Source organism: Spermophilus citellus, assembly GCF_964194105.1.
Source record: "Spermophilus citellus genome assembly, chromosome: 1".
Lineage (NCBI taxonomy): Eukaryota > Metazoa > Chordata > Mammalia > Rodentia > Sciuridae > Spermophilus > Spermophilus citellus.
Genome location: NC_138182.1, coordinates 903036 through 1039766, shown reverse-complemented (window position 1 = coordinate 1039766; position 136731 = coordinate 903036). Strand labels below are relative to the sequence as shown.

The following is a 136731-nucleotide window of genomic DNA, read 5'->3' as shown; positions in this document are numbered from 1 at the left end:
CTGCCGAGGCTCGGGCAGCCTGCGGGCCCTGGAAGGCCGTGCTGGCCTGGTGCTGTCCCGTCAGGCCCACGGTCTTCCTGTGCCGCGCCCTGCTCCGCCCGCAAGTGGCCTGGGAAGCTGTGGCCCTGCTGAAGCGGAGCTGGCCGCTCCCCACGCGCCACCCTGTGATTGTTTGGCCACGGGTGACGCCTGTTACCCGTCTGGGTCTCAGCTCACTGCTGCACACCGCCAGGGCATGGGACCAGTTCCACTGCTCGGCCCATCTGGGGAGGCCGTGACCTTGAGTGTGTTGGGACAGGCGCCAGGGCCACCTGGCCCTCAGTGTGTCCTCAGAGAGGAGGAGACTGCATCTACCCTTGTGTCCATTCCTCTCCCTCCAGTGGAAGCTGCCCTGCTGCCCGGCCTGTGTGATGACCTCTCGGCAGGTGTCCGGGGAAGTGCTGCAGAGGGTCCTGCCTGGGGGGAAGGTGGCTTCTTTCAGAGACACAGGGCTCCCTTCTCCTGTTTAGCATTGGCATGGTGGTGGAGGGGTGGCAGCCCTCTTGTGACCGTGAGGACTAGCATGACCTGCTGAGCAGGCTGGGTCAGGGGAGCCGGAGCAGCAGCCTGAGGCCAGAGCATGTCACGGGTGCATCCTGCCAGCTCTGGGGGACACCCACCCACATGAGCCCCCAGAGCCACAGAGGTACCTCCTTGCAGAGGAACATCTGCAGGCTGCACAGCAGCCAAGCACAGCCTCGTGACCGACAAGGAGCAACTTGCAGGAAGGTCCATCCCCATGGCCCTGGTCCCACTGGGGGTCTGCAAGGCCACCACAGGAGAAGGGCCTCTACACTGGGTCCCTCATATGCGCACAGAGCCTCATGGGTGATCTCAGGTATAGACAGATGTGCAAATGGACACAGGACCCAAGGAGTGTCACAGGTGGACACAGGTGTGGACATGGGTGGACAGAGGTGCAGATGGGCACAGGTGTGGACATGGGTCCTGAGGAGCATGACAGGTGTATGTAGGTGCTGATGGGTGCAGGTGTGGATGTAGGTGACTGGACGCACTAGCAGCCTTGATGTCATCATGAGGCTTTCTGAGGTGGTAGTAAGCTCTGGGCAAACCCTTGGAACCAAAGTGCACCTGGCCTTTACTTATTATTTTAAGAAAAACATAGTCTGTTTTTAAAGATTAGGCAAGAAATGCTGTTGGGATACATGAACTATTGGGTGGGTTGGTCTGGGCTCAGAGGTGACCAGGGTGTCCTGGGCTTCCTGTGGACTGAGCGCCAGCAGGGGGTGCTGGCGAGCAGGAGGGGGTTGGCGTGGGGGAGGACAGGTACCTGAGCAGGACATGGCACTTCCAGACGCAGATGGAAGGAACAGGGGGTGAGGTTTGAGCAGTGCTAAGAGGCCTGCAGGTCTCCAGCGAGGCCTGGTGAGTGAGGAGGTCAGGTCTGGGGAGAGCCAGCGCTGGGCACTGCAGGGCCTCTGGCCGTCTCAAGTGTGGGAGACCAACCTTGCATGTGACTGGATCACACTCCCCGGCTGGGTGCTGAGGCGCTCAGTCACAGAAATGTGGCAGAGCTCTCCCCACCCTTCTTGGGTGTCTCATGCAGGGGTGTGTCTTGCTACAGCCCCATGGGTCATGGGTGGAGCTACGCTCACCTGTTCCTTTGTAATCTAACCCCTTGCCCTGTTTAGGACAGGAGCTTCCATGGAAGTGCCTGGTGTGTGTCCCCTTCTCTTACTGTGCCCTGGGGTGTGGCCTACCCAGGTGTCAGTCAACCTGCTGACAGTGGACATCTTGAAGGTACTCAGCCCCTGAAACCTGACCCCTGGCCTCATTTGGGTAGCTTCTCCTCAACAAAAGGGGTCAGCGCGTGCTCTCGTTCTCTCTCTTCCTGCGGACCCTTAAGGTCAGAGGAGCCGTCACAGCGACCCCAAAGGAACAGGTGTTTGTGTCTCTTGTGGGGTTATTTTGTGCAGCCCAGTCAGCCCAGTTCAACTGGAGTGACCCTGAGCCTTTTAGTCACCAACAGAAACCCGGCACTCAGGCTGCAGGTTCCCCCCCTGGTTGGGGCGAGGCTCGGGCCGGGCTCTGTGGAGGGCCACCGCGAGGGGCAGGGTGCCTGCTCGGAACTCATTCCATCTTGAAAAGGGCTCTAGTCAGGTGCAGTCCACATACCAAAAGTCCCGCCTTTGATGTACAGGGTCAGGTGGTTCCAGTACCTTCCAGAGGAGGCCGCCCAGGGCCACTCCCACCCAGCTGCCCTGGGGGTGGGCCCTGTGTGATCCAGGGGTCTTGCAGCAGCCGCAGGCCCTTCCCTTAGCAGGCGGGTGCCCTTTCCTCTGCAGCTGAGCGGCAGTTTCCCTGTGGAGAGACCACACTTGGTTTCCCACCATGTGAGCCAGGGAGGCTCCGGCCCCTCACCCTGTGGCTTCTGTCCCTCCGGCCATCCTGGTGGTGCGAGTGGCATCTCCCTGTGGCACTTCTGATGGCCAGCCATGCTGGGCATTTCCTGGCTCACTGGCCACTCCACGTCTTTAGAGACACATCTTTTCACAGGTCATCTGCTGCTCACCGTTGAGTGGTGAGTGTCCCTTACGGGTTCTGGGTGCAGATCCCTCATCAGACACAGATCTGGGAGGCTTCCCTGCCCGTAGCCCCTGGCCACCAGGGTAGAGAGAGAGGGAGGTGGATGAGGCTCACTGAGGGCTCCGCCAGCCTCCTGCTGGACCGGCGGCTGGTCCTCTTGGTACTACGGCAGGTTCTCATGGGGCACCAGGTGGGTTGTGCAAGGCCTGGGAGCGATGGCGCAGTGCTGCCACCCCTGCACTCACTGCCTGGGCTTCGCCTTGCACAGGCCTCGGCTCCTGTGCCCCCCTGCCTGGGGCACGTGCTGTGGATGGTGGACTGTGGACCCTGGCCTGCGCAGCAGTCTCTGCCAGTCCCTCTCGGGGGTTTGCTGCCCACCTGGGCAGGGGATGAACTGACCTGACTGCGGTGTCACAGGACTCCCAGCACCCTCGGCACACACAGCAGCGTGGATGGGCTCCAGACCCTCAGGCCCCAGCTTGGCATCCCTCGGCCTCAGCAGGGTGGACGTTGGGCCTGTGCCCTGGGGTGGCCCCGAGCACTGCCCGTGTTGCGAGTGTCCTGACCTGATGGTGGAGCTGGCCTCCCCACATGGTGACAACCATCAGCGTCAGCAGGGGGCAGAGTCGCCCTGGCGAGCTCCTGGCCTCAGTGGCCAGCTCTGTGTCTTCCTGGGTCCCTCATGGACGCCAGTCTCTGAGGACACATTGGCATTCACACACCGTCATCAAACTCGGGGCTGCCGCAGACCAGGGTGGTGTGGAGAGAAGTAGACGGCGTGCCTTCCAGCCGCGGAGTCCCTGCAGGGCTGGTGGGTGTCTGCCAGCCATGCCCTGAACAGGGTCTCCCGAGGGTGCAGTTGGCCAGCAAAGCACCAGAAGGGAGGCACCGGGCCACGCCTAACTATCCGGGGTTCAGGGGCAGGAGGAAGGAAGTGGGCACAGGGAAACTCCTCACTAAGCCAGGGCGGGTGTCGGGGGCCTGCTGCGCTTCCAGATCCAGCCCAGGAAGAAGACATCACAGCCCCCGGAGCAGCACGGGCAGTGGCCTCCAGGTTGGGCAGAGCGCGCCCAGGGCACCTTCCAGAAGCTTCTGCAGACCCCCGATGGGAAGAGCGGGCCGAAAGCTTGTGGGAAGGGGCACTGTGGTGGGGTGAGGGATCCTGTCCTCCCATAGAGAGGCACCTGGAGGCCGGGTCACAGTGGGCCTCACAGGTCCATGTTCCATTGCTGAGCATGGACAGCAGGGCCCGGAGGAAGAGGGCAGGGGAGGGTTCTGCTGTGGAGAACCAGGACTTGGGGGGCTGGCAGCCCCTCACACGGGGTCTGAGCAATAGCCAAGGAGGCTGTTGGCAGCACAGGACCCTCCTGCCCACCCACGGCCAGTCCAGCACAGAGAACCCCACCTGCCCACGGACCCTCCTGCAGGGACCTCCCACCTGCCCACAGACCCTCCTGCAGGGACCTCCCACCCCCCGCCCCACAGACCCCCCTGCAGGGACCTCCCACCCGCCCACAGACCCCCCTGCAGGGACCTCCCACCCCCCGCCCCACAGACCCCCCTGCAGGGACCTCCCACCCGCCCCACAGACCCCCCTGCAGGGACCTCCCACCCCCCCCCACAGACCCCCCTGTAGGGACCTCCCACCCCCCCACAGACCCCCCTGCAGGGACCTCCCACCCCCCCCCACAGACCCCCCTGCAGGGACCTCCCACCTCCCCTCAGACCCTCCTGCAGGGATCTCCCACCCCCCGCCCCACAGACCCCCCTGCAGGGACCTCCCACCCGCCCCACAGACCCCCCTGCAGGGACCTCCCACCTCCCCTCAGACCCCCCTGCAGGGACCTCCCACCTCCCCACAGACCCCCCTGCAGGGACCTCCCACCCGCCCCACAGACCCCCCTGCAGGGACCTCCCACCTCCCCTCAGACCCCCCTGCAGGGACCTCCCACCCGCCCCACAGACCCCCCTGCAGGGACCTCCCACCCGCCCCACAGACCCCCCTGCAGGGACCTCCCACCTCCCCTCAGACCCCCCTGCAGGGACCTCCCACCTCCCCACAGACCCCCCTGCAGGGACCTCCCACCTCCCCACAGACCCCCCTGCAGGGACCTCCCACCCGCCCCACAGACCCCCCTGCAGGGACCTCCCACCCGCCCCTCAGACCCCCCTGCAGGGACCTCCCACCTCCCCACAGACCCCCCTGCAGGGACCTCCCACCTCCCCACAGACCCCCCTGCAGGGACCTCCCACCCGCCCCTCAGACCCCCCTGCAGGGACCTCCCACCCGCCCCTCAGACCCCCCTGCAGGGACCTCCCACCTCCCCTCAGACCCCCCTGCAGGGACCTCCCACCTCCCCACAGACCCCCCTGCAGGGACCTCCCACCTCCCCACAGACCCCCCTGCAGGGACCTCCCACCCCCCCACAGACCCCCCTGCAGGGACCTCCCACCCCCCCTCAGACCCCCCTGCAGGGACCTCCCACCCGCCCACAGACCCCCCTGCAGGGACCTCCCACCCGCCCACAGACCCCCCTGCAGGGACCTCCCACCTCCCCACAGACCCCCCTGCAGGGACCTCCCACCCGCCCACAGACCCCCCTGCAGGGACCTCCCACCTCCCCACAGACCCCCCTGCAGGGACCTCCCACCCGCCCACAGACCCCCCTGCAGGGACCTCCCACCCGCCCACAGACCCCCCTGCAGGGACCTCCCACCCGCCCACAGACCCCCCTGCAGGGACCTCCCACCTCCCCACAGACCCCCCTGCAGGGACCTCCCACCCGCCCACTGCCCCCCCTGCAGGGACCTCCCACCCGCCCACAGACCCTCCTGCAGAGGTGGGGTAGGGAGGAGACCACAAAGACCTACCAGGGTGCTACCAGGGAGCCCCAGGGAGGTGACTGGGTGGGCTGCAGCCCTGGTAGACTAGCTCTGTCCTGTCTCAGGCCAGCTGGGTGCTTGTAGGAGAAAGTCTCCCCTTCAAGGACCCACTTGCTGCTGGGCCAGGGCGGCCCAGGAATGGCTTTCAGCTGTGTTGTGTCGAGGAGCTGGTTTTCAGGGTGACAGTCACCAACTAGAGAGGAGAGTCTAAATTGGCCTCCGAGGCCAGCAGGGCCTGCTGGGGAAAGCCATGTAGTGTCACTGTGGGCAGCTGTCCACGCTGCCTCCTGCACACTCTGATCAGGCCCTGGCCCCACCCGGCTCTGTCTCTGGATGAGGGCCCTGACATTCAGCCTGGGCAGGCCTCCCAGTGGCCTCTGGGAGCTGCCACCCCAGGGCCTCCACGTACCCCCAGTCCAAAGCAAAGAGCCATCTGCTTCCGTCTGCTGCAGAGGACCTGAACGGCCTCCCTGCTGGCTGGGCATCAGCAGGACCTTGGTCACAGCTCAGCACCAAACCTGAAGGCCTGACAGCTGCGGGGTCCCTGCCAGAAAGCCTGCGCCCATCTGGGGTTGCTCTTCAGCTCCTGAGGGCAGCTCCTGGTGTTGTGCTGCTGGGGGCAGCCACTACCCCAACAAGCCCTTGTTGTTCACCAAGGCTCCATGGAGGACGGACGTGAGGTCCTGGGCAGCCTTTCCTCTGGACGGCGGGGCACCAGGACAAGGCTCCTGGGGAGATAGATGTGAGGCCTTGGGCAGCCTTTCCTCTGGACGGCTGGGCACCAGGACAGGGATCCATGGAGGACGTATGTGAGGCCTTGGGCAACCTTTCCTCTGGACGGCTGGGCACTGGGAAGCTGGTATGGGGCTTGCTGCTGGCAAGGTGGTGCCCTGAGGTGGGGGCTGACTTCGAGCTCCTGGCACCCACACTGCTGTGCCCGAGGGGTGTGCTGCGGGGCACGTCAGGATGTGGCTCTCCTGTGGAGCTGTGGAGGGTCCTCCACACGTCCAGACCAGCGGCACACGCCCCGGTGACTCGGCCACGGTGAGGTGGCCATGGCTGTGCCCCGTGTGCTTGTCCTCAAGGGTCTGTTTTCTGAGGTGGAGCCTCGGGCACAGGGCCCTGCATGGGTGTCGCTGGCCCCAGTGCTCCGAGAGGTGTGCGTGGGCCCTGGAGGCGGAGGCCCGAGCAGGAGAAGGACACTCGCCTTTGGAGAGGCCACAGCGCCTGTGTCCGAGCCTGGCCTGCACCTGCGAGCACCTAGGGCTCCAGGGAGCCAGTGAGCTCCCGTCCCGGGTGTGAGGCCAGCCGGGTGGCTGCTCTGAGGAGCCCCTGACCCACAGTGGTCCCTGCCTCTGCCCACCTGGTGCCGTTGCTCCCCCCACCGGCCACCTGCAGGCTTGAGGTCAATGCCAGGAAGATGCTGTTCCCTGGGCCTCTCATCCTGCGGCTCCTTACACAGGTGTGGCCGCCAAGGGCGCATTGCGGGGCGGGGGGGTGCACAGCGTGATGAGCTGTGCTCAGGGGCTGTTACGACTGGGGGCTGGCAGCTGGGCTCTCTCCACTGGTGAGCCGGCCACTGCCTAAGAAGAAAACAGGCCGCAGCCCCGCACCCTCCCAAGCAGATCCACTCAGTGTTGCCGTGCCCGAGCACCCTGCCTCCACCCGGGCCCTGACCTCGACTGGCCACGGCAGACACTGTTCCAGCCCCGCAGGCCAATCCAGAGGGTGGGGGCTCAACTACAGCAACTTTGTGCTGGGCCTTTCAGAACATCTCCCCTGAGTTCAGGCCGGGGTGCGCAGCATTTCCAGATCACACCAGGTGCTGACGTATTCAGAGCCAGCCGAGAGTGGCAGGCAGGAAACTGCTCGGGTGACTGCGGGGCCCTGGGCCCACCCGCACCCTCCTGCTCTGCCTCCCGCTCAGGGCAGGCTGACCTGGCCTGTGCCCCTGTGTCTGGAGCCCCCAGAGTGACCACGGGCTCACGGAACCACGTTTCCTGCTGGCCTCGTCCCACTCCTGGTGGACACGGCAGGCTCCCCGGTCCCTGTGGGTGCTGAGGTCTGGTCTCCTGCCCCCGGGTGCCAGGCCTGTTGCTCAGGGAGAGGCCGTGTTCAGGTCTATGTGACTCTGCCCTCCTGCTCGCGGCCTGTTCTCTCTTCATGGGTCGTGGGGCATCTGGTGAGGACAGGAGGAAACGAGTGATAAAGTCAGACGGCCCTGCCGTGCCGCCCGCGGAGGGTGTGCGAGCCCTCAGTGAGGACCAGGGCCACTGCCCCGAGCTGTGGGGTGCAGCCCCGTCTCCCAGGACTGTCTTGGCCCCTGTGAGTCCATGGGCTGGAGGGACCAGGGCATTGGGTATGACTGCTGAGGCTAAGACCCCTGTGGCTGTGTTTGGGGGGACTCTGCTTTTAGGAGGAGCCCTTCCGCCTTTTGGGACCCTGCAGCTTGGTGCCTGCACTGAACATGGTGGTGCCCCCAAGGCTGTGTGGTCTGAGGAGAGAAGTTGGTCCCATGGGGATGTGCTGCGAGCCCTGTGGAGCTGTGGCCCCCCTCCCAGCAGCTCTGGAGCAGCTGGCCCGGCCGGCTCAGGGCAAGCCGCCACGCTGCAGCGGGACCTCGGCCCCAGGCATGGCTTGCCAGGCGATGCGGCTGGACTGGTGGCCACTCAGCCCTCCTGGAATGGCCAGGGCCCCAGGAAAAGCAGGACAGGGGGACGGAAGGAGGGCGTCGCGGGGCAGCCTTCAGGGCCCTCAGGAGGCAGCTCCACCAGGCACCTTCAGGGCTCGCGCTGTGTCCCCGGCACAGGGCCGACATCGGGGCGCCTCTGGGTTGGAGAACTGAATCTGTGTCAGACCGACAGCCGGTCTCTAGCCGCGGCCCTGAGTCCTGCTGGCCAGGAGCTCAGGGTTCCACAGAGCCCACGGGAAGCCGCCAGGAAACTTGGAAGCAGGAAATGCGTCGACAGGTCTGGCTGGGCTTGGAGAACACTGCGGCTACTTTCCTGTCCCCCTCGGAGTCTCTGGAGACTATGACACTGACTCACATGACTGGATGCCCACTGCAAGCCCAGTGACGACGGCTCTAGTCACTTCTATTTAACCCTCAAAAGAGTTAGGTGGACTTTGTGATCCCCACCTACAGAGGGACAGCTGGGGCGGAAGGCGTGGCCAGGCCAGGATGTGAGCCTGGCGGTCCCTCTGGGCCCAAGCCCTAAGCCACTGCATCACAGGGAGGTGCTCCCGCCCCCAGGAGAGGAGTGCCAAGTGTCACAGTTCGCTGGAGCTTTGGTGTGTCCCTAAAGTCACCCTGAGAGCAGGGTCAGCGGCTCACCTGCCTGTGGGAGTGACCACCTTGGTGCACATCCTGCAGGTGTGGCCCTTAGGGAGACGTATCCAGGAACCCGCGGGCGACCCTGGAGAGCAGGGACCAGAAGTGGGTTTCAGTGGTGCCCTGGTCCAGCGGGGAGGCTGAGCCAGGCATGGCCAGCGGGGCTCTTCCACGGCCTTTCCATTTGCTTTCTCTCCAGGACTTGAAATGTCTCCAGGACTTGGATGTCACGGAGGACCGACTCAGCTGTCCTTTCTCCCAGGAGGCAGGAATGGAGGGAGCCCAGGTGGCCAGATACGGGGTGGGGCAGAGGAGGGAGGAGGGACAGGACAGAATGTGAGCGAGGGTTCCGGGTGCACTGCTGGAGCTGGGCTCCTGTGGCATCAAGCGTGGCTTTGCTGGCAGGAGGGGTGCGAGTCTACCTGAAAACCTGGGCATCAGCTGGGCGTCCGAGGGCATCGGGAGAATGCTAGAAGTCCGGTGCCCTTGGACACGGGACCTTGGAGAGGACGCTGCGTTCACCACCTGTGTGTGCCACACACTGGGCCCCGCCTTAGAGCCAGATGTCAGGATGAAGGCCTGGGAAGGCCCTGGAAGACATGTCCTGGGGACACGCCTCGGTGACTTCTCTGGAGAGCCACTTGCTGGCCCTTTGGAACACCTCCTGCCCCTGAAGCCTTGCCATCGACCTCCAGTGGCACGGTGCACACACCTGGCCCCAGTGACAAGGAGCCAGGTCTGGGTACTGTTTTCCCAAGGCCGGCCAGCCTGCTGGCGGGTTCCTGGATCTCGCGCTGCTCCTGGAAGCAGCCAGGGGAGACCTGCTTTTGCTTCTTGCAGCCACTTGCTTCTGCTGGACCACAGCTGTTGCTGGGATGACAGCTTCCGGCAGGCGAGGCCAGGCCTGAACCACATCCAGGGGCATCCAGGTCGGGCTCTGCCTGGTGGCCTTCATGTTAGGGCCGGGCGTCTAGGAGGCCGGCACGCTGGGCTTCAGTAACACTCCTTTCCTCCACCACAGGCAGATTTCTGTTAAACAGGTCTCTTCCGTGCTGTCTGGCTGCTCTGTTACGAATGTCACACACGCCTGTGTGACATCCCGGACTTTCCAACCCCCAGGCTGACCGGTCCCTCCCTCCTGAGAGCCAGCAAGGCTTTCACTGTGGGTCTGCTCATGGCCTGCCCTTGGGGGTCGGCTTGTTGGTCTGCAGCATGGGAGCCAGGGCCAGGCTGAGCCGCGGAGCTGGGCAGAAGCCTGGGCACTGGCCACATCTGCAGACCTTTCTGTCTGGATAGATGTGGCTGAGTCGTTCCAAGTCATTTACCCCATGAAGTAGAATATAGCTAATGTGCTGTGTCCATTTCTGTGTGTCCTGTTACAGTTCCCTTGTGAGGTGTGTGTGTGTGCGTGTGTGAGCGTGTGTGTGTGTTGGGGTGGAACCCAGGCCTCACATGCCAGGCAAGGGCTCCTCCCAGCCCATGTTGGTCTTACTTGGAGACAGGGTCTCCCTGAGTTTCTCAGGCTGGCTTGACTGGCCCCCCCACCTACCCCTGCCCAGTAACTGTGATTCAATGGTGCCACCTCAACCGGCCCCTTTTCCTGGGTTTTTACTGCCTGTTGCCCGACCTGTGCACCTGTGGTTCTCTTCCTGCCTTGTAGAAAGTGAGGGGTTTTTGTGACGTTAATTAGTGTAGTTTCATTTAGGATAATGCTTGGAGCAGCTCAAAGAAGGTGGAATTAGTTTTCTCCTGCAGATTAGGGTTCTGTCGTCTGCTCAGAGACCTCGTCTGACTGCTCTGGCAGAACTGTCGCTCATCCGTGTGTCCATGCAGGAGGACACAGCAGGACATGCCTGGCCTCCAGCTTCCCAGGCCCTTTCCTGGGCCCTCCTCTGGCCATCGCCTCCTCTGAGACCCTGTTCTGTTGGTGCTCCTCTCTCTGTTGCCCCATGTGCCAGTGAGTGGCAACTTGGCTCTTCTTGGGTCCTGCCAGGCCTGCTTCTGTCAGCGTCCTCCAAGCTGGCCCAGCAGGAGAGGTGTGGACGGGCTGGGGCTCATCTCCTGGAATCGGCTCCTGTGCTTTGGGGCCTGGCAGGAGTCAAGCCTCTCATGTGGGCAGGTGCCCTGCGTGCTGTGTGGTGCAGAATTCCTCCTCCTTAGCACTGTGGCCTCCCATGGTCCCTCTGTGGCCATCTGCTTTACTGGAGCCCACTGGTCGCAGGCATCACAGGACCACATGTGCTCAACACCTGCGCGGCACCCAGGCCAGTGCTGGAGAACGGTCCCAGAACCCTGCCCCCGGACTCTCACACTGACCGTGAGGCCCCGCCCTCCACCTCAGTTCCTCAAACCCTCGCTGTCTCCCACACACCCCACCTGACCTGCCCGGCCACCTGCTCTCCCAGGTCTCCTGGTCTTCCTGCCACCCTGGGCTGCTCCTCAGCACCACAGAACTTCCACCTACCAGTTAGGAACCCTCGGGCACCCCCAAGCTCTTATGAAATGCCGTCCATGCCAGAGCTACCCTGATGGCGTTCCTGGGTCTGCTGTCCTGGGACGGGCACCTGCGAGCCCAGGGAAACTTCTCTCAAGGCCAGGTCCTGCAGGGCCTTGGTGGACCACAAGGCTGCCCTGGAGCCCAGCCCTGGAGAGGAGCAGCCTGTGCCCTCCCCGGGGGTCTCTGCTGGTGTGGGCGGGGCCTCTACTGGTGTGGGAGGGGCCTCTGCTGGTGTGGGAGGGGCCTCTGCTGGTGTGGGCGGGGCCTCTACTGGTGTGGGAGGGGCCTCTGCTGGTGTGGGAGGGGCCTCTGCTGGTGTGGGAGGGGCCTCTGCTGGTGTGGGAGGGGCCTCTGCTGGTGTGGGCGGGGCCTCTACTGGTGTGGGAGGGGCCTCTGCTGGTGTGGGCGGGGCCTCTTCTGGTGTGGGCGGGGCCTCTGCTGGTGTGGGAGGGGCCTCTGCTGGTGTGGGAGGGGCCTCTGCTGGTGTGGGCGGGGCCTCTGCTGGTGTGGGCGGGGCTGCAGTGTTGTTCCTGGCTGGGGCAGATGGAGGTCGGCTCAGCCCTCCCAGGGGAGGCAGGTGTGGCAGAGCCTGGCTCTAGCTGTGCTGTGGCAGGACACCCGTGCTCTCTTCTCCAGGCCTACTGTCACTGCAGCGCCTGCCTGGGGAGAAGCAGCCCCCTGGCTCTCCCTGTGCGTGCCTCAAGCAGGCCGCCTTAGGAGCCTCCTGCGTGCCGCACAGCACTCTCCCTGCTCTCCGGGTACGGCCTCCTGTGTGGGGCCTTCCTGTCTCAAGGGCTGTCCCTCCTGGAGCACACAGTGTCCTTGTGCCTGCGGGAAGCGGCAGGCCGTCCCGGGGGGCCACTGTTTCCGAGGCAGCTTGCAGAGCAGCAAAATGTGAGGAAGGCCGTTGTGCTGCCCCAGCTGCCATGGTGGCTGGCCCCCCTCCTTGGTTCCCCACCGGGACAGCAGCCTGTGTCAGCCAGAGGACACCCAGCTCCAAAAGCCAGCCGTCCGTTACAGCCTGCAGCTGCATACACAAGCGGATGGCCCAAGACCTCACCGCCACCTGGGACACGGGTGTCATTTGTCAAAGAGTGCCACGTGGGAGTCCCAGCCCTCTAGTCCCTGCAAGGTGCTGGAAGACCAGGTGTAGAGCCTCAGGTGGACACAGGTGTGTGACCGCTTGGACACGTGCACTCTCAGAAGTCACTGGGAGCCCAGCAGGTCAGGTGTCCTAGCCTGCTGTGTGGTGTGAAGGAGGGTGGTCCCATACGCACCTTGGGGTTGGCACACGGCACCCAGTGGTCCTCTCTGGTACCCTTGAAACCCGCGAGAGCTCCTGGTGTGCCCCACCCCCGGGGCCTCTTGCAGCAGGTCGTTCTACTTGCTGCTCTGACCCTTGGCTGGGGGAGTTCTGGGGGGGCGGCAGGGCTCTGCAGAAGGCAATGTCAAGGTTGTTCTGTCAGCGGCTGTGCCAGCTCCGTGTTGCTGAAGAGACCAGCGCAAACTGGCCAGAGCAATCGGGATTTATCATCAGACCACGGGGGACCAGAAGCCCTGAGACCAGGCTGTCCATCTGGGGCTGCCCTTCCCGGCCTCCCCTCTAGCTCCAGGCTGCGTCTCCTCCTTGCCTCTGGCTCCTGCCCTCTCTTATGAGGATTCTGAGGGGACCTGGGTCCACCTGGACATCCTGGGCCACTCCCCCCTCAAGACCCTGTCATGGTCCCATCTGCAAAGTTCCTCTGTCACACAGGTGGCATTCACAGGCCCTAGGTGGACCTCTTCAGGGCTTATTCAGGGACCACAGTGGCCTCCTGGTGCACAGAGGTGAGTGGCCTGGTGCTGGGGGCCCGCGCTGACCGGCTCAGGACTCTTAGTCACAGGCCTGGGGCAGATGGAGGTCCTGGGAGTGCCTGAGCCCCAGCTGTCCCTGCTGTTGTGGTGCCCCTGTTCTCGGGTGGGCCCTGAGAGGAGCAGCAGGACTCCCAGGGCCTGCTGAAGGTGGACAGGTCATCAGATCTTACATAAAACTCAGCTTCAAATTCAAAATGCCAGAGCCACTCTGTTCCTATTTCATTGTCAGTGATACCAACTCCCCACGCTCTGGCCCCGGCCCCTGCAGCGGGTCCTGTGTTGCTTGCCACTCTGCTGGAAGGGCATTTGCTTCCCAGAGAAACCCTCTGGCCTGGGCCTGCTGGCCCTCCAGGAGACACAGGGACTAGTTACTAGTTACTTACGGCCTCGAACTTGTGATCCTCCTGCCTCAGCCTCCTGAGCTGAAGACTCAAAGCTGTCTCAAAATAAAATATAAAAAGGGTTCGATCCCAGTACAAAAAATAAAAGTCCACAGGCTCCTACAAGCCGGGCTGGGTGGGAGGGGATCAGGGCATTACCTTGTCCCTCCTGCAGCCACAGCCGGCTGGAGAGCCACCTTGCCCTGGGATGCTGGGGCACGGGGAACCCTGACTCCTCCTACGTTCCCCAGAGGGCATCGAGGAGAGTTTTACTCTGACACCACTGCCTGTCTGCCATGGGGACGTCACAAGGGCTTTGATTCAGTCCCCAAGGCTCAGCACTGCTACATTCTCCGTGTCCTCCCCCACCTCCTGAGTCCAGTGCAGGCTCGGGCTGGGATGGCCGGGTCAGATGTGGGGGTCTTCCCTGGACCAGCCTCCCCACACACACGTGCATGCACACACAAACAGGTACGCACACTTGTCCACACCCATGCACACACGTGGACTTGCCATGTGGACGAGGGGTGGTCTCTTAGAGGCCTGCTCATGGGGTCCATGGATGAGGGGGACCAGGTCACCCTGGGAGGGGCTTGGGTGTGCATCGCTGGGCCCGCCAGCCAGCCTGCGGGCACACCTTCTTCCCAGACCCCCACAGCACTGACCTGCCCGCCAGGCAGCCGCCTTGTCCTGCTGCCTCTCCACAGCTCAGGGGTGTGGGTGGAGCACCTGCATGCCCAGTCTCCCCGTGGACCCCGAGAGGGTGGAGGGAAGTCTTGTGCCCAGGCTCTGCCCCTCCTTGGGCACGGGGAGCCCCCAAGCATCCAGCTGCCCCAACACAGAACAGTTTCCCGAACTCAGAATTTGGACTCCGACCTCACCTTGGGTCTTGGCTAGAGTTCTGGGTGATGGGCAGCGGCCAGCAGGCCCCGCCCACTCACCAAGCACCTGTTCATTTGGGGCCAAGCTACCTCCCCTGTCACCTGCCTCTGGAGAAGCTGAAGCGCACCTCAGAGATGCCTGAGTGGCCTGGGATGACGTGTGTAGCATGTGGAGCTCAGCAGGTGGCTGCCTCTGGGGAGCCGTGTCGCTTCAGAAGCCCAGCACACCTGGACAGGCTGGACCCGACAGCCCGCAGCAGCCCTCCCACACAGCAGGAGTGAGTACGCTACCCCCAGGCAGCACACCAGGACCGCCCGTGGGGCAGGCAGAGAGTCGCCAGGACTGGGGAGAGGGCCCCCAGCCCCAGGCCCTGTCGAGAAAACCTCCCCAGCCCCCGTGATGGGACTTGCCCTGGAAACAGAAGGTGCCCGATGAGGTCACACAGAAGGAGGGGCTCACCCAATGGCCACTGCCCCACGGGAGGAGGGGAACAGGGAGAAGACCAGGTGACTGGGTCCAGGGGAGGCTGGAGAGCAGGAAGGACCCCTGTAGGCTCTAGGCAGCCCCCCACAGCCACACGTCCTTCTGTAGCCCCCAGCCTCCAGCCCTGTCCACCCCAGGATAGCATGGGGACGGGGCGTGGCCTGAAGCCAGGGCTGGAGCTTTGATGAACAGTGGCCTGAACTGTGCCCAGGGGGTCCTGCAAGGGGATGCCGCTCCCCCGCAGGTGCCTGCTCAGCAGGGCGGGTCCCAGCAGGCTGGGGACCTGGAGAACTGCCATCCCATCTGCCCACGGGCCACGCTGCCAAGACTGCTAAGTGGTCCACGGCCGAGGTGTTCCAGTGCCACGTGATGTGGTTCGAGATGCGGTTCCTGCCACCTGGCCGGCCTGAGCAGCTCCAGCCCTGACCCAGGCAGAGGGTCGTCCTCACTGCTCAGTCCTTCTTGGCCATGCCTGGTTGCCAGGGCTGGCCTGACCACCTTTCTGCTTGCTGCAGCAGCCCCAGGAGAGGTGGAGCCTGAGGTCCCCGTGTTTGCTGGTGCGGATACCTGGCGACGGTAACAGTACCTACGCTGCTACGTGCTGCTCCAGAAGAGCAAGATCAGCTGCACCTTTGGGTCTGAGACTCCCCTTCCAGGACTCTGAACCAGAGAAGCCATCAGTCATGAGCAAAGTGTGTCTCTGCCACATTGTGCACGACAGCCAACGGCTGCTAGGAAACCGACTGAAATTTTAGAGGACTTCCCGGGCCACATCCACCTGGCATTGAAAACCGTGCAGCGGCGATGGAGGCCGGGGGAGGGAGCTGCTTTTGCACATGGGTGCTGGGAATAAGGGTGTGGCCCGGGTGTGCACTGCACGGTTTGCTCCTGATTTGCTAAAGAGAACACAGATCCTGCGCACAGGCAAGGACACAGGGTCGCAGGGCTGCTGGTGCTGCCGTCTCCTGAGAACCCAGCATGCAGTGGATGTGCAGTCCACATCCTGACTCCAGATTCTGTTTAGTTCCTGTGACTGTGGATTCCAGCTCCACTGGTCAGGCCACCGAACAGCCCAAGTCCCAGGACTCCCCCTTCCTTCCTCCCGCACCCACTCAGAAGTGACATGTCACCGTCAGTGGCTGTGGACGAAGGTCTTGGACTTTGCTCCTTGCTCATCCCCATCTGCCTCACTGAGGCCGTCACAAACCTCAGGGGCAGTGGGCATTGCTGGCCTCGGGCTTCGCCAGCCAGCACCTCAAGCTCAGGAGGACCTGGGCTGCCAGCCTTGCCTGGCTGTGCAGGAAGCCCGGGTCATTCCCAGACTTCCCGGCAGGACTCACTATGTCCTTTGTCCTGCAGGACGGGGTACCTGCTGGACACGGCCAGCTCACCATGAGCACTCAGCTTCTTCAGAGCTGGGTCCTGAGCCACATGCGGCTGCCCTCTCAGCAGGCTATGTCCCCTTGGTCTGTCCCCTTTCAGGGTGGCTAGCTCTCCCAGGCCCCACCTGCCCTCCTGCCAGCTCCTGTCTCCAACCTCCCTTCCAGGATTGCTGCCCAGAGGACAGTCCAGCACTGGGTGTGACATTGCAGCACTCACCTCGCGGGGCTCAGGCCACAGGATGAGCCTCCCTGGAGAGGGCCAGCTGTGCTGGAAAGGAGCCTGTCCCTTGCTCCGGGCTAGGATTTTCATGGAGCACTGGGCCTCACCTAGGGCCCTGGGGCAGCTGCCAGGAACTTTGTGGATGATGTTCTGACCAAGGCTGACCCAGTCCCCTGAGGCAAACCCTTGGATTCCAGGTCTCTAGCACCTGAGTCTGTCTGCCCAGCTGCTTACCGCTATGTGGCCTTGGGCAAATTACTGTACCTCTCATTGCCTTATTCTGAAAAGCAGGGTAAAAGTGGTGCCTCTCCCGGGTTGCTGTGAGGGTGGACAGTTCACACTGTGTGGAGTGCTGAGCCAGTACCTGGAGGGGTGTGTCACCATCGGGAGCTGTTCCTCAGCAGACATTGGTCTTCACGGAAGGCACAACTGCGTGAGCCACATGGAGGATGCTGGCAGAGATGGACAGAGGCTCAGCCTTAGGAACTGCCTCTCAAGCTACGGAGGGGCAGGCCCACTCTGCTGGCCCTGCAGGCTGGGGCCAGGGAAGTGCCAACCAGCACTGGAATGGGGCACCTGTAGCGGGAGTCCCTTCTCCTCAGGGCCTCGGTGTGTTCCCAGGCCTGCGACTGATTGGTTGAGCCCACTGTGCTGGGGAGGGCAGCCTGCTCGCCACGTACCCCAAGTCTGGCCTAACTGTCAGGACTTCCAGGAGGATGTCCTGCACGGCAATGGCTAGACCAAGGCTTGGCCCAGCATCCTGCCAGGCCACAGAGGTGACACGACACTGACACTGGAAGCCCCTGGGCTGGGCCTGAAGCAGCCACTCAGTGGGGCCTACAGCCCCAGGGCCTGGCTCAGCTGGAGGGCCAGGGCAGACGTGGCGGCAGGTGGAGGGGAGGTTTGGGGGTTCTTGGAGTTGGTGGGACTCGCCTTCCCCTCTGGTTCTGCCTTAAAAGATGGCCTAGAGGCCAGCAGGGGTTCTCAGGGTGTGGACCCGCAGGAATCCTGTTAGAGAAGTCCATTCCCAGGGTCCAGACCTGTGGCCTCCGAAGCTCAGGGGCCCAGCCAGTGCAGCCAGTCCCCAGGGACCGCCCTACCTTGGGAGGGGGCCTGCCCTGCAGCTGCTCTGGGAAGGCAAGGTCTGCATCTTAGCGTATCTGCCTGGGAGCGGGCCTTCCCTGAAACTGGGGCAGAGAAGGTTCTGGAACTGCTGGGAGCAAGTTGGGTGGCCCCTCCAAGGGCTCTTTGCAGATAATTTCTCCATGGAGGTGGGTGGCACCTGGCTCCAAGAACTGTGGGCACAGCTGGGGCTGCCCCAGCACAGGAGCCCAGGGGGCCTGGGTCCACACATGCCAGGGCTTATGCCCCTTCCCAAGGTGACTCAGAGCCAGGAGAAACTGCCCGTGTTCCCCCGGCTTTTTATTTTTTAAAAAAGCAATTTCTTAATGATTTATCCAATACTTCTACGTGTGATGGTTGCACTTTCTAATTAATGCTGTGATTGTTTGCTAGATGCTTCTCACCTCCCAGCCCGTGGGCTCTGTGAGGCAAACCCTGGACCCGTTCACCCTCTATCTTGGGGTTAGCACTGTGCTGCAAGACCACCACGCAGGAAGCTGGGCACCCCCTGCTGCTGGACCAGGATGTCAGGGCACACGCGATGTTGAGAAACGTCACCTCTCCTGAAGTGCCCTTTGTCAAAGGATGCCAGCACTGCGTCAGGGGTGCGGTGAAGTGTGCATGCACCGGGCATCTGCAAGTGGGGATGGTGGTGGCCACAACATGCACACTTGAGCTCCAATCTGCAGGTGGCAGCCGGGTGCTGCCGGTGTCAAATGCACAGTGTGGCTCCCTGCCAACCATGGTGAGGTGGAGCGCGGCCTGCAGCCTTGCTTCCTCCCAGGTCTGCACCTTTGGGCAGACGACTCCCTGCCCCTGGGAACCCACCGACCCCCTCAGGGACCCAGCGGCCTACTTATCTGGTGCTACCTGGGAGGCATGCGGCCAGGCCAGGAGGGCGCCCTAGGCTGCTGCGGCCTCTGCACCTGCCCAGGGACAACAGGAGGTAAAGGGGGTGGAAGATGAGGCCCTGCCTGGAGGGCCGGCAAGGACACGGCTCCACTGGGGCGCTCCGGTGGAGCCAGGGGAGGGTTGGGGGCGGGGACCTGTGCCTCTGTGCAGCGGGATTTCCAGGTGACCTCCCAGTGTCGCCTGAGTCCCACCCAGGTGAGTGCGGCGGATGCATATGCGTGAGTCCCGGGTGACCTTGCGGTGTGAGCCCCAGGTGACCTGTGATGGTGCACACGCATGACCTCCTTGGCCACCGCGGTGGTGCACACGCGCGGACTCCAGGTGGCCGCGGTGGTGACTCGCGGGGCAGGCGCACGCCGCTTCCGCTTCCGCCGCCGCCCCCCGCCAGCGCAGGGCGCGCCCCGCTCCCGGTGGCGCGGGGACCAATCCCGGGCAGGGAGGCGAAGCGCCGAGCCCCCTCCCCGCAGCCGCCGCGCCCCCTCCCCACCGCTCTGCCCCGCCCGGAGAGCACCTCCCGGTGCAGCGCAGGCAGAGCTGAGCGGCGATCTGGAGCATCAGAGGATGAGGTTTTGGCTGAGAAATGAAGAGATGGCCCTAGAAGAAATGGTGCAGAGATTAAACGCGGTTTCCAGGCACACTGGTAGGCGGAGCTGCTGGCTGTGTGTTCGACATCATTTGTTCAAATGCAGGGAAATGCGTGCATGGCTGTATAGCCGCCTTCATTTTTCTTTTCTAGCTCTGATAACAGGAAAGAACAGATATGATGGGCAATCGCTGGTGGCTGTTTCCGTGGGCTGTCGGTGTGGCTTGCTCTGCCTGGCACAGTTAAAATAACTGCAAAGCAGCGGCACAGGCTTTGGACACCATCAGGGTGTGTGCAGAGCCACGGGGGCTATGCCAGCCTGCGTGCACCTCAGCTGCCTTTGCAGCAGTGACAGCAGCAATGGAGAGAGACAGGATTCGCGGGCCAGCATGATCTGGCCCAGGCCCTGCAGAGCCAGGTGGGGACGGGGCGCTGTCAGAAGGAAGCTCCTTTGAGGAGGAGAAACCTAGATTAGTCAGGTGGCTCTTTTTCTCCACCAAGTGTAAATTAAGCCTGAGACAAAGGTTTGGAAGTGGTTTGGGTGAGGAGTGGACGTTCATTTTTGGCGTTAATTGAAAGATGACTTAAAACTAGCTGTGAAGAGCAGCTCAGATGGACCCACCTGAGCTCACAGGGACTGACAGCTCCTGTCCGGTTGGCTTCAGTTAGTCACCTCTGGGTTTCATGCTGCATTGTGCACAAGGAAATGGGCAGCGGCAACTAGCTTTTCTGGAAGAGAAAATAAGGATGTACCAGTAACAGTGAGTTCTGACGTGTGCCTGATATTGTCATCTGATGTGCTGTGTGTGTCATTATCTAGTTTTCTGAACAATAGTATTCTGGGAGAACATGGACATGTTGTCGGCTTTGTGGCTTGGGTGTGGTGTTGAGAGCACCCCAGTGGTTTCGTCCGCGGGATCATTGTGTGGGGTGTTCTAACCAAGACTTTTGAAGACATTGGGTTGAGATGGTGATTTTGTGTTTATTGGATATGGACACCAAAAAACTAAAGCCATTTCACGCCATCTGTCCCCTTCTTCTGACAGAAGCAGCTCCATTTGTCTGGAATGTGGGCCACGCTTTGCTTGTTGCGGGCCTGGTGAGGGTGAAGGACACCGTGGGTGCCCTGTTCATGGGTGGCTGGGGCTTGTCCCCGGGAGGACCAGGACTGTGTTTCTCCTCTGCCTTGGTTGGCGTCAGGACCAGGAGTGGGCACAGCTCCAACTGTGATGTCACCCTGGGTTTTCAGGGCTGAGGTTTGTTCATGAGCTCAGAAGGACACATGTGCATGTAAGTCGCAAAAAGCTGTCTCGGGGGTGCACTGACCCCTCCGGGAGCAGGCTGGGCCGGCCCACTGCCGGGCCCTGGTGGTGACCATTGTCTGTCTGAAGCAGCAGCCCTCAGATGCCTGTCCTGGGGCAGTACTGCAGGACTGAGTGCCGCACACTTCCCGAGAGTCAGATGTAGGTGACGGGCCCAAGTGTGTGGCTCTCCCATTGTTTCATGGGGAGCCACCTGCACCCAGCCCTGCTCATCCCCAACATGGCCACCCCTCTTAGCTTAAGCCGGCCTTCCTCCTCCTGGGCAGGGGCATCCTGGCGCAGGCGGGTTGGGCTCAGAAGCTGTAAACCATCGCGTGAGGGTTGCATGTCACTCAGGACCGGCAGGAGCCTCTCAGAGCGCAGGGGCTTGCTGCACGCTGTGAGGTCAAGGGGAGAGGTCAGTGTGCCCCTAACCACCAGCCCAGGCTTAAGTGCCAGGCATTTCCTGAAGAACCCTGTCTGCCGCAGAATGGCTTTTAATCAAGGTCACAGATTTGTTCACGCCTCCTGTGTCACATCAGCAGCAGCAGCAGGTGCAGCCCGTGGGCCTGGGACCGTGATCCGGGTCTGCAGAGCTACTCGCAGCTGAGGGCTTGGGCCCTGTCCTCGGGCTGCATGTGGGCTGGCCCTCTGCGGCTTCACCTGAGCTCACGGGCATTCCATCCATCACCTCTGTTCCAACTTCAGGTTTGAGTGTCACTTCCTGTCGCACAGAACCTTGGTCACCTGGGCTGGTCTGCCCGCCAAAGAGGACAGTGTGTGCTGCCTGGTGGGCTGTGAATCTGCGTCCCCTGACCTTGAGCATTCAGAGGCCACTCGGGCTCCTGGACCTGACCTTCAGTACCAGGCCAGGAGCACTTTGCCACGCAGAGCCCTCTGTGGGGGACCCCATTCCCAGCACGTCCATCTGTCCTGGCTTTCTCAGCAGTAACTGGTGGAAAACGGGAAGCATCTGGGGGAGACATGCTCCCCAGCAGGTTGACTTAAGCACTTGGTGAATGCAGAGCGGTGGTGCTCGGGCTGGGGCTTGGCCTGCGTCGCCTGGAAGACTGGCGAAGAGGCAGCCCGTGGGCCAGCCCAGAGCCTCCAGCCCAGAAGTCTGGCCTGGGCAGAGGCTGGGACTCCCCCTTTAAGTTCCCGGGTGTCCAGGTTGTTCTAGTCCAGAATCCCAACTCGGAGAGCCGCTGTCGTCGAGGGCCTTAGATCTAGCCCCACTCTCTCCACTGATGGATCTGGAGGAAATCCTTGCTCTCTTCATGGATGAGTGGATGACTGAGTGGGTGGATGTGTGACTGGATGGTGGATGAATGATGGATAGAAGGAGGGCCGGAGGTGTAGATGAATGAGTGGGTGGATGGATATGTGGATGGATGGTTGAAGTGGGTATGGGTAGATGGATGGGCAGATGTGTAGATGAATGATTGGAGAGATGGATGGACAGGTGGGTAGGTGGACGGATGATGGATGGTGGGTGGGTAGATGTGTAGATGAATGGGTGGATGGATATGTGGATGGATGGTTGAAGTGGGTATGGGTAGATGGATGGGCAGATGTGTAGATGAATGATTGGAGAGATGGATGGACAGGTGGGTAGGTGGACGGATGATGGATGGTGGGTGGGTAGATGTGTAGATGAATGAGTGGGTGGATAGATAGATGGATGGATGGGTGGGGAGAGTATATGGATAGAAGGATGGGCAGATGTGTAGATGAATGAGCGGATGGATGGATGGATGGATGAATGGGCAGAAGTGTAGACAAGTGAGTAGGTGGATAGATGTATGTATGGATGGGTGGGAAGGTAGATGGATGATGGATAGAAGGATGGGCAGATGTGTAGATGAATGAGTGGGTGGATGGATGGGTGGGTGGATGGATGATGGATGTATGGGTGGGCAGAAGTGTAGACAAATGAGTGGGCTAGATGGGTAGACAGGTGGGTAGAAGAATGAGAGGATGGATGGACAGGTGGGTAGATGGATGGATGGGTGGGTAGAAGTGTATACGAGTGAGTAGGTGGATAGATGTATGTATGTATGGGTGGGTAGGTGGATGGATGATGGATGGACGGGTGGGCAGAAGTGTAGACGAGTGAGTAGGTGGATAGATGTATGTATGTATGTATGGGTGGGTAGATGGATGGATGATGGATGGACGTGTGGGTAGATGGATGGATGATGGATGGACGGGTGGATAGATGGATGGATGATGGATGGATGGGTGGGTAGGTAGATGAATGATGGATGGATGGGTGGGTAGGTAGATGGATGATGGATGGACGGGTGGGTAGATGGATGGATGATGGATGGACGGGTGGGTAGATGGATGGATGATGGATGGACGGGTGGGTAGGTAGATGGATGATGGATGGACGGGTGAAGTGGGTGTGGGTAGATGGATGGGCAGATCTATAGCTGAATGAATGGATTCATCTACACATCTACCCACCCACCATCCATCATTCGTCCACCTACCCACCTGTCCATCCATCTATCCAGTCATTCATCTTGGGTGAGTGGGTGAAAGAATGAGGGATGGATGGGTGGGTGGGTGGGTGGGCAGGTGGGTGTGTGTATGGATGCATGGCAGGTAAATGGGTGGTGGCATGAAGATAGATGTGAAAGTGCAAGCCGTATCACGCTGTGACGGGGTCCAGGTGGTGATGCCGAGGGCTGGCATTGTAGGGACAAACGCATCCCTGAGTTGCCTCAGAGCATGAGTGATGAGGGGTGTTGGTGAGCCCACTTGCTGCGGCCCCTGTTCTCTGAGGACCACATGTCCTCCCTGACTCTGTGCCCATCACCCATCCTCTACGCGGTCCACCATGTCCAGTAACCCAACTCCAGCTACCACCTCGAGGGGAGAATAGCCGTAGGTGAGCGTTGCTGTCCATCTGCTGGTCCAGCTCCCCCCGCCGGTGTCCTCTGTCCAACACCCCATTAAAGAGCAAGCGCACGAGACTCTGGCTCCTCTCTGGGGAGGGTGATGGGAAGACAGACCTCCCCGTGCCAGGCTGCATCTGTGCTGTGTCCTGGTAGCCGCAGCAGTTGCTGGGCAGTGGGAGGAAGCATGAGGGAGTCAGCCAGACGCTGCCAAGTCCAGGAGGGTCTCGTTTCGCGGAGCGTGGCCTGCGAGGCTTCTCTGCAGATGTTCACTTTCCGTGTTTCCTGGAGAACTTTCTCTTGTGAGGTCTTGGTGGAGCCCCTCGGCTGGCTCCCACGCTGTAACCTGGCTCCAGCGGTGGGTGTGTCTAGCTCCACGGTGCCGCCTCCAGTCTTGGTCTGTGGTGCTGCTTGCCCCACGTAACTGGTCCATGTCGGGTCTCATCCTCTTCTGTGCCGAGGGCTCCTCCTCTGGCACTCTCAGGGCTGGGGCTGCTCTCCTCCCTCCCATGATGGGGCTCCTGCCGTGGCTCTGCATCTGGGCCCTGTGGTGACACTCACTGCTCTCGGGTGTCCTGACCGATGCCCACGCTCTGCTGGTGGTGCCAACCTCTTCACTGGCTGGGCGCCTGAGTCCCACATGCTCTCAGGAGGCCCAGCCACCCTGGGAGAGGCCTGGCCCTCCACTGTTGACCACGATGCGACTCTGCTCTGTGTTCTGGGCCTGTGTGGGCCTGCGTCCACAGTGGCCTCCGCTCAGCCAGAGATGCCTGGAGGACCCCGCCCACACTACCTAAGTGTGCCTCCTCACTCCCGTCCCGTCCAGCCAGTGGATGCAGCTGCAGCACCCTGGGGGCAGCTCTGCAGAGGCGGACTCCTGCAGTGGCCGGTGAGGGCTGCACATGGGAGCATGTGCCGAGCTCCGGCTGTCTGCACCGAGGGCCAGGCTGGAGAGGGCCAGAGCCCCACAGCTGCTGGGGGTGTGTCATGCACTCACCCACCTTTCAGGGTGCCTGCCTCGGGCTCCCAGGCAGACCCGCCAGGGAAGCAGACATGCTCTGACTCCCCAGTTATCTTGGGGTCAGAGGTGGCATGTGAAGTCCAAGAGGGATGGCGGGGGCTCAGGGTTCCCAAGTCCATGAGTCCAGTCAGTGAGGAGGCTGAGACTGGCACTGGACCCTGGGCCTAACCCACAGAGGACTTGGGTGCCCTGCGGTGGAGCCTCAGAGCCGGGGTGCATCCTGCTCTGTGGAGACTGCCTTCCCCTGTGGAGTCCCCCACGTCAGCTGTCCAACAGAGCTGAGCCTGGGTGGCAGGCCTGGTCTGAGGTCACTCCTCCCGCCGGCCCTCACCGCGGGGTGGCAGGGGCCATGCTCCACCTGGAAGCAGCCCCCCACTGCTGCTGGGGTGTGCCCGGTGCCCAGGGCAGAGCTTCGGGAAGTGTAGGGTGTCGGCCTTCCTCCCTGCTCTCCAGCTGTCTGCCGTCGGGATGCTCAGTGTGAGTGGCCACTCCCCAGAGAGCAGGATCAGTCTTCCCAACCCTCCGTGCCTGCCCCGAGGGCCCAGAAGGGCCACCAGCGTGGTTTCTGGTGATTTAGTGACCCAGGACCAGGAACTGTGAAGGGCGATCTTGCTGCAGCCTGTGCTGTGGAACTCGCGACTTTCCCGGGTTGCTGCGGGGAGTAGATCCGCGCGTGGGGCGGGCGCTGGACGCAGGCCACCAGGGGCTGTTTCCTGAGGAGTCAGCAAGGTCTGTGAGCTCTGCCCTCCCTCCGTCATCCCTGTGAAGTGGCCATCTGCTCGTCGTGGTGTCTGCACGTGGGCCTGTGTCGGTGCCTGGCTGCCTGACCGCAGTTGGGCCAGCTTCCCGTCCTCCTCGCTGGAGGCAGATGAGCTTCTGTGGGAAACCCCCCGCTGCGTTTGAGGACCGAAGTCAAAGCTGAAAGTCTGCGCATTTCAGAGAAGGGAAAGAGGAAATCGCTATGAAAAGTAGACAAGACACAGTCACCGATGAAACGGACCCACGGCCCTGGCATGGAGCGGGGACGGGTACAGGACCGGGCGCCTGGACCACAGAGAGCACGGGTCCCCCTGGACTGTGGTCCCACGGGCCCTGGAGGCTGGGCGCCTGGCCACACGGAGCTGGGCGGAAGTGCCTGTGCCCTGTGTGTCGCTGGGTAGACGTCGGTCCTGCAGTGCTGTGGTGCAGTGCTGACTGGCCCACAGTGGGACTTAACTGGTGGGGACCACAGACGTCCAGCTGGGAGGAGAGAGGCCTCGGGCAGACAGCTTTCCTCTTGCTCTAAAGCAGTGGAGTCTATTCCCTCTGGCTTGGGTGGAAGACGAGAGGCTGCCATACCTGAGTATCCGAGCCCCGCAGGGGGTGCAGCGTCCTCTGGCCTCCAGGGTACTGAGCCAGGACATGGCCGTCAACAGCAGGGCTTGGACGCCTGTGTGGACTGAGGGGGGTGTCTTCCCAGGGGCATGGGTGGCGGGTGCTGGGGGTGTGCCGAGGCCTTCCTGCCTCAGAGGGCAGGAGGCGGGCACCAGCAGTGCCAGGCCTCTAGAGACCTCTCTGAATTTTCCGTGTGCAGTGGACCCAGCTCTAAAGCCCGAGGCTGGGCTTCTGGAGACGTGCCCTCTAGTGGGCGGGACTGCAAGGTGCCGGGGGCTGCTGCCCCTCCGTGGTCGGCTCCGCTTCACCTCAGAGGGTCCACCACAGACTAGTAAAGGTAAAGGAAGCAGGACTAGGGAGAGCTGCCTTACTCTGATGAATGGAGACAGACGTGGCTTGAGCTCCTCACAGTGGAGGTGCCGAACCCGACAAGGTTTCCATGGGCCAGGGTCCTGCAGAGGTTCCTGGTCCCCTGACTGATGACTGAGCCAGCAGCCTCTGCAGCTCAGTGACACAGTTAGGCTGCTGCTGCGCCTGCTCGTTCTCCTGCCTCCCCACACTTGGGTGCGTGTGTGGCCCGGGCTCCATGTCTGAGGCACTCTTGGCACCTGAGCAGCTCTGAGGAGGCAGAGGTTGGTGGCCTTGGAAGCTCGCAGACCCCAGGACTCTAGGCAGTATTCTCACACTTCTCTTCATTCAGAAGGCCTCTGGTCACATTCATCTTATAACTTGGGTGTGGAGAAAAAATGTCAGATCTTTCAAGCCGTTTCCGAGCTAGCTGCTGTCGTCTGGTATCCCCAGCTCGCAGCCCCGGTGGGTCCTGGTGGAGTCCCGTGGGCACTGTGAGGCACAGGCTTCCTGCCTCCTGGGGTCCTCGGAGCACATGGCAGAGTTGCTTTGACTGAAAGACTGGCCTCGCGGGCTCTGGGGCCGTGACCCAGGGTTCAGACCCAGTTCTGCCGTCCACTAGGAGGTCACCACACTGCAGAGTTGCCAGGCCACAGGGCCTTCTGTGCCTTCTCTCTCCCCAGAGAATCCTTTGTTCCCATGCAAATCCCCAAATCGCACAAAGCCAGGGGGATGGAACCCTGTGGAGATGCTCAAGGTCTGAAGGCGAGGACACAAAGGCGCTCACTGTCCTGAGGCTGACGGAGGTGGGAGATCGCTGGCCCCGGCTGTCGGACTTGGGCAGGGGCCCCTGGTTTTTGCCTGGGCCTTTATCAACTCTGCTGGGTCGCTGGGTCCAGTGCGAAGCCCAGCACAGCCTGGGCACTCCGGCAGGCCGCAAGGTCCTGCTTCCTGAGTCCCTGAGGGCAGAGCATGCTCTCATTCCGTGCTCTCATCACACTAGAGATGTGACCAGTGTCCAAGGGGGGCTTCATCTTGCAAGTCTGCTTCATCTTTGAAGATGGCTTGTCCTTCCTTTGGGTACCGGTGGAGCCCAGCACCCTGCTGCAGAGCCACATCTGGCCCTGTCTTCTGTACTTTCAAGGACTTCCAAGTTGGTGTGGTCAGGCTCGGCCACTGGAGGTCCGCAGGATTGACCAGCATGATGTGGCCATTATCTTAAAAAGGTAAGCAGATCAGTCCAAAGGCTCATTGAGAATAGCAAGTCCTCGGCTCTGTGAGGACTCTGTCCCTCGAGGGCCGGCCCCTGGTTCTTACTGGCTAATTCCGGGCCCTAACTCCCCACCTCTGTTTGAGGGACAAAGTCACCTTTGGAAATGACAGGAGCACAGGTGAGGAGTGGCCAGCACGTGGCTGTGTCCAGGGCACCCCCACTGGGGTCGCTTCCTCGTGGGGCAGGCCAGGGCCCTGGGCACCAGGGGCTGGGCTCAGGAGGACTAGCAGAGACGCCCATCCGAGCTGGGGACCCAGCTAAGCAGCAGCCTCCCTCCAGCTCCTCCCAGATGGTGCCTTGGCCAGAGCCTACCCCGACCCCTGCCTGTGGGCCCAGGGCTGCGACGAGCAGAGGGGTCTGCTAGGCATGTGGCTGCTCCGCGCTCTCCCCCTGGGGCGGGAAGTCCGCAGCAAGAACGATCTTCTCCTCACGCAGGTGGGGAGGCACGGCCCCGCGCAGAGAGGAAGAGCCCGACATATGGGCGGCAGGCCGGGCAGAGCAGCAGGCACCCTGGGTGGCAGCAGAGGAGCCATTGTCTGTGGGGGCCAGGCTGGTGGCAGGGCTGGGGGCCAGGGCTGCCTGCGCTGTGCTCTCTGTGTCCCTTTCTAGACAGTGTTTTGGGGTGCTGGGTCTGGTGCGTGCTACAGGGCTGTTCCCTGCCTGTCGTGGCCACCACCCCCTCCTCAGTCACTGGCATCAGGGTGGGTTCACGCTTTTACTGCCGGAGATGATGGGTGTGGATTTCCTAGCAGTAGCTTAAGGCCGCACCATAGATGGACGAGGGGTCCAGAGCAGCCTGCCCACTCCTTGTCCCCCAGACGCCAGCAGCAGGACGCTGGGCCACTGCCGTCAGGTGTGCCCTGTTGGGCAGTAGACGTGCTGCTGTGGCCACGAGGCTGGGAACAGCAAGGAGCGCCCCGGACAGAGCGCGGCCTTTTGGAGACTGCCCTGAGCACAGACCCTCTGTGGCCCAGAGCGTGTGATACTGAGCACACGTGAGCCCATGGGACTGTGGGTGGCCGGGGTGACACCGCTGAAGTGAACGGCATGCAGGTCTGAACCCCCATGCTTGCCCAGTACGCGCCGCAGCGGCCCCTGGAGTCAGAGGGCGGCATCCATGGCCAGGGGTGGAGGGTCAGAGCCGCTGGCTGGGGTCAGGCGCAGCCGCTGTCCATGCAGAGCGGTGCTTGCCAAGCAAACCCACCCCACCGTTTCCTCTCCCCGAGCTCGCGGCCAGCGGGAGAACAGACGGCGGAACTGCCTGGTTATTTCAAGAAGCCGGCAGCCCCCCTCCTGGGGCTTGTCGCTGTTGTTTGAACTTGAGACTTCCTGAGCCTGAAAGGTGTTTGTGGTTCCAGCAGCTCCTGGCTGTGGAGCCGTGTCCACTCGGCCTGTCTGAGGAAGGAAGCGTCCAACGCAAAGGCAGATGGGCGGGCACGGCCGTCCACTCTGCTCTCTCCCAGAGCCCCAGGCTTCCCTCTGCCCACTCTGCGAGGTGTGGGGCAGCCCAAGACCTCAGGACAGGCTGCAGGAGGACTGAAGGTGCCTGAGGATAGGAAGTCCAGAGCCCAGGAGGTGGCTTGGGACAGCCCGAGGCCTCCAGGAGCGTGACCACTCAGCACCAAGAGCCTCCTGCAGGCTGCTGGCACCTGCACGGCCTCCAGCTGTCCCTGTGGAGACCTGAAAGTGGTGGAGACTGCGAGGCGCACTTGGCTGTGGCCACCCTGACCCCAAGGTTGGACTGGCCTCTGTCTCTGAATCAGAGACCCTTGTGAGGGCAGCTCCATGGCTGAGAAGGGAGCTGAGAAGGGAGCCTCTCGGGGGCCCATGCGCCGCTTCTGGTCACTGCCCAGGAAGCGCCGGGGAGCCCCAGGGCGCCCAAAGCCAGGTGAGATGGGAGGGATGGCATGGGGACATGGGGACAGGACTGGTGTCCCCTGGGGTAGGTGCCGCCCTGTGGTATTTCTTTCACATTGGAAAACTCTGAGCTGCTGTGAGGACTCTTGTACGAACCGGGGGGTGACCTGTGGGTGTGGCTGAGAGCCGGCCTGGGGTCCAGTGGTGACCTGTGGGTGTGGCTGAGAGCCGGCCTGGGTCCAGGTTTGTTCGGCGCACCCTGGGTCTGCTTTGGTCCACCATCCTGAGGACCCGGCTCTCTTGCTGGCTGCTCCAGGAGAGGAGGCCATGTGGGGAACTGTGTGGGGGACGCTAGGCCAGAGGGGGAGTCGGGCAGGAGGGTGGGTGGAGCCTTGGGCAATGGGTCCTGGGTGCACCGTCTCCCCCACAGCTGCCCTCCTGCCCGCCGGCTCTCTTGGAGCAGAGCGTGGAAATTCCCCCAGCTCTCAGAATAATGTTTACAGATTGACTGCCCAGGGAGCAGGACACGGCAGTGGGGCTGGAGAGAGCTGCTGCCCTGGGTGTCTGCTGCTGCTGGTGGGCGCAGCGTCTCCCCAGGGACCTGGGAATGAAGGGCAGCTGCCAGGCCTTTGGATGCAGCTTCTGCTCTCGGCACACTCCGTCCTTAGATACCAGTGGAATCTGTCCCCTGCACACCTGCCCTTGACCCGTGGACTCAGGAAGAGAGGGCCAGGCAGCCTCTGGGCTCTGACTGCCATCTGAGGGTGGACGGGAGGCAGCCATGCTGGAGTGACAGAGCTGAGGGGTGGCCAGGGATGCCTGATGACCCTCCAGAGGGGCACAGTGGGGCAGACCTCGCCCCTGCCTCTCCCTTCCTCCTCCTCCCTGTGGGTGCAGATGGTATCTAGGCCACGGAGGACATTGCCTGCTGGTCAGGCTGAGCCTGAGCTCTGGGCCAAGATGCCAGGCCCCCACACCCCAGCACAGCTCCTGGGTACAGCGGGGGCCAGGCGAACCCAGCGCCTGCCGGCACAGCCCGGTGCCCAGCGGTGTCGCTCTCTCCTCTCCAGGCCGAACCCTAGGACCTCGACCACACCAGGGAGGGGCTCCAGGAGGAGGACCAGATGTGTCCCCATGAAAGGGTCCCCAGGACTCGCTGCTGTGCAGTGACCCCACTTGTCACAGAGGCTCAGCCTGCTCCATGGGAGGTTGAGGGGCAGATGACTCTTCCTCTGAGTTCTGCTGTTCCTGGTGACCCCAGAGTCTCGCTCCAGACACTAGCTCTGCACCCTGTCCTTGGCTGGTGTCCACATTGGCGAGGGTCTGTCCAGAGATCGCAGAGATGCGTAAAGAAGTGTGTCTTCCATCCCTGGTCCCAACCCCGGGAGTGGGTGCGGTCTCTGCTCACTGGCCCTGGGCAGGCTGGGGCTTGCATCTCCAGCAGGCCCTGGAGGGCCACCCCCAGGTGCCGGGTGGGGCTGCCTGTCTCCTGGTGGGGCCACACTGCAGGCTGCAGTTCAGGGCTGCCCGCCCAGCACTGACGTCCAAGAAATTGGAGCCCATCTGTGGGGCCCCTTGGTCCGTCCCCCACAGGGACTTGGTGGCCTGCGTGTGAGGCCCCTGTGCCTGTCCCCCCGTAGGGACTTGGTGGTCCATGTGTGGGCCCCTCGGCTTGTCCCCCCGTAGGGACTTGGTGGGCTGTCTGTGGGCCCCTCAGCCTGTCCCCTGCAGGGACCTGGTGGGCTGTCTGTGGGCCCCTCAGCCTGTCCCCTGCAGGGACCTGGTGGCCCGTGTGTGGGCCCCTCTGCCTGTCCCCTGCAGGGACCTGGTGGCCTGTGTGTGGGCTCCTCGGCCTGTCCCCTGCAGGGACTTGATACCTTCAGTTCTTGCCTTCTGTGTTGTCAGGCTCAGGCGGTCAGGAGGGAGCGGCTGCGGGTGGGCATCCTGCCCAGGTGCTGGCCTGGGCCAGGCACTGAGGAAGTTGTCCCTGGGAGGAGGTGAGCTCAGCTGGGTGGGGAACCTGGACCCCAGGAGGTCACAGATGCCACTTCTGAGGGCATGTGGTACCATCAGCTTCTAGGCCACAGAAGGGCCCACAGCTTCTGGCCCTGAGGGGCGGAGCTGAACAGAGCCACAAGGCCCTGTCTGTGAGGGGCCCCGGGGGCAGGCCTCTGGCGAGTCAGTGTGTCCTGGCAGGCTGAGCAGCACCCTTGGGCCCAGCAGGGGAGGTGTGGTCCCTCTGTGAGGAGCAGTCCCAAAGTCTTGTGGGGAAGCCTGGAGGGGAGGAGTGGTGATAGAGGGCACCCCTGACCTTCCCCAGCCGCTGGCCAGGAGGACTGTTTGGTGGCCAAGGGGTCAGAGACTGTTTTTTTTATGGGCCTCAACATGCAGCTATTGGAGGGAGTGTGGGGAGTCCTGTGGAAGTGGCCAGGGCAGCTGTGTCCACTAGGAATCGGGAGGGCACAGGAGCAGGGGCCCAGCTGGGGTGCAGCAGGGGCAGCTGGGAGGCGCTCCCAGGCTTGGCCTCCTCCTTCAGGGAGCGCCCCATGTCTGGAGAGAAGGGAGGGTCTGAGCAGCCTCAGAGCATGGGAGGACCCAGGCTTGAGGGCTGGCCAGGCTGCAGCTCACCTCTTGGGGCCCTGGAGACTCAGATGGCCAAAGATTTGCCTCTGCGACTCGGGGTAGGGGACAGCTCAGTGCAGGTGCAGGGCAGGTGGAGGGCAGTTCAGGTGGGCAGCAGCCTGGTGCAGGTGCAGGGCAGATGCAGGGCAGTTCAGGTGGGCAGCAGCCTGGTGTAGGTGCAGGGCAGGTGGAGGGCAGTTCAGGTGGACAGCAGCCTGGTGCAGGTGCAGGGCAAGTGGATGGTAGTTCAGGTGGGCAGCAGCCTGGTGCAGGTGCAGGGCAGGTGGAGGGCAGTTCAGGTGGGCAGCAGCCTGGTGCAGGTGCAGGGCAGGTGGAGGGCAGTTCAGGTGGGCAGCAGCCTGGTGCAGGTGCAGGGCAGGTGGAGGGCAGTTCAGGTGGGCAGCAGCCTGGTGCAGGTGCAGGGCAGTTCAGGTGGGCAGCAGCCTGGTGCAGGTGCAGGGCAGATGGAGGGTAGTTCAGGTGGGCAGCAGCCTGGTGCAGGTGCAGGGCAGATGGAGGGTAGTTCAGGTGGGCAGCAGCCTGGTGCAGGTACAGGGCAGGTGCAGGGCAGTTCAGGTGGGCAGCAGCCTGGTGCAGGTGCAGGGCAGGTGGAGGTACCTCGTGGCCCTGAGAGGACGTGCCTGCAGCCTGGGGTCGGGCCTGGCACTGCCCGGAGTCCACCTACTGTGTGGCTTCCACCTATTCCTGAGACACTGTTGGCCTGGCTCCTTCCTGCCTGACTCCTTCCTGCGCACCCCTGGGTGTCCTGCCCCAGCTGGCCTCTTTCTCCATTGACAGGCCTCTGCTGGTCAGCGAGGCCAGTGTCCTTGGTCGAGCATGGAAAACAGCACACTGGGATGGCAGCACTGTCGGCAGATGTGCCCGGGCGTGGTATGGCTGAAAGGCTGAACCTTCCTGGCCGCCGGAGTGGATCCTTGGTGCCTCCCGAGGCTGCCACTCTGTCAGCCTCCGCTCTGCACATGCACCTGGCCCGCTCAGAAACAGCCGAGCCTACGAGGGGCCCCGCTCCCACGGGGAAGGGCACCCCCTGTGCTCTGCTTGCTCTGCAGCATCGAGGCCAAAAAACGCTGATGTGTTTAGCGCTTAGAAATCCCCTTTCTAAGATCAACACACACCGTTTTAAACAGAGCCAGATTAATTAACCGAGTGAGCTCTGGTTTGGGTTCAGGGGTCCTCCCTGCCTCCACTGCTGGGCAGGGAGAAGGTCAGACTTCAACTGTCCTTCCATCCACTGACCCGATGCTGCCAACTGTGCCTGAGATTCAGACCAAGTGGGGGTGGATGAGCAGTGTGCCCTGGGCCTTGTGTCCACTCTGGGCAGTGCATTCCTTACGCCACGGATCTCTGTGGAAAAGCTGGAGAGGGTGGGGTCGGGTGTGGACCTCCCATCCCTGCCTCGCTGCCCTGTGGCACAAACATGGCTCCAACCCTGGGTGGTGCTTTACCAGCTGGAGGAAGCCCCGGCAAGCAACCTGCTCCTGACGTCCGACAGGTGAAGCTGCCCAGGGGCCCACCTGGTGGTGTAGGGCACCACGTCCATCTTCCTCCACCTGCCTCAAGGCTAAGGGAAGCGTCCCCAGCGGTGTCCTGTGCCTTGAGCCACGGAGAATGGCTCAATTGTCCCTTTTCCTGAAGTCACCCACAGGCACGTGTCCAGCCGGTGTCCATGGGTAAATACAGGTGGGGAGCGAGCCCGTTGGTCTTTGGAGAGCAATCACCTTCGAGTGCTCCATCCTGGTTGGGCTAAAGTGAAAGCAGAAACCCAGTTGCTTCCTCCTGAGGCTGCAGGGCATAGTCCAGATGGGGAGCTCCTGGCGCCCGGGGGAAGCGTGGGAGCAGGCCAGAGCGGCCATGGCAGGCAGACGGGTGGTGCACATCTCTGTGGCAGAAATGAAAAGCTACTACCTCTATTCCGAGTGGTGCTCCTGGCTGTGTTCTGTGGCTGAGGGTGAGTCCCGTGGTCACCTGGGGGCCACTCGTGGGTCACGTGTAGGGTGTGCTGCCTGGTGAGGTGGCAGCTGCTGGTGAGCATGCAGTTGCTCCGACTAGGTGAGATCCCATGCAGTCTTTCCCTCCAGAGCCGCCGTGGCTCAGGAACAGGGACTGGCAGTTAATGAACTTGTACCCACATTTGATTTAATTCATGTTATGGTTTATCAAAAGCAAATAGTGTCCCCTGCCTGGCCTGTGGGTGTCCCCGCATGTCAGATAAGGGCTTAGCAGTGCCTGGCCCTCAGAGCCTGAGGGTGCTGACATCACAAGGCCACCCTGAGACGGAGCAGAGCCACCAGCTGCATGGTATTAATTGTCCCCTTGACAAGGTGACTTGCTTGAAGCCCAGCTGCTGCCTGCATTTGGGTCAAGTGGCACAAAGCCGCTTTGGACTGGGCTCCCCGGGGAGCATTGATCCCCAGGAGCCACCTGCCACGGGCCCCTGAGTTCCCTGCAGGGCGCAGGCTGAGTCCCCTCAGTCTTGAACCCAGAATATCCAGTGTGGAGCAGGCGTCTCCCGCAGGGACGTGGCAGTTGGAGGTGGGGGTCTTGGGAGGGAGACGGGGGCTTGCATGGACGTCCTCCACTCTGCCTGGCTCAGCAGTTCTGATCCTTGTCCAGATTCGGAGCTTTGTGGTCTGCAGGAGAAGCTCGTGCAGCTGACCACACCTGGTCCTCCCAAGCATGGCACCTGTGCAGGGCCCACGCTCCGCTGCTTCCCCGGAAGGACAGTGGTGCTGTTTAAGACACAGCAGTGCCGTGGACGGTCATGGCAGGCCCCTAGGGCAGCAGCCTCTCAGCCAGAGAGCATGGCACAGGGCAGGCTCGGGCACGTGGACCCTGGGTGCCACCGGGGGAGGGAGAGCGTGGCCAGGACTGGTGACTTGACAGAGGGTGGGCAGGGTGGCAGTGCAGGTGGGCACTCACTGGTGCGATCCCCCGGCCAAGGGGACAGGCCTGGCCCACCCGTAGCTGTTGTGGAGCCTCATCTGTAAAACTGAAAACCCTGTCTCCCCATGAGGCTGAGGAGTGCGGCTCGGTGGGGTGGACACTGGGCAGACATGCCCAGCACTGAGGGCTCGGGTGCCTGTTGGAAACAGGCTGAGTTCTCCGGCTGTGGGCTGGGTCCATGCCCTGTGCTCTCTAACACAGCGTCCTGGGAGGGCCTCTGGACATGCCTGGGCTTCAGAGGCCCAGGGTGCCGGACACTGAGGGCCAGGTTCCCAGTCACTGAGCTGGCCTGGGCCACCAGTGTGACCTGTGCAGACTGCAGTAGGAACAGTACAGCCGGGGAGCTGCTCTTCCCGGGTGGCTGCTGTCGGGACAGGGACAGAGCATGTCTTTGGAGCAGGGGTGTGTGCCTGGGCCACCGGGTCTCTGTGCCACATCCTGGATCAGGTTAGACAGAGTCCTTCATCGTGTTCCCAAAATGCTGTCCTCTAAACTGAAAGGGCAGAGGGGGGTGAGGGCCAGGCCCACCGCGGGCAGTCCTGGTCGGGTCTGCCACGGAGCTGCCCCGAGAGGCCTCGGTTTCCACAGACTGCCAGCTCCATCCTGGCTCCCGGAACCCTCTGCTCACGTGACAGTGAGGAGACAGAATGCCACAAAGCAGGTGCCCTCCCCACTTGGTGGACACACTTGCTGGTGAGAAGACAAGTTGGTGGCCCAACAGGGGCTGAAGTCGCCCGTCCGCAGCCCGGCAGAGTCCACCCTGAATTCCAGAGGTAGCTCATCTGCGCACAGCGTGTGGAGGGCCGGGGAGGGGGCCCGCGGCAGGAGAGGCGTCTCGGCCCGTCCTGGGGCGAGGCTGCCACCCACCCACCCTGCCTGCTCCAGCGGGCATTCCTGCTGTGAAGGCGAGCCAGGAGAGGTAGCCTCTGAACTAACTGCCCCGTGCCAACCTCGCCCCCACCCAGGGCTGGACTGGGCCTGTGTGTGTGCAAGCCTGGCACCGACAGTGCTGCCCGTGGTGCCGTGGTCTCTGTGCCACCATCTGCCCTGAGAGGCGATAATGGGAACACCCAGCTGAGAGTTAGGGGTCGTGCAGGATGGGTCAGAGCCTGGCTGCAGGTCCCTGTTCTGCAGGGAGGAAGAGTGGGGCTGGGTGCCAGAGGTCCACTCTGAGCACAGGATCTGTGTCTAGAGAGGAGGGCGGGGCGCCTCCGTCCAGGATGTGGACGGGCTTCCGGCTCTGAGGAGTTCCCTTGACGCCTGCGGAGGGGACTCGGCAGCCCCGAGGGCACAGTCACTGTTTGCCCAGGGGACCTGGCTGCTTCTCCCCCCACCCGCAGGCTCTCGTCCTGCAATGTTTGCTCTGACGTCACGGTGACCAGAAGAGGCGGTGCCGGCCTCAGGTGCCATCCTGCTTCCTTCCCACTTGGACCCAGAGGTGCAGAGGAGGGCGACCGCGGGTGGGGGGGGGGGGGCCCACGCGGGTCCTGCATCCTGGGCAGGGGTGCCCCTTCCTCGGGCTCCCTGTGCATGGGGCAGTGGGTGTGGCCGCACTGTGTCCCCAGCTGGCCCTGGGCGGCCCGTAGGGACATGAGCTGAGGAGGAGGCCAGCTCCAGGTGCTTTCTCCTGGACACAGCGTGAGTCCAGTGACGTTCCTTTCCACTGTGTCCACCTGACACCGTTCCCAGTTGCAGGACCACGTCTGTCCTGGCCACAGCACAAGCCCGCAGACCTGGGGTCAGTGTTTAAGGCAGGACTTACGAGGTCTGGTTCACACTGGCTTAAACCCCGCATGGGACCTGTGCTCTGGCCTGCATCTTGGGTCGGCTTTGGGACAGGCTTCTGTGTCTCTAGCGAGATCTTTTTTCAAGGACAGAAAGTAAAGACTGGGCCGTCAACCCAGCACCAGGGCCCCTCCCGCGCCGGGTGCTACTGGCTGGCTCCTGCCTGTGACGTCCACAGGTGCCCCTGAGCAGCATCTGCTCCTGAGAACGCACCTTGCTGGCCACGGCTTGGGCACAGGCAGTCCTGTGAGCTCTGCACACGGATGGCAGCGTGTTGAGGAGCAGAGCTGTCTCCTGTGTCCACTAGGAGTGACCACGGGAACAAAGGATTTCCAGGCCTTGAGTGGCACCTTCCTTTGCTCGTTCATTCATTCCCTGGAGGGGCAGCACCAGTGTCCACTGTAGGCCAGGCCCCTGCTGGGTGCTCTCTAAGCAGCTGCCACTCGGAGCCATCCTGGGCAGGGTCAGGGAGCTGGCCACGAGAGCTGCTGAGCAGATCCTGAAGGCCTGTGTCCTGCCCCCTGGCTGCCCAGCAGCTGTCCGATGGTAAACGGGCCTGTTCCTGGGCATGGCTGCTGGCTCCTGCGGGCCCCTGGCCTGCAGGGCCTGAGTGGTCTGTTTCCTTCCAGGACACAGCGTGAGATTCGCTGCGAGCCCAGGAGAGCGGGTGTGTGCTCTGCGCTGCCCTTGGGCAGCCGCTCTCTGCCTCCGTGGTCTTACGCTTGGAACAGGGCCACGTTTGGGGTGTCTTCCTGAAGGCGCACGCCCTTCCCGACCACCCGGCCGAGTTCTTACTCTCGGCGAGGCCAGCGCAGATTGCTGTGAGCATGGTGGCATTACGTGTGGGAGGTCCCCTGGGAGGTCGCAGCCTACCCTGGACCCGTCAGGAGAGTGCAGCCGGACGGAGGAGCCCACCCAACTGTGGTGCACTTTACAGTCCCCCGCTCTTGCTGTTTGGGACCTGTTTTCGGGTGCTGGGGCAGGCTCTCCTTTGTGGCCCACTGTAGGAGCTGCCCCTGTCTAGGGCTTGGCACTCTGCTCTCACCCTCACGGCCAGCGTGATATGTCCAGGGAGCAGCTTCTGGTGGAAAGTCCTCTGTGGTCCTTGTGATCTCGAGGTATGTGAGGCCGAGCCAGGAGAGCGCTCCCTTTCCACGAGTACCCCATGCCTGTCCCCAGCAGGAGCAGCTGACCCTCGGAGAGTGTGCTGCCCCTGAGCTGTCCTCGCCGGACTCACCAGTGTGCTCAAGCCAGGGGTGGCCCTCAGGGGGCCGTGCCGCTGCCAGCGGGGTCACCCTCGGAGGCTGGCGCCCTCGGCTGCCTGTCCAGGGAGTCTGAGCACGCCCCCCCACGCAGCCAGGGCTAGAGCCCTTGCTCCCTGGGTGGATGTGGGAACTCAGTGGGGCTCTGGGGAGTGAGTGCTGGACTGTTCGCCAGGCCCACAAAAGAGGGACGTGGAGCGCAGTTTCTCAGCTGGATCTGGTTTTTATGAAACATTGACGATTCCAGGTGGGGGAGGAGGGGACTCGGAACTCAGCTTGCTCCCCTGAGCGTTCCACAGCCACAGCCCACGAGCTGGGTCCGCCGCGTCTGGCGTCTGTAGTCACTGAACGCCAGATGACCCCGAAACACGGCAAGGTCTTCTCAGCTCTGCTCGTAAAAGCACTGACTTTTCTGGCTGTGGTGGCCACACCTGCAATCCCAGCCACGCAGGAGGCCAAGGCAGGAGGGTCACAAATTGAGGCCAGCCTCGGCAACTTAGAAAGACTTGGTCTTGAAATAAAAATTAAAAAGGACTGGGGTGTAGCTCAGTGGCAGAGCACCCTGGGTTCAATCCCAAGTGCTGACCCTGGTTGGGCTGTGATTGCAGAAGAGAAAACATCCCCTCTGCAGACTGTGCCTTCCCTGGTGCCCACAGGGAGACGAGGCCTGAGCGCAGGCTCTAAGAGCCGCGATGGCTGGTTGGCTGTGTCTTCACCAGACCCGCACCCAGCGTCCAGGCAGTGGTGGGGGCTGTGGTGTCCCCTCAGTCCTCTCCCTTCCCCAGGACGAGGGGCAGGCAAGGTCCCAGCTCTGCACTGTCCTCACAGGGACTCGTGTTCCTCCCCTGGGTGGGGGGACTGTGGCTGTGGGTGCAGCAGGAAACCGAGCGGGAGGCCCTCAGGCCTGGGTGCCCGGAGCCTGGCCCCCCATGGTCAGCAGGAGGAGCCGGGCACGTGTCCACCCGGTGCCAGTTGGTCCTACCCTGATCTGCGCTCCCATCTTCCAAGCTGCTCTGTGTCCCTCCCGGGGGCCCAGACGGCAGGCCACACCACCCACCCAAGCCACCGGACTCTGGGTCCCAGGGCTGGCGGAGCCTGGTGCATCCCCTGACTCTGGGGCACAAAGGCGAGTGACGTTCACAAACAAGATGCACTGGCTCCGGGGAGTCTGAGAGTCACCGTGAAAAGCTTACGTGACGTGGCCCAGCCCCCGCGGTGATGCCCCTGTAGCAGAGCAGACCCCCGGGGAGCCGGCCGGACCCCCGCCCGGTTTCCTGTGTACCTGACCCCATGCTTTCCATGCCAGGGAACCTCGGCAGAGCAGCTCAGTGAGGGCAGGGGACCCCTCTGAGCTCCCTGGTCACCCTTGTCCACCCGGTTCTTCTCCCCTGGATGTGGGTCTCAGGGCCCGTGGCAGGACGCACCCGCCCACTTGGCCACAGACAGGGGCTGTGGTGTCTGTCTGCAGGGCCCGGCCACCTCTCCCGGAGTGCTGAGCTGCTTTCTGTCTTCTGCCACCCCCACGAAACCCCACCGCCGTCAGGCACACCCTGGGCCCTGCCGGGACTGGGAGAAGGCGTTCTCCACCCCACGTGTGACTGCCAGGGCCACTCCTGGCCAGTGGGTGTGCCGTGTCTGCCCCTCCCGAGCAGGCACAGCTGGGAGCCGGGCAGGGGCTTTGGAGCATCTTATCCTGCGCCTCGTAGCAGGGGGCGACCGGGGCCAGGGGCCTCCCCAGCTCCTCGTATCCCCCGGGACGCAGAATTGCCACAGGGAGCCTCAGAGGGGTCCCAGGGGCTCCTAACACCCCTGTGTCCAGGCAGTGGGCTCTGCCTCTGAGCTCTTGGGTCTGTGAGGAGGTGGGCAGGGAACCCAGTGCTGCCCCAGGACTCTCTGGACAGCCAGAGTGGGGGCACCACTGATCTTGTCCATCCTCACTGCCCACGTGGGCACTGAGGTGCTGGAAGCGGCCAGATGCGGCCACACCCGTGTGTCCCCTGCTGTGGCCTTTTATCTGCCTTGGTCCCACCTGTGTTTGCTCTCTGCGCTGCCCTCACCCAGCTGGGTGGATCGGGCTGTGAGTGATTGGCCACCGGCAGACACAGCTAGGCCCCTGTGGTTGGCACTGGCCCGTGACCTCCCTGTTGTCTGTCACATGTTTGCAGAACCACTAGGGCCTTTGCTTCTGCAACCGCTGGGGCAGGGAAGTGACCGACTGTCCAGGGCCTGCTGGACAATGGGCCTCTGCCCCTCCCCCACCCGGGCCGCCCCAGGGTGCCGGGGAAGGGGGCGCTCATGGTTCGGAGCGATCATGTCTGGGCTTGCGTGCCTGGTGTCAGGCAAGGAGGGTCTTCCTGTTTATCTTCTCAAGGCGGCGAGGCGCTGGCCTGCTGGCTCCGGTGGCCGGCATGCCTGCTGTGGCCTGTGGGAGCCGGCATCCTGGCCTTGTCGTGCTGCACCTCACGGAGGCCCAGGGCCTGCCGGTCAGCACAGTGCTGTGGCCGCTCTCCGCGCCTGTGGCCCTGTCACTGACACTGAGACACACAGGTACAGAGGAGGCTGAACCAAGCACCGAGCAGAGCAGCTCCTCCGCGGCTGCCCTCAGTCCCTCCAGTCCAAGGAGGCGAGACCCTAGTGCTGGGATCAGGAAGCAAAACCCAAGTGCATAAAACCCTGGAAAAGCGTCAAAGCTACAGTAAAACCTCGGCGTGTTCCCAGACGGGCTCAGAGCCAGGAGAGTGGGGGTGAGAGCAGGGCTGGAGGGCCGGGAGGGCTGGGCGGGCTGGGCAGGGGGAGCCTGACGGGGAGGTCGGCTTGAGCCTCCTTCCCAAGCTCGGGTCACTTGGCCTGAGTGAAGGGACACTTGGAGGTGGCTCCAGACACCTCGGGGCAGGGCCCTGGCAGCGTGTAGGCAGCGTGGGCCTCGCACCTGTGTGGGGAGTGGGCCACTGTTCCAGCTGGGTCAGGGCTGGCCCTCTAGGACCCCAGGTCCCACCAGAATGCGTGCAGCTTTTCCTTGTCCCTGTAGACAAGTGTGACGTCAGCTGTGACCCCACAGTAAGCCTGGAGGGCCTCGGGGCCTCACCTGGAGGTCAGGTGCAGCCATGCTGCAGCAAATCCACCACTGCATAGACACGCCCAGCCCTTCTGGGCTGGCCCACTCCCATCGCCTTTGGGATACCTCGGCCTTGGTGTTTGAATGCAGCACTGGACTCTGTTCCATGGGGTGCATCTGACCAGCACTGCTGCACCTCCTCAATGAGGTGGCCAGCCTGGGCGGGAGAGTCCTGGGGGAGCATGGGCAGAGCCGGACCTGCCTTCCGGGGGAGAACGTGCACTCCGCTCCAGGCCTTTAGCTGGCGGGGGGCCGTGTGGCAGGGGCTGTCCGCACTGCCCGGTCTGGCCTCTCCGTGGCCCTTCACGACTGGTCCCTTCCTTTCCACTGCACCAGGTGCTCTGTTTCGTAGTCCGAAGGGCTAGACGTGGGCACCCGCTCCACTTCCCACCTGGAGAGGGCCTCACACAGGTGGCTTTCTGGCTGGACCTGAGCGTGATTCAGGCTCAGCCGAGGGGTCCAGACCTGGGCTCCTGTCACGTGCCCCAGAGTGCATGTGCATCCTGTGGGAGGGGACCTGAGGTGACGTCTGGGGCGCTGCCCAGTCTTTGAGGAAAGTGGCTCTGACCTCTGCTGGTGGGCTGCAGCTGGGCGGGAGAGGACCTTGACCCAGGCCCTGTTGGCCCCGGCCAGCTATTCCCTAGGCTGTGCCCAGGGCAGGCCCCCCGTGCTCCACTGTCCCATGGGGTCAGGACTTGGTTGGGGACCGAGGGAGTGCCGTCCTGCCCCAGGGCTCTTCCTCCAGCACCGTGTGGACAGGAGCCCCTGAGCTGGTGCCTGGCCCAGCGGCCTTCCCAGGAGGCCCTGCCCTTTGCTCCACTCACCACACAGTGCTGAGTGAGGCTGTGGTGCCCCTTCCTAACTGCACGCGCTAGGGTCCAGGTCCCACCAGGCTGCGCGTCCATAGGGGCCAAGCCATGGCCTGCTGCAGTGAGGCCGGGGGAGCCCCTTCCCCAGGGTGTGGGAGGATGCGTCCTGGGCAGCCCTGGACAGGGGAGCGTCAGGACACATGGCTGCTGCCCAAGTGGTGCTGACTTGAGTGCAAGTCCTGTGTGGCCACGTGCCACCCAGACACTTCACCGAGGGTCGTCGGAGGGCCAAGGAGGAGTGCGGGGGCTCCACAGACTCGCCTGCTCTCCCAGCCACCTCCAGCGGAGGGCGCTCCCGCCCACCATCAACGCACCAGTCTGCTGCGGCGTCCCCAGTGGCTACGTCCCAGTGGCTAGTTGAAGGTCAATGCTTCGCCCAGTGGGGGCCCAGCAGGATCCAGGATCCGAGCAGTGGGAAGGGGCGGGTGGCCAGAGCACAGGTGGCCATGTCCCCCAGCCCCATGTAGCGAGCCCTGGCCACAGCCTGGCTGGAGTTCAGGGGCTGCTCTGAGGGGCAGGAGGCAGGAGCAGGGAGAGCCCCGAGCTTTCCTCAGCCAGGACCTGCCAGGGCTAGTTCACGGCTCCGCCCGCCTCAGCAGGTGGCAGTTTGGCGGCCAGAGGGGAGGCTCTGGGGGAGGGCGCCGTGGGCTGCATCCTGTGGGGAGCAGGCCGAGGCAGAGGCGGGCCTGAGGCCCAGGGGTCCGGCTCCACACTGCTGGGTGTGAAGTGGGGGCTTGAGACCAGGAGCAGGTGAGAGACCCAAGGTCTCCCTTCTGCACCTCTCAGTCCGCCTGCAGCCACCACCCAGGAGGGGCCTCAGTGGCCGTCCATGTAGGCAGGGGCCTGGGAAGCTGTGGGCCTTCCCCTGGCCTCACTGTCCACCGTCTCACACTGGAGGTGAGACAAGGCCGCAGCAGGCTGCAGGGGCTGGAGGCCCGGGAGCCTGATGAAGTTGTCACCTGCTGGGCTTACAGAGAGGACATGGGGTGGGGCCTGACCACACAGCCTGTGCGTGACCACTGGGTCCCCGGAGGGAGGCGTGGGGGAGGAACCCAAGCATACACAAGGTGGTGGGAGTTGGGGGACAGCAGACAGTCCCACAGAAACCCAGAGCCCTGTGCTGGGGGTCTGCTCGACCCCCACACTGGCCACGCCCTCTTCCAGGGCTCCAGCTCCCGGGCCTTGGCCCTGGGTTCCGCTGCCCTCTGGTCCTCAGGCCAGCAGCCCGAGTCCCCAGTGGTGCTGAGAACAAGGCCTGCCCTGGGAGGGCTCCCTGGTCCCCGAGGTGGCCGGGAGCCCTTCCTGGTCGAGGTCCCCGTCTCGTGGTCGCAGGCCCTTCTCCTGTGGTCTTCCCTCCTCGGGCGTCTGGCTGCCCGGAGCTGCGCCCCGGCTCTCACAGCTATTCCAGGATCTTCTGTGGACAGCTGGACAAGAGCAGAGCAGCTGCCCACGGGGCTCCCGCTGGCGGCCTCCTGTGGGCGTCACTGGGCAGAAGCCTAGCCCCCCTGTGGATCAGCGTCCCTCAGGTGTCCCCTCTGGACCTGGTGGAGGCGGGGCTCCTGCGGCTGGGGTCCCAGAACGTCTGGTGGAGGACCTGCCTGAGTGTGGGGCCCCTGCAGGGAGGGTCCAGACAGGCAACCAGGAGCTGAGCGGCTGCCAGCAGGGCTGGGGCTCCAGGGTTTCCAGGGTTAAGTCTGCACAGCAGGGTAAATGAGCCAGTGCTCCGGCTCCTCAGTCAGGGACATCGCATCTGAGGCCAGGAGGAGCAGCCTGTGGCCCACAGAGGCCAGCCCCGCGCAGCAGCCCAGGGAGGCGCACGTCCTCGCTCCACGGCCAAGATGGAGCCCCGCCGTTGTCCTCGGTGCGCCCCAGTCGGACATCCTGGGAAGCAGATCTCAGTCTCCTGACCTGCGTGGAGGTGACGGAATGACCTTAAGTCTGGTCTCCCTGCTGTCCCGGGATATCACGGCCCTGTGGCTCGTGCTGAAGACCAGCACAGGTGTGCCTGGCTCCGCGGTTTGTGGGTAGGGGCTGTGGTGGGTGTCGCGAGACGGTGTGCATGGGACGAGGCCAGGTGGTGACCTTCTGGTGCTGGGGCCCTGCTGACAGAGCCGCTCCCCCTGCCCCCATTCAACCGGAAGAGACAGGAGGGCGTGCCAGGCACTCCCACGCCAACATGGATCAGGAGCCTCAGGCCGGGCAGGAGATGCTGGCCGGGAGATGCTGGCCGGGCGGGAGGTGGAGGCGGCCTCTCCTTGGGTGAGGGGTCTGGGCGGCGCTGCGGGTCCCTCCCTGGCGTGCCCCTGGAATGGAGATGCCAGCACCTGCTGCCTCTCAGAGACTGGAAATAAACTCGCCTTGGGCTCCTTTGTCCCGGATCCTCGTAGTATAGATGGGCTGGGCTGGCACGTGACGGGCGGCCTCAGGGCCCGGGGCGAGGGCTGCCACTCCCCCCTCGCAGGGACACTGACGGCGCTGGCTGTCCCATGGCTGGCTCCTCGATGCTGGGGCAGTGGGACTCAGGATTAGGTGGCTAGAGCCACCGTGAGCTGACCGTGTCCTGGGGGTCTCTGTGATCTCGTGTCGGGGCTTGTTGGGCCAGGGGGCGGTGCTTGTGAGATGGACACTGGCCCATTGTGACGTGGGCTTTGCAGCTAAGAGAATGAGGGTCCAGGAGGCGTGAGCAGAGCTGCCCGGCTGGACAAGAGGGAGTGAGGGCATGCGGAGAGGAATGGCCTGTGGGTCACGCAGTCCGAGAAGGGAAGGACACTGGTTCTGAAGTAATCTGTGGCAATCACACTTTCCGATGGGCATGCTGTCCAGGGCCGATGCATCTTTCATAAAGTACTTCTTGAATTCTAATGGACCGGACCTCAGCTATTAGTGACAACCCACCAACATAAGTCTCAGATTTTAACACAAAGCCACTGCGTGGAAAGTGGCCGGTTACAGGGACGTCCCCACCAGGCGAGAGCAGAGCGTGGGTCTCTCAGCCCCTCGTGGTCCAACTCGGGGTGCAGCGCTCAGGTCTGAGGAGAAAGCCAGCTGGCCAAAGCGGGTCACAGGACCCCGAGGGAGGGCTTCCTCCCACCCTGCACAGTGCTCTCGGGCATAGGAACCCAGGCTGCCGCGGGGGGCAAGGCTGTTGGGCCGGAGGCGTCTCCAGCACAGGCGACCCACGCCTGGTGGCAGGGCAGTGGGTGGGACTCTGTGCGGCCAGGAGCGTCCCTGCCTGGTGTGAGTTTGGGTTCCTGGACGTTGCCTGGTGTATCGCGGCACCCTGGGTTCTGATGGCTCCCCTGCCCCCAGAGGTTCCTGCTGGACTCACGAGGACCAGCTGCTGGTGGTGTGCGCAGGAGGTGCCTCCCTGTGAGTGGGCACTTCCCCGGGAGTGCAGGGCCCCTGCCCTTGTCACTCACCCAGCCTGCTGGGCACACCGGGGGGCAAGGTGGGTGGCCAGGAAGGCTGGGAAAAGTCCTGAGGCTGGCCCGAAGCCGGAGCTGGCCTGGAGCACGTGCGCTGGACAAGAGCGTGTGTCGGGGACCCATGGGCCCCAGATCCACCGCCGTGCCCCCGGGCTGCTCAGGGTGGCAGGTTCCAGAATGGCACACACGTGTGGCGTGTGTGGTGTGTGGCCCGGGGTCACCTCCTCCTGTCGTGGGCCCCATTCGCCAGGTCCTGGGAGGGCCGACTGCCAGTCTTGCCCACCCCGCCCATCTCTGCCTCTCTGTCTGCATCTTTCTGTGTGTCTCTCTCTCCATGACTCTGCCCCCTTCTCAGTCCCTCCGTCTCTGTCTGCCTCCGTCTCTCCGTCCCTCTCTGGCCCCCGTCTTGCACACACACTGGTGGCTCTGGCTGGCTGGCCTGCTCTGCCCAGCTCACACTGTGAGCACCGTCCATGCCTGAGCCGTCCTGTGCCCTCGTCCCGCTGCCTCTGGAGCTCCTCCTGCTCCCCGCGCTGTGGGCTGTGGCTTGGTGTCTGGAGCTGACCCTGGTGAGGGCCTCCTGACGTGACCCACCGTCCTCAGGTATGTGCACGTCTTGTGTGTTCCCCTCCCAAGGCAGAGGGTCCAGGGCCCTCGGGCTCCTGCAAGGCGCCTGGACGGTGCAGGGAGCCCCCTCTGGCCTGGCCAGTCGAGCTTCTTCCAGGGCCCGGGCAGCTTGGCACACGTCTGCCGGCCACACTCTGCCTCTCGACAGGTGGACTTGGCCGCTGCTGGAGTTTCCCGTGGCACCTCCCCGGGCCCAGAGAGTTCTTTGGTTTTTATGTTCACACGTAAAATCCAGTTCAGGCTGGATTAGAGAAGCTAAAACCATCAAAATAGCTCCACTCCCCAACATTGAGAGCTCCTTCGGGGTGTGTGTGAGTAAACATGTGTGCACGTGTGTGACGTGTGCACGTGTGTGGCTGTGGTGTGTGGCATATAGCATGTGTCATGTGTTGTGTGTGCGTGTGGCTGTATGGTGCATGTGGCCTGTGTGGTGTGTTTGGCGTGTGTGGTGCATGTGGCATGTGTGGTGCGTGTGACATGTGTGATGCATGGTGTGTGTACATGTGGCATGTGCGTATGGTGTGTGGCATGTGTGCATGTGGCATCTGTGAGTGTGTGGTGTGTGAGTGTGTGTGTAGTGTGTGGTGTGTGGCATGTGTGCGTGTGGCGTGTGGCGTGTGTGAGTGTGTGGCTGTGGCATGTGGCATGTGTGCATGTGGCGTATGGCATGTGGCGTGTGGCATGTGGCGTGTGTGCGTGTGGCTGTATGGTGCGTGTGGCCTGTGTGGTGTGTTTGGCATGTGTGGTACATGTGGCATGCGTGGTGTGTGTGGCATGTGTGATGCATGGTGTGTGTACGTGTGGCATGTGCGTATGGTGTGTGGCATGTGTGCATGTGGCATCTGTGAGTGTGTGGTGTGTGAGTGTGTGTGTAGTGTGTGGTGTGTGGCATGTGTGCATGTGGCGTGTGGCGTGTGTGAGTGTGTGGCTGTGGCATGTGGCATGTGTGCATGTGGCGTGTGGCATGTGGCGTGTGTGCGTGTGGCTGTATGGTGCGTGTGGCCTGTGTGGTGTGTTTGGCGTGTGTGGTGCATGTGGCATGTGTGGTGCGTGTGACATGTGTGATGCATGGTGTGTGTACATGTGGCATGTGCGTATGGTGTGTGGCATGTGTGCATGTGGCATCTGTGAGTGTGTGGTGTGTGAGTGTGTGTGTAGTGTGTGGTGTGTGGCATGTGTGCGTGTGGCGTGTGGCGTGTGTGAGTGTGTGGCTGTGGCATGTGGCATGTGTGCATGTGGCGTGTGGCATGTGGCGTGTGTGCGTGTGGCTGTATGGTGCGTGTGGCCTGTGTGGTGTGTTTGGCGTGTGTGGTACATGTGGCATGCGTGGTGTGTGTGGCATGTGTGATGCATGGTGTGTGTACGTGTGGCATGTGCGTATGGTGTGTGGCGTGTGGCGTGTGTGAGTGTGTGGCGTGTGGTGTGTGCCATCCTGCCTGCTCCATGCATCCTTGGAACACAGCATGCAGAAGTCCGGGCAGACTTGGGGACTGCAGCAACAAGGCTGGGGCTGCTGGGAGCTGAGCTCCCTGGGCCTGGCCCGAGGCACCCCACAGGTGCGTCCCCATTTCTGACCACTCCTCATGGCACAGAAGACCCGCGGCCAGGCCCTCTGACCGGGGCTGATGTTGACTGTAAGGGTAGCCGCGTCCTCTGAGCTTCTGAAGGGGAGGGTCCTGTGTTCTGGGGATGGAGGTGGTGACAGGGCTCCTGCCACCTCCCGCCTCCCCTCTAGCCACCTGAGACCAGCCTCGGGCTCTGGAGGCATCAGGCTGGCCTGCTTCTGTGGCCCGTTTTCCCTCGGCCTGACCATTCAGCTCTCGTCCCCTGGGACAAGTCTGGCCAGGTGAGCACACAAGTTCTCAGGCGGCCTCGGTGCTGGCCCTACGCTCTCCACCTTGGGCAGGTGTCTCAGCGGGGAGAGGAGTGCCTGGCCCCTGCTTCTGCGTCCTGGCCAAGGAACCGCCCACCCACAGCAGGGCAGAGGCGAGGCCCGTGGGCAGGGTCCGGGCACCATGGGTGAAACACAAGCGAGCACACCCAGGTGGGGCTCTGCGCCGAGCTGCGCGGGGGAAGAGCCCAGTCCCCCTCCGCCCTCTGCCTGCGGAGGCTTGGGTTTCCGCGGAAGGAGGCTGCTCTTCTCCAGAGACCTGGGACCTCGGTGTTGCTAAGCAGCAGAGCTCACAGATTAGCCAGGTTCTGTGAGGCTCGAAGGCCTCAGCAGAAAGAATCACTGAGCAGGTGAGGACACTGGCTCGGCCGCCTGCGCACCTGTCTGCTGGTGGCCTCGCGGAACCTTGGCTGGGCTCGGCCTCGCTCTGGGGTCTTCCCGAGGAGGGAGGGTGCGCAGCGCTGGGTCTCGGCGGCAGCAGGGCCCGGTGACGTGCCCTCGGGTCTGCTCCCACGGCCACCTGAGTCCACTTCCTGGCAAGACCTGCTGGCCGGCAGCACCACCCCGGGCCCTCCTCAGTGAGGGCCACGGCGCAGCCTCCTGTTTTCACTGGGTCCTGGCCACCTGTGTGCCCTGGGGGTGTCCCGTGCCTGGCGGCCTCCCTCAGCCACCTGCTGTCCGGAGCACTAAGGCCTCGGCCTGCTCACAGAATGGCACCTTGTCCCACGAGGCGAGAGCTCTGGCCCACGGTGCAACTGAGGAGGCCCTGGAGAGGAACCAGGTGGTCCAGGTTCCCCTCGGAGGGTGTGGCAAGACCCTCCCTGCTTGCCTCCAGCTTCTGCGCCCTGAGACATCTGGGCGGTGACGCCCGCACGGAGCACAGCGCCATGGCCACAGGAATCCCTCGGGCTCAGGCTTGTGCCCGTTTCCTCTGGTCTCCATGAGATCGGTTTTGGGGGAGAAGGAACCCCTCACAAACGCTGGTGGGAATGTGAGCCAGCACAGCCATCCCGAAAACAGCGTGAGGCTCCTAAAAGAACCAAAAAGAAGCCGGCGTGAGAATCGGGCTCTACCCCAGAGGGACTGGAGCCAGCCTGCCGAGGGAGAGCAGGACGCTTGCATGGCCCAAAACGTGTCCATCAGCGGACAAGCAGGTCAAGATGACCTGTGCACAGATGTGGAGGAATAGTCTTCAGCCCTGAAAAGCAAGAGAGCCCATCGTTGCCAACAGCGTGGACAAAGCTGGGGGGTACCGTGGTACCTGAGATAAGCCAGGCACAGGGGAAGGCTGAGCTCTCGCCCACGTGGAACTGAGTGGGACTGGTGGGTTAGCATGTGGACTGCCAGTCCCTGGGGGCTGGACTCGGGCAGTGGGGGATTTAGGTCAAAGGACATGACATTTGGGCACTCGGGACAAGTAGATTCCCGATGTCCAGTGGGCAGCTGGGTGCCTGTGGTCAGCACTGGGTCACAGACCTAACTTGCTAAGACAGGAAGTCCTGTGTTTTAACTGCGCACAAAGCAGGGGACTCCGCAATGAGCTGCCGCGGCCATCAGTCAGCAAAGCTTCGAGCTGCGTACCTTAGATCCGTGTCTGTACGGTCAGTTGTGTTTGCAGTGCGGCTGGGAAAGCCTGGGCCTGTGAGCTCAGGAAGGCTGCCCCAGGACCTCTCAAGAGCCGTGGGCAGGAGGCTGCTGTATAAGTGACCAGCGCCAGCCCCTTGCTCCCCACGGCTCTCCTCCTGTTGGCTGAAGGGGCTCCTGTGCTCGCCCGTCCCCAGGCCTCCCTCCCAAGTCCGCCTCTGTCTGGGGGACCCTCGCCCATCAGCCGGAACAGGGAGCCACCGGGAACAGTGGTGGGACCACCGTCCTGTGCCTGAGCGGCCCACTGTGGGCTGCCGGCCGAGGCGCAGCTGCAGCCAGGAGCCGGTGGCCATGCTGGCGTCCTGGTGCTGGCCCTCTGCTGGCCGGGAGGGAGGAGGCTCGTGCTCCGTCCCACAGTGTGCCCCGAGGCACCGAGTGTCCATGACGTCGCACGGGAATCGTGGCCCGGGCAGGCCTGGCCATGTCCTCCAGGACCCTGGTCACACTGAGCATGGGGTGGGACGGCCTGCTGTCGTTTGGCCTTCCCTCCCTGCCCACCGAGCTTGGGGGGCTGTCCCTGAGGACCAATGGCTCTTCCCAGCTCACCCCTCCTGGCCTGCCAGCTGCTCAGGAAGGGGCAGCTGAGAGCAGGCTGTGCACTCCCAGCTGACCTCTGAGCAGGACAGCAGGAGGCCAGGTGCACCCAGGGGGCCATGGGGGAGAGACCCCTGCAGGGACAGGGGGGACTCAAGCATCCACAGGGTCAGCATGATGGCCTTTCCCCGCTGGAGCTCAGGTGACCCTTGGCTACTAAAGACCCTCAGGGTCTGTGCTGAGGGATACTCCGCACAGGGGCCAGCTGGCTCTCACCCACTTGTCTGCTCAGCTGCCCCTTGTGCAGTGAACGCCCTGAGCAGCTCTGCACAACACCCTCCCGGCACTGGGGCCCTGGAGCAGGCCAGATCCCTGCTGGGGCAGGGGAGGCAGCCACAGCCGGCTGTGACCAGCAGGAGCTCCAGGAGACTGGGGAGCTCAGCTGGGTGGGGCTCCCTGCCTCTGAGGGCACCCCGCCTCCTGGTCCGCAGCAGTCACCGGGCCTGCCGCGAGTCTCGCGTCTGTGAGGAGGTGGAGCTGCTCAGGTGAGAGCAGCAGTGCTGGGTGCTCCTGGGCAAGGTGGGGCGGCCCCGCGTGGGGAGTGCGGCATCCACAGCAGGGGCCCAGCGAGGGTGGCCAGCGCTGTGACTGGCACCCTGAGCCCCCCTGCGGGTGGCTGCGCCTGGAATCACCGACACCCTGCCCAGAAGCCCAGAACTCGGGGCAGCAGGGAGAGGGGTGTGTCGTCCCCCAGTGGATGGACTTCCGCAGCCCACAAGGGCCCTGGCTGAGGGCAGCAGATCACAGACCAGCTGGGCGGTGACAGGAATTCCTGCTGGGCCACCCCTCCCCAGGATGGAGCTTGGCTGCCTCTGTGCACTTGAGGAGCAGGCCTGGGCGCCAGGGCTGCCCCCCATGGTGTCCACGTGCCCACGACACTGCAGCTCCGAATGTGGACACAGGCGTGGACTGGCTCCTGCAATGGAAGCCTATCCCTGGGTCTCCTGAACCGTGAGGTGCAGCTGGAGGGCTAGTCAGCCCCACAGCGGCCTCCGTGGGCCCCTGGTGCCGTTCAGATGGGGAGTGCGTCTCGTCTGCCGGCTACATATTGGTCCAGCGCCTCCTGCAGGGGCAGCTGCAGGTGTCTGTAGCACCTTCCAGAGGGCGGGGGGCTTATGCAGAGCTGGCCCCAGGCCCCACAAATGGCTGCTGCACCCTGGCCACAGGTGCTGAGTAGCCACGCCCCAGGACCTGGGCAGGTGAAGGAGAGGCCCAGAGTCCCTTCCCTCGGCGGACGGGGAAGCACAACCCCTCCTCCCAGTGGCTGTGGAACATCCACGGTGCACCAGGCGCCAGCCTGCCACCTGGGAGGCAGAGACACCATTCCCCAAGACACAGGCCGCTCAGAGACGCGGGGAAGCTCGCCAGGGCCGCTGACCGCCTGACAACTGCAGGACTCACCCAGGCCCGTGGCCCCCACTGGCTACTGGGCCTGGCCTGCCCTGTAGGACGGCTTCCCAGGACCAGGGTCCAGGTCAAGGGAAGTTCATCCTTGTGAAAGTGACCCCTGGAGACCACCCGAGGGGGTGGCCACGGTGCTTCTTTGCCGCCCGGAGATGCCGTGGGGCCCACACTGCTGCAAGACACCTGCAGGGCTCGCTGGCGCGTCCTGTTGTCCTCAGCCTCCTCCTGGACGGAGCCTGGCTCGCCACAGCCCACACCCCCTCGGCTCCGAGAGGCTGCAGGGCCCAGGCCCTCGCTCTCCTTTCTGCCTGGGACAGAGAGCCAACTGGAGGCCCAGTCACAGGAACAGACACCTGTGCCACAAGACAAGGATCCCCAGAGCCAGCTGTCCCGGGAGGCCCTGGGCAGCCAGCCCGTGCTGTGGCCCATGCCGAGGAAACTGGGGGAGGCCCGGGTGCCCATTGTCCCTGCTCCTCAGTTGCTTTGAGCCTTATCCACGACTCTCCCCAAGCCAGGTCAGAAATGCCTCATTCCCCTCTCTACTTCGTAAGCCCATCGCCAGCAAGGCCACCTGGAGCCTCCAGGTGGGCCGTTCCTGTGCCCCTCCCTCCTTCCCTGACCCACAGAATCACCCTAGCCACTGCTGCGTGACAACCAGCAAGTCTGCCAACCTCTCTGTGCCTTGGTTTGCTCATCTGAGAAGTGGGATGCCATGTTCCCTCCTGGTGGCTGTGACAGTTAGACTCATTAACACGTGGAAAGTTCTTGGTGGTCGACCTGCTGTGGCTGCTGTTTCTACTGCAATCAAAGATCTCCTACGGGAGCCAATTAGAAAGTCGCTTTAGGCGACGAAGTCTGGGAATCCTGCACCTTCCGTGGCGCCAGCTGCTGTGGGGCGGGAGCAGGACGCTGGAGACTCGGCTAGTCGTCTGTGTTTTGGTTTTTCCCTGAACTGCTCCAGGCTGGTGTGTGCTCGCCAATGTCCTGTGAGACTGGTCTTCACGGTGGGGCACTGGCTGTGAGTCGGGGTTGCGGGCACTGGCTGTGAGTCGGGGTTGCAGGCCCTGGGTCCAAGGAAGCTTTCTCCCAGGAGGTGGGTCTGCGGTGCTCCTGAGCCGGCAGGCTCTGCCCACAGTCCAGGAGTGCAGTGTCCCCTCAGGGAGCCGCAGCAGGCCACAGCCCGGCGGGCATGGGCAGGCAGAGCTGCTCCCACCCTCTTCTGGGGGGAATGGACGAGGCCTGGCCGTGGCCAAGTCTGCAAGGTGGTCCAGCCCCAGACTTTGCTGGGAGGACAGAGCATCTGGACAGGTCCATCCTGTGGCACAAACTGAGGTATGACTGCAGCTGGTGTCTGCCACGTCTCTCCTGTGGCTGCCGAGCAGCAAGCACACAGTGGACGTCCTGGGCAGTAGGTTCCAGATGCTGTCCTTGAGGGGACAGCTTCTAGCTTGGAAACCAGCACCTGGTGTGGTGTGACCCCCAACCGTGGTGTGGTGTGTGTCCAGGGTCCTGTTTTGCCAGCTGTGCGGTGGGGGGGGGGGGGGGTTGGTGGCCACCAAGTCCTGCTGACCCTGTCTCAGGCCCTGCTGAGTCAGGTGTTGGTGCTGGGGCCATGCTTACCTCAGGAAGACCTGAGTTGATCGTGCCTTGGGCATTAGTGTCCCCGGGCTCACCTTGAGAGCACCTGCGTCAGGGTGGGTGGTGACCAGCAGGGTGTGGGCAGGTCAGAACATGCCCCAGGCATCCAGGCGAGGCTGGGGGTTTCTGCACTGATCCTGGGCCTGGGCTTCAGCTGTCTTCACGCTGCAGAACTGGGAGGCCCTGGTCTGTGCTGGGCGGCCTAGGAGTGAGGGTCTGGAGGCCGCCCGCGCTCCACTGTGTGGTGTTGACGACGCCCTCTGCAGGCAACCCTGGGCCAGCCCTCCCTGGTGGCTCTGGACCCGCGATTTCTGCCAAGCGTGCATCTGACGTGTCCGCTGTGGGTGGGCTGCTTCTCCCTCTGGGTCCTTTATTTGAAGTTTCGTAAGGGCTTGCTCCCAGATCAGGCAGAAAGTGTATTTGGAGAGAAGCGCATTGAGTTGCTGTGCACGTGACACGGCACACTGTCTCACCCAATCCCACGACTCGCCCCAAACGCCTGGGATAAATGTGAGAATTCTGCCAGCCAAGTCCTGTGGGCCTCAGGTGATCAAGTGGACGAGGCTGAGCCCTTCAGCATGTGGCCAGCGGGAGTATAGAGGTCCTCACAGCCCAGCAGGTGGCAGGAATGCTGGCTGCTCTGGGCATGCTGCCCTCCGCCCTGATCTGCATCCAGGAGGTGCGGCTCCTTTGAAGCCCCAGCCTCAGGCATCGCCTGGCCACATTTACACGGGAGCCCCCTTGCCGCCTCCCTTCCTCTTTGTGTCCCCTGCTGTGTGCACTCCACCCTTGGGGACCCTCACAGGGGGCCTGCTAGAGCAGGTCTGTTCCCAGGTGGCAGTGACCTCATCCATCTGACCTCAGCCTGGACTTGAAGAGATGTACCTGTTCCACTTGATTGACAGCAGGCAGAGGCCCTGGGACAGGCCTCTTGCCAGAGATACAGGAGAGGAGGCCATTATCAGATCCTGGATGTTCTGTGCGGCTGCGGCTCGCTCTCCTGCTGCCCCTGCAGGGAGCCTTTCTTTTGCTGCCCTCTGTCCATCCCCTGTGTCCCTCTGAGTGAGGCCAGGACTCCAGCCCTGGTCACCAGTACAGCAGGGCCCAGTTTCTCCACCCAGATCCAGGGCAGCTCCTCCACAGGATCTGCCCCCCAGACGGCCACCCGCCTGTGCCTGAGCGAGGCCCACCTGCCCTAAGGTGCCACCATCCCCTGTCACCTGCTTGTTCTCAGCCATTGGTGGCAAAGTGAAGGGTCAGAATGCCTCTGAGTGGACAGAGTGCTGGGGGAGCTGCCCAGAGAGGCTGCCGCCCCTGTGTCGAGGCCTGGTGTCGAGGTGAGGCCAGGGCCTGGGGACCTTAGAAGGAAGGACCTGCGCTCTAGCCACTGCGCCTCGGACAGCTGGACGGGAGACGATGCCCCTCCGTGGACTCTGAGGACCCCAGGGCGGATTTGGAGCAACTTCATTGTGTGGATCAAACTGGGCAGTGGGGTCCCTGCAGTCCTGTCTGGATTGAGCTGGTCCTGGACAGCTGAGGGCCCTGGGCCTAGAGAGGCCACAGGAGGGCAGCTTCCCAGGGGGCACCTGGAGAGCCTGGGAAGGGAGCGCTGTTAGGCCTGCTGCCCCTGGCTGGCCACCCTTGTTCCTGGCTGCTGGATGCACAGGTCACGGCCCGTGAGACAGGAGGAGGCCTGAGCTCAGCCTCCCCCCACCCTGGGCCACCCTTCTGACGGTGGCAGGGTCCTTTCTGCTGACGGTGTCTGCTGCCAGCTCACAAGAGCTCTGTGATCCAGGGGACAGCTGGGCGGCCCGCTGCCTGCCCCAGGCCGCATGATCGTGGGAGCTCGCGCCTGGTGTGTCCACGCCGTGGTTCCATGTGCTCCTGAGCCCCGACCCACACACTGAAGCCAGAGAAGGAGTCCACGTCCTCTCTTCACCAAATGCAGACTGCCTGTCATCTTGAGTGGGCACAGGCATCAGGAAGGTGAGAGGCCGTCAGTGAGCTGAAAGAAGTGCCCACCACCCTCCGTGCCCCAGAGCTTGAGAGCAAGGAAGACGAAGGCTCCTGGGTCACCCTCAGTGTCCTGATGATAGGCCAGTGATGGGGAACCTGTACGGGCCTTTGGGGATGGCAGAGCCCAGGCGGGTCCCTGTGAGTGGGTCAGGGCGTCTGAAGCCTGCTGGGTAGGAGGTGGAGAGAAGCTCGCGGAGGAGGCACCTTGCTGGACTGAGGTCATCAGGCCACCCAGGGCCAGGACTCCTCTCAGAGTGCAGCCACCCAAGGAACTTGGCCAGAACTCAGTGGGCAAGAAGCCCTGTGCCATCCCTCAATGGCACCAGAGACAGTCAGCCTGTCCCCAGTCCACAGGAAGACCCCTGCCAGGAGGCACTTGGGTCCTGGCACAGCGAGGCCCAGGATGTTCTCAGGAGAGCCTGCGCTTGCTTGTCTGGGCAGCTGCTGTCCAGTCCAGAGTGAGGCCTCAGGGTTGCTGCAGAAAGATTCACGGGGGCAGCTTCCCTCGGAGTCTCCTTCCTTGGGGCTGGACACACTCTAGAAGTTGGACCGTGGTGGGGTCTCTACTAGGGCTGTATGTTCCAGGACCTGGCCAGCCGGAGCCCCAGGACTCATCACACCTTGGCGTCCCTCTGCCTGGGCAGTCCTGGCTGTGGGAAACTTGCTTCCCGTCAATGCTCAGAGCTGCCCACAGCTGCAGGAAGACCTGGCCCCTGGGGCCTGCGTTTCTACATCTGGATCCTCCCTGGGCAGAACCAGGTCCAGGATCGCATGATTCCCACAGAGCATCTGCAGGCCCAGCCCCGGGCGGCCCTGCCAGTGGCCCCACACAGGCACCCCAAGGCGAGGCGTGTGCAGGCCACAGAGCACCTCTCCAGGATTCTTTTAGACCCCAGCCTCCGTGCAGTGACGGTTTCTAGCCTGTTTCCCCACAGAAGGAGCCACCCCCTGCCGCCCGCTGGGGGACAGGCTCTGCGCCCCGAGCCCTCCCTCAAGCCCAGCCGGTGGCTGTGGCTGCTTGTCTCCCGACTCCTCGGGTGCCGCCCTGTGCTCCCAAGGCCATGAGTCTGCGAGGCCTCCTCCCAACGCCAGGCCTCCTCCCAACGCCAGGCCAGCAGCTGGAGTTACGGAGGGACGCCATAGTCGGGGTGTGGACCTGCATATGACCTCAGTGGTTTGCAAGGCCAGGGGGCAGGACGGGACCAGTGCTGCCCAGGTGGCATCTGCCCCCCTCCCCCATTTCTGGCCTGGCCTCCAGGGGCAGAAGTGACGGCTTTGTGGTGCTGGTGGAGCCCAGGCCTTGTGCTAGGCCAGCGCTCTGCTCCTCACCCCAGCCCAGAAGTGCCCCCCGTGTGTCATCAGAGAAGCAGCATCAACGCCCCGTCTGGATGCTTCTGTGGAAAGGGGCACCCCAGTCCTGGCCCGGGAGGTCTGCAGTTGGCCTGCATGCAGATCCCCCAGGCACTGTCCAGCCAGGGCCCTCCCTGCTGCCTCAACAGGTCTCCCTTCCCCTGCACGTCTCCCTGGAACCTCTTGCTCTTGGTTGATGGGCTCTGGTGTGGCTGGACATGCTGCCCATCCATCCCCAGACCTGATCGCAGCAGACAGGCTAGCGCCCTGGGTCCTGCGTCCTTGCTGAGGGGGGCCAGCCTGTTGCTGCCGCCCTGCCCCCCAGGACCAGGCACACAGCAGGCTGCCAAGCAGGAAGGACCCAGAGCACCTGGGGTGGCAGGTGGTGGCTCGGCAGCCTGCTGTCGCACAGGCAACAGGAGGCCCCAGCTGCCTGGGCCCTGCCAGCACGCAGGTGGGCGGAGACCAGGGGATTTGTTTACCTGTGAGTCAGGCCCCGCCCTGCTGTCCTGGCCAACGCCCCTCGGCCTCCTCCCGGCCGGCCCTCCCTGCACCTCTCTGCCTCCGGTGCACCTTTGAAACAGAGGGCTGCTCGCCAGCCTTTCTCCTCCCCGGGGATATGCGGCAGGGGCTGGCCGGCAGGGCCCTGGGGCGCGGGCAGGGCTTCCTCCAGTGACCGTGTCTCTCTCCCTCAGATGAAATCATGCACCAGGACATCGTGCCGCTCTGCGCTGCGGACATCCAAGAGCAGCTCAAGAGGCGCTTCGCTTACCTGTCAGGTGAGTGCAGGAGCCAGGGCTGTGCCGCGGGCTTCTGGGCCCTGGCGCTGGCTCCGCGGGTTGGAACTGCCTGCCCCGGGTCCACTGTGAGGGGAGGTGGGCAGCTGTGTAGGGTCTGTTCTCTGTGGCCTGTAACACAACGCCTGAGGCGGGGCAGCCAGGAAGAGGCTCCTTTTGGCTCTGTGTTCTGGAGGTGCGAGGTCCGGTCACCACTGGTGATGGCCCTGCTGGCAGAGCCCCAGGCACCCCGGGGGTCACAGGGTGACCTGGAGCCTGTATCAGCCATCCGTGTCTGGGCTCTCCCTCTTCCTGACCACGGGCTCCACCCTGACCCTCCCAAAGGCCCAGCTTTCTCCTCTTCACACCTCACAGTGGGACTAAACCCCACCTCGAAGCCCCAGGGGACAATGAAACCAGATCCAAGCAGAGCCCTTGGTGCCTGGAAGTGCTCGGGACTCAGGCCTCCTGCCACCTGGGCCTTCCGGTGACGCAGCCCAGCAGGTGGACAGATGGTCGCTCTGCACGTGGGTGTGCTGTCCTCAGCCACCTGCTGCCCCTCAGCCTCCACGCTAGCCAGCAGTGACCTCTGCCCTGGCCAAGCAGCAGCCTAGGGGACATGGCCAGCACTCGCCCAGCCTCATGACGACGCTCCTGCAGCCAGGCTCCAGAGACCTGCAGGTGCAAGAGCACCCGCAGTGTGGACACTGCCCTTTGGCCTGGACAGTCCATCTGCCCAGACCAATTCAGAAAAATGGTGCCTGACATCAGCTCTCCTTGTGCCACCAGCTGGGGTCCTGCCTGAGAGTGAGGAGCTTCCAGGGCTTGTACCCCCACTCAGCCACAGGGGTCTTTGTGTACCCCAGGACCAGCCCCAGCCCCACTTCCTTGACTCACCTGCCCGTCCCTACGGCCAGGCTTGGCGTAGGGACCCAGGGAGTCTCGGGGACCCAGGGAGCCTGTGACGGCCAGCAGCATGGCGGAGGGAAGCACCGAGCCTCCAAGGAGATCAGTGGTGCACAAGGCTGGTCACTGCTCCCAGTGAGAAGTGGGGTCCTGTTGAAGGGTGGGGCCCCCACAGGACGGGCCCTGGTGCAGGGCCCAGCAGTAGAGGCTCATAAGTTGTGTGGCCCCCTTTTCTCCACCCAGTCAGGACCCAGGAAGGTCCCAGACAGATGTGGCCACCCCAGCCTGGACTGCTGGCTTGACTTTGAACATGAGCTTCGACGCCCCCATAGGGTGGTCTTGGTGCCTGGGGAGGCTGGGTCCTGGGAGGCCCCACTGCATGTCACACAGCTCCCCAGAGTTCAGCGCCAGCCAGGGCCCGAGGTGCCTAGGCAGATGAAATTAAGGTCCCCGTTCTTGGTGTGCCTGACCTGGTCAGCTGAGCTCTCAGGACCAGGCTTCTCCTGGAACAAGGGATTCCACCAGCAGGATTCACACAGGGGAGGTCCTCTGTCTGTCTGTGAAGGTCAAGGAGGCCACTTGGAGTAGACACATTGGTCCCTGGGAGCTGAGACAAGCCCCATGGCCACCAGCAAGAACAGGGACCCTTAGTCCCCCAGCCATAAGGACCTGAAGACTCCTGTCACCCGAGGGAGCCTGGAAGAGGCCCCAAACTTGGGTGAAATACAGCCTAGCTGACCTCTCAGTTTGGCCTTGAGACCCTGAAGAAGGCCCTGCCCAGGGAGCCCAGCAACTTCGAGCTGATGAGCTGTAGCATTTCAAATTGTGGGGTTTGTGGGAATTTGTTACAAAAGGAACCCATCTCTGCAGCAGCATGTTGGTTGTTGGTACTAGGGATGGAACCCAGGTCCCTCTGGTCCAAAAGGCTTTCTTCTTTGCTGTTCTGGGGGTTGAAGCCAGGCCCTCGTGCATGCTGGGCAAGCACTCCACCACCGAGCTGCACCCCCAGCCCGTAACGTCTCCCTGCGCTGCCAGGCCGGCCTGGAACTTGCAGCCTCCTGCCTCAGCCTCCTGAAATTAAGGTCCCCGCTCTTGGTGTGCCTGACCTGGTCAGCTGAGCCCTCAGGACCAGGCTTCTCCTGGAACAAGGGATTCCACAAGGCAGGATTCACACAGGGGAGGTCCTCTGAATCAGCAGTTAGGTGTCTAGTGCTGTCCCTGCCCCACCCCCACGTAGGCCACCTGGGTCTTCATCCCCTTAACCGTCACTATGGGCGTCCCCTCCTGTGGTTCCCACGCCCATTCATAGGAAATCAGGGCGTGTCGCCTGACGGTCACGGCTGAGCCACGTCTGTTCCTGGACCAGGCCCACCCATGGCAGGCCTTTCGCTTCTGCCCTTCCAGGGGTGTGGTCTGGCTGCCCACACTGGCTGCCCACACCGTACTGTCCAGTCATCTGGGGTTGGAAATATGGCAGAAATGAAACTAAATCACTATCTGCTAGACATCTAGAGCTCCCGGGGTAGGATCCTGTACTTTGTGTTTCTCCTCTGCTGTGGATAAGAAATTGGGTCTGAAATTCGCTCACAGTATCAGCCACACAAGTGGGTCTCCTTAAAAGCTGTCCCCTGCAGACCCTGCCCTTGAGCCGCAGGTCAGCACCTCCGACAGCTCAGCCGCCCTTGGAGGCCTTCTGTGGGAGGGGATCGCTCCACCCCCCACGCCCCAGGCTGGTGGGCCTCCTGCAGCACACCTGTCTCTGGGCTGGAGCACTGCCACTCCGCGAGGGGTCTTTGCTGGGAGCCGCGGTTCACGGCTCTTCCCCATGTTCACCAGCCCCTCTCCTGCTCCCTCTTTGCCTAGAGATTTAGGTTTTCCTGGAGCTGGCTGAGGGCTCCCGGGAGGCCCCGGTTCCACCCACCCTGCAGCAGACCCTCAAACCTTCAGGGGTTCACAGCAAGCACAGACCCCACTGCTGACCCCCGAGTCATCCAGGGGTGCATCCCTGCTCTTGGGGACCCAAGTCGACAGAGGCGACTCAGGTGGCTCGGGAGCCAGCTGCCTGCAGAGACTCAGATCAGTGCAAGTGGGCTGCTGCCTTGCTCTGGGCCGGCGTGGGGAAGAGCATCCTGGGGAAGGGGTGTGGGGCAGCAAAGCGGCGCACTGAGAGAGAAGAGAAACACCTTCCAGGAAACCTCCTGCACTGCCCACCTCCCACTACCCATGACCAACCACTGGTGGCGTCACAGCTGCAGGACCCACTACTCCCACATCCCCTGTGAACCTGCTGCACGGGACCAGGCCTTCACACTGGAGCCTGTAGGGGGCACTCCAGGTCAGCCCGAGCCCGGCCAGGGAGCCAGACTTCTTCCTTCTGCGTCAGACTCCCACCTCCAGCACTGAGAGAGACCAGCTGCAGGTGAAGGATGTCTGTTTCAGCAGCCCAAAGAGACTGAGTACAGAAGCCCTCCTCTGGGCGTGAGTCCCCCACGGGGAGTGTTCCTGAGCTTCGGGTGCCTCTGTGCCCGCCGTGTGCCCGCCGTGTGCCTGCCGAGTGCCCGCCGAGTGTCCTGAGACCAGGTCTCCTGTCTTGCTGGAGATCCTCCCAGCCATTGGCAACCCCGAGGCAGGTGTGAGGGGAATGGATCACGCTGATGTTCCTGAGCACCTGCTGGAGGTCATGGTAGATTTTCAGAAGTAAAGAGAACAGGCAGAACCACATTTGGGCCATTGCCCTGCGGAGGAGAGAGCCCTTTAATCAAGCTGTCTCTGAAGAATGAGGATCGCAGCACACACCCAGGTCTCTGCCGGGCTGCGTCCACAGTCGTCCAGGTTCCTGAGCGAGCCGACCGGCGCCTTGGAGCCTCTCACCACGGAGGGTATGAGTGCGCGAGGGCCTGTCCCGCCCTGCTGGATGCGCCTGCAGACCGGTGGCTGAACAACAGAAGCTTGCCCCTTGTGCTTCTGGAGACTGGAAGGGTGGGTCACGGCCCAGCACCGGGCAGCTCTGTTCTGCTGAGGGCCCATGTCCTAGCCTGCACCCTGCTCACTGTGTCCTTGTGGGATGGACAGTGAGCCAGAGCAGCCTATAGGGGGAGAGACCTGTGCAGCTCCCCTGCAGGGCCCGTCCTCGTCACCACAGCCTCCCAGAGGCCCACCTCGTATCACCGGCCTGGGGTCAGCCCGGAGAGCCTGGAGGGCACACACATCTCCCCCACATGGCCTGAGTACATGAACGACGGGTGTGCCCATGGACAGGGCCACCTGCCCAAGGCTCTGCTGCCGGTGGCCAGGCTTGTGCTGGACCCAGGCACCTAACACCAGCCTCCCTCCTGGTGCAGGGACGGGTGGGCGGCCCACCTGGGAGAACAGCTTTCCCTCCGGCAGGGCTGTCGCTGCGTCTGCACCTCTCACAGGTGGGCCCTTCCAGAGGCCAGAGCTATCCCAGCGGGAGAGGCCAGCCAGGAATGGAAACAGAAAGCACCCTAGAGTGGAACCGAGGACGTGCCTCTGCAGGGGAGCCCGTTCCCTGCTGTCAGGGGAGGTGGGTTTCAGCCACCTCTGCCACCAGAAAGTGGGTGTGGGCTCTGGGGACAGGGCACCAGGGTTGGTGTGTAGGTGTGCTGAGCCCCGTCTGGAGGGTGGCTGCAGACTGGGGCCCTGACACCGGTGGGCAGCTCTTGCTTCAGCCACACAGGAGGGACCCTGCCCAGGGTCCCAGCTCTCCTGTGGCCTGTGTCTCAGAACTGGTGGCTAGGCCCTGGCTCCCAGTGTCTACCTGCCACTCACCCTGGAGGTCCCCGAGCTCTGGGGCTGGCTTTCTGAATCACGTGGAAAGACCTAGAAGGACCCCAGCTTCCACTCTCCTCAGTAAGAGCAGGGGCTTCACTTCCCATCAAAGCGGAGACTGCTCCAAAGCTACGTCGCTTCCAGGAGACCCCGGCCCATCAAGATGGGGCTCGCTCTGTCGGGCAGCTGATCTGGCCTGCAACCCTGAGTGAGGAAACTAAGACAGCCAAGTGCGGTGCTTCACAGAGGGAGAGGAGGCCAGCCTGGGAAGTCCCCACCCGGCCTGCAGTTCCCAGTGGCCTGGAGGGCACAGCCCTGGAGGCTCCCAGCTGCTCCGTCACGAGGAGCCTCGGCCCAGCCAGTGGCATGGGGCCTTCGCCACTTCAGGTGGAGTGACGAGCAGGGCCCACCCTCACCTGCACCCAGGTGAAGGCCAGCACAGAAGACAGACAGAGGGACTTGAGATCCGTCACCACCCAGCACTCGGACACCAGCCCTGCAGGAGCTGCCCACCAGACAGAAAGTCTGCTCCTCAAAGATCGGCCAGGGCCCGGCCACCCCTGGTCCAGCTGTGCAGGGCGGCGCCTCAGTGCAGTGTGGGATTCCCAGCCGGTGGAGGCCAGAGTCCTCTCCCACAGACAGGGAGGCCTGCCCGCTCCTGCAGCTTCCCACCCAGTCCCACTTGTAGGACGGCAAAGGGCAGGTGTGGGCCAGACGCCCTGGGACCCGGGGCTCACCGTGGTCCAGAGCACTCCTTCCTCACGGGGAAGCCGCCGCCCCGCCTGAGGGTCGTGTGCTGTGTGGTCATCCTCCTCTGCAGGAGCTGGCCCTGAGGAGGTGGCGGTGCCTCCACCAGGGTCTCAGTGCTGCAGGCACTCACCCCACCGTGAGAGGGAGCGGGAACCTGAGAGGTGTCGGGAGAGGGCTGGGCCGCTGCGCCAGGCCGTGGGCGCCCTGAGCCTGGGGACAGGGCGGGAGCTGAGTGCCTTGGGTGTGCTGAGTGTCAGGGCAGCGGGGCTGGCGGCTCGGACCCTCCAGGTTCAAGCTGCAGGGCTGAGCTGGGGGGGGGTCTTGCTCCTCTTGGTGGGACGCTGGGCTCAGCCCTCTCAGCGGTGACAGGGCGGCACCCGGGCCCCATACCAGGGCGTTCAAGGTCAAGGCAGGAAGGCCTGGGCCAAAGTGGTAGAGGGACCATGTCCTGCTGAGGGGCAAGGCTGCTGTGCTGAGGACACTGCCGGGCACTGACACATGGCCGCAGAGACCTGTGGGGATGAGAGGCCCAGAGACCAGGAAAGGAGGCCTCCAGGCCCTGCACAGTGGCGTCCGTGAGGGTGTGGGGGCAGGGTTGGCAGGGATGAGGATGGTGATAGACACCACTGTCCATCTTTCCCTGCCGCACATGCCCTGGAGTGCCACGTGGACCGGTCACTGTGTCTCCAGGTGGGGACAGGGTGGTGGCGGCATGCCTGGTTCTTATGGGAGCAGCAGCTCTCCCAACCCAGCCTGAGCAGCCCCACGCCCACCTGCTTGTGGGTGACCCCTGTAACGTCCTTGGCCATCAGGATGGGCCGAGCTGTGCTGGCCAGGGCACTCACTGGGCTTCGCCCACTGCCCTGGCCTGGCTCACACACGGGCTCTTCCCTGTCCTTCCTCGCAGCCCTCCCTCCCGGGTGCCTCCTCACAGCATGTGGCCCAGGCTGCTGCCTGACTTCCTGGGGTCCTGAGAGAGAGGGTGGCGCTGCTTGGGGTCACACAGCATCACTTCTGCCTGTCCTGTGGGCCAAGCTCGACCCCCAGGGACGGTGGCCCCAGTAGTGGAACCCCGCCTCCATGGCAGCAGCCACAGGTGGACATGATGTTCACATGGGTAGAGCCTCCCACACTGAATTGCTGAAACTCTGAACAGGAGAGAAGCTACAGAGGCCACAGCCCAACAGTCAGAAAGTCCCTGGAACACACCTGGTGTGTGTCATGTGACTGCTGGGCCTGCAGAGCTGCGGGCTCTGCGTTTGGAAAAGCAGGTACAAACACGTCCATTCAAGTGAGACAACTGGCAGGACAGGCCAGAGGACGTGGCAGGGATGTTCCAGTGGTCACCCCAGCAGAAAATAGTGCTCATCTGCTTTAGTGCATCTGCTTTTCTGTGCCTTCTGCTTTTGGTCCCCTGGGTGATCTGCCTTTGGTCCCCTGTGCCATCTGCATGTCTGTGACACTGAGAAGAGCAGCCGGCCGTTCACCCAAGAGGGTACTTGAGACTGGGCACTCTGAAGGGACTGGGGGCTGGTGGGGAGGGCTGGGCAGCCCAGGCCCTGCTGAGTACCTGCCTTTGGTCTCTCCCCAGGTGGGCGGGGGCAGGACGGAAGCCCAGTCATCACCTTCCCCGACTACCCGGCCTTCAGCGAGATCCCGGACAAGGAGTTCCAGAGTGTCATGACCTACCTCACCAGCATCCCCAGGTGCATTCTCAAGGCAGGCCTGCTCTTGGTGAGGTCGGCCCTCTTGTTCCACCCCAGTAGGTGAGGGACGGGTCGGCGTTCCTGCCAGGATGACCCTGTTGTCGAGACCCCTGTCGACTGAGAGGGGAGAGAGCTTTGTCAGGGAAGGGGTCCGGGGGGTTTGGGGTCTCCACTGAGGCCTGGCAGGTCAGGGCAGTGGTCACTACCCCAGGGCCACTATCCTCTGCACAGGATCCCCTTGGAGGACAGTTGTCCAAAAGTCAAGGCAGGCACCAGACCCCGGCCAAGGGCAATGGGCATCTCCAGGGCCTCAGGCAGACTGTGGACATCGTCAGCTGTGGCCTGTCGGAACAGTGGACCCCGTGCTGGATGACCATAGGGGTCCCCTGGACAGGACGATGTGCTCCTCCCTTGTGAAGCAGATGCTGGGGGACGCTCAGCCCATGGGCAAGAGGGTACCCTTCGCTCTGCCGTCTCTGAAGTCAGTGGTCCCAGCCCAGGTGCCAGGCCAGGCTGGGGCAGGAGGAGCAAGGTCAAGGCCAGCCTCAGCAACTCAGTGAGACCCTGTCTCAAAATCAGAAATAAAAGGCTGAGGATGTGGCTCGGTGGTAATGCACCCTGGGTTCAGACCCCGGTACCAAAAAACAGTACCTGCCTTTGGTCCCGTGCTGGTCGCCGGGAGCTGGGGAATCAGCGGGATCCGTCCTCACCTGGGTACTGAAGGCCGCCGGGGGCAGCGAGCAATAGCTTCTCCCTGTGGCCAGTAGAGGGAGGGAGGAGCCCCTGGGGCAGGGAGCCAGGCTGCCCCGTCCCCTGGGTTTGACCTTGGCCCTTTCCATGCTGGACCAGGCTCCGTCTCAGTCGGCCGGGGGCCAAGCGTTCCCTCACAGATTTCTAATCCTGACAGTGACGCCCCCGTGCCCAGCCACCAGGCCCTCGGGTGACTGTGGCACCCAGGAATGGGGAGAGGCCGTGGTGCAGGAGGAGGGCAAGAGCACACACTCACACAGGCCCACTGAGGCCCGCACCAGCCCGAGTGCAGCTGCCCGGGCCGCTGCTCAGATGTCACCCGTCCCCAGAGCCTCGCTTCCCAGGCCACCCTGGGAGTCTTCCTGTCTTCCTCTCCTGCTGTGACACAGCGCTTGTCCTGAGATGCTCCAGGGTGGACCCTGACGCACTCAGAGCTGCCTCTAAGTGTGGGAGAGCTCAGTGCCCACGAGCCCGACCCTGCCTCTGTGTACGGGGTCCAGAGCCTGCCAGGTCCTGGCCACCCACCGCACCTCCATCAGGGGTCTCGGAGCCCCTGGATGGAGACACGCCTCGGCCTCTCTGCTGTGACATTCCTGCTCCTGCTGCCCGGCCCAGCTGGCAGCTCCTCAGGCCTGTGGCTGGCAAGGACTGGGCTGTGTCCAGCCAAGGCGGTCTGCTGTCCGCACTGCCCCAGTAACAGGTGGAGTGAGCACCTCCTGGCCTGCAGGGCGGGGGAGTAGGTGTAGGCCCTCAGCGGATGTTTGCAGGACACACACGACTTCAGACAGCATCGCATGCAGAGCCAGCCTCCAACAGGGCCTCCTGGCCTCACACCACAGGCCTGACCCAAGCCCTGTCTCCAAGTCTGCTCCTTCAGCCTCGGACAGCCCCCTCCCCAACTCTTTTCACACACCTGGTCTCCAGGGGAACAGGCCGGCAGCCAAGTGCTGAGCGCAGCTTCCAAGAAACTGGCCAGAGGAAAAATCCAGGGGACCCATAAGCAGGGCTCACTTCCTGAGGGTATGTGAGGTGCTTGTGTGGGTTTGTGTGTGGGATGTAGTGTGAATGTGTGGGTACAAATGTGTGTGTGTGACTGTGCGGTCCACAACGTGAGGAGCATTGAGTGCTGGATGGCATGTGTGAATTCGCGTGTGGGACTTTATGTGCATTCTTGTAGTTCCTACGTGAGGTGTGTTTATGCTGCATGGGGTGTAGAGTGTGTGGACCAGGGTCCCCGAGCCGCCGAAACTAGGTGAGGGGGCAGTTGAGGTGCTCTACACGTGGACCAGGTTCCCCGTGCCCCTGAGAGCTAGGTATGGGCAGGTGTGGTGCTCTACAGTGGACCAGGTTCCCCATGCCCCTAAGAGCTAGGTGTGGGGCAGGTGTGGTGCTCTACAGTGGACCAGGGTCCCCGTGCCCCTGAGAGCTAGGTGTGGGCAGGTGTGGTGCTCTACAGTGGACCAGGGTCCCCGTGCCCCTGAGAGCTAGGTGTGGGGCAGGTGTGGTGCTCTACAGTGGACCAGGATCCCCGTGCCCCTGAGAGCTAGGTGTGGGGCAGGTGTGGTGCTCTACAGTGGACCAGGGTCCCCGTGCCCCTGAGAGCTAGGTGTGGGGCAGGTGTGGTGCTCTACAGTGGACCAGGGTCCCCGTGCCCCTAAGAGTTAGGTGTGGGGCAGGTGTGGTGCTATATAGTGGACCAGTGTCCCCATGCCCCTAAGAGCTAGGTGTGGGCAGGTGTGGTGCTCTACAGTGGACCAGGGTCCCCGTGCCCCTGAGAGCTAGGTGTGGGCAGGTGTGGTGTTCTACAGTGGACCAGGGTCCCCGTGCCCCTGAGAGCTAGGTGTGGGCAGGTGTGGTGCTCTACAGGTGGAACAGGGTCCCCGTGCTCCTGAGAGCTAGGTGTGGGGCAGGTGTGGTGCTCTACAGTGGACCAGGGTCCCCGTGCCCCTGAGAGCTAGGTGTGGGCAGGTGTGGTGCTCTACAGTGGACCAGGGTCCCCGTGCCCCTGAGAGCTAGGTGTGGGCAGGTGTGGTGCTCTACAGTGGACCAGGGTCCCCATGCCCCTGAGAGCTAGGTGTGGGGCAGGTGTGGTGCTCTACAGTGGACCAGGGTCCCCGTGCCCCTGAGAGCTAGGTGTGGGGCAGGTGTGGTGCTCTACAGTGGACCAGGGTCCCTGTGCCCCTGAGAGCTAGGTGTGGGGCAGGTGTGGTGCTCTACAGTGGACCAGGGTCCCCATGCCCCTGAGAGCTAGGTGTGGGGCAGGTGTGGTGCTCTGTAGGTGGAGCAGGGTCCCTGTGCCCCTGAGAGCTAGGTGTGGGGCAGGTGTGGTGCTCTACAGTGGACCAGGATCCCCGTGCCCCTAAGAGTTAGGTGTGGGGCAGGTGTGGTGCGCTACAGTGGACCAGGATCCCCGTGCCCCTAAGAGCTAGGTGTGGGGCAGGTGTGGTGCTCTACAGTGTACCAGGGTCCCCGTGCCCCTGAGAGCTAGGTGTGGGGCAGATGTGGTGCTCTACAGTGGACCAGGGTCCCCGTGCCCCTGAGAGCTAGGTGTGGGCAGGTGTGGTGCTCTACAGTGGACCAGGGTCCCCGTGCCCCTGAGACCTAGGTGTGGGGCAGGTGTGGTGCTCTACAGTGGACCAGGGTCCCCATGCCCCTGAGAGCTAGGTGTGGGCAGGTGTGGTGCTCTACAGTGGACCAGTGTCCCCGTGCCCCTGAGAGCTAGGTGTGGGCAGGTGTGGTGCTCTACAGTGGACCAGGGTCCCCGTGCCCCTGAGAGCTAGGTGTGGGCAGGTGTGGTGCTCTACAGTGGACCAGGGTCCCCGTGCCCCTGAGAGCTAGGTGTGGGGCAGGTGTGGTGCTCTACAGTGGACCAGGATCCCCGTGCCCCTGAGAGCTAGGTGTGGGGCAGGTGTGGTGCTCTACAGTAGACCAGGGTCCCCGTGCTCCTGAGAGCTAGGTGTGGGGCAGGTGTGGTGCTCTATAATGGACCAGGGTCCCCGTGCTCCTGAGAGCTAGGTGTGGGCAGGTGTGGTGCTCTACAGTGGACCAGGGTCCCCGTGTCCCTGAGAGCTAGGTGTGGGGCAGGTGTGGTGCTCTATAATGGACCAGGGTCCCCGTGCCCCTGAGAGCTAGGTGTGGGTCAGGTGTGGTGCTCTACTGTGGACCAGGATTCCCATGCCCCAGAGAGCTAGGTGTGGGGCAGGTGTGGTGCTCTACAGTGGACCAGGGTCCCCGTGTCCCTGAGACCTAGGTGTGGGGCAGGTGTGGTGCTCTACAGTGGACCAGGGTCCCCGTGCCCCTGAGAGCTAGGTGTGGGGCAGGTGTGGTGCTCTACACGTGGACCAGGTTCCCCGTGCCCCTGAGAGCTAGGTATGGGCAGGTGTGGTGCTCTACAGTGGACCAGGTTCCCCATGCCCCTAAGAGCTAGGTGTGGGGCAGGTGTGGTGCTCTACAGTGGACCAGGGTCCCCGTGCCCCTGAGAGCTAGGTGTGGGCAGGTGTGGTGCTCTACAGTGGACCAGGGTCCCCGTGCCCCTGAGAGCTAGGTGTGGGGCAGGTGTGGTGCTCTACAGTGGACCAGGATCCCCGTGCCCCTGAGACCTAGGTGTGGGGCAGGTGTGGTGCTCTACAGTGGACCAGGGTCCCCGTGCCCCTGAGAGCTAGGTGTGGGGCAGGTGTGGTGCTCTACAGTGGACCAGGGTCCCCGTGCCCCTAAGAGTTAGGTGTGGGGCAGGTGTGGTGCTATATAGTGGACCAGTGTCCCCATGCCCCTAAGAGCTAGGTGTGGGCAGGTGTGGTGCTCTACAGTGGACCAGGGTCCCCGTGCCCCTGAGAGCTAGGTGTGGGCAGGTGTGGTGTTCTACAGTGGACCAGGGTCCCCGTGCCCCTAAGAGCTAGGTGTGGGCAGGTGTGGTGCTCTACAGGTGGAACAGGGTCCCCGTGCCCCTGAGAGCTAGGTGTGGGGCAGGTGTGGTGCTCTACAGTGGACCAGGGTCCCCGTGCCCCTGAGAGCTAGGTGTGGGCAGGTGTGGTGCTCTACAGTGGACCAGGGTCCCCGTGCCCCTGAGAGCTAGGTGTGGGCAGGTGTGGTGCTCTACAGTGGACCAGGGTCCCCATGCCCCTGAGAGCTAGGTGTGGGGCAGGTGTGGTGCTCTACAGTGGACCAGGGTCCCCGTGCCCCTGAGAGCTAGGTGTGGGGCAGGTGTGGTGCCCCTGAGAGCTAGGTGTGGGCAGGTGTGGTGCTCTACAGTGGACCAGGGTCCCCCATGCCCCTAAGAGCTAGGTGTGGGGCAGGTGTGGTGCTCTACAGTGGACCAGGGTCCCCGTGCCCCTAAGAGCTAGGTGTGGGGCAGGTGTGGTGCTCTACAGTGGACCAGGTTCCCCGTGCCCCTAAGAGCTAGGTGTGGGGCAGGTGTGGTGCTCTACAGTGGACCAGGATCCCCGTGCCCCTAAGAGCTAGGTGTGGGGCAGGTGTGGTGCTCTACAGTGGACCAGGGTCCCCGTGCCCCTGAGAGCTAGGTGTGGGGCAGGTGTGGTGCTCTACAGTGGACCAGGGTCCCTGTGCCCCTGAGAGCTAGGTGTGGGGCAGGTGTGGTGCTCTACAGTGGACCAGGGTCCCCATGCCCCTGAGAGCTAGGTGTGGGGCAGGTGTGGTGCTCTGTAGGTGGAGCAGGGTCCCTGTGCCCCTGAGAGCTAGGTGTGGGGCAGGTGTGGTGCTCTACAGTGGACCAGGATCCCCGTGCCCCTAAGAGCTAGGTGTGGGGCAGGTGTGGTACTCTACAGTGGACCAGGGTCCCCGTGCCCCTGAGAGCTAGGTGTGGGGCAGGTGTGGTGCTCTACAGTGGACCAGGGTCCCCGTGCCCCTGAGAGCTAGGTGTGGGTCAGGTGTGGTGCTCTACTGTGGACCAGGATCCCCGTGCCCCAGAGAGCTAGGTGTGGGGCAGGTGTGGTGCTCTACAGTGGACCAGGGTCCCCGTGCCCCTGAGAGCTAGGTGTGGGGCAGGTGTGGTGCTCTACAGTGGACCAGGGTCCCCGTGCCCCTGAGAGCTAGGTGTGGGTCAGGTGTGGTGCTCTACAGTGGACCAGGATCCCCGTGCCCCTGAGAGCTAGGTGTGGGTCAGGTGTGGTGCTCTACAGTGGACCAGGGTCCCCGTGTCCCTGAGAGCTAGGTGTGGGCAGGTGTGGTGCTCTACAGTGGACCAGGGTCCCCGTGTCCCTGAGAGCTAGGTGTGGTGCTCTACAGTGGACCAGGTTCCCCGTGCCCCTGAGAGCTAGGTGTGGGGCAGGTGTGGTGCTCTACAGTGGACCAGGGTCCCCATGCCCCTGAAAGCTAAGTATGGGTCAGGTGTGGTGCTCTACAGGTGGCCCACTGTCCTCATGCCCCTAAGAGCTAGGTGTGGGCAGGTGTGGTGCTCTACAGTGGACCAGGGTCCCCATGCCCCTAAGAGCTAGGTGTGGGGCAGGTGTGGTGCGCTACAGTGGACCAGGATCCCCGTGCCCCTAAGAGCTAGGTGTGGGGCAGGTGTGGTGCTCTACAGTGGACCAGGGTCCCCGTGCCCCTGAGAGCTAGGTGTGGGCAGGTGTGGTGCTCTACAGTGGACCAGGGTCCCCGTGCCCCTGAGACCTAGGTGTGGGGCAGGTGTGGTGCTCTACAGTGGACCAGGGTCCCCATGCCCCTGAGAGCTAGGTGTGGGCAGATGTGGTGCTCTACAGTGGACCAGTGTCCCCGTGCCCCTGAGAGCTAGGTGTGGGCAGGTGTGGTGCTCTACAGTGGACCAGGGTCCCCGTGCCCCTGAGAGCTAGGTGTGGGCAGGTGTGGTGCTCTACAGTGGACCAGGGTCCCCGTGTCCCTGAGAGGTAGGTGTGGGCAGGTGTGGTGCTCTACAGTGGACCAGGATCCCCGTGCCCCTGAGAGCTAGGTGTGGGGCAGGTGTGGTGCTCTACAGTAGACCAGGGTCCCCATGCTCCTGAGAGCTAGGTGTGGGGCAGGTGTGGTGCTCTATAATGGACCAGGGTCCCCGTGCTCCTGAGAGCTAGGTGTGGGCAGGTGTGGTGCTCTACAGTGGACCAGGGTCCCCGTGTCCCTGAGAGCTAGATGTGGGGCAGGTGTGGTGCTCTATAATGGACCAGGGTCCCCGTGCCCCTGAGAGCTAGGTGTGGGTCAGGTGTGGTGCTCTACTGTGGACCAGGATCCCCGTGCCCCAGAGAGCTAGGTGTGGGGCAGGTGTGGTGCTCTACAGTGGACCAGGGTCCCCGTGCCCCTGAGAGCTAGGTGTGGGCAGGTGTGGTGCTCTACAGTGGACCAGGGTCCCCGTGCCCCTGAGAGCTAGGTGTGGGGCAGGTGTGGTGCTCTACAGTGGACCAGGGTCCCCGTGTCCCTGAGAGCTAGGTGTGGGCAGGTGTGGTGCTCTACAGTGGACCAGGGTCCCCGTGTCCCTGAGAGCTAGGTATGGTGCTCTACAGTGGACCAGGTTCCCCGTGCCCCTGAGAGCTAGGTGTGGGGCAGGTGTGGTGCTCTACAGTGGACCAGGGTCCCCATGCCCCTGAAAGCTAAGTATGGGTCAGGTGTGGTGCTCTACAGGTGGCCCACTGTCCTCATGCCCCTAAGAGCTAGGTGTGGGCAGGTGTGGTGCTCTACAGTGGACCAGGGTCCCCATGCCCCTGAGAGCTAGGTGTGGGCAGGTGTGGTGCTCTACAGTGGACCAGGGTCCCCGTGCCCCTGAGAGCTAGGTGTGGGGCAGGTGTGGTGCTCTACAGTGGACCAGGGTCCCCGTGCCCCTGAGAGCTAGGTGTGGGGCAGGTGTGGTGCTCTACACGTGGACCAGGTTCCCCGTGCCCCTGAGAGCTAGGTATGGGCAGGTGTGGTGCTCTACAGTGGACCAGGTTCCCCATGCCCCTAAGAGCTAGGTGTGGGGCAGGTGTGGTGCTCTACAGTGGACCAGGGTCCCCGTGCCCCTGAGAGCTAGGTGTGGGGCAGGTGTGGTGCTCTACAGTGGACCAGGATCCCCGTGCCCCTGAGACCTAGGTGTGGGGCAGGTGTGGTGCTCTACAGTGGACCAGGGTCCCCGTGCCCCTGAGAGCTAGGTGTGGGGCAGGTGTGGTGCTCTACAGTGGACCAGGGTCCCCGTGCCCCTAAGAGTTAGGTGTGGGGCAGGTGTGGTGCTATATAGTGGACCAGTGTCCCCATGCCCCTAAGAGCTAGGTGTGGGCAGTTGTGGTGCTCTACAGTGGACCAGGGTCCCCGTGCCCCTGAGAGCTAGGTGTGGGCAGGTGTGGTGTTCTACAGTGGACCAGGGTCCCCGTGCCCCTAAGAGCTAGGTGTGGGCAGGTGTGGTGCTCTACAGGTGGAACAGGGTCCCCGTGCCCCTGAGAGCTAGGTGTGGGGCAGGTGTGGTGCTCTACAGTGGACCAGGGTCCCCGTGCCCCTGAGAGCTAGGTGTGGGCAGGTGTGGTGCTCTACAGTGGACCAGGGTCCCCGTGCCCCTGAGAGCTAGGTGTGGGCAGGTGTGGTGCTCTACAGTGGACCAGGGTCCCCATGCCCCTGAGAGCTAGGTGTGGGGCAGGTGTGGTGCTCTACAGTGGACCAGGGTCCCCGTGCCCCTGAGAGCTAGGTGTGGGGCAGGTGTGGTGCCCCTGAGAGCTAGGTGTGGGCAGGTGTGGTGCTCTACAGTGGACCAGGGTCCCCCATGCCCCTAAGAGCTAGGTGTGGGGCAGGTGTGGTGCTCTACAGTGGACCAGGGTCCCCGTGCCCCTAAGAGCTAGGTGTGGGGCAGGTGTGGTGCTCTACAGTGGACCAGGTTCCCCGTGCCCCTAAGAGCTAGGTGTGGGGCAGGTGTGGTGCTCTACAGTGGACCAGGATCCCCGTGCCCCTAAGAGCTAGGTGTGGGGCAGGTGTGGTGCTCTACAGTGGACCAGGGTCCCCGTGCCCCTGAGAGCTAGGTGTGGGGCAGGTGTGGTGCTCTACAGTGGACCAGGGTCCCTGTGCCCCTGAGAGCTAGGTGTGGGGCAGGTGTGGTGCTCTACAGTGGACCAGGGTCCCCATGCCCCTGAGAGCTAGGTGTGGGGCAGGTGTGGTGCTCTGTAGGTGGAGCAGGGTCCCTGTGCCCCTGAGAGCTAGGTGTGGGGCAGGTGTGGTGCTCTACAGTGGACCAGGATCCCCGTGCCCCTAAGAGCTAGGTGTGGGGCAGGTGTGGTACTCTACAGTGGACCAGGGTCCCCGTGCCCCTGAGAGCTAGGTGTGGGGCAGGTGTGGTGCTCTACAGTGGACCAGGGTCCCCGTGCCCCTGAGAGCTAGGTGTGGGTCAGGTGTGGTGCTCTACTGTGGACCAGGATCCCCGTGCCCCAGAGAGCTAGGTGTGGGGCAGGTGTGGTGCTCTACAGTGGACCAGGATCCCCGTGCCCCTGAGAGCTAGGTGTGGGGCAGGTGTGGTGCTCTACAGTGGACCAGGATCCCCGTGCCCCTGAGAGCTAGGTGTGGGGCAGGTGTGGTGCTCTACAGTGGACCAGGGTCCCCGTGCCCCTGAGAGCTAGGTGTGGGGAAGGTGTGGTGCTCTACAGTGGACCAGGGTCCCCGTGCCCCTGAGAGCTAGGTGTGGGTCAGTTGTGGTGCTCTACTGTGGACCAGGGTCCCCGTGCCCCGGAGAGCTAGGTGTGGGGCAGGTGTGGTGCTCTACAGTGGACCAGGATCCCCGTGTCCCTGAGAGCTAGGTGTGGGGCAGGTGTGGTGCTCTACAGTAGACCAGGGTCCCCGTGCCCCTGAGAGCTAGGTGTGGGCAGGTGTGGTGCTCTACAGTGGACCAGGGTCCCCGTGCCCCTGAGAGCTAGGTGTGGGCAGGTGTGGTGCTCTACAGTGGAGCAGGGTCCCCGTGCCCCAGAGAGCTAGGTGTGGGGCAGGTGTGGTGCTCTACAGTGGACCAGGTTCCCCATGCCCCTGAGAGCTAGGTGTGGGCAGGTGTGGTGCTCTACAGTGGACCAGTTTCCCCATGCCCCTGAGAGCTAGGTGTGGGGCAGGTGTGGTGCTCTACAGTGGAGCAGGGTCCCCGTGCCCCTGAGAGCTAGGTGTGGGTCAGGTGTGGTGCTCTACAGTGGACCAGGGTCCCCGTGCCCCTGAGAGCTAGGTGTGGGGCAGGTGTGGTGCTCTACAGGTGGACCAGGGTCCCCGTGCCCCTGAGAGCTAGGTGTGGGGCAGGTGTGGTGCTCTACAGTGGACCAGGGTCCCCGTGCCTCTGAGAGCTAGGTGTGGGTCAGGTGTGGTGCTCTACAGTGGACCAGGTTCCCCGTGTCCCTGAGAGCTAGGTGTGGGCAGGTGTGGTGCTCTACAGTGGACCAGGGTCCCCGTGCCTCTGAGAGCTAGGTGTGCGGCAGGTGTGGTGCTCTGTAGGTGGAGCAGGGTCCCTGTGTCCTGAGAGCTAGGTGTGGGGCAGGTGTGGTGCTCTACAGTGGACCAGGGTCCCCGTGCCCCTGAAAGCTAGGTGTGGGCAGGTGTGGTGCTCTACAGTGGACCAGGTTCCCCATGCCCCTGAGAGCTAGGTGTGGGGCAGGTGTGGTGCTCTACAGTGGACCAGGGTCCCCGTGCCCCTGAGAGCTAGGTGTGGGCAGGTGTGGTGCTCTACAGTGGACCAGGGTCCCCGTGCCTCTGAGAGCTAGGTGTGGGGCAGGTGTGGTGCTCTGTAGGTGGAGCAGGGTCCCTGTGTCCTGAGAGCTAGGTGTGGGGCAGGTGTGGTGCTCTACAGTGGACCAGGGTCCCCGTGCCCCTGAGAGCTAGGTGTGGGCAGGTGTGGTGCTCTACAGTGGACCAGGATCCCCGTGCCCCTAAGAGCTAGGTGTGGGGCAGGTGTGGTGCTCTACACTGGACCAGGGTCCCCGTGCCCCAGAGAGCTTGGTGTGGGGCAGGTGTGGTGCTCTACAGTGGACCAGGGTCCCCGTGCCCCTGAGAGCTAGGTGTGGGGCAGGTGTGGTGCTCTACAGTGGAGCAGGGTCCCGTGCCCCTGAGAGCTAGGTGTGGGGCAGGTGTGGTGCTCTACAGTGGACCAGGGTCCCCGTGCCCCTGAGAGCTAGGTGTGGGGCAGGTGTGGTGCTCTACAGGTGGACCAGGGTCCCCGTGCCCCTGATTGCTAGGTGTGGGGCAGGTGTGGTGCTCTACAGTGGACCAGGGTCCCCGTGCCCCTGAGAGCTAGGTGTGGGGCAGGTGTGGTGCTCTACAGTGGAGCAGGGTCCCCGTGCCCCTGAGAGCTAGGTGTGGGGCAGGTGTGGTGCTCTACAGTGGAGCAGGGTCCCCGTGCCCCTGAGAGCTAGGTGTGGGGCAGGTGTGGTGCTCTACAGTGGACCAGGGTCCCCGTGCCCCTGAGAGCTAGGTGTGGGGCAGGTGTGGTGCTCTACAGGTGGACCAGGGTCCCTGTGCCCCTGAGAGCTAGGTGTGGGGCAGGTGTGGTGCTCTACAGTGGACCAGGGTCCCCGTGCCCCTGAGAGCTAGGTGTGGGGCAGGTGTGGTGCTCTACAGGTTGAACAGGGTCCCTGTGCCCCTGAGAGCTAGGTGTGGGCAGGTGTGGTGCTCTACAGGTGGAACAGGGTCCCCGTGCCCCTGAGAGCTTTGTTCCCCACACTGTGGCCTGGATACATTGCCAAGCTGTGTATTAGTCTTTACTTCTCTAGTGTACTCACCTGAGACTTTGTCACACACCTCTGACACACTCACTCGTGCTTGCTTACACTCACAGGTACACACCCCACCTTTTGGGAGGTTAGTAACGGAATTCAGCCTGAGCTAGTCGCTTCAAGGACCTTCCAGGAGAACGGCCTTGGTCTGCAGCCCCTGGTGGTCAGATGACCTGACTTAGGGCACCACGATGTCAACCAGGCTCCGCCTGATCGTGATCCTTGGGGCAGAGGCCTCTGAGCACCCCGAGGCCTGGTCAGGGAAAGTCCCTGGAGTCTCCAGACCCTGTTCCCTCTGGTGGTGGCCTCCTCTTCCCCAGGAGGCCGTGCCGCCCTTCGCCATGAGGGCACAGCTAAGCATGGCGGTTGCCATACGTCCTGTGGGCACACTCCCTGGCAGTGTTGATTCAGAGCACTGCAGAGAGAGTCTGTTCAGAGACAGGCACAACAATGAATCACCTGAAGGCACATTCAGTGGGAGGCCCAGGAGGCAGATGGTGACATCAGGGGTCACCCCCCTCCACAGCTCCCCGAACCCCCATTCACAAAAGCAGATCCTCCACCTTCCAAGTGGCTCTGGGTGAGGTGCAGGCGTACACACACCATGAGTGCACAGAGGCACAAACACATGCCTGCTCAGGCAGGCACACACGCCCACATGTAGGTGCGTGCACACAGGCACACTGTGCGCACAGACGCAGTCATGCAGGTGCACACACCTGCCTACACACCTCATGCACAGCAGTGTGCTCCCTGTGGAAGAGACAGGTGGGATGTGGGTCAGACTCCAGGCTCCCCAACAGGATGTGGGTTGTGCTCCCCAAACCTTTCTGGGGTCATCCTGGCTCCCCCCTGTTCCACTGCCCTTTGGCCACCTGAAGTGTCCTGCCTCTAGCCTACCCACCAAGCTTCAGAATATCCAGAGTTTGGGCCCCAAGGTGCACCTGACTTCTTGCTGTGGACACACCTTCTGATTGAGTTTCCAACCAACTCCTGGCCGTGAGGGGTGAGAGCTGGTGTGGAGGTAAATCCCGCCTCACCTCCCGCATCCCCTGCAGCAACTACCACAGTTGCTGGTCAAGGTGAAGACCTCAGTCCACCCATGTGTGGTGCCTTATGTCACCTTCTGGAGATGTCCATCCTTCAGCCCTCCGTGGGCATCCCTCAGAGCCAGCATCTGCCCTAGTTCCTGCGGTAGCTGCAGGACATGCTACAAACAGGCCCAGTCCCCCTGGCCTGTGCCCTGTCCCCTGGGATCTCCTGGCCCACTCCTCACAGTCAGGAGTGCTGCTGTAAGGAAGGCCAGTCCCCCTGGCCTGTGCCCTGTCCCCTGGGATCTCCTGGCCCACTCCTCACAGTCAGGAGTACTGCTGTAAGGAAGGCCAGTCCCCCTGGCCTGTGCCCTGTCCCCTGGGATCTCCTGGCCCACTCCTCACAGTCAGGAGTGCTGCTGTAAGGAAGGCCAGTCCCCCTGGCCTGTGCCCTGTCCCCTGGGATCTCCTGGCCCACTCCTCACAGTCAGGAGTGCTGCTGTAAGGAAGGCCAGTCCCCCTGGCCTGTGCCCTGTCCCCTGGGATCTCCTGGCCCACTCCTCACAGTCAGGAGTGCTGCTGTAAGGAAGGCCAGTCCCCCTGGCCTGTGCCCTGTCCCCTGGGATCTCATGACCCACTCCTCACAGTCAGGAGTGCTGCTGTAAGGAAGGCCAGTCCCCCTGGCCTGTGCCCTGTCCCCTGGGATCTCATGACCCACTCCTCACAGTCAGGAGTGCTGCTGTAAGGAAGGCCAGTCCCCCTGGCCTGTGCCCTGTCCCCTGGGATCTCCTGGCCCACTCCTCACAGTCAGGAGTGCTGCTGTAAGGAAGGCCAGTCCCCCTGGCCTGTGCCCTGTCCCCTGGGATCTCCTGGCCCACTCCTCACAGTCAGGAGTGCTGCTGTAAGGAAGGCCAGTCCCCCTGGCCTGTGCCCTGTCCCCTGGGATCTCCTGGCCCACTCCTCACAGTCAGGAGTGCTGCTGTAAGGAAGGCCAGTCCCCCTGGCCTGTGCCCTGTCCCCTGGGATCTCCTGGCCCACTCCTCACAGTCAGGAGTGCTGCTGTAAGGAAGGCCAGTCCCCCTGGCCTGTGCCCTGTCCCCTGGGATCTCCTGGCCCACTCCTCACAGTCAGGAGTGCTGCTGTAAGGAAGGCCAGTCCCCCTGGCCTGTGCCCTGTCCCCTGGGATCTCATGACCCACTCCTCACAGTCAGGAGTGCTGCTGTAAGGAAGGCCAGTCCCCCTGGCCTGTGCCCTGTCCCCTGGGATCTCCTGGCCCACTCCTCACAGTCAGGAGTGCTGCTGTAAGGAAGGCCAGTCCCCCTGGCCTGTGCCCTGTCCCCTGGGATCTCCTGGCCCACTCCTCACAGTCAGGAGTGCTGCTGTAAGGAAGGCCAGTCCCCCTGGCCTGTGCCCTGTCCCCTGGGATCTCCTGGCCCACTCCTCACAGTCAGGAGTGCTGCTGTAAGGAAGGCCAGTCCCCCTGGCCTGTGCCCTGTCCCCTGGGATCTCCTGGCCCACTCCTCACAGTCAGGAGTGCTGCTGTAAGGAAGGCCAGTCCCCCTGGCCTGTGCCCTGTCCCCTGGGATCTCCTGGCCCACTCCTCACAGTCAGGAGTGCTGCTGTAAGGAAGGCCAGTCCCCCTGGCCTGTGCCCTGTCCCCTGGGATCTCCTGGCCCACTCCTCACAGTCAGGAGTGCTGCTGTAAGGAAGGCCAGTCCCCCTGGCCTGTGCCCTGTCCCCTGGGATCTCCTGGCCCACTCCTCACAGTCAGGAGTGCTGCTGTAAGGAAGGCCAGTCCCCCTGGCCTGTGCCCTGTCCCCTGGGATCTCCTGGCCCACTCCTCACAGTCAGGAGTGCTGCTGTAAGGAAGGCCAGTCCCCCTGGCCTGTGCCCTGTCCCCTGGGATCTCATGACCCACTCCTCACAGTCAGGAGTGCTGCTGTAAGGAAGGCCAGTCCCCCTGGCCTGTGCCCTGTCCCCTGGGATCTCCTGGCCCACTCCTCACAGTCAGGAGTGCTGCTGTAAGGAAGGCCAGTCCCCCTGGCCTGTGCCCTGTCCCCTGGGATCTCATGACCCACTCCTCACAGTCAGGAGTGCTGCTGTAAGGAAGGCCAGTCCCCCTGGCCTGTGCCCTGTCCCCTGGGATCTCCTGGCCCACTCCTCACAGTCAGGAGTGCTGCTGTAAGGAAGGCCAGTCCCCCTGGCCTGTGCCCTGTCCCCTGGGATCTCCTGGCCCACTCCTCACAGTCAGGAGTGCTGCTGTAAGGAAGGCCAGTCCCCCTGGCCTGTGCCCTGTCCCCTGGGATCTCCTGGCCCACTCCTCACAGTCAGGAGTGCTGCTGTAAGGAAGGCCAGTCCCCCTGGCCTGTGCCCTGTCCCCTGGGATCTCCTGGCCCACTCCTCACAGTCAGGAGTGCTGCTGTAAGGAAGGCCAGTCCCCCTGGCCTGTGCCCTGTCCCCTGGGATCTCCTGGCCCACTCCTCACAGTCAGGAGTGCTGCTGTAAGGAAGGCCAGTCCCCCTGGCCTGTGCCCTGTCCCCTGGGATCTCCTGGCCCACTCCTCACAGTCAGGAGTGCTGCTGTAAGGAAGGCCAGTCCCCCTGGCCTGTGCCCTGTCCCCTGGGATCTCATGACCCACTCCTCACAGTCAGGAGTGCTGCTGTAAGGAAGACCAGCTCCTGGATTCAGTGGGTTTCCTCCTCTGTAGTGGGACTGTGCCCCGTTGGTGACAGTTCCTGAATGTCTGGCCAGGCGGTCCTGCAGTCCACTCCACTGTGTGATCCAGTGTGTTGAGTACAACTGTGCTCACCTGGTGTCCCTGGGCCCTGGAGCTCCGTGGACAGCTCAGTCCCCCACGGCCTGCTTCCCACAGCACTGGGGACCTGCAGATGGGGGGCGCACCCCACGTGAGGACCCTTCCCCAGCTCACCTCTTGGGCAGCACTTTAGACCTCGGGTGGGGTCGCACCTTTGATGCGTCCTGGAGACCTTTCAGTCCCCATCCCACTGCCACAGTGACCACCCCCCGCAGGTCCCTCCCACAGGTCTGTGGCTCCATGGTCTTGTCCCTGGGCCCTGCCACAGCAGCCACCTCCTCTGGCCTCAGCTGCCTCCTCTCACCTCCTCGTTCCCCTTTGCAGTCGACCTAGTGACCACAAGCCAGCAGGACAGCCACTGACCACACATGGCCTTCTGCTCTAAAGTGAAATGTCATGCCCGTGCTCTGTGGGGCTCTGTTTCAGAGCACCTGTGGCCAGGGGCTCTGTGCTGAGTGGCCATGGTCTCTGGCATGGCCATCTCAACAGCCACCGCCGTCACCGTTGGAGGTGTTGCCAGAGCTTGTCCTCCTGGCCCTTCCCCCAGAGGAGAGCCACTGCCGTCACCTGCTGGAGACACTGGTGTCCTGCTGCAGAGGCGCGGTGGAGCTGTAGGCTGGCCTAGGCAGCCCTTCCCGCTGGCCCCTCCCCAGCCCAGGCTGCTCCGCCAGCCACTGTCCTGCTGGTGGCAGGTGGGAGCCTCCAGGGTGGAGAGGAGTCACGGCAGCCTAGGCCAGAGGCCGGAGCCGGCCAGCAGCCTCTGCAGGTGTGGCTCTTGGGGGGACATGGCCTTTCTCCTCAGTCTGTTTCTTCTTTGGGCTGGTGCACAGCTGGTCTGGGCGGCACGGGCAGAAGGGCAGGGTACAGGCCCTGGGAGCTGTGGACAGGTCTCAGGAGGCCTTCCCTGCGGTGATGGTGCGTCCGGGGGGCTGTGAACGAGTGGAGGGCAGACAGCCGGAGGGCTGGACGGCCCTTCAGGCTCTTGCACACAGTGAGGCCTCTGATTCTTTGGCCACTTCTAATCGGAAAGAAAGGTGGTATTCAGCCCATTCGCTGCCCAGGGACTGTGGGCTTTGTGCTCTCCTTCTCACGGAGTTCTCCTCTCCTGCCTTGTCAGCCAGAGAGTACAGCATCACCGCAGCGCATGGGGTGTCCGAGGCCCCTGGGCCCTCTCCCACACACAGCCTGCCAACTGGCACTCCCCCCGGTGCCTGGCCAGGCAGGGCCACAGAAGGGCCTCCAGGCTGGAGACCCTGCACAGCTCTGCATGAGTGACATGTGCCCTCCAGGTAGGGACCAGGGAGGGAACTTCTCTGTAGCCTTGTGGCTTCCAGGCCCTGTGTATGGGCCCCACCACATGGCCCGTGCCCTTCCTGGGCCAGCCCTCCCTGGCCTCCCCTCCGGCTCCTTTCTTCCAGGAGACGAAGCTCAGTGCCCTCCAGGGCACCGCCCCCTGTGCCCTGTGCTGGAATCCCTGGTCTCTGACCTCCCACTGTGGTGCCAGCACCCAGCAGGCCTGAGCCTGAGGACCTGGCCCCTGGGCTGTGGCTGCCAGGCCCCGGCTAGTTCCCCACTCTTGCTGCCTGGCTTTGGGGTGCAGGCTTCTCTGTGCCTCAGCATCTCCCCCGTCAATGGTGAAGACACCTGAGGGAGTCTGTGCAGGGCTGTCGGGGCCTCCCTCACCCTTGTCACCACGGGGCTTGGAGATGTTGACCTTGGCTGTGTCTCTCCCGCCACGAAGCCCCTGCCTAGCCCCCCTCTCTGGATGAAGTGGGTGCCCCTACTCCCCATGGGGTCCTGCAGCAAATGCAGCTGGGCAGGCCTTGGGAAATGTGAAGCCCCGATGTCCACCCCCAGTGTCTGGCTGCCCTGTGCCTGTGGCTCCTGCCCACCACCACCACACCAGACCTGAGGCCAGCAGAGCTGGAGCAGATGGGCCTTAGAGGCCAGAGCAGGGAGGGGGTCTGTCCTGACTTCACAGCTCCACGGACCCTCCTAGTGGCACCAGCCGGGCCCCAGGCTGTTGAGCCACCAGCAGCAGAGGAGCTATTCTGAGTAAAGCTCATGTTTATTCATGTGTCACTGAGCCAAACTGCCCTCCGCACGTGCAGCCCACACCACCAGCCTGGTGTGAGCAGTCAGCAGGGTGGACGGTGCTTCATGCCCCACAGTCAGGGTGTCATATCCGGGCATCAGAGGATCTTCACAGAGTGCCGCATGCAGAGCACCGCACGGCCTGCATGTTGGAGCGTCCTGTGGAGCTGTTTCCCCAACTCCCATCAGCGGCTGGCTTGGGCATGTTCAGAGACGTGGGAATTAGCAATTCGAGTCGGTGCCTTCTGCCGGCCTGACTTCTTCCTTCCTGCTGTGGATTGGCTGCGCCGGCAGCTGCTGGCACCACACAATTGGCTTGGTGAGAAGTCACAACGGAGGCAGAGCTCCCACACTGTGACTCAGGCTCCTGCCGGGCGGAGCAGAGGGCCGGGAGGCGCTGCACCAGGAACGCTGTCCTCTTCGCCACCGATGCTGCTGCAGAGGGCAGGTGCCCGCATCGCACTCCCGGCAGAGGCCCTCGAGCCTCCCGAAGCCTCGGGACTTTTCTCCCGAGGTCCCAGTGCTGCTGCTGGAAGTGACTGTTTAACGTGGACCGACACAGAGACCTCAGATGCTAGGACGCATGGGATGTACAGGTCCTAAAACTTGCTTTGAGGGTTTCGTCAGCTGGCCACCCAGGAAAAGACGATGACCAGCTCTTATGGGCCCTAAAGTGCCCAGCCCCAGGAAGAGGGCTGTGCGTGTGCTGGAGCTGACACGTCTGTGTCAGGCAGGAGGCGCCAACACCTGTCCTCTTCAGACAGGAGCGAGTGTGGGAGAGTGCAGACGGGCTGCACGGGCCCCTGGACCCCTGCGCCCTGCCGCCGGCCCCCTGGCATGCACTTGACCCTGCCCCGGCAGTGGCTCAGGATTCTAGGAGGGTCGCTCGCTGTGAGGCTGCCAGGAGGCTACGTGGGCAGCGAGGCTCCCGCCTGCTCTCGCTAACTGCAGCTGTCTCTCCTCTCAGCCTACAGGATGCAGGCATTGGATTCATCCTGGTGATAGACCGAAGGCAGGACAAATGGACCTCCGTGAAGGCGTCGGTCCTGCGGATAGCCGTAAGTGCTCTGCCTCAGTCGTGGCCAGGGGCCAGCACCCTGCCCTCTCCAGTCCATGCTCTGATGCTTGTGTGAAGTGGGAGGGCTCAGCAGTGGGTGGCTGGCTAGCAGGTCCAGCACAGAGTGGGCTGAGCCAGCACTGAGCCCACAAGGGCTCCAGAGATGCCGGGCGTGCGTGTGTGTGTGTGTGTGTGTGTGTGTGTGTGTATGTGTGTCTGCTTTCTCAAGGGCTGGCTCTTAGGGGCTTTTTTAGAATTGCACTAACTCGTAAGTGGAGCACAAAAGTCCTGCACAGGCAGATGGCTGGGTACCACAGCCTGCAGGACAGAAGTCGGAGAGTGTGCTGACCTCTTTCTAGGTGACTCCTTCCCACCGGGCTCTTGGTTCCTTCGCTCACACACCAAGAGGCCTTAGCTTTCCTCAGCAACCCACCCTGCACTTGGGGGACCACCTTCACTCAGGGCTCACAGGCAGGTTCTGAGCACTCCCTCCACAGCAGAGAAGCCTGTAGCAGGCTTTCTAGAGGCACAGATGGGGTCGGAGAAAGCCCTGGGTCGTGTTTCCCACCACGGCTTCCCGCCACCACCCACCAGCTCAGTTCAGGTACTTCTTCTGAGCTGAGTCCACCCACACTACTTTTCACAGCTGCAAGGGACCCAAAAAGTCTGGTTGTCTGCCAGCAGGGTGCCCAGAGCAGGCTCCCAGGCCTCTCCAGAGGCCTGCACTCCCTGGGTCCACCCTCCCGGCACCCGGCTCTGGGTTTCGCATCCACGACATCGTGGTGCTGGCCTCGTGGGCTGCGCGCTGGGTTCTGGTGCTTCAGAGGGACGAGCGTCTGCCCACAGGTGTCCTCAGGGTTCCACCTGTAAGGAGAAGGAGGGGCTGAGGCCTTTCTCTAATCACAGCCACTGGTCGGGGCCGGCCTGTGCTGCGCAGCCTCCTGCACTGCCCTTGCTCTGAGGAGGTCCCTGGAGGGCAAGCCCCCTCCCGACCCTGCCGGTTCTGCCCGTGCCGCCACTTGTCTACAGTGGGGTGTTACATAATCAGCCCCTCCCAGCTCCCACAGCCCAGAGGTCTGGACAAGGCTTCTGTGAGCACCAGTTCACAGCCCGCATCCATTTCACCATCTCAGACCTCAGGTGCGTCTGTGCACGCCACCGCAGCAGGCCATTCTGAACTCCTAGGCAGGCCTGGGGGTTGGCCAGTCCTGAGTCAAGCACCACGAGGTCCCCAGTTAGGGGTGCCGGTGTTCCCAGGGAGGTCCACACTGGCGAAGGAGTGGCATCCACCTGGTCAGCCCCGCTGGTGTAAATGACCATAAGACTTGTCCCAGCGTGATGTGGGCAGAGTCGGAGGTGGCTCTGACATCCCTGGGGCAGACGCCCAGTGGGTGCATTCCTGCTCATGCCCACATGGGTACCAGGCCTCCACCTGCTGATGTACAGGGTGTCCCCACACCCCTGCCCGCCTGGCTCCTCCTTACCCTTCCCCCAGCACCTCCCCAGGTGCCCCCAGCACCCCAGGGCCGGGCCCCACCTTCTGGAGACACCTGCACACCTGCCTGGGCCCTGTGGAGGCCTGACAGCAGCCATGTGTTGTCCTGGGTCGATGTTAGGAAGTCCCCAGTACGAGGTTGCTGTTCTAAACACAGGAATCTTTTAGAAACAGGCCTCCGGGTTCTGTGCAGCTGAGCGCCCTGGCTGGGTGCTGAGCTCTGGGCACAGGATGAGCTCAGCTGCTTCCCGCCTTGAGTGGACTCCGGAAGCAACCTGGCTCATCTTTGAAACTTTGTTTTGGAAAATCATAACTGAAAAGTTACTATTTGAGCTTTTTAAATTTGTTTTTGCACCATAAAAATACTGATTCTTCCCAGCATTCTCGGGCACTGTCTTGGGTAGTGCAGAAGTCAGCCTTTCCCCAGCAAGACCGTCCGGAGGGAAGTGCAGGGCTGTGCTGGTGTAAAAGGGAGAGACTGTGTTGGTGCAGGTGTCATGTACCAGAGCACATTCTGAGTCCCCACCACGCACCATGGAGATGCAGAGGGATGAGAAGTGCCCGCAGGCAAGGAGGGTGCACAGCATCAAGGCATCGATGAAGGGGCAGGCGGTAGGCAGGAGCTTGGCCAAGGCTTGGCCAGGGCAGGTCGGCATCTGTCCTGCGCCCACCTCCTAGAGGACGTCACTGGAAGGGCCGTCATGAACACTGTGCAGAAGGGGACGTGAGCAGCCAGCAGATGTGGCGGGGAGGAGCCTGAGCCAGGGACCCTCTGACGTCACTGGGAGAAACCAGGAAAAGCCCAAGGAGGCTGGGGCTGCAGAGTGAGGGGCCTGTTGGGGCCATGGCCATCCGTGCCAGGCCCTCTGTTGCTCTGAGTTGGGGGGACGGGGCAGAGGAATGTCCTGGCTCTGTCGACATGGTGTGCTGGAGTCTGGGGAGGCAGCCAGGGAGAGTAGCCTGCGATGATCCCTCCAGGGTCTTTATTTAATTTTGGCACCAAAGATAGAACCCAGGGGTGCTTAACCACTGAGTCATGTCCCCGGCCCTTTTTATTTTTTTATTTTGAGACAGGATCTTGATAAGTGGATTAGGACCTCGATAAGTTGTTGAGGCTGGCTTTGAACTTGTGGTCCTCCTGCCTCAGCCTCCCAAGCTGCTGGGATTAGAGGCAGGGGCCACTGCACCTGGCTCCTGGGTCTTGGTGCCATGTTTCAGGGACAGCTCTGTGGACTCTCGTGAAGGATGACAGCCCAGATGGGGACTCTGCCTTCATCAAAGTAGCTGGGAAGCCACCCCTTGGCACCGGCCGAGGCCAGCCCAGCCTGTGCTCCAGGGCAGGTTCCACCAGCGCCTGGCAGGGGGCCGTGGGATGCCCGAGGGCAAGCAGGTGAAGCAGCTTCTCCTGCCCGGGCGCTGGCCACCAGCGAGATCCGCACTTACATAAGGCTCTGCGACTGCGGGCTATTCTTAGCCATCCGGGCTGCCTCACAAGCCAAGCTTTCCCTAATCTGGAGTGTTCTCTTTTCTTTTTTGCATGCCTTGGAATAGAAATAGACGACTCTGGCAGAGCAAAATCCTGGTTCCTAAAATCAGACTCCCTGTGCTTCTGCCAGGAGCAGGGCATTGTCCATCTGACCACGTGTTGGAGACTGACTGGGTGCTGCCCATAACAGGGTCCTGCACGGGTTGCCTGTCACAGGAAGGGCAGGTGGAGAGACAAGACCCAGAGCAGAGGACCTGGGCCTCCCCTGTCCGTCAAGCCGTTGGTTGGAAGTTCAGACAGTCCCGGGATGAAGGTCTTTTACAAAGCCCCTATGTCTGCTCTTGCAGGATGCTACGTCAGAATCTGACTCTCTCCTGCTGTATGGTGGGGCCCTTCTGGATTCTGTGGTGGATGCACACATTAATACCTAGAGCCAGCCTGATTCAAACGGAACCTCTGCCCGAGGGGGTGCCAAGAAAATTGGGTTTAAGGAGGTTTGTTGTCTGCCTGAGCCAGAGCTGTCTTGCTGCAGTGCCCTCTGAGTGCGTCCAGGGTGCCAAGGAAGCCTCCAAGGGACCAGGACCTCTAGGTCATCTAGCAAGCAGCACACTGGGCGAGGTGCCAGGGTACCAACCGCCACGTTGACCCTGCGGGTGCCCGTCACCAGGCTCCAAGGAGAGTGGCAGCAGGGGTAGGAGCACCCTGGGGGAGGAGCCTGAGTGGGCAACATGAGGGCTTCTCAGCAGAGTGGACTGGCTGGGAGCCCAGCAGGAAGGCAGTGCTGTCCCACAGGAGGTGGGTCCCTCCAGGACACGAAGAGAGGCACAGGCAGCAAGGGTGGCCAGTCAGTGGCTCCAGGGGCACAGGCCACCTAGGAGGAGGCCTCCCTGAGGAGGGAAAGCCATGTCTGGAGGTCAGGGAGCTGAACCCACTCTGCAGGACTGGCGTCCATGTTGGGCAGCCAAGCTGAGGCAGGACCCAGTCATGACCAACAATGGCCAGGTGACTGCCACCTGGGCGTCATGGTGGGAGGGGACTGGCACTTTCTAGGCACACACTCTGCTGTGAGACGCTGCTGACTCACCACTTGGGCTTCAAGAGACCAAGGGACCTTCCATCAGGCTGGAGGGCTGTGACCTCCCCATCACCAGGCCCCAGCTCGTCCCCTGAAGTGGTGGCCCCAGCGGTGGTGCTGGTCCATGCAGAATATTCCGGAAGGCAAGATGGGCAGGAAGGTCTCTCTAGTGTGAAGGGGATTCTTCTTTGGAAGACTGTGCCCTTCCACTTAGTTTCTTCTTAATGACATTTGTCACTGCCTTAACAAGACGTAACAAGTGGGAGGTCTCAGGCACCCCCTTTCTACCCTCTTCCACTGGACTCTGGCACCTGAGGGTCTTAGCCACGGCTCCCGCCACCCTGCTCCACGGGACTCATGCCCTGTATATCCCAAAACTGCTGAAATAACAGTTTAAAATGTGTCTCCAACAAAAGAGAGGACTAGGGTGTTTAGGGTCTGCTCAACGCATGGCCGGGTCACCCCACGGTGGCGCCTGTTCTGCCTGCCACCTGGCCTGCTGGGGAGCTGCTCACCTGGGAGGCCCCACAGTGCTCCTTTTCCAGCCCCACACATGGACCTCAGTCATCTGCTTGGCTCGTTTTTGTGACATGGAGCTCATTATGCATGAGGGGAATACCTGGTGGCCCGAGTTGGTTACAGGTGGCTAGAGGTCTGGTGATATGGCCTCCAAGTACACGGGAGAAGACGAGCCCACTTAACTCAGCACCTTCTCCCTCAGCTTTCAATCCCAGGAGTTTACAGGTCACTTTGGGGGTGGCCCAGGAACTCCATGCATGCCCATCTTTGGGAGCCAACGTTAGAGCTTTGCCACAGAGACACCTGTGAGGCCACAGGGCTCACGGACACTGCACGGGGCCACGGTGCCCACCCACAGCTCACACTCCCCCCGGGCCGTCAGCGTCAGTTCCCCTGCACTCAGCTGTGTGTCCCCTCATGCCGATGTACGCTGTGTGGCCGGTGTAGCCACAGACACTCAGGAAATTCACATGGACCCTGGTGACAGTGGCATGGTCAGCAGGCACAGAAGGGCAGTGACCACAGTGCTGCTGTCAGTAGGCTCCCTTGCCTGCCCTCCTGGGGACTCAGGCCAAGGGGTCTCGTTGTGGCCCTGCTGATGCTGGCCTTGTGCGAGCATGTCCATGCAGACCTCCAGCACCAGGTGGGGCGCCCAGGAATGGACGGCGCTGCCCATTTCCACCCAGCAAGCTGCCCCGAGTCAGACCCACAGGTCTTTGTTAATGCTGAGGCACAGACTTTCAAAGGTGTGTTTTTAAACTCGTTATTTTTGGGTACAATCAGAAATGTAACTGGTTAGGTCTCAGGTGCCATATTTGAAATTATATAACATAAATGTGGTTTTGAGCCCTAAGAAAAGTAGAGTGCTGGTTTGTTTCTGTGTTCACAGGACTAAACGTGCTCTACCACTAAGTTACATCCCACCCTGTCATTTCTTATCTTGAGTCAGGGGCTCACAAGTGCCCAGGCTGCCCTGGAGCTTGGAACCCTCCTGCCTCAGCCTCCCGTGGTGCTGGGATCGTGGGTGTGCCCGCAGCGTCTGGCTTGGCCAGGACGTCTAAACAGTCTTCCCACAGCAGGGTCTCTGTTTCCAAGCCTAAGCCTTGAAGGCCTGGGGTGCTCTCGTTCCGTCAGTCTCTAGAACCCAGTCAGCACCTATTCTAGCTCCTCGTTAGCTCTTCCGGCCCTCACCTCCTGCACCTGTCCCAAGTCCATCAGGATCAGCCCCAGAGAATGGACACTGTTTTCATGTTGGGTGGAAACCCGTGTCCACTTTAAGATGACTCGATGGTCAAGTAACTTACTACACCATTGCCCGTGGCTTCGGCACCCAACAGTCCGCTCAGTTCTGTTTCTATGTCGTGATTCTCGGCCCCTTCTCCAGCTGTAATACAAATGGGGGTCCAAGTCACTGGTACATGCAGGTGCATCTGTGAGGTCCAATGGGGTCAGCTGCACAGTGACAGGCCTGGTTTTAGTGCCGAGTCACATGCCATGGGGAGAGCCCAGCCACTTGAGTAGCTCTGGCCAGGAGGCAGGACACCTGCAGTACAGCCTCTGGTCCTTGTGGCTTTGTGACCTCCTCGTCCAGGGTCTCAAAGGGCACTGCAAAAGCCTATGTCCTGAGAGAGGTGTCGTCAGTCAATCACTTCTGACCTCCTGCTAAACTCCGGCTCACAGGCCCAGAGCTCTGTCCCTCCAGCCAGTGTGGCCGGGCCACCAGCGTTGGCCCAAATGTCTAGTGTGGCACGGCCCAGGGTCAGCTTTAGTGGTGAGTTGGGTCCTCGCCCGTCTCAGTGTCCTCCAAGTTCAGGCCTCAGGGTTGTGCGCTCTTTCTGACCTCTTTGTTCTGCGAGTCTCTTGCCTGGTCATCCAGAGAGCAGACTCTGCCCTTCAGAGATTCCCTGTGGGCCTGGGTCTCCCTGGATCTCAGCACCTGGACCCTCCTGCCTCAGTGTGCATCCGGCATGGCTGTGCTGCTGTGCCTCACTCTGCCAGGCACCGGCCAGACTATGTGTCCCTCCCCAAGTGTGACACGGCAGACCTACTTAATCCTCATTTCCAGGTGGGGAAACTGAGGCACAGAAAGTAAAGTGATGTCCCCAAAGTGACACGCCTCGTGGTGACCAGTCACACTGTGACCACTCGGGGGTGTGCTCACTGGGGCGTAGACGTCTTATTTCTGTGTTAGGTGGTGAGTGTCTATTCTCTGTAGCTGTTTTTGACTCGTTTTCCCCCAGTTTCCTGGATTGTTGTAACAAAGTGCTACAGATTGATGGTCACTCAGAAGTCCACTCTCTGTCGTCTGGAGGCTGGGTGTGGGGTCCAGCGTCACAGAGCTGGTTCCAGGGAGCGTGTCCAGGCTCCCTCTATTGGCCACGGGGTGGCCGGCAGCCCTGAGGTTCCTCGCCCACAGGAGCGTCTCTACTCTCCGCCTCCATCTTCACAGGTTCTCCCTGTGAGTGTCCAGCTCCCTTCCTCTGCACACACTCACGCTTGTCGGACTCCCCAGTGACCGCGTGCCTCTGGGAAGACCCCACCTCTGCAGGGCTGGGCCTGGAGACCCCCCGTGACACCGTAGCCGCCCTGTATCTTCAGTCATGACCAGCACACGAGCCCCCCATGGTCAGCTGCCGTGTAGGTGGGACCCTGTGGCCCCAGCTATCCACCGAGATGGCCCAGGCCCTTCTCCTGTCCCACAGGCCTCTTTCCCAGCAAACCTGCAGCTGGTCCTTGTTCTCCGCCCAACGGGGTTTTTCCAGCGGACTCTCTCCGAAATCGCCTTCAAGTTCAACAGAGATGACTTTAAGATGAAGGTGCCGGTGAGTACCCAGGGACCCGTGCTGTCAGGAGCCCTGTGGCCTGGCTCCTCCTCCGCTGCTCCCACCCGGGCTGCAGGTCCCCCACCCACTCAGCCAGGACCCTGTGCTGTCAGGAGCCCTGTGGCCTGGCTCCTCCTCCCCTGCCCCCACCAGGGCTGCAGGTCCCACCACCCAGCCAGGACCCCGTGCTGTCAGGAGCCCTGTGGCCTGGCTCCTCCTCCCCTGCCCCCACCTGGGCTGCAGGTCCCACCACCCAGCCAGGACCCCGTGCTGTCAGGAGCCCTGTGGCCTGGCTCCTCCTCCCCTGCCCCCACCTGGGCTGCAGGTCCCACCACCCAGCCACCCAGGGCCCCGTGCTGTCAGGAGCCCTGTGGCCTGGCTCCTCCTCCCCTGCCCCCACCAGGGCTGCAGGTCCACCACCCACTCAGCCAGGACCCTGTGCTGTCAGGAGCCCTGTGGCCTGGCTCCTCCTCCCCTGCCCCCACCAGGGCTGCAGGTCCACCACCCACTCAGCCAGGACCCCGTGCTGTCAGGAGCCCTGTGGCCTGGCTCCTCCTCCCCTGCCCCCACCTGGGCTGCAGGTCCCACCACCCAGCCAGGACCCCGTGCTGTCAGGAGCCCTGTGGCCTGGCTCCTCCTCCCCTGCCCCCACCTGGGCTGCAGGTCCCACCACCCAGCCACCCAGGGCCCCGTGCTGTCAGGAGCCCTGTGGCCTGGCTCCTCCTCCCCTGCCCCCACCAGGGCTGCAGGTCCACCACCCACTCAGCCAGGACCCCGTGCTGTCAGGAGCCCTGTGGCCTGGCTCCTCCTCCCCTGCCCCCACCAGGGCTGCAGGTCCACCACCCACTCAGCCAGGACCCTGTGCTGTCAGGAGCCCTGTGGCCGGCTCCTCCTCCCCTGCCCCCACCCGGGCTGCAGGTCCACCACCCACTCAGCCAGGACCCTGTGCTGTCAGGAGCCCTGTGGCCGGCTCCTCCTCCCCTGCCCCCACCAGGCTGCAGGTCCACCACCCACTCAGCCAGGACCCTGTGCTGTCAGGAGCCCTGTGGCCTGGCTCCTCCTCCCCTGCCCCCACCAGGGCTGCAGGTCCCACCACCCAGCCAGGACCCCGTGCTGTCAGGAGCCCTGTGGCCTGGCTCCTCCTCCCCTGCCCCCACCTGGGCTGCAGGTCCCACCACCCAGCCACCCAGGGCCCCGTGCTGTCAGGAGCCCTGTGGCCTGGCTCCTCCTCCCCTGCCCCCACCAGGGCTGCAGGTCCACCACCCACTCAGCCAGGACCCCGTGCTGTCAGGAGCCCTGTGGCCTGGCTCCTCCTCCCCTGCCCCCACCTGGGCTGCAGGTCCCACCACCCAGCCAGGACCCCGTGCTGTCAGGAGCCCTGTGGCCTGGCTCCTCCTCCCCTGCCCCCACCTGGGCTGCAGGTCCCACCACCCAGCCACCCAGGGCCCCGTGCTGTCAGGAGCCCTGTGGCCTGGCTCCTCCTCCCCTGCCCCCACCAGGGCTGCAGGTCCACCACCCACTCAGCCAGGACCCCGTGCTGTCAGGAGCCCTGTGGCCTGGCTCCTCCTCCCCTGCCCCCACCAGGGCTGCAGGTCCACCACCCACTCAGCCAGGACCCTGTGCTGTCAGGAGCCCTGTGGCCGGCTCCTCCTCCCCTGCCCCCACCCGGGCTGCAGGTCCACCACCCACTCAGCCAGGACCCTGTGCTGTCAGGAGCCCTGTGGCCGGCTCCTCCTCCCCTGCCCCCACCAGGCTGCAGGTCCCCCACTCAGCCAGGGCCTTGGCTGGGCCACCTGGAGAGCTTCCCTGGAAAGCAGCTAGAAATAGGACGTCCTACTCCTAGCCCATGAGCTAGGGACACAGCCCAGGTTCTGCCAGTGCTGGGGAAGAGGGTTGGGGTAAAGGGTGAGAGTGTCCCTCAGGGAGCCCAGGCTCCCTGCACCTGCACCAGCCCAGCAGGCACCTCCCGCCCACAGAAGGAACGCTGAAGCACTGCTGCACCGCCCTCTAAACACAGGCTCTGGGGAGTCCTGGAGACCTGTGCGTCCTGGAGGCCTGGTGGTCAGCCACTCAGTGCACTCCCTGCGGGCAGCTGTCCAGGGCCGCTGGGCAGCAGCCCTATGAACGCACTTCTTTCACAAACAGAACAAGAGTCAGGGGCTAGGCCAGGCCCCGCTGAAGACCCCAGGAAAGCCACCCAGATGGCTTCAGGGAAGTGAGGGACCCAGGCAGTGGGGCACTGGAACAAGACCCCGCTGTTCCAGGGCCACGGGCAGAGATGCCACTCTGCCCCACCCCACTAGTCCCTGCTGCCCCTCACATGCTGCTCCCCAGCCGTCCTATGCTCTGGACAAGCAAGAGCCCTTCTCTAAGCAGAATGGGGAGTGTGGGGCCTGAACCCTCCTGTCCCCATCTGTGTGCCTGGCCGTACCCGCCTCCACAGTGGTCCTCCCTGAGGATCACCCATGCCCAGAGGCTGTCGTGGACCAGTGGAGGGACAGGCCGTCACTCTGCAAAGCCCGAGGCCCAGTGAGGCTGCATGGGTCTGGGTGGGCCAAGCCGTGGGGCCTGGAGCAGCAGGCTCCGTCTGAGGTGTTTGGGACCTGCTTCCTGAGCTGATGAAGGGCAGAACCGCAGGTGGTGCCTCTGGCCCAGTCGGGGCAGGCAAGCTGTCTGTGGCCTTGCGATGCACATCACCGAGGGCGGCAAGTGAACCCTGGTGACAGCAGACTGCGCCCTGGGATGTGTCACAGGAGCAAGACAGGAGGCCTGCTGTCCCTGTCGGACGGCTCTGCCGACTGGCACCTCCTGTGTGTTAGCAGGTGGTCAGGACCGGCCCATGGAAACCATCCCTGGCATCTGCAAACTCCCAGGCCCTATTTAGAGGGGTCTTTGGAATTGTAGCAAGGTCGTCTGAAGGACGCGGACCTGCGAATGCCGGGTCTGCTGCAGGACTGTGTATGGAGAGACTCGTAAGCCCAGCCGCGGGCTCCTCTCCCCTCGTGGTTGAAAACACACAATTCCTGGGCAGGTCGTGACTGAGAGGCACAAGTCATGGAGGAGGGGACCGTGTCCCCCAGCTGCCCGGTCTGTCTGGAAGGGGACCATGTCCCTGGGCTGCCCAGTCTGTCTGGCATGCCAGCCCTGAGCCAGGGTTATCTGGCAGCCAGTGAATAACTTCATTAGAAGAACAAAGAGAAAAGCATGAGCCCCACTGAGAACTGTCTCTAGGCGAAGCTGAGACTCGAGTGCATTTGCAGCAGCCACAGGTCCAGACAGGTTCCTCCACGTGGCACCCCCCCAGCCCGTCTCTGCAGTGCAGCTCTGCTGTGGCCACCCTGTGCCACCTGGGCCTCCGCAGCACCCCGCCCTCACCTGCCCAATGCCAGTGGCACTTCCCCTCTGTAGCAACCCTAAGTGTCTCCAGGCTCCTCAGATGTCCCTGGGAGTAAATGGACCCCAGACAAGAGCCCCCCTTCCAGCCAGTACAGTGGCTTAATAATACATGACGAGGTGTCCTCTGACATGTCAGTTGAGCCTCCGCAGGCCTGGCCTGTGGTGCCCATCTGCCAGCTTACGAGGCCCAGTTGACATTTCCATCTGAAACGCGTGGACCGGAGGACCTGAGAAAGGGAAGAGGCATAGAGGGACGTGAGACAAGCCGCACCGAGGAGTCCACTCGGCCATGGAGCCACAGGCTCCCACAGAAGGGGAGCTCGGGGGCTGTCAGACACTCTCCAGTGTGGTAGCCCGACTCTGGGGCTGCGTTGATCCCCGTCAGCTCCCATGAGGACCTCGTGGTGTGTCCAGTGAGAGGGACGAAGGGTTCCTTCTCTGCATGAGAGCGCCGTTGGCTGGCATGCCGAGTGTCCCTTGCAAGACACCCATCACATGTCATTGTCCCTGCCTGCCAGGCTCTCTGTTGAGCCTCTGCGTGTTCCTCAGCGGCACCTGGTCAGACCCATCACTGGGTACCCACTTTGCGGATGAGGAGGTGGAGACGGAGGGAGTAAGCGGCTCGCCGGGTCAGCCAGCTGCAGGGTGGAGCTGGGATCAGACCCCGGCTTCTCTCCTGCACGGCCGTTCGCCACCAGCCGCGCCGGGCCGCGGCCTCCAGGGCAAGTGGCCGCCGCCCCGGCATGCAGGGTGTTCTCCTCATGGGCCTCTGTGTCCTCCAGGTCATAATGCTGAGCTCAGTGCCAGAGCTGCACGGCTACATCGACAAGTCTCAGCTGACCGAGGACCTCGGAGGCACCCTGGACTACTGCCACTCCAGGTGGCTGTGCCACCGCACGGTGAGTAGGTCTGGGGGCTCTGGGGGCTGCGTCCTTGCTGACCCACAGCTAACCCAGCAGAGCTGCCTTTTCCAAAAACACATTCCCATTACCAAGTTTTCTTCCCTGAGAATGAGGAGATGGTCTCAGTGGACCTTACTCATCATGAAGAAACGGCATGAGTAATAAGTTTGGGAGTGGCTTTATCTGGGCTTGGAGACAGAAGAAGACAGAGAGCCCCAAACCGTGCATTGTGTATTGTGACTCTCACACTTCTCTCCACAAGGAGGGAGGGAGGCAGGGAGCCCTGCAGCCCGGGATGACTCTAGGGGGTGCCCGTGCTTGTAGGGCCTGCCCGGTACGTTTCTGAGGACTTGCAGGAGGGCGCTTGCTGACCCAGGTGCCTCTACAGGCTCTCCCCTCTGAGGGTGGTCAGGTGTCTGCTTTCAGAGCGTAGCGGAGGTCTCCCTGACCTCTTCTCCCTCCTCCCAGGCGATCGAGAGCTTCGCGCTCATGGTGAAGCAGACGGCTCAGATGCTGCAGTCCTTCGGGACTGAGCTGGCGGAAACAGAACTGCCCAATGACGTCCAGTCGACCAGCTCAGTGCTCAGCACCCACACCGAGAAGAAGGACAAGGCGAAGGTACTCTAGCACGGGGGCGGAGGTCAGAACACGCAGCCCTCCTCCCATGGACGCGGGGTGTGGGGCAGCTCAGGCAGACCAAGGCGCAAGGGCTCTGGGTCCTCCCGGCACCAGGGAGCGCCAGTCACACCCTCCCAAGCAGCCCCAGCACAGGCCACGCATGTGGTCACGGCGGGGGGCAGGGGGGGCTGTGCATCCGCTCCTGTCCAGCAGGGGCCATGAACCCCGAGTCCCAGCAAGGACAGGTTGGAGGCAGGCCGCTGGATCTCCAGTCCTCCACCGGAGGGTGCACCAGGCAGGATTCCTGCCCAGCTCCCTCACCAGCAGCCACTGGACGGTGGAGACAGAGGGAGTGAGCCACTCTCTAAAGTGCCCGGCTCTCGCGTGCCACTTGGCTCTCTGGGGTGAATACATCCTGCGTCACTTGCGCCCTGGGCAGTGTCACGTTGACAGCTTTGAAACAACCGTGCCGATGGCTGTGACCTGCTGTGTCCTCGGGCTGCACCCATCTGTGCCAGGTGGACCGTCATTCCGAGCCCGGCCTTGTGCCCCGCCTAGCAAGGCGGCAGTGGAGAGGGAGGGCAGGGGCCAGGTTTCAGTTACCTCCCCGTTCCCTGACGCCCAGGGGCTTGCAACCCTACCCGTGCCGGCAGGCGTGCCAGTCGGCCCTGCCTCCCTCCTGCCCGGGTGTGAGTGGGACTTGGGAGCAGCCACGGCAGAAGGGAGGGATTTGTCCGCCGTGCAGGACGCCCAGATCTGCTGGCTCCCGGCCTGCGCCGAGTGCCCCCTGCGGGCTGCAGTGTGAGGCTGCCTCCTCCACAGGAAGACCTGCAGCTGGCCCTGAAGGAGGGGCAGCGCATCCTCGAGAGCCTCAGAGAGCCCCTGGCCGAGAGCACCCCGCACAGCGTCAACCAGGATCAGCTGGACAGCCAGGCCACCGTGCAGAGGTGAGGCCCGGCACCCTCCCTTGCCCTGCCAGGCCCGGGCAGCAGAGCCCACACAGCCTCCGTGGACCTAAGAGCCCAGGGTGGACCCCATACCCTCCTGTGGCTGGGAGAGACACTGGAGGGGCCTGGGAACAGTGCCTGAGGCTTCTCCACCCCACAGCCCGGGCCTCGAGCTCAGCCTCTGGTGAAACGGGCATCTTTCACTGCAGAGGGTAGGACCTGTGTGTTTCCCTGGGTCTCAGCCTGGGGACAGGGCAGGGCAGTGCACCCCACAGTGGGTGTCGCGAGCCAGGGTGTCGCCCCCCGATGTGAGGAGGGGCCCGAGCACCTGTGTGGAGCCTCACCCAGCAGTGCCATGGCCGCGGCCCACCTGGCACGGAGGCGGATTCTCCTGGATTTGCTGCATGGCCTTCTCCCACCTGGCCCTGGTCACATGCAGAGTAGGCGTGCTGTGCTGGGGACATGGGAGGCTCGTGGAGGACGCCCACCTAGAGCTGGTGCAGGACCCACCGGAGGTCCAGCAGCTCTGTGGTGGACACCTCCTCAACTTCCCGGGGAATTAGTGTCCTCATTTGTCAAGGAGGCCATCCGAGAACACCAGCAGGTGGGCGTGGGGAGGGCCAGGTGACCAGGTCTAACCAGAGCTGTGCTGGGAGCCGGGGTCCCCAGGTCCCGAGGACAGCGGCGGCAGACTCTGGCTCCACCCTGCCCACCCCTGCCGGTCGCAGCCCACTCCTCTGCTCTGGTCGGGTGGAGGGCCCAGGCCAGGCCTTGGAGATGAGGCCGCCCCCCCGTCGCCCTGGAGCCTCTCAGCCACCCTCCTCTCCCCAGGCTTCTGGCCCAGCTGAATGAGACCGAAGCTGCCTTCCATGAGTTCTGGGCAAAGCATCAGCAGAAGCTGGAGCAGTGCCTGCAGCTCAGGCACTTTGAGCAGGGCTTCCGCGAGGTGAGTGTGAGCTGCGGCGGCTGCAGGCCGCGGGGCTGAGAGGCCAGGCTGCAGGCTGCGCCTGCACACAGCACACCTCCAAGAAGCCTGGGCGCTGCGTTCTGCAGGGACCCGAGGAAGGCTTCCAGAGCAGGAGGTGCCTCTGTCCCACTGTTTTCTTAGGGTAGGTACAGGTCTGCCTGCGGTTGTCAGGAGCAGCCCAGGTGACCCCTGGACCTTTGCCCAGCTCCCGTGGTGACCACCTGCAGCAGGGCAGGGCAGCCAGCACCCTGACAGCTGTGCTGTCAGGACACAGGATCCTGCCCCTGTAGTCACACTGCCTCATCCCTTTTCCCACCGCCGTGGCCTGAGTGCCCCTGGGGACTGGATTCTCTCAGGGTCGTCCTCTGGAGGGTCGCCCAGGTTGGGCGTGTACCCTTCCTGTTGATCCTGAGTGTCTGCCACGGTCATACGCACCCTCGCCATCCACCTGCTGGACTTGGAGTGCCCCTGGGGCTCTGCTGCTATGGACACCCACACCCTTGCGCTGGTAGGGACACAGTCTGTAGAGACTGCTCAGAGGGCCACATGTCCAGTGTGTCAGAAACCGCTGGTTTCCAGAGGCGCCACGACACTCGGGTTCCACGGTGGCCTGAGCCGTCCAGTCTGCGCACGTCCTCACCAGCCTTCCTCTTACGTGGGCAGTTCTGTGGGCGCTGGTGGCTCCGCGGAGTCGGCCTACTTGAGCATCTTCTGCTGGGCGCGCTTCCTCTGGCGCCCCCTGGTGGAGGGTCCCCGAGAGCCATGGCCATGCCCTGCCTGGATGGTTTGCTTGAGTTCCTCTTCTCCTGCTCAGGTTTGAGAGTTCTCTGCGCCCCGCAGATCCTAGCGCCCGGTCGGATCCTGGTTCGCACATGTTCCCCAGCCGGGACCTTGTTCTCTGTCTTCCTAATAGGACCTTTTATATTGTTTTAATTTGATGACATCCGACTTTCCTTTTATGGATCACACTTTTGGTTTTCAACTGCAAATGTGTCCCCCTAAGCTGTGTTTCCTGAATTCTGTGTTTCCCTGCTGAGGTCCTTGGTCTGTGTTTTGAGAACCAGAGCACGGCTCGTGTCCTCCCCTGGGTGTCCAGTTGCTCTGCGCTGCTTGCTGGACAGCCTAGCTCCCTTACCTTCCACTCGGGTTTTTAAACAGTCTTGTCTATTTCTACAAAAAGCTTTGCTGGGAATTGTGTTAGGCCTGCATTTGGGGGTGAGGCGACGTCTCCGAGCCTCCCAGGCCGCCCGCAGGTTGTCCTCACCACCGGCTGGATGGACGTCTGTCCTCAGTGCGTGCAGTCCTCAGCACCCTGGGTCAGGACGTCTCGAGTCCGAGTCGGTGTAAGTTCTGCATGCTCACACAGCCGGGTGGTGCGTTCCATTCCAGTGCGCGTGGTCACTGCTGGGTGTAGGGAGGCGGGTGCACTGCGACCCCACTGGACGCCTACTCCAGCATTCTCTGGGGAGCCCGGGAGTCTCGATCGTGTTTGTGCAAAGACGGACGCTTCGATTTCTTGCTCTTTGACTTTTACACTTTTTATTTCTCTTCCCCTGTGACGCTGACCAGAGCTTTCCTCCATTGGATGAGAGTGGTGGGAGACAGGAGTGGACGTCCTGGCCTGGCCTCCAGGCCCAGGGAAAGATCTGGTCTCCACTGTGGGTGCTCTCTGTCAGGTTGAGGAAGCGTCCCTCTAGTCCTCTTCTGTGAGGGATTTCAAAATCATAAAGGGATGCTTAGTTTTATCAAATGCTTTTTCCCCATTGATTGAGATGATAATGTGATTTTCATATTATAACCTGCTGATATGACTAATTGTATTGGTTGAGCTTCAAATTCTGGATCAGCCATGCATCTCTGAAACACAACTACTTGGTCATGGTGTGTAATCATCGTAGGTGTTGTTTAGTTACTGCTGGAGTGTATTTGAGAATATTTTGTTAAGAATTTCTGCGTCCATATTCATGAGGATGGAGTTGTTCTATGATTTTTTTTTCTTTCTTTTTCTCTTTTTTTTAGGTACTGTGGGTCGAACTCGGGGCCTTGCACATGCTAGGAATTGCTCTACACTGAGCTGCACGCAACCACTTTTTTTTTTTTTTTTTTTTTGAGATAGGGTCTCACTCAGTTGCTGAGGCTAACCTGGAACTTGCCATCCTCCTGCCTCAGCCTCCCAAACTGGGGCTCCAGGGGTTCACGGCCATGCCTGGAAGTCCACAGTTTTCTTTATTCTATTTCCCCCTTTCTTACAATTGTCTTTTTCTGGTTGTGCTGTCAGGGTAGTGTCGACTTCATAGGATGAACTGGGACGACCCTGGTCTTAGGTGCTCTAGAGGAGAGTCACAGATGGTTACCTTCACAGTCGGGGGCAGTGCTCCGGGACAGCCTCCCACAGCAGGAGACGCCTTCGGGAGCTGCTTGGCTGTCCTCACAGCCTGCCGTCTCCGCCCAGTTCACCCTGGACGGATGTGCAGCCTTCCTGGGACTGGTCCTCTCCGTCCCTCGTCTGAGGCTGCTCCTGGCCTTCCTTGGGCCCCTGCGCTCAGGCCTGCGGTGGCTGGTTTAGCCTCTGGTCTTGGTTGTCACATTCTCTCCCTCGGTGTTTCTGGGACCTATCGCATTCATCTTTCAAAGACCAGGTCTTTGCTTCACCGGTTTCTCGGTTGCTCCCTGTTTGGGGTTTAATCGATTTCCTGTCTTATCCTTATGAATCGTTTCTCCTGATGGCTTTGAGTTTAGTTTAGTTTTCTCTTTCTGGGTTCTTGAGGTGAGAGCTTACACTATCTATCTGAGAATATTCCTCTTTTCTGATGAGCACATTTAAATCTCCCCTGAACTTGCTCTCGGAGCCATGGGAGACTTGCTGGTATTGTGGGCTCCGTTCCCACAGGATCAGAGAGGTTCCTCTGAGGTCCAGCCTGGCTGCTGTGACCAGAGAGCAACACCAGTTCTTGGTGAGGTGTGTCCTGTGGCCCAGGACACAGACCCCCACGCAAGTCCCCGCGGGCACTTGGAGGGGGGTGTGTCCTGGCGTCGGGCGGAGCGTCCCTGCACATCTACAGGCTCCCACTGGCTGGTGGATGGGGTTCGGCCGCCCCGTCTGGTGGATGTGAGCCGTCCAGAGGTCCTTGCAGCCTGCAGCTCGCGGCCCCACAGCCTCTGCTCACACTGTGCAGCTCTGCCGTGCGGCGCACTTGGGCTTCCGTGTCACGGTCACAAGCTGCCCCGGCTCTGCCTCCCATGTCCCACACCTCCTGCCTCCCCTGGGGCCGGGTGGCATGTTCCCATCCTTCCACTTCTTCCTGCCCCTTCTGCTGTGGCTGAGGTGAGAGACTCATGCGTGGGCTCGAGTGGTTGTGTTTCCCAGCCCCTGCTGCCCGGCTGAGGGTGCTGGCCAGGTGTCCTGCGTCTGGCCTACGCCTGCGCTGTCCCCAGGCTTTGCTTTCACAGCAGCCTTGTGTAGAATCCGCTCAGCTGTCTGCAGGGGTTTCTCTCCACAGCTCTGTGGCCATTGTTCTGGGTGCTGACCGGAGGTCTCACTGCACACGTGCCATGTCGTCACTTGTGGCCCATCATGCACACACGGGTGGGCCGGCCGGGCCGCGTCCCCCACTCCCCGTCGCCCCTCGCTTGCCGCGCAGTGACCTTGAACCGCTGCTCTGAGTTGCTGGACCCTCATCAGCACAGGACGAGCTCGGGCACATACCCAGGGAGCCAGGAGGGAGGCCTGTGGCCCTCACACGTCTCCACGTGCTGGCCCCCCGGAGCCTCGGCTGAGAGGGGACCCTGTAGCTGCCAGGACTCCGACCACTTCCTGTGCTCCCGACGTGGCCTCGGTGTCTGCTTCTGGCTGGGCTCCCTGGGAAGGCTCACCTGCAAGCCTCGTGCCCGGGCATGCTCACAGCTCTCCCTCCCCTGCTGCCTGCGTGGCCTTCTCAGGAGCCCCGCCTGGGAGGCGCTGCTGGGGGATCGGTCAGCACCCTGCCCACCTGGTCTGTGGGTTGGCAGACTCAGGCCAGCAGGATCAGCACCATCCCACCAGCCCTTCCCCGGGGCCCACCATGAGCCAGGTCTGGTCAGGTCCAGGCAGGAGGATTCCCGTCGCCGCGGAGCTTCATTCCGGTGGAGCCCGGGGAGGAGCAGATCCCGTGAAGACATCAGACACCGGGCATTCGGGGCAGAGTGCCAGTGGAGGACAGGCAGAGCCATAGGGCAGAGCCGCTCAGGTTCCCGCGTGGCTCCCAGGAGCCAGGCACAGAGGCAGTGCTAAAGAACCAAGGGCCGCCGCCTCCCCAGCGCTGCGGTGTGTCGGGCCAGAGCCCTGCCCTCCGCCTTCAGCCCTGGCTGTCTGAACTGTCACCCCGCAGCCACAGGGGCCTGTGCACCCTGGGACTGTCTCGGGACCAGCTCCTGAGAGCTGGGTTTGAAGGGGGACGTTGGGGAGAAGCGGGCAGGCCTTCCACACATCAGGGTGCGCAGCCTGCCGTCTTCCTGCCAGCGCCAGGCGGGAAGGAAGTGAGCCACGGGCTCTCCTGCGCACCCCGAGACCTGTGGGGGCGAGGAGGACACCCATGGTGCCTGGCCCCGGGGCCCCACGTGCATCAGCTGAGGAGCCTGTGCCCCGCTGGCAGGGCCACGGGCAGGGCCACCCAGCAGGTCCCGCAGCCCCTGGCTGCAGACTGTTCTGAGCCTGGCGTGCCCAGATTGGGCTCCCCGCTCCTGGGCTCTCTGAGACAGCCCCTCCATTGCAGGTCAAAGCCACCTTGGACACGGTGTCCCAGAAGATAGCCACCTTCACTGACGTCGGCAACAGCCTGGCCCACGTGGAGCACCTGCTGAGGAGCCTGGCCAGCTTTGAAGAGAAGTCCAGCGTGAGAACCAGGCCTGGGCGTGGGGTGGGGGAGGTGCCCGAGCTGCAGGAGGTCAGGGCCTGGGCTGTGCTGCCATCCAGGGGGCACCACGGCAGGGGTACGGGGACCCCATGGTGCTCACCTGCGTGTCAGGTGCACGGCCTCCTCAGGGACCCTGACACACGTCCCTCTGAATCCATTCTCAGAACCCTGTGCCTCCTCTGGGCCAGGTCTCTGATGCCTGTCCCCCGGAGCCCAGCCTAGCTTTGGGCGTGAGGTGGCCTTCAGTCACCTGTAGATGCCCCTCCCACATGACATCCCTCCCACAGCCAGCACCAGCACTGAGGGTCAGGTGTTGACCTGGGTGGCTGTGTCCCGCAGGTGGCCGTGGAGCGGGCCCGAGCCCTGGCCCAGCAGGGCCAGCAGCTCATCGAGAACAAGCACTATGCCGTGGACTCCATCCACCCCAAGTGCGAGGAGCTGCAGCACCTGTGCCACCAGTTTGCCACGGAGATCGGCAGGAGACGGGGGCTTCTCAGCAAGTCCCAAGAGCTGCACCGCCTCCTGGAGACGGTAGGGGTCAAACACATGCCCCGGACCACTGAGCCCTGGGCTGGGCTGGTCAGGCACCGGCTGAAGAGTCCCCTTGCCCTTCCTCTCTGTGTTCCTCCTCCTTGTCCACCTAGAGGGTCAAGTCCACGCAGAGTTCTGTCCCCACAGTTCTCTTGCCACAACAATGATTTACTTAAAAGGACCAGAACCTTGGTAGCCTGGTCAGTTCCACCAGCCACCTTCCTCCTCTGAGGGAGTCCAGTCCTGGGAACCCATCGGGCTCTGCAGAACACACTACCCCTGCCCTTTGTACTTAGTGGTAGAAGAATCAGGGGTCCGTGCCTGGACCTTCCTGCAGGTGTATCGGTGGACAGAGGCGAGGGAGGAGGGGGCGGACGTGGTAGGTGGGAACGGTGCACCTCTGACCACAGTGCTCTGCTTGCAGTCCATGAAGTGGTGTGACGAGGGCATCTACCTGCTGGCCTCCCAGCCCGTGGACAAATGCCAGTCTCAGGACGGCGCCGAGGCTGCCCTTCAGGAGATTGAGAAGTTTTTGGAGACTGGCGTGGAAAATAAGATCCAGGAGCTCAGTAAAATTTACAAGGAATACGAGACCATCCTCAACCCAGACCTGCTGGTAAGGCAGCCTGCCCTGTCCTCGGCGCCCGGGGTGGGGAATCGTCTGCAGGATGTTTGAAAGAAACGTTCAGTTCACGACCAGCAGATAGGGCGAGGAGGGAAGTGCAGAGGCGGCGGTCACCCGGCTCTGCCTGGCCTTCAGAGCAGAAGTCACCCCCTGCCACCTGCACAGTGGTACCTGCGTCCCACCAGACGCCCCCTGTGCTGGGGGTGCTCTTTATGAAGTAGCTTCCTCTGGACCCCAACCTGCCCGAGGGCCTCCTGACACTGCACAAGCAGCCCTGTATCTCCCAAGCCCCACCCTCTGGGGCAACAGAGACATTGATTCCACCTCCCACAGCTGGCCCTGCCAGCTCTAGAGGAGGTCCCCAGTAGAGCTTCTGGTGCGCGTCCTCAGTGATCAGGACTCAGTGTGGTGTGGCCACGCTGTCTTACGCACAGATGGGTCTCTGCACGCTGAGGCGCGTTCCCATCGGACGGGGGTTCTTGGGGGCTGGTGCCGACACTGCAGACCCTTAGCAGCTCTGTCCTCCCAGGATCACGTGCAGAAAGTCTTCCAGAAGCAAGAGAGCATGCAGGAGATGTTCCACCGCAGGCAGGCGAGCCTGAAGAAGCTGGCGGCCAAGCAGACCCGGCCCGTGCAGCCCGTGGCCCCCCGGCCAGAGGCGCTCACCAAGTCGCCCTGCCCCTCCCCAGGTGCAGCCACCTGGTGGCTCCTCCCTCCCCACCGGCCTCCAGTCGGATCAGCAGTCTGGCTGGGCTCAGGTTTATGGGGACTCAGCCGCACTCTTCCTTTGCTCTGAGACCACACAGTGCAGAGTTCTAGGAGAACTAGAGGGTCTCTCCCCAACCTAGCCGTGTCCAGACTGTGCCAGCCGGAGGGCTCCATGGCCTGCCAACCGCTGCGTCCCAATCCCAAAAGAGCCCTTCTCCAGGCCAGGGCAGGCACCACGCCACTTCTCAGGGTCTTTCCCGCCTCTTCCCTGCATCAGAAGCACTTTCCCGGCCCCTCGATGGGTCTTCTCAGAGGATGCCAAGAGACGAGTGGTCCTGGGGACCTCTGTCCTGGCCTTGGGTGTCTGCACACACCAGTCAGGAGCCCTCCCAGGCCTCCAGCGCCAGGCCCACCTCCCTGGTGTGGGCAGAGGGGCTATTCCTGGCCTGTGGAGCCCTGCTGGGCTGGGGGCTCCAGGGGTCCGCACCCCGAGCTTCCTCTCTCTCACCCACCTGCTCCCCCTCAGCTACAAGCGCCGCTGTCCCAGGGGCTGTGGAGGCTGGTCAGTGGGGCTGTCCCTCCTTCCACCCCAGCCAGTTTATCACTGTGTCCACCCCCTCGTGGCTTCTGTCCTGTCCTTGGGCCTTTTCCTTGTGTGCCCCTCCCCAGGGAGAGCTGACGCCCCTTTCCCACCTCTTCCAAACCAGGCTCCTGGCGGGGATCTGAGAGCTCTGGCTCTGAAGGCAGCGCACTCCGGAGGGGGCCCTACAGGAGGGCCAAGGTGAGGCTGCCCGCACCATGACCTCAGCCCCATCTCAATGCCCAAGGCCATGGCTCCCAGGGAAGGGCCTCCGCTCCTCCTGTGCCCAGCCCCAGCCCTCCTGGCTGGGCCTCCAGCTCTACGGCCTGTGGGGCTCCTTCTCCTCCGACGCCCAGACGGGAGCCGGGCAGGGCCCTGGCTTTGGCCATGGGTCCTTGAGGTGCTCCTACTGATTCCCAACGCCGACTCGCTGTTCTTCTCTCCTCAGAGTGAAATGAGTGAGAACCGGCAGGGCCGGGACAGCTCCACGGGGGACGAGGAGGAGGGCCTGGCCATCCTGCGCAGGTGGGTGGCAGCCTCCGCCGGCACCCCAGGCCTGGGTGTGGTGAGTGCAGGACGGTGCCGAGCAGAGCGGGAAGGGAGCAGGAGCGTGCAGAGTGGGGCACACTGTGGCTGCGGCTGCACACACAGATCCCGCGTGGCCTTTGGACAGCTCCACTGGCTTCTCCTGACCGGGCCACCTGTCACTTCGGAGGATTTCACCCTCCACTGAGCTGGCCGCCCACCTGCCCCACAGAGGCTGCAGGCCCCTGGGCTTGTGCGTCACAGGCCAGACTCTGAGCTCAGACACACCCCACCAGGACCCACCGTCCCTCCACCTGCAGCGAGGCTCAGTGGCCAGGACTTCCTTCACCAGCACCCTTCCTGTTCCCACCAGGCTCAGTCCCCTGACCTGGCGTCCACCTGGCCTCTGAGGAGGTTGTGTGTGGCATGGGGGAGCCTGGGGCGAGCACTGCCCCAGAAGTGTCAGGGATCGGGAGCCACTGCCTTACACCCCTGGATGGCCAGTGTCGGCCAGGTGCTGCCTCCTGGGCCACCCTGCAGGGGCCACAGAAAGAAGGAAACCGCTGGGGCCCAGTTTTGAGGGAGAGGAGGAGTGGAGCCAGGGAGAGACTGTCCCCGGCCATCCATGACCACTCCACTTGCCACCAGCTAAGGGGGAGGCTCACCAGGGCACAAGGCCAGTATGTCCCTGCAGCAGCCATGGCCCCAAGGGCAGCGCAAGCAGGTAGGCGTAGCCAGCTAGGGTCCGTGGCTGAGGTCTTGTCATCAGTGACCACACACTGCCAGAGCATGGCGGAGGGCAGCACGGCCCTGGACATACCTCCTGGAGCCGTTTGTCCCCAGGGACCCAGGTCCCAGGTTCATGGACTGTGGTGCAGTCAAAAAGCACCTCCCTGTCTTGACCACTCAGCTTCAAGGGAGGACGGCTGGGGGGCCAAGCACTCCAGGTGGTGACCAGAGCCAGGCAGCGGAGCACAGGAGGTTGAGTGGAAGGAAGCCGTAACCCACAGTGCAGGACGGTCAGTCCAGACCTGGTGGGCACATCAGCAGTTAGAAGGAAGCCAACTGACGGTGTGCAGGACAGCCCGCTGACCAGTGCCCTGGACGTCTGCACTCTCCCTGTTTACCCTGAGCAGCCTGCCAGGGGACCTTGACCTGGCTCCTTTAGATCAGAGTCTCCTGGGGCCCCAGGGACAAGCAGAGGGCAGGGTGTCCCCAGCACCCACAGCAGAGCCCTCTGAAGGGGTGGAGGACAGAAACGTGGAAGCAGACTAAAGCGGCCCAGCGAGGGACAGACCTGCCGCTGCTGCCTCTGGCAGAGGCTAACGGGCAGAGGGGAGAAGGGGGCGTGGGAGAGGCTTCCAGACACAGAAGCACAGGCCGGACATCCAGGCTGTGGCTGTGGGGAGGCCCAAGTCCCTCCCTGCCGCCACGTTCACCTGCAGAGCGGGGGCCTTCAGTGCTGCTGGCTGCTCAGCATGGACCTCACCTAAGTGCAGTCCGGGGCCGTTGACCCTGGTTTCTGTGGACTACGTGGCGGGCTGGCCATTTGCCCTAACAGGAAGGCTGGGTCCTGAATGTCTTATTTGTAAGCCCATCCCCCTCGGGCTCCCCAGCTGAGGGCACAGAGTGAGTCCACAGGGCCACTGCATGCCGACCTGCAGGAGGGGAGCTGGCTGGGCAACAGAAGGGGTGGAGAGCCAGGCCCAGCCCTCGGGGGGCCCAGGAGGTGCCCACAGGGGGAGCCTGGAGGCCCTGCAGCCCTGGGGGCCCTGGGAGGTGGGGCTCCCTAGTGGGGGAGAGGGAGGGGTGTTGATGACAGTGTGCATGAGGACAGGGCTGGTTTTCTGCAGAGGGAACCCCCAGGCCAGGACGTGGGTCAGGGGATTGCTCTTGGAAGGCAGCACAAGAGGTGGCCAGCAAGGGGTGTGAGGCCAGGGCAGCGAGGGGAGCTCTGAGAAGTGTCCAGAGGGCTCAGCTCCCCTGCAGCCCCTCCGGCTGGGCCAGCCCTTTCGTTGGACTGGTAGCTTATCGACCTACCACCTGACTCGAGACCCAGGACGGCTGCTGCCCGGCCTCACGTGTGTGCTCTCCCCACGCCCCGGCCACAGGCACGTGATGAACGAGCTCCTGGACACCGAGCGGGCCTACGTGGAGGAGCTGCTCTCTGTCCTGGAGGTGAGGCCCCTGCTTCAGGGGGAGGGTCCACTCTCCGCCGGTGGCTTCGCTGGGAAACAATGCAAGTTTGTGTCCATGGAAAAGCACCTAAGATGCCCAAGGCCACGTGGCTCAGAGCAGCCCGACTGGACGCACTCCGTGTCCACAGAAGGGGAGGACAGAGCTGAGAGCGTAGATCGGCCCAGGACGGAGGCTTCAGCAGCCCAGAGCCATTAATACACCCGGCACACGTGACAGGCTAGTGACAGTGCAAGAGGTGGCCGAAGAGTGTGCAGCTCTGCTTATGGGAAGTTCTGGAACCAGGCAGTCTAGGGTGAGAGGTTGACTGGGGCACCTGGGACCCAGCACTCCAGGAGGTGACCGGGAGGTTCCTGGCAGCAGCCGCACGGTTAGTCTTGCAGGTGCAGAGAGGTCCCTGCCCTTTGTATGAATTTGAATAAAAAGGCTAAAGAGGAAGGAGGAGGCCCATATTGGGTGCTGCTGGTGACCCACTCTGTGCTGAGGGCCTTGTTCAGAGGCCCAGCTCAGAGACAGCCATGCGCCGCCACCAGCTCACCCGTCCACTCCTGCCTGACCTGCATCTCCGGGTCTGGTGCTCATGCTGAGCTTTGCCCTCTCCCGCAGGGCTACGCGGCTGAGATGGAGAATCCTTTGATGACGCACCTCATTTCGACTGGCCTGCACAACAAGAAGGACGTTCTGTTTGGAAATATGGAGGAAATCTATCACTTTCATAACAGGTGGGGCCCTTCCTCTGCCCCCACACACTCTGTGACCTCTCCCTTCCAGTGCAGCTGGGACCTGCTAGCCATTGGTCTCTGCTCGATAGGGACAGATCTCTCCAGGGCCTGAGGCACAGAGAGCGCAGAGGCACAGTGGCCGCTCAGGGCATCCTGAGAGCCCTCCTGGGCCTTCTCTGCTGACAAGTGCCCAGGGTGGCCCCGTGTGGCAAAGCCGTCCAAAGGACTGTGGTGCCGGGAGCCAGGAGTGGGCCGGACCCCTCTGTCCTCCTCCTGGTCCCCACCAAAAGGATGTGCATTTGCTGCTTTGGGGCCCTAAAGGTCACACCACGTAGCAAGATGCACTTTGTCCTTAAGCCCATTGTTGAAGAGTGGCGACCCAGATGTCCCCTCCGGGCTGTCCCCTCGAGAGCACAGGGTGCTGCTGTCCTCGGAGCACAGCTGCTTCTCGGTGGCTTGGGCAATGCACAGGAGGTACAGCTGGGCTGCTTGCTCGGCTCCTTTCACTATGAGTTTGGGGAGCTCATGAGAGAGAAGACGAACGAGCCAACTGTCATGCAGGGCACACAGAAGGCCCACAGGTGGATAGCACGTCCCTGGGTCCTGGAACCAGGCCCAGCCTGGGTGGACCTGGTCAGAGCAGTACCAAGATACTGTCCCTCCACTTGCTCCTTCCTCTGTCATCTGTGCCTCCCGCCCACCAGCCACCTGCCAGTGGCCGTGAGGCCCTCCGTAGCACCCTTGTCCCTAGGCACCAGTCAGAGCTCTAGTGCCGGCATCCAGGGTGGACCCCAGCAGCTCCCCCTCCCCCAGGGGCACATGCCAGCCAGAAATCTGGAGAGGAAAGCCCACCCTGGAGCCGAGGAGAGGGCCAAACCCACAGGTTCATGGCCAGGGGGCAGGGGCCTCCAGAGCCCCTAACTGCCCACCTGATTCTTCTAACTTCCTGCTACTTCCTGCTGATGGCAAAGCAGCTGTGACCTCTGCGTGTGCCGCCCCTGACCCAGAGGTGAACAGTCTGAGGCTGCGCACAGGAGGAGCCGGGGTCAGGCTGGGCTGCAGGGTCCCCAGGCCTGGTGGGCGTTGGCACCACACAGTCCTGGGCCATCCAGAGTACAGCTCGTGGTCTTCTGGAAACGGGGCTGCTGGGTGGGTGTGGCTGGGCCCTGGGTGTGGTGCGGAGACTCAGCAGGCCTCCCTGGGCCTCCCTGTCCAGGGTCTTCCTGCGGGAGCTGGAACGCTGCACAGACTGCCCGGAGCTGGTGGGAAGGTGCTTCCTCGAAAGGGTGCGTACCCACCGCGGCTCCCAGCTGCCGGACACTGAAGCCTCAGGTCCCACTGGGGTTCCCCCCCACACGCAGCCACAGAGCACAGGAGCTTCCAGGGTGCTGAGACGACGTGGACTCCCTGGAGGGGCAAAGGAATAGTTCAAAACAGAGAAAGCCGTCCAACATGACGTTGGGCACTGGAACTGCTCCAGTGCCCAGGTCCAGTGCACCTCATGGAGCTGAGCTTTCCTGCCACTGTGCTGGGGTGGTTCCTGCCCTGGTTGCGGGCCCCACTTGCTGGACAGCACTGGACAAGGCTCTGGAGTTCCCAGCTTTATTGTCCCCTCTTTAACATCGTTGGCGTCTGCCTCCTTCCCAGGGCTGTGGAGACAGCTCCAAGGGAGGCATTTGTGGGAAGCTTTGGGTCGGGATGGGCCAGGTGCCTCCCAACCCGAGGGTCCCCTCGTGTTGGGCACTGGGAGAGACAGCTTAGCCACCTGGACAGCAGCTCACGGACAGCAGAAAAACTCAACGGTTCAAAGAGCTGGAGGCTGAGGCTCTGTCCTAGGTTGGCACCCAGAGGTGGGCAGGAAGGAGGGAGGAGCCGTCTTATGGCCGCCCAGCCAGGCTATTGGCGTGTTCCTAGGTGCTGTCTAAGGAGGGGTGGGGAACCCTCCCATAGGCTGTGGTCCCAACTTGCAGCAGCATCTCCTGAGAGCTGATGAGAAGGGTGGGAGTAGAGCCTCTGGGGAGGGTCCTCCATGTTCCACTAAGCCCACCCAGGACATGGACACTCCTGAGGTTGGCCACTACTGTTAAGTCAAGCCCTGGAAGTACTTTCTGCGGAGAGAGTGTCTGTGTGCGTCTGTGTTCGTAGCCGTTATTCCCAAGGGAAAAGCCAGCTATACTGATCTAACTGAATAGTGAGACTGGAGCTCGGTGGGAGGCGTCACTGACCTGCCAACCAACGAGGGGCACAGCCACCGAGGGCCAGGGGGACCTGGGCTCAAAGATTGGGTGGGTACAGGCTGCCCTATGCCCCCAAGCTCTCAGTGCCCCACAATCCTGGGATCCCACGGTCTGCTGACCCTGGGCCAGGGTTCCCTCAGTGGGAGAGGTGCAGGGCAGCTGCCCACCTGAGGCTGCCCAGCCCAGCAGCCGGCCCAGCCCAGCAGTCTGCCTCCAAGCCCACAGTGGTCTTCCAGCTCGGCATCCATCAAGGGGCTTGCCCAGGGACAGATCTAGAAAGTCCAAGGCAGGCCAGGAAGGCTGAGTCAAGAGAGGTGGACGTGACTGTGGGGAGCCCAACCTGGCCTTCTCTCTAAAATGAGCCCTGTCAGAGGCAGCACGGCACTGCCCTGCCCACAGAGCCATCTGCACCCCAAGTCACGGTGCCCCAGACCATCCACACCCCAAGCCCCAGGTCCCCCGATGCTCAGAGACAGGCAGACACCTCCAGGTGACCATCTGACACGTGCGTCCCCTGGCTGCAGATGGAGGACTTCCAGATCTATGAGAAGTACTGTCAGAACAAGCCCCGCTCCGAGAGCCTGTGGAGACAGTGCTCCGCCTGTCCCTTCTTCCAGGTGCGTCTCAGGGCCCTTCCGAGGGCCCGTTCCTCTGCGGTTGGCCCCAGGGACCGTGGGCGTGGTCTGACCCCGGCCTCTGTGGTTCCAGGAGTGCCAGAAGAAGCTGGACCACAAGCTGAGCCTGGACTCCTACCTGCTGAAGCCCGTGCAGAGAATAACCAAGTACCAGCTGCTGCTCAAGGTGGGCCTCCCTGGCCGCCTCCCCCACCTGTGGCCAGGCCCAGGCCTGGGCCTCTTCCCCCGAAACCCTTCCTCTAAGCCAAGAGGTACCTTCTGAGTCACTTGGTTCCCCCTTGCTGTGGCCCACTGTGTGCTAGATGTTGTCAGGGCCGGGGACAGAGGTCAACAGCTGGACAGACCCCCCTCCCACGGGTTTCTGCTCATCAGCTGCAGGATGCTGTGCAGACAGGCCCCTGAGTCTCCTCAGGGCGGGGCCATGCTCTGCTGATCCTGCTGGCCCCCAGCCCATCCAGGAGTGGGGAGGGGGTGAGCTGAAGAGCCCTCCTGCGGGTCTGCCCAGCGTCCACTCTGTGTCTTCACTGGGGCCCCTGGCAGGAGAGAGCTCCTCGGGAGGGGTGCCGCGGGCAGGCCCCTGCCTGTGCTCCTGTCTGCCGTCGGCTGGCTGAGGGGGCCGGCAGCCACTGGCTGAAGAGTGTGCGAACATGGTGGCTGGTGGTGTCCCAGCCTGAAGTCACGCCAGGCTGGCTGGGGCCAGTTCAGGGGCTGCATTCTGGGGAGCCAGGTGTCCTGAGGAGCCAGGTGAGCAGGTCCTCTGTCCCCCGCCGGCCCTCAGGAAATGCTGAAGTACAGCAGGAACTGCGAGGGGGCCGAGGACCTGCAGGAGGCGCTGAGCTCCATCCTGGGCATCCTCAAGGCCGTGAACGACTCCATGCACCTCATCGCCATCACCGGCTACGACGTAAGGACCCAGGGCCGGGCGGGGCATCCACAGGGCTTCCTGCAAGGGTCCCAAGCTCCGAGCTCCCTCAGCTTGGAGGTGACAGGTGTGGCCCAGAACCTGGTGGCAGCCTGGGTCCTGGAGCAGGAGGCCACATGGGGCCTGTGGGGAGAGGCAGGAACGCTCCTCCCAAGGGCACGGCGTCTCCAGCAGGACAGGGTTCTCACCTCCTCCCTCCATTCTGCCCTGACAACAGCCATCCCTGATGAGCAGCTGTGACCACCTGTTTCCTGTGGTGTGGTTTGGGGCAGGCGACTGACGGCAAGTGGCCATCAGAGGCACACTGCTGTTTGCCCCTCCTAGGCCCGTCTCAGGCCGCTGAAGTCTTTGCCCCCTGTCCACTTGGCACTCAATCTCATTTTTTGTTAAGTTAATAGATGTGACTTGTTTACGCAGAGATGCCACACCTCCTCCTGTGACTGACGTCTTGCGTTAGTGGCACACCTGTTAGGACTGAAGCGTCACTGTCACCTGAGGCTCAGAGTGGAGGGTGTTCTCCCGGGGCTGAGCCTTCTGTAGTTGGGGATAATGCATAATGTTCTGTGTCCAGTGTTGCAGTGTCACAGTCTGACAGCCCGAGAACCCTCTGTCTGCCTCATGTCCCTCCTCCTCCCAGTCCCCGGCAGTCACCCATCTTTCATTGTCCCCATGGTTTTGGCTCCTGAGAGTGCCCTGGGCTGGGAACCCTCTAGCAAGTGGCCTCTGCAGGGGGCTGCGTGGCTCAGCGGCGTGTGCGGAAGCTGCCCAGCCTCCACCTCAGCCCCTGACGCCTGGACTCTGTCCTGTGGCAGGGGAACCTCAGTGACCTGGGGAAGCTGCTGATGCAGGGCTCCTTCAGTGTGTGGACAGACCACAAGAAGGGTCACACCAAGGTGAAGGAGCTGGCCAGGTTCAAGCCCATGCAGCGGCACCTGTTCCTGCACGAGAAGGCCGTGCTCTTCTGCAAGAAGCGGGAGGAGAATGGGGAGGGCTATGAGAAGGCCCCCTCCTACAGCTACAAGCAGTCCTTGAATGTGAGTGAGACTGCGGTGCAGACCTGCAGTCCCAGGGAGGGACGCCCGTGGCCGGGTTGGTGTTTAACAAAGCCTGGGTTTGACCCGGAGGGCACTGGTGCCCAGCACCAGGTGAGGACCCGAGGACCCAGGGGCGTTGTCTTTAGGTTGAGAGTTGGGGTTCCCGCCACCTTGCCCCCCGTGTCTTCAAGCCAGTGGACATTGACACCGGTCTCTGATTCTGCACTCACCAGATGACTGCCGTTGGCATCACAGAGAATGTGAAGGGTGACGCCAAGAAGTTTGAGATCTGGTATAACGCGAGAGAGGAGGTCTACATCGTCCAGGTAGGGCACTCACCTGTTCCACAGGCCAGGTGCAGGGGAGCCCTCCTCCTAAGGACGGCCGGTGAAAGCCCTCTCAATAGGCCTTGTGTCTTCTGCCCTGGGTGACGGACCTGAGCGGGATCCAGGGTGAACTCGGGAGAGACCAGGGTGCTGGAAGCGACTCCCGAGACGCTCACGCTCCTGCACCCTGGGCTGCGCAGGAGAGGGCTTCGTCTCAGGGCCTGGTTCCCTGGTGGAGAAGTGGGTGGCACTGTCCTCGCTGAGCGGATGGGGAGCCGGAGCTGAAATGTAGACTCGGGACAGAGCCCTTTGCTTGAGGCCCTAGTTGACCCAAGTGCCCTGTGAGGGGCTGAGCCACATGTGGGGAGGGGCCCGGCCACTTGCTCTTCAGGATTCTCACACAAAGGATGACATGGCCCTGTGCAGGGTGCATGGGCAGGCAGCACTGAAGCCCAGGATGCCCTCCAGCCCTGCCACCAACGCCCCGCAGAGCTGAGGCAAGCAGGGGCCCTGCTCAGACCCCACACGGCCCCCCAAGGAGCAGCCCATCTGGAAGCACTCGGCTCGGAGCCCAGGGGTCCAGGGCCTCTTGCTGTCTTGAGCCTGCACAGCAGCCCTGTGACTGCTCCAACCCGGGCCCCCCACCTGGCCGTTTGTCATCTACTTGTGGGCTTCAGACCAGCCACTGATCTTGTCACCTAAAGAGGGTCAAAGGCCGCTTCCCAGAGACCCTTAAGCATAGGTTTGCTGGGAGACACCACGGTGGTCACCAGAGCTCCAGCCTCCTGACAGGTGACTGCTGCCATTGCCCAGCCCTAGGCACTGGGCATGGCTGCAAGGCCCTTTCCTCGGCAAGGCAAGCGTCCCACGAATGGGTCCCCATCTGTCCCTCTGACTCATGGCAGTGATCTGACTGGATTCCTAGGAGTGTCCTTGGAAGTCTCAAGAGTGCATGTCACTGGGGACCCTGGTACTTACTCCTGCATTTCTTTTGGGGAACAGGCACCAACTCCTGAAATTAAAGCCGCATGGGTGAATGAGATTCGGAAGGTGCTGACCAGCCAGCTGCAGGCGTGTCGAGGTGAGGGCCCAGCCACCACTTCCTGTCCCCTCAGGCATCCACAGCTCCCACAGGCTGCCTGAGCCCGGAGCACGGGACACAGCCTGTGGCCTTCCTTCCCCTGCAGAAGCCAGCCAGCACAGGACCCTGGAGCAGTCCCAGAGCCTGCCCCTGCCCGCGCCGTCCAGCACCAGGTGAGGCTCACACAAGGCTGGGAGCCTGGCACAGCTGGCACGGGCCCTGGAGCTCACTCACAACTGTCACCGGGGCCTCCTGGTCCTTGGGCCACGTTTGCCCCAGGTCCCTCCAGTGTCATTCTCTGGGAATTACATGCTGGTGGCTTCCCTCTGCCCGCTCCCCGCCATCCCATCCCCGGGCTCCTGACTGTCGCTCCCTGTGGTCTGTTTCCCACGACGGTGGGGACATCGCCGCGCACTGCTTTGTCCTCTCTTCTGTCCTCATTTTTCCTTTGTTATTTTATTCGTTCACTTTATTCTTCCTCTTTCTTACAAAAGTCACCTTGTATCACTCATGGACTCATTGGAGCCCAAATAAATGAGCCCTAAACAGAGACTTTAGAGACCCCCCCAGCGACTCCCCCTGGTGGGAAGGAGGGTGCTTCCTGCTCTCACCTGCTCCCTGGCTGGACAGCCACTGGGCAACACTGGCTGTCCAGTGCTGCTCCCTGCTCTGAGGCAGTATGGTGGGCTGCCTGGGGGTGGGCTGGGAGCCGAGAGTGCCCAGACTCCCGTCCTCAGAGAGTTCTGGAAGCTAACTGGGCAGCATGCCATTTTTTGTGTGTCTGATGTCACCAGCCCCTCAGGAGGGAACTCGAGACACGTCAAGAAGCTGGAGGAGAGGAAGACAGACCCCCTGAGTCTGGAAGGATATGTAAGCTCGTCGCTGCCGAAGCCCCCCGAGAAAGGCAAAGGTGGGTGTCTGCCATGACACGAGGGACCTGTGGCTCCACAGAGTGTTCCTCCAGCCATGTGCGGGGACGTGCCCTTCCTGGGGCACTGGGCGCAGTGCTGGGACTCAGGGTCCCCTCCCCCTCCAGAGGGCCTGGGACTCACTGCCCGCCCCGCATTCTGACACTCTGCGCCCCGCTCCAGCCAACTCAGGGAAGCATAAGGACCGGCCCCTGGGCTCTCTGCCCGCCACGCTGGCCGGGCTGCAGGCCCTCTGCACGTCTCTCTTCCTCCTAGATGACGCGGTCTCTAGCTCTACTTCAGAAAGTTCCGCACTTTCCAGAAAGCGCTTCACCCTGCAGGGCTTTGCTAACCTCAAAGGTCAGAGAGGTAAAGAGGCACTGCTGCCTGAGGTCTGCTTCACCTGTGTTCCTGTGGTGGCATCTGTCTTGCATGGTGTGGTGGCCATCTGGGGGGACCTTCTCAGGAGGCCCCGCCCCTTCATCCCATGCACAGCCCATCCAAAGCTCTTTCACAGCCTCCTCCTGTGACCCCTGAGTGTCCATTACCAACTCCTGAAGTCATCTTTCAGGGTGTCCTTTTGAAAATGTCAAGGCCAGCTCTGCGGGCCTGCTCCGACCTGGGCTTCCTGGCTCTCTGGCCCGACTCCGCTCTCCCTGCCCTGCCCGCCCCTCTTTTCCCTTAGCTGCCCAGAAGTTGCCCTTCTGGCTGCAAACACTCTCCCACCACAGCCGAGACCCTGGTCAGGTACCCTCTCGGGCACTTGCTGGTGAGCGGGCTGGCCAAGGATGCCCGATTGAGATCCCATCAGCTCCATCGGCCTGGAGTGCTCCTTGGTGGCCAGAGGCCTGGCCACCAACCCTGGAAGGCTCCCTCCCAGTGCTCGAGGCCAGGCTGACCAGGGTCCTCTTCAGTGGCCAGATGCTGGTGCAGAGAACGGTGGGCTCTTCTCAGTGTGTAAGATGCTTTCGGCCGGCATCAGGCCTGAGAGACGCAGCAGCCCTCACAGTGCTGCACCTTTGATGATACAGAGCCAAGGACAGGTCCTGGGGCGGAGCCCAAGACTGACGTGGCCCAAGCCGCCGCCCAGCAGCCCCCTTCTTCCCCACTGCCTCCCCCTCCCCCTCCCCCTCGCCTGCCCACAAAGCTACTCTTGATCTGGAGGGAACCCCCGGTGCTGTGTCCATCCCATCTCACGGGCCCCCTCCGCCCCTGGCCACCCCTCACTCTCTCTCTCTTTGCCTCTGCCTCCTCCTGCAGCTTCTCCTACCAGTCCTGACAGAAAGGCTAAGCGGCATGCAGTAAAGAGCGACCCGACTCCCTTTGGTTTGCGAGGTAGCATGGCTCAGCTGCTGGACACCGGCCGGGAGGGCTGTGTGTGGCCCACGCAGGTCACCTAGGATGACACGAGCAGGCCCCACAGCCAGAGGTGGCCCTGGTGGCCTACAGCTAGATGCCTGGTGACAGATGCTGGGGGACACTGGCTTCCCACTGACCCCTCAGCAGACCTGCCCCTCATGAGTGACCTGGCTGGAGTTGGGCTGGGTTGTTGTCCAGTGGCTGTGGCAGGCGGTGGCCCCACAGCACCAGCACCCGGCCCGCCTCACCAGCTTGCGGCCTTCTGAGGCAATGAGGCGACAGATCTGGTCCACCCTCCCCTTGCAGAGGGGAGATGGGTGTGTGGCAGATGGGAGGATCAAACTCCATGTTGGGACCGGGCTTCTTGTTTCCTGCTCATTTATGTTCCAAGGGCGACCCCCAGGGACACCCAAGGCCTCCTCTGCCCAGCCAAGGATGCAGGTGCAGGAGAGAGTGTCACGTTTTAGATCCTCCTGAGCTGTGCAAACAGTCGTGAAGGTTCCCAGGGGCACGCTGAACAGCATCCCAGTCTGCCCCAGAGGCCACCCGTACTGCTGGGCTCTCAGGCTCATTCCGGTCTCCAAGCTCAGAGCCCCAAGCATCCCACGCCAGCCTTCTTGCTGCCGCTGGGCATGGTTCAGAGCCAGGAGCCGGTTGGCGTGCCCGCCTGTCCTAAGCACAGGCAGACACCCAGCCCGCAGCAGCCGAGACCCAGGTGGGCTCCGTTGGCAGCCTCTGCGAAGGTCTGCTTGTCCGTTAGGTACTTTCTGCTGGTGACCAAGCCTCTGAGCCCTCGGTGCTCTCAGCCCAGGGCACACTGCGAGGGCTGGCCGAGTTGGCCTGGCGGACACTGCAGGGCAGAACCGGCGTCTGCCCCCTTTGCAGCCAGGCAGCTTTGCCTCTGCAGGCGCCGCCCTCCTGTGAGTGGAGTGCGCAGTGTGTGCGCTGCCGGGAGGGCACCTGTGGTGCTGGGCCCACGCCCCCCACGGCTCCGTGGGCCACGACCAGTGCTTTACTGAAAGCCATGGGCCTGGAAATCGTTTTGCAGCATTGACAATATAAAGGACCATTCTGTGGAAAATGGTCACAGGCCACAGTTCACCTGAGCCTCATCTTGCACAGCATCCCCCAGCGTCCCAGATTGAGAGGGGGGCACCTGCTTCAAGGCCACTCGCCTCCAGTGCTCTGTGTGCCCACCCCTCAGCAGGCTGTCACTTCTCCCACACGCCTTCTCACGAGGGACCCTCTGAAGCCCGACAGAGGGCTTGCCCAGAGGCTCCAGGCCAAGCCCCCGCCTGGCACTGTTGGGGTCCTCTGGCAGTGCCAGAGGCTGAGCCCTGAGGTCTCCCTCACAGACACGATGCTAAAGCAGGGGTTTCCATGTCACATCCGGCTGGGCAGAGAGAAGGCTCTCTGCCTACAGAAGGTGCCTTGGCAGTCCTCGTCTTGTCCCGGCTGTCCTCGCAGACTTTAGTCCTGTTTGGTCAGAGGCCCCACCCGGATGGGGCTGTGGGAAGGGAGAGGACGTCTGAGCGGGATCCTGGCACCAGTGCTCCAGCTCCAAGCTGGGCTGCAGCTGCAGGTGGGCTGGGAGCAGGGAGGACAGGCAACTGCCCTGCAGACCCAGTCCCCAGGTCCTGCCCAGGCACAAGCCTGGTGTGACACCTGCAGAGCCAGCTGCACAGCCATCCCCCTCTCCTGCAGCCAGCCCCAGGAGAGAGGAGCTCGGAAGGGCTCAGGCTGCACCTGGCCTGGTATGAGGACCGGCCGGCTCCCTTGTCTAGAAAGACAAGGTGACTTCCAGGCCTCTCAGCAGAAGCTTTTCATTGCCAGCCTTGAACGTCCTCAGGCGTGGGAGGGAGCTGGCCTTCAGAGATGGTTTGTCTCTTGCAACCCTGACTTCGTGGGGGGGTAAGGCACACATGCACTCGTGCCTGGGGCTCCTCTGTGACCTCTTCACACCCCAGCACCTCTCTTTCATAGGAAAAGGCAGCTTCAGCCTGGAGCAGGCTGTGGCAGGTGCAAACCCACTGGGCAGTCTGCCTGTCTCTGACACGCTTGTTCCTTGTTGAAGCATTAAGGTGTCATTTAATGCCCTGGGCATCTGTCTTGGCCCTGTGCTTCTTGGTACTGAAGGCAGGTGCCCAGTGCACTTACTCTATTTATCACCATTGGGAATTCCTGGTCCCCATCTCCCCCATGATGGGAACACCACTGCCACCGCTGGGGGACACTAGGCAGGAGGAACACTAACAAAGCAATAGATATAGTCTAGGTCCCGCCTGGCTGGCCAGGGTTGGTGGGCTGGACTAGAGGCCAAAGTAGAGCCTGGCTTTGTTGCAACCACTGTACAGCCTGTCGTGGTTGCTCAGCATCCCCACCTGGGTGCTCCCTGCCCTGCGAGTACACAGCCCCCTCAGCTTACGGACCAGAGATCCGTGGGGTCGTTTTGGGCTAGAAACTGCCTTCCTGGCTGGTCTGGGAGGTGTTGGTTGTCACAGTGTTAACTGAAATGCCTTCTCCTCCAGTGTTTGCTATAGGGTGGGGGCTTGTGGGGCTGCAGCCTGACACAGGCACAGGTCTCCGTGCAGGGTCTGGGCTTTCTCTCCCCGTGGATTGGCAGCTGGGAGCAGATGCCATCACACCCCGTCAGTCTTCCTGTGACTTGGAACACAGTCCCAGCATTTTGACAATGGGTGGAGCCGGGAGCCTAGGCAGGCGGGTCCTGTGATTGGGCTCAGCTTGGACCCATGGCTGCACATTTCAGGGAGTCTGTGAGACTCGCGTGGAACAGCTGGATGGATGGCAGCTTCTCGTGGACGTGGCCCTCACTGGAGCCTCTTCCTCCCTTAGGCTGGAGCAAAACGTCCCACTCACTGGAGGTCCCTGAGGACGAGGGCGGCTGGTCAAGTGCTGAGGAACCCATCAACTCATCCGACGCAGAGGAGGATGGGGGAGTGGGCCCCAAGAAGCTGGTAACCTTGTCCTGCCTGGGTGGTGGTGGTGGGTGCTGTCCCCTGGAGAAGGAGTATTCTAGAAGACCGACCTCAGCCTGGGTCTTGCAAGTGCAGCTGCACTTCCTCACGCCGAAGTGCTCTGTGTTGGCCTGGGTCAGTGTCCATGCCCAAGGCCCCAGCACACTGTGTACCTACAACTTACAGCCCCTGCACAGTGTGTCCTGTCACTCACCCTCCACATGGAGAGAATGCACTAATTAAGCTTTCCTAACACTGTACACTGGAGCCTCCATCTCACTTTTTAAGAAATTGAATTATCTTGATTGTGGATTTGCAGAATCCCTAGGTATGGGCTCGCATGATAAACCATGTCCTGTTTTTAATAGTACAGCAAGAAAAGTCATTTACATATTAAATTACATATTAGAGTCGGGATGACCCCCACAAATACCTATTTGGGTCTTTCCCAAGAGGGCGCATTAACACTGGTCAAGAGTGAGAAGGGTAGACATGAGGACACAGGGAGGGCGGCGTGGCAGGAGGGACTGGGGCTGGTGAGCAGGGGAGAGTGGGGCCTGGGGAGGGGTTAGATCTTGTTCTCAGTGTGGAGATGCTGGCTGCTCTGGGCCCAGTAGGGAGCCAAGGTGGGGTTGTCCACCTGTGGCCCTCACCAGTCCTGCCCAGGCCCTGCTGCCAGAGCGCCTCCTGCAGCTCACGTGCTTCTGTGAGGCCAGGAGTGCCCGCCCACATTCCGCAGCAGAACTGACCCCATAGACATTGGTTTAGTGTCCACTGGGTACCAGCGTTCCCAACACCTGATAATGCAGGGAACACAACCTCTCACAGGAAGCACAAAACAGCATTCAGCCTTGTAACACTTTAGGTAAGGATGTCCTCCAAAGAGAACAGCCTGAGAGGGCCACCTAGAAGGAGCCCGCCAGAGGGCAGGCATTCCAGAAGGGGCGTTGCTGAGACCAGCACGGAGCCCAGTGTGCCCAGCCGCCAGGCCAGGGAGCCTGAGGACACCTGGCACCCACGCTTGGGTTTCTAACATGGTGATAACATGGGGCCTAGCAGCATCTTCCTAAAACAGGGCCTTGCTCCCACAGCGGGGTCTCTTGAAGCCCGCTCTGGACGCACACTCCCTGCCCTGAGTGGCGCTGCCCAGGTGCCAAGTGCAGCAAAAGTTCGTGTCCTCTTGCTGGCACTGAGCAGCAGGTGCTGACCTACTGGCACTCCGCCTGTGTCCGTCTCCCGCAGGTCCCTGGGAAGTACACAGTGGTGCTGGACGATGAGAAGGGGGGCCCAGACACCCTCGCCATGAGGAGCGGGGACATAGTGGAGGTGGTGGAGGAGGGCGCTGAGGGGCTCTGGTAAGGGGTCAGAGCTGGGGCCCCCCGCGCCCCGCCCTCTCCCCAGCCCCGACCCCCGCGCCCCGCCCTCTCCCCAGCCCCGACCCCCTCACCCCGCCCTCTCCCCCCCTCCCCCCGCCCTCTCCCCCCCCTCCCCCCGCCCTCTCCCCCCCCTCCCCCCGCCCTCTCCCCCCCCTCCCCCCGCCCTCTCCCCCCCCTCCCCCCGCGCCCCGCCCTCTTCCCGCGCCCCGCCCTCTCCCCCCCCCCCGCCCTCCCTCCCCCCCCCCGCCGTCCCTCCCGCACCCCGCCCTCTCTCCCCGCCCCGCCCTCTCCCGCGCCCCGCCCTCCCCCCGCCCCGCCCTCTCCCCCCGCCCCGCCCTCCCCCCGCCCCCCCGCCGTCCCTCCCGCGCCCCGCCCTCTACCCCGCCCCGCCCTCTACCCCGCCCCGCCCTCTACCCCGCCCCGCCCTCCCCCCCGCCCGTCCCTCCCGCACCCCGCCCCGCCCTCCTCCCCCGCCCCGCCCTCCCCCCGCGCCCTCCCCCCCCCGCGCCCTCCCCCCCCCGCCGTCCCTCCCGTGCCCCGCCATCCCCCCCGCCCCGCCCTCTTCCTGCGCCCCGCCCTCCCCCCGCGACCCCCCGCCGTCCCTCCCGCACCCCGCCCCGCCCTCCCCCCGCCCCGCCCTCTCCCCCCGCCCCGCCCTCCCCCCGCCCCCCCGCCGTCCCTCCCGCGCCCCGCCCTCTACCCCGCCCCGCCCTCTACCCCGCCCCGCCCTCCCCCCCCCGCCGTCCCTCCCGCACCCCGCCCCGCCCTCCTCCCCCGCCCCGCCCTCCCCCCGCGCCCTCCCCCCCCCCGCCGTCCCTCCCGTGCCCCGCCATCCCCCCCGCCCCGCCCTCTTCCTGCGCCCCGCCCTCCCCCGCGACCCCCCGCCGTCCCTCCCGCACCCCGCCCCGCCCTCTCCCCCGCCCCGCCCTCCTCCCCCGCCCCGCCCTCCTCCCCCGCCCCACCCTCTCCCCCGCCCCACCCTCTCCCCCGCCCCGCCCTCCTCCCCCGCCCCGCCCTCCCCCCCCCCGCCGTCCCTCCCGCGCCCCGCCCTCTCCCACTTCCAACGGGGGCCGGGGCCTCGCGCCGCTGCCCGCTGGCCCCGCCTCTTTCAGGTACGTCCGGGACCTGAGCAGCGGCCGGGAGGGCTGGGTGCCGGCCAGCAGCCTGTCGGCTGTGCTGGGCACGTCCGGCTCGGCGCAGTGTCTGAGCAGCTCAGGTAAGGCCCTCGGTGCCGGCGCGGCCCCAGCCCGTCTGACCGGAGGTGCGGAGGGCCGCCGCCCACCGAGTCTCCCGGTTTCCCCGCAGAGTCGAGCCCGGGGTCGGCCGTGCTGAGCAACTCCTCGAGCTGCAGCGAGGGCTGCGCGGCGCCCTTCTCCGACCTCCAGGGCTAGGACCGCTCTGCCCTGCGCCCGGCGCTGACCCGCATGCGGTCTCTGGTCGTCTTCTGCTCGGGCTCGCGTAGTTTGCGGAGGGGACGGCGCTCCAAGATAGCCAAACACTGGAGGACCCCAGTGCACCCGCCGGCCGCAGAGGACAGGGCCTCAGCAGCCGGCCCCCGGGGGCGGAAGCCAGCTCCCAGGACCAGGCCCCAGGGCCACTGCCGAGTGCACGGGGAGGGGCCTGGGGACAGCCCCTCACCCGCGCGCGGCCGCCCTCCTCGGTCTGGTGCTTGCTGTGGGAATGTCCCGGTGGGAGCCGCCGCGGAAAGCAGCCGCAGAGAGGGGCCTGGGGAACTCTTGTCTTTTATAAGTTTCTGATTTTTTAAAAACAGGGATTAATCCCGTGGCCATTTTTTGTGGTACTTTGGCCTCAAATCTTTACCAAGAATCACTGTGTTTACATGAAATGGTAATTTGATACTGTATTTGATATAAAACTATTTTTTTGTTACTGGGGTTTACATCAAAGCTCGTTGTCTATATCACTAAATGATTCGGGCACCCCTTGAAGCACACCTGGTCACAGGTGAACCCACACACATGGATAAGATCAGGTGGTGTCTCACAACCAAAAGCAGTAAGAAACCAGGTCCTTCTACATGCATCAGCCGCATTTCACAAGAAAATTTAAACTCTGATTCAGAAACCTTCTTTTCTACAAAATAAGGGGACTCTCAGTTTTTTAAAGAGCTTCACTGAATTAGTGTATTTTTGTTGTTTTTAAAGACAGTGTAGAGATGCAGTTTCTGTGGGGTCTCTGAGCTCCCTGTCCACTGTGCTGGGTGAACAGGTGTGCTGGCGCCTCAGGCAGGACCAAGTCCTTCTCTGGCACCACCTACCTGGCCTTGCAGGAAAGTCCACAGGTGTGGTTAGGGTCACCTTGAGTGATGTGTTCAAATCATGGCAGAACTGGAACCAAAACCCTTCTGCTTTTCAAACCCTTTTTGTGTTTCAGAAACAAATCTGTCCTCTTGAGACTTCCCGGAGGGTAGGTGTGGTATGAGTGTTTGTGTGTGTACATACGATCTGGATGTAAAGGCATATTTATGGTCTCATGCTGCTGAACATGTGTCACTTTATAGTCCTCCCTGTCTCCTTGCCCTGCTGCCATGGGGGCTGCCGCCCCGCTGTGGCCAAGGTGAAGCGCCCTCCCCACCCTGTGGTGCGCGGAGCCCTTGCTGGCCAGACCTCCAGAGGAGGGAATCACGCAGGAGGCCTGTGAAGACGCTTCTCCTGGTACACACTTGGAAACGTGGCAGAGTGTGGTCCGCCTCATCTCCAGTCCAGATGCGGCTCCTTCTGTCTCCACCTGGGCTTGCCCTCTCTCTGTGATCTCTCCCTCATGAAGGCACTTTAAAACGTCATGTTTCATTGACTGTTACTTTTCTTTTAACTGCTAATGTAAATGAAATTTAAAAGTCAGAGCTCTTTATTGTATGGATGAAGTTTGAATAAACGTCAGAAACCCCTGCTCTCGGCCTGCTCTCTGAACACGGGCCGGCCCTGCGGAGCCCCAAGGTGGTGTAGGGCCTGCACAGCCAGGCAACAGCGGCTGGCGGCTGGCAGGACCCAGGGAGCGCAGGACTTGTAGCTTGGGTGCTTTACCCCGTCCGCTGTGGTGATGATAAGTAGTACCCGGTGGACACGTCAAAACGTGAAGGTGACCCGAGAGTACCTTTACAGAATAACACCCCACAACTTCAAACCAAAGTAGCGGAGAGTGGCCCAAGAGAGGAAGGGAACACAGTAAACAGAAAACATGAAATGGGATCCAGAGAGGCCCCACCCACAGAAGGTGGGAGGAAGGTGGTGACCTACACAGGAGGCTGACTTACAGGAAGAGCACTGAACTGGATAGGCAGGTAACTGATGAAGGATCCCTGGAATAAGAATATGCCAAGATCGAAAATAAAAGAAAGCAAGAAGACCAGGAAAGTACGGAGCAGAGGAAGCGGCATAACAATGCTGAGGACACAGCCATGGAAATAGGGCACTTAGAGTACAAGGAACAGTGTGCAAACACCTAAGCAAACAATAATAAGCCCAAAACACAGAAAGCAAGCCTTGGCAGGCAGGGCGAGATGCCACTTCCTCCTGTAAAAACTGTTAACTGTCCTTAAAAATAGAAAAGGCAGTGCCATGTTCCAGCACGCCTGGTGCATTCTCCAAGTGTCTACAAACCAATGAAAAGACTGTGGTAGGGTGATCATTTACAGCAATTTGATTTCTTTGTTATTCATTCATTAACTCAAGTATTTTATTTCTTCTGGGCCAATTTTAACAATTCAGCTTTTAAACGTTTGTTTTGAAGACATTTGGGGGTCTGAAAGCTATTAGAATAGACAAATAACTGCTAAAGGAGACCCTGAAACATTTGCTATTGAACATTTGTTTAGAAGAATTTGGGAATGTAAAAGTATGTTTCCAAGACCTGGATTAGAAAGGCCACATCATGGGGATCTGGTCCCTAGAGCTGGACAGGTGTCCACGTGTTGGCCAGGGTCTAAGGGCTGCAGCTGAGGCACGGCTGAGATTGGTTTTACAGCCAACTGCATCTAAGCTTTACGTAACACAATTAACGAGTTACCCATTTGAGGAAGCTGAAAAGTAGGTCCAGCAAACTCATCAGAAGTGTGAAAAGGAAAGGAGAAAAATAACAAAACCCAGACAGACCAAAGCCAAAGGCTTGTCCCCAAGAAACCTCACAAGATGGACCCATTGGTCCACAAGGAATAACAGCTTTTAATTGAGAGAACCATAGGAACAAATTCCTACTAATACGTCTGGGAAACAGAAAAAATAGGAAACTTCTTTTTAAAAAGCTAAATTGTTAAAAATTAGTCCAGAAGAAATAAAATTCTTGGGTTGATGAATGAATAACAAAGAAATTAAATTGGAGTTGAAAAAAACTCCAGATCGTACCAGACCAGGTGGTTTTCTAGGCATATAAAGGTATTTACACAAACTGGTTCGAACAAAAAATATAAATATTCCTGAAGCAAGTTTTTCCTTGGTACACAAAGACAGATATTATGTACGAAAAACATGAAATTATGAAGATGAATACAAAAATTCCAGAATCCCAGCAGTATGTTACAAATAAAAGTCCCAGGAGCTGGGGTGCGGCTTGGTAGTAGGTGTGCCTGCCCTGCTCCCCACTGGAGGCCCGGGCTCCAACCCCAGCGCCACCCTGCACAGGCACAGATGACACTTACCCAAGCAGGGGTGTCCACAAGGCACAGATGTGCGATGGCAGAAACATGGTGCTCTCAAAAAGTTGGCTTGAACACACTGAAGGAGAACCTGGCCAGGTGCAGCGGTGCAGGGCACGGTTTTTACTGAGCAGTCATCTGCCATGTTAGGCTACACAAGGGATAGAAGGGAATTTCCCTAACCAATAACGTGTATCTAACAGAATCTTCACCTCCAAACTTTATGTCCCAAAATCCTTCAGAATCATCCCCACTGAGGGCAAAACACAGGGAAGCCCTCCACCGCTCATAGTCCTTCAGGGGAACATGGGATTGCAACAGGAAAAGGAAGTGAGGCGTGGGGGTGGAGAGGAACTAGAAACCCAGGGAGAACAGACCCCCAGAGACATCCCTAGCAGCAACAAACCGAAAACAGTCGCTATGTCAACAGCAACCAAGTGATGAAACTTGTGGATAAAACACAACATGCCATAGGCCACGAGAGAACCCCTAGGGAAGTGGAGAGATGCTTATGGAGGGGGCATCCGGCGTCACCAAAATGTCAATTCTCCTCCAAATTAGCCTGCAAACTTAAGATACTTCTATCAGAACTCCAGCAGCGCAGTCTTTGTAGAATGAGAAAACTAGCCATAAGGCACGTGGCAGAAGACAGATCCCAGTGCAGCCCTGACGGCTCTGAGCATGGGCCAGGAGCCTGCCCTCTAGGTGGAGTAGGGAGCCAGCTCAGCCACCCCACCGCAGGCGCGGAGAGCGCAATCCTGAGCAGACTACAACAAGCAGCCTCCCAGCACCGGCTCCTGAGGACCCAAGAGTGGAGGTTTCCACCTGGACCCTCAGGGTCTCATCTGCTTGGTCTCCCTTTCACATCAGACCCACGGCACAGGACCTTGTGACTGGTCTCAGCACACAGGGGACAGGCCCAGGGCTGCTGTTCCACTCCTCCCGTGGACCCCCACTCCTTTGTGCCTAGGTGCCTTTTTGTCCATCTTTTAAAGTGTAGCTTTTGGGTCTTTTTAAATAAATCGCTCCTATCTCAAGGCAATCAGAGCCTGATAATCTGCCTGTTTTTCAAGTTCACGAAGGATCTGATCCTATGCCCAGCCCCACAAATCTGCCAGGGAAAGGAGGGGTTGAGTTTGAGCTGGACAGTTTGTGCGTTTTATCCCAAAATGAGCAGCTGCTCTGAGGGCTGAGATGACCACAGGTGCAGGAGGACATGGTCAAGTCAGGGCCAACCAAGGGAAGTCCAGCTCTGAAGGAACATCAGCAGGAACCCATCTCTGAAAGGACATTTGCCCTCAGAGGGTTCAGCCCAGGCCCACTGGACACCAGGAGGCATGGGTGACCTTAGATCTTGAAGCTGCTGGAACAGCCCAGCTTTAGCACAGGAAGTCCCTCATCCTCAGAAATCTAGCTGGCGGCTGGGGAAGTGTGGGGAGGGGTGGCCGTCCCAGCCAGGGTGCCACATGCAGCAGAGACAGGCTTGGTGCCGGGCACAGCAACTTCTTGCCCTCCTGAGAGGCCTGGGCCTCCCCGGCCCCTCTCCAAGTCCTCCATCCTCACCCAAAGCCTGCTCTTTTCAGCACTGCGACACAGCCTAGTTTTCTCTGGGGTGGAAATGTCCCCACTTACTGTCCCGGGTCCGAGAGCCTTGGAATTCTGCAGTGCACCTGGGGCGCCCCTGCCAGACGCAGGCCTTAACTCACACTTCTGCCAGGAACCAGGGCTTTCCCCAGCACCCTGTCCTCCCCCCCTGCTGGGCACCAGGGCTTCCGCTCCTGGCCTGGGGTTCAGACGCCCTTGCCCTCCCCTCCTCCGCCCAGCTCCTGCCCTTTGCCCCCTGTCCCCTCTGGACGTCCACAGCAGGGAGCCGCTGAGCTCACCATGGCTTCCCACGGGCTCACCCTCCTCTGCTTTCTGCTTGGACTTCAGGGATCCCTGGCTGCAGGTATGTCCTCTTGGGAGGGCTTTCCCAGGAGAGAGGTGCAGGCCTTTACAGCAAGTCCTGAGGGCTGGGCCCTGGCCACCCAAGCCTTGCCTCTGCTCTGGACAGGCGTCTGCCGGCCACTGGTAACACTGCCAAAAAGCTAGTGTCCAAGTGCCCATGGTGCACGGAGGAGCAGCTACTCAGTCTGCCTCCCTCCCTCCCTCCCTCCCTCCCTCCCTCCCTCCCTCCCTCCCTCTCCTTCTCTCCCTCCCTCTCCTTCTCCCTCCCTCTCCTTCTCTCCCTCCCTCTCCTTCTGCCTCCCTCCCTCTCCTTCTCTCCCTCCCTCTCCTTCTCTCCCTCCCTCTCCTTCTGCCTCCCTCCCTCTCCTTCTCTCTCTCCCTCCCTCCCCTTCTCTCCCTCCCTCCCTCTCCTTCTCTCCCTCCCTCTCCTTCTCTCCCTCCCTCCCTCTCCTTCTCTCCCTCTCCCTCTCCCTCCCTCTCTTCCTCCTTCTCTCCCTCCCTCCCTCCCCTTCTCTCCCTCCCTCCCTCTCCTTCTGCCTCCCTCCCTCTCCTTCTCTCTCTCCCTCCCTCCCTCTCCCTCTCTCCCTCTCCCTCTGCCTCCCTCTCTTCCTCCTTCTCTCCCTCCCTCCCTCCCCTTCTCTCCCTCCCTCCCTCTCCTTCTGCCTCCCTCCCTCCCTCTCCTTCTCTCTCTCCCTCCCTCCCTCTCCCTCTCTCCCTCTCCCTCTCCCTCCCTCTCTTCCTCCTTCTCTCCCTCCCTCCCTCTCCCTCTCTCCCTCTCCCTCTGCCTCCCTCTCTTCCTCCTTCTCTCCCTCCCTCCCTCTCCCTCTCTCCCTCTCCCTCTGCCTCCCTCTCTTCCTCCTTCTCTCCCTCCCTCCCTCTCCCTCTCTCCCTCTCCCTCTGCCTCCCTCTCTTCCTCCTTCTCTCCCTCCCTCTCTGTGAGATCAGGGGTTGAACCCAGGGGCCCTCTACAACTGTCCAACATCACCAGCCCTTTTTAAAATGTTTTATTTTGATACTGGCCTCACTAAATCATCCAGGCTGACCTTGAACTTGTGATCCTCCTGCCTGGCCTCTCAAGTCACTGGGATGGCCGGTGTGCGCCACATTTAGCTGAGGAATGACCGTTATGACCCTTGCTAATGGGGCAGACTTGGCTGGTCATTTTTCAAGAAACTTTTAGGAGCAGGGTGCTCTCCTGGGTGCCCGTGGGTCCTGCCTGTGAAGCTGGACAGCGGAGAGGGATTGCACAGAGCAGAGCTCCTGGGTCCCAGGTAGGATGCCTCCGACAGTCCGTGGGACGCTGGAGCAGGGTGGCCTGCCACCACAGCCCACACGGGCGGGCGCTGAGCCTCAGGAGAAAGCCTGGGGATGCGTGGCAAGCTGGGGCACCTTGTGTCTGCTGCTCCTCGCTCTTCCCCAGCTGCCCTGTTCCCTGGCCTCGCTCTTCCCCACTCTGCCCTCACCTACTGGTGTCCCAGGAAGCCTCAAACTCAGCCAGGCCTCACTGCTGGGACCACCCGCGCCCCGGTGAGGGTGGCTCTGCCTCGACACCCCTCCTTCCTCCTTTACAGCCTGTCCTGAGGGGCCCAGGCCACCCAAGCCTCCCACCCACCTCCTAGAAGCTGCTGGGGTCTCTGGGAGAATCAGGAAGGGGCGTGGGAGGCCTGGGGAGGGCAAAGGTCTGCAGCTGAGGTGCAGCACAGAGGTGAGGAAGGCCCAGTGTGAGGCAGGCACCCAGCCTCGGGAGCTGGCACAGGGGGTCAGGATGCCCAGGGCTGTGTGGCTTGGGAGGTGCCTCGGGCCTACACCCAGCCTGTCTCTGCTGCAAATGGCACCCTGTGCTGGAAGGGCCCACAGCCTCCCCACGCTTCCCCAGCCCAGCCACAGGAACGTGGACCGTCTGTCACCTGTGAGAAGCCCAGCAGGACTCGTGCGTGCCCGTCACACCTGGGCAGCACGTGCTGTGTTACCATCTTTCCCCTCAGGGTCACGTCTTCCTAAGCACAGTGTGACCGCAGCACTGGGTGCCCTGGTGTGGCCTTCAGACTCCGTACGCACAGTCCCCGCAGCTCAGGCTTCCTACAAGACTGAGCGTTTCCTTAAGATAAAGTCCTAACTGTGGGGCATTCAGGTTCAACAGGGAGGGTGTGTGAGAGTGGCTTCCATGAACCCGGTGCCAGGTGGCCGTCCCCAGCCCTCAGGAGAAGCCCACCCCCCTCAGATCCTCTCCGTAGGGAAGCCCTCAGGACAGCAGGACCGGGGCTCCCTTCAGTGTGGGGTCCTGTTGCTGATGGGCTGGAGGGTTGGGGGCGGCCATGCTCACGGGCTCCCTCTCAGTCTTCGTGACCCAGGAGGAAGCGCACAGTGTCCTCCACAGGCAGCGGCGTGCCAACTCCCTCCTGGAGGAGCTGCGGCCAGGCTCCCTGGAGAGGGAGTGCAAGGAGGAGCAGTGCTCCTTCGAGGAGGCCCGAGAGATCTTCAGGAGCCCAGAGAGGACGGTGAGTGTGGGCCCAGCCCAGGAGGCCGCAGAGGCCGCAGAGGGAGGGAGCTGGGCTCTGGGGCCACAGCCACATCTCAGTTTCGCCTCGCGGATGCGGCTCTGGGGGCTCCAGCCAGGTGACCGCACAGGGCCCCGGCAAGCACAGCCCTGGCCATGGGGGCCTCTGCCCTCCAAGACAGTTTCAGCTCCTCTGCCAGGCTCCCCACTCTCCCGGGCCCAGGAGCCCTCCAGCACACCCTGTCCGGGCTCTCTGCCCCACCGCGCAGACACATCTGAAAGGCACATTCCCTGGGTCCCTGGGCTGCCCAAGGAAGTTGGCCGGGACCCAGGGCTGCCCATGCATCTCAGCACCACTGACAGACGCAGTGAGAAGCTGGCCTGGTGCCCCCCTGCCCCAGGACCTCCCAGGGAACAGGTGTGAAGAACCTGGAGGTGTCCTGGGCCGCCAAGGGCTGTCTTCACTCCTGGTGTCAGGCCTGGAGATGCGTGGACAGGCAGGCTGGCCAGCTGCCCTCCATTCAAACTCTCCCCTTGGAATATTTTCGCCAAGAGTGGAATGGAGATATGACGGGCAGACTAGGACTCGGGGTGATTCCAGCTTATCGCTAGAGCAACGTCTCAGGAAAATGGGAGCCAGAGGCATCCTGGGTCCCCAGAGGGGTCCCAGGGCCCCTGAGACCCCAGGCCCTCAGCTCACTCTACAGGAGGTTTTCCAACCAGCTGACTCAGGCCAACACACTCCCAGGGCACTGCACGCCCACCGAAGCCTCACACTCGCGGGAGGCCCGCTCACACCACGCCCTCCGGACACCCACGGCCCTCACCACGCGCCCTGGCCCTCCACACCTCACACTCCCCTGGAAATCTCCTGTCCTAGCTGAGGCCAGCTGCCCCTCTGGGCGAACAGGGTCTGTGCCTCCTCCTCCACTGTCCCCCCACAGCACCCTCTGACCTTAGCTTCAGCTGGACCAAAGTTCTCCAGGAGCTGCTTTTCACTCACCAGGCGCTTGGCCGTTCCTGAAGTCCTCCGCCCACTCTGCCCCTCTGCTCCTGTCACCCCCAGGGTGCACAATCACCTGTCTGCAGACGGAGGCCCCCAAACATGTGTCTGGTTCCAGGTCACAGATGGGGAGGCCAAGTTGGGACTGGACTCAAGTGTTCTGGCTTGGGAGAGAGGAACACGTGGCCTCCGCCAGAGCGCCATGTCAGGGAATAGAGAAAGTCCCCTCCAGAGGAGGCCACCTCCTCCACAGAGGATGACCTCTTCCCAAGTGCCCCACAGAGGCCCAGGTCCACCCCCGCCCGCGCTCCCCCTGAGGGTGCCGTGGTGGCGCTCTGGGTGTCTCCCTCTGGGTGTCTCCCTCTGGGTGTCTCCCTCTGGGTGTCTCCCTCTGGGTGTCTCCCTCTGGGTGTCTCCCTCTGGGTGTCTCCCTCTGGGTGTCTCACGGGCTCCTCCTGTTCCCCAGAGGCAGTTCTGGACTTCCTACAACGGTGAGCAGGCCACGCACCCTCTCCAGCCCACCCTGCAGCCCTTCTCTTCGGCACACTAATGCCGGCTCACCCACAGATGGGGACCAGTGTGCCTCGAATCCATGCCAGAACGGGGGCTCCTGTGAGGACCAGCTCCAGTCCTACGTCTGCTTCTGCCTCCCCGACTTTGAGGGACGCAACTGTGAGACAAGTGAGGCCAGCCTCCTGCCCGGAGGTCGCAGCCAGGGCCCTGGGCTGAGGGGAGGGGCCGGCACAGAGTCTGTGCAGGGCTGGGGTCCACCTGGTCTCAGCCCCCATGGGAAGTTCTAGGAGACACTGAAGGCCCCTTCCAAACTGAGAGGTCTAGGAGCCTGTGTCTCAGGATTCCATGTCCCCTTTGGAACCAGCCCTGGGAAATTCAGATAGGCCTCCATCCCCAGAGGTGAGTCAGCTGGTGACAGTCACCTTCCCGTTGCTATTACAAAGGTCAGAGGTATTTTTTCAGCTGATAAATATGAAATCATTGCCAGGCTTGTAGTTCCCCCAGACCACACCAGGCTCGGTAGCCCCCCAGGTCACAAAGAACTCAGAAGTCCCCCAAATCACACTAGACTCAGCAGCCCCCCCAGATCACACTGGGCTCAGCCATCTCCCAGATCACACTGAACTCGGCAGCCCCCCAGGTCACACTGAGCTCAGCAGCTCCCCAGGTCACACCAGGCTCAGCAGCCCCCCAGGTCACACAGAGCTCAGCAGCCCCCCCAGGTCACACAGAGCTCAGCAGCCCCCCAGGTCACACTGAGTTTGGCAGCCCCCCAGATCACACCAGGCTCAGCACCCCCCAGGTCACACTGAGCTCAGCAGCCCCCCAGGTCACAAAGAGCTCAGCAGCCCCCCCCCCAGGTCACACTGAGCTCAGCAGCTCCCCAGGTCACACTGAGCTCAGCAGCCCCCCCCCCCAGGTCACACTGAGCTCAGCAGCCCCCCAGGTCACACTGAGCTCAGCAGCCCCCCTCCAGGTCACACTGAGCTCAGCAGCCCCCCCCCCCCCGTCACACTGAGCTCAGCAGCCCCCCCCCCAGGTCACACTGGGCTCAGCCATCTCCCAGATCACACTGAACTCGGCAGCCCCCCCCCCCAGGTCACACCAGGCTCAGCAGCCCCCCCCCCAGGTCACACAGAGCTCAGCAGCCCCCCCAGGTCACACTGAGCTCGGCCACCCCCCAGATCACACAGGGCTCTGCCATCCTCCAGCACTGGGTTTGTTATCACAGTGCAGGACACAGAGTCAGACCGCGGCTGGGTGCCGGCTTCCAGTCACCCTGTCCAGTGGTGTCACCAACCAGGGAAGCACCCCTGAGCTGGCATCCAGGAAGCGTCCTGGGGCTCCGTCACATGGGTGTGGCTGATCGCTGGGGAGCCCCTGAAGGCCCAAGGCCTCCACCTATCATTCACGTTGTCATTGGACCTCCACCTCCCGGTGAGCCTTTGCTGAGTCTCTCGGACAGGCCTCCCCTCCAGAGCCTGGGCACACACATGGAAAATGCCCACAGCAAGGAAAACTGAGGGACGGTCCCCTCCTCTGTTGGGGCAAGGGTCCAGCTGGCTCACCCGGGCTCAAGGGCCGCTCTGACCCTCTCACTGGGAAGGTCTCCATTCTGTGGACACTCTCACTGTCCCCAGAAAAGGTCCAGCTCTCCCCGGCCCTCCTTAGCCTCCCACCAGCTGCTTGGAGAGCTGATAGTCCTGGAGCCACCCACACCCCCTGGCACCCCCTGAAGCCGCCTGCCTCTCCTCGGGCAAGGATGCTCCAGGTCTTGTCCTTCCTGACCGCCCACAGGCTCTGAGCCCACACTGCACACCACCGCCATGCAGCACGAGAACAGTGGCCACTGGAGCTGTCTCTCGCTGACCTTGCTAAGGCCCCTCTCAGGTTGTCCCCTCTGTCCCAGACAAGAACGCCCAACTCATCTGTGTGAACGAGAACGGCGGCTGTGAGCAATACTGCAGCGACCGCGAAGGGGACAAGCGCTCCTGCCGGTGCCACGAGGGGTACACGCTGCAACCGGACGGAGTGTCCTGCATGCCCACAGGTACCAGGCCAGGGGCTGTGGCTGCCCCTGCCAGGGAGCCAGGCACCAACCCTGGCCTACCAAGAGGTGACATGGCCTGATGTACACTGGGCTCCCACTAGGTGCCAACCCCCTCTAAGGGCCCAGGCCAGAGAGGCTGCCCCACCCGAGGGCAGGCCAGTGCCATGGAGCCCAGCACAGGACCCGGGCAGCTCACCACATGGTCCTGGGCCCCTGACCGTGGCAGACAGGCCAGGGAGTCTAACAAAGCCTTGTCCCACCTCTCACACCCCCTTGTGGGGCCTCCACGGGGTTCCTGGACGCGAATGACAGTGTCTGTACCCACTGCTGCACAATTCTGGACCACAAAACTTCCCAAAGGCATGTGCTGATAGGAAAACGGGAATTTCCTCCCAATGAAGCTCAGGCTGATGGACTGCCATGCCCAAGTGGGGGCACCCAAACCCCGAGGCTGGCAGGCCTGGACGGGGCAGGACCTTCTCATACAGGCAGAGACAGACAGGCGGGGTCCCAGGACAGAACCCCTTCACCTGGGTGAGGCTCTCCCCCTGCGAAAGGCAGACAGGACCCAGTTCCAGGAAGCAGGGCCTCTGCCTCTCCACGGCAGGCCCCTGAGCCTGAAGAGAGGCCCCAGCAGGAGCCTGGGTGGAGTGGCTTCTCGTCCCCGGGGTTCACGTGCTCTCAGCCCTAGCCACGAGCACCTCCCTCCCTCCTAAGCCGCCACCTCTGTGGCTTTTGTTTTATGTAGCTCAATACCCATGTGGGAAAATACCTATTTTGGAAAAAAAGAATGCCAGCAACCCCCAAGGCCGAATTGTGGGGGGCAGGGTGTGCCCCAAAGGGGAGTGTCCATGGCAGGTAAGACGTCCTAGGCCCACAGACCCGGTCTGCAGCCCCCGCTTCCCCACCCCAGGGCACGCAGGCTCTTGGTGGGAGCTCGCTGGCCCCAGGACTGAAGGGGCCCAGCCTGCCCAGCCAGCCGCGCAGGGCGGGAGGGGAGGGAGGCCGCCCTGAGGCTACTGCAGAGGACTGTGCAAGGTGCTCCCCAGCTCGGGTCACCTGTCACTGAGGTCTGCAGGTGCACAGCAGAAGCCCACCCTGATGTCCTCGGCCAGTGCCTGCAGGACTCTCTCAGAGTCAGGCCCACACCATTTTGCTGGGGAGGGATGGTGGCGGCCCCAGGTTTTAGGTGGGGGTCCACTCAGTCCAGTGCACCCTCTGGGCTCAGGGAAAGCCAGTGGACAGGGAGGCCCTGCCAACCATGTGACCTCCTGCCCAGGCCGTGCTGTTGCTGAACAGGGCGCTGCTCTGTGGGGGCACCCTGCTGGACCCTAGCTGGGTGGTGTCCGCAGCCCACTGCTTTGACAAGATCCGGAGCTGGAGGAACCTGTCCGTGGTGCTGGGTGGGTACTGCCCCGCTGTGGTCCTGAGGGAACTTCTCTAATGACCCCAGCCCAGCTGTTGAGGCTGCAAGCTCCCCACTCCCCCAAACCCCTGATCAGACGCCTGTGCGAAGGACAGCCCTGGTGGGACCACTTGGCCACCATCCTGTCCACGCCCTCTGCTCCCAAGTGGAACTGGGATGACTCAGGGACCACACAAGCAGGGCCTCTGCCCGGTGAGCCTCAGCCAGGCAGGCGCAGGAGGCACTGAGGAAGGAGGCCTCGGCTCAGAGGCTCTCTGAGAAAGTGGGACCTTCTCATCCGCCCAGTTGTGGGGGGGTCCCCCACTTCCTCCTTAGGTGCCCTTGACTCTAGGTTCCAGATTCACCTGTCCACACCTGTCCACACGCCGTCTCTGGGGAGGCTCTGTGGATGACCCTGAATACCAAGCCCCCAGGCCCAGAGGAGGCTCAGGTGCCCCACCCACGGGCTCCTGACCAGAGGGTGAGGTGAGCGAGAGCTTGGGGTGTCCAGGCCTGATGTGGGAAAGCTGTGGCTTCCCCACAGGCGAGCATGACCTCAGTGAGGACGACGGGGACGAGCAGGCCCGGTGGGTGGTACAGGTCATCATTCCCGACAAGTACATCGTGGGCAAGACTGACCATGACATCGCACTTATCCGCCTGCATCAGCCCGTGACCCTCACTGACCACGTGGTGCCCCTCTGTCTGCCGGAGAGGGCCTTCTCGGAGAACACGCTGGCCAGCATCCGCTTCTCGTGGGTCAGCGGCTGGGGCCAGCTGCTGGACCGTGGTGCCACGGCCCTGGAGCTCATGGCCATCGAGGTGCCCAGGCTGATGACCCAGGACTGCCTGGAGCAATCCAAGCAGAGGCCGGACTCCCCGGTGGTCACAGAGAACATGTTCTGTGCCGGCTACCTGGACGGCAGCAAGGACGCCTGCAAGGGGGACAGCGGGGGCCCCCATGCCACACGCTACAGAGGCACGTGGTACCTGACGGGCGTGGTCAGCTGGGGAGAGGGCTGCGCTGCCACCGGCCATGTCGGGGTGTACACCCGGGTCTCCCAATACACGGAGTGGCTCAACAGGCTCATGGACTCCAAGCCCCAGCTGGGCATCCTGCGGCGAGCCCCATTCCCCTAGCTCCCCGGGAAGCCCAGCCCTGCCCTGGGGACGCTGCTGCCACTGGCACTGTGTGGAGCTGCCCTGCATCAAGTCCCACCCTCCTCACGCTCTTGGTGCTAGGGAGAGAAAGGAAGAAGCCCAGAGAGCGAGGGATTGTCAGGAGAGGGAGGTGGCCAGCCCAGGGTGCCGGGCAGTCCTGAAGGAGGACTGCAGAAGACCTGGCCTCCCCGCCTGGCCCCCCCAGCACCCCGTCTGCGCGTGCCCTGCCTCTGAGACTGCACGGCTATGTACACGTGTGTACACATGGCGGGGGCCGCTCTGAAGGCTGTGGCTCACTTCTGCCTTTCTGTATCGGTGTCTCACCCTCCTTCCATTAAACGCAAAGCACCTCAGGCTGTGGACGGCCGGCTGAGCTTCCCTGGGCGTGTTCTGGCATAAAGTGGGCGTGTATGCGGCACCGGTGCACCTGCTTCCTGCCCAGGGGCACACTGGCTCCACTCCTGCATCCCGTGGCTGTCTGGGCAGGTCGCAGAGACCCTTGGTGTCCAGTGGCCTCTTCTTCCACATTTCAGCATCACAGAAAGGAGCACTCCCCATGGAGGTGGTCGGGAAGAACGGGAGTGCTCTGATGTGAGGCTGCCGCCCCGCACACAGGTGCCCGGCCCTGCCAGCCTGTGTTCTCAGAGGCCAGGGAGTGCCGGCCCACAAAGCACCAGAGAGTTGACAGATGCAGGTTCTCAGGTCCTGCCCTGTCCACTTGGGTCAGGGGGATGGAGCCAGCAAGTTCCACTCCTGCTACCCCAGGGCCAGTGAGCCTCAGGCCACGGGTGGCCTTGACGGGGAGAATAGGAACCAACCAACAGGGAGACAGGGGGCTGGACAGCTGGCCCCCTTGAGCCCAGGTGAGGGTGGCTGACCCCAGACATGACCGGCACCCACCTGCGTGGGGCTACCACTCCG

General features: G+C 62.5%; 2 protein-coding genes across 13 annotated transcripts; both read left to right on the top strand.

The window, feature by feature from the left end:
* The first annotated feature begins 19057 nt into the window (after positions 1 to 19057).
* Positions 19058 to 123493, top strand: MCF2L (MCF.2 cell line derived transforming sequence like). 12 transcript variants are annotated; one of them, XM_081297221.1, is made up of 32 exons: positions 19058 to 19172; positions 57094 to 57177; positions 64211 to 64358; positions 82635 to 82725; positions 90002 to 90121; positions 94300 to 94416; positions 94888 to 95037; positions 95860 to 95984; positions 96816 to 96930; positions 101703 to 101822; positions 102183 to 102374; positions 102799 to 102990; positions 103529 to 103688; positions 104415 to 104488; positions 104736 to 104812; positions 106924 to 106990; positions 107615 to 107730; positions 108947 to 109016; positions 110492 to 110584; positions 110676 to 110768; positions 111381 to 111506; positions 112337 to 112558; positions 112792 to 112884; positions 113887 to 113965; positions 114072 to 114138; positions 114760 to 114875; positions 115150 to 115242; positions 116134 to 116208; positions 119086 to 119207; positions 120450 to 120562; positions 121696 to 121799; positions 121889 to 123493. In XM_081297221.1, the coding sequence occupies exons 1-32, from the start codon at positions 19094 to 19096 to the stop codon at positions 121972 to 121974; spliced, it is 3579 nt and encodes a 1192-aa protein (XP_081153347.1). In that variant the 5' UTR covers positions 19058 to 19093; the 3' UTR covers positions 121975 to 123493. The 12 variants fall into 12 exon arrangements, with proteins under 12 accessions (XP_081153347.1, XP_081153349.1, XP_081153341.1 ...); XM_081297223.1 differs by having other exon boundaries at positions 19061 to 19172; positions 64211 to 64325; XM_081297213.1 differs by lacking the exon at positions 19058 to 19172 and adding an exon at positions 28723 to 29070.
* Positions 123494 to 127040: 3547 nt separating this feature from the next.
* Positions 127041 to 136163, top strand: F7 (coagulation factor VII). Its single transcript, XM_081293695.1, has 8 exons — positions 127041 to 127182; positions 129519 to 129679; positions 131148 to 131172; positions 131249 to 131362; positions 133104 to 133244; positions 133993 to 134102; positions 134524 to 134647; positions 135194 to 136163. Exons 1-8 carry the CDS (start codon positions 127119 to 127121, stop codon positions 135787 to 135789), a joined length of 1335 nt encoding a protein of 444 aa, XP_081149821.1. The 5' UTR covers positions 127041 to 127118; the 3' UTR covers positions 135790 to 136163.
* The last annotated feature ends 568 nt before the right edge of the window (positions 136164 to 136731 follow it).

What these genes read in the sequence shown, in the direction of transcription:
- MCF2L (XM_081297216.1), top strand. Translation starts at nt 81,638, where the DNA reads ATGTTTATTCATGTGTCACTGAGCCAAACTGCCCTCCGCACGTGCAGC. An exon ending in CCGCCTGTCCCTTCTTCCAG is followed by an intron (nt 110,585 to 110,675) that starts GTGCGTCTCAGG and finishes CTGTGGTTCCAG; the next exon opens with GAGTGCCAGAAGAAGCTGGA. An exon ending in AGGAGGTCTACATCGTCCAG is followed by an intron (nt 112,885 to 113,886) that starts GTAGGGCACTCA and finishes TTTGGGGAACAG; the next exon opens with GCACCAACTCCTGAAATTAA.
- F7 (XM_081293695.1), top strand. Translation starts at nt 127,119, where the DNA reads ATGGCTTCCCACGGGCTCACCCTCCTCTGCTTTCTGCTTGGACTTCAG. An exon ending in AGTGTCCTGCATGCCCACAG is followed by an intron (nt 133,245 to 133,992) that starts GTACCAGGCCAG and finishes TGTTTTATGTAG; the next exon opens with CTCAATACCCATGTGGGAAA. An exon ending in AAGGGGAGTGTCCATGGCAG is followed by an intron (nt 134,103 to 134,523) that starts GTAAGACGTCCT and finishes CCTCCTGCCCAG; the next exon opens with GCCGTGCTGTTGCTGAACAG.